The 121,896-nt window shown below is 46.3% G+C and overlaps 1 protein-coding gene and 1 long non-coding RNA gene across 4 annotated transcripts; both read right to left on the bottom strand.

Moving 5' to 3' along the window:
* Window positions 1-1,008: 1,008 nt before the first annotated feature.
* Window positions 1,009-65,112, bottom strand: MRAS (muscle RAS oncogene homolog). 3 transcript variants are annotated; one of them, XM_075933062.2, is made up of 7 exons: window positions 64,751-64,929; window positions 47,605-47,714; window positions 28,063-28,287; window positions 12,136-12,289; window positions 9,432-9,531; window positions 6,273-6,352; window positions 1,009-1,899 (listed from the first exon to the last, which is right to left on the bottom strand). In XM_075933062.2, the coding sequence occupies exons 3-7, from the start codon at window positions 28,253-28,255 to the stop codon at window positions 1,800-1,802; spliced, it is 627 nt and encodes a 208-aa protein (XP_075789177.1). In that variant the 5' UTR covers window positions 28,256-28,287; window positions 47,605-47,714; window positions 64,751-64,929; the 3' UTR covers window positions 1,009-1,799. The 3 variants fall into 3 exon arrangements, with proteins under 3 accessions (XP_075789177.1, XP_075789178.1, XP_075789176.1); XM_075933063.2 differs by lacking the exons at window positions 47,605-47,714; window positions 64,751-64,929 and adding an exon at window positions 65,008-65,112; XM_075933061.2 differs by lacking the exon at window positions 47,605-47,714 and having other exon boundaries at window positions 64,751-64,927.
* Window positions 65,113-113,335: 48,223 nt separating this feature from the next.
* Window positions 113,336-115,564, bottom strand: LOC142830139 (uncharacterized). Its single transcript, XR_012905108.2, has 2 exons — window positions 114,639-115,564; window positions 113,336-113,511 (listed from the first exon to the last, which is right to left on the bottom strand). It is a non-coding gene; the product is annotated as an uncharacterized LOC142830139 (long non-coding RNA).
* Between the last annotated feature and the right edge of the window lie 6,332 nt (window positions 115,565-121,896).

Genomic DNA, 121,896 nt, shown 5'->3' with positions numbered 1-121,896 from the left:
TATTTCCTCATGATTTAAGAAATAAACATTTTTAATGAAAAAACAATGAAGAAAAAAGAAAAGACATCTGCCACCGAGGAGAAAGCATCCATTTAGCCTGGCATAAAAAGTCTTGGACAATTACCAGCCAAGGAACAAAATCTACCAGCATGATGCAGAAGAGTACAATCTGGCTAGGGTTTTTCATTAGTTTTACTTACCTGTTCAAAAAGTTAACTTGCTCCCAGCAAGGCAAACGTGCTATAAAACAACCTGGCCCCAAATCAAGAAACAGAAAATAATGACAAATGCAAATAGGTGAGTCATGGGCACATCCGTGATGTTTTATACCTGTATCTACAGTTTTCAGATACCAACGCATGAAAGCCAGAAACCCCAGCTTGTCATGCCAAATAAATCAGAATTGAATGGAAACCAATCTAATCCCGGCTGGTAACAAGTGTACATTGTTACTCTTACAGGTGCTTAGTAGCCCTCAGTGAATGAATTGGTGGTCTCAGTCCAGTGGATGACTGTCCATCCCATAAGTAAAACACCACCACAATTAACAGTGAGAAAGGTGAAGGACCAAAAGCATATTTCATTCCCCCCTCAGCTTGCAATATGGGCTTTAAGGACAGAGGTCACCCATGAGGTGGGGGAAGTCAGCCTGGATTCCTGTGCCTCCTCAGAGGGACAGACATCTTTCACCTCCATGCCATCAATGGCTCACTAAAGTCACAAAGGGGCAAATCCCATTTGAGTCAACAGCAAAACTCCGAAATGACGTCAAAGGCAGCAGGATCCAGCTGAAAGTGGGGGAAGGAAAAAAAGAGGAAGGAAATGGAGCCAATCTTCTTGAACTGAGAATGTGGATGGGGGAGAACAACCCATCTCACTATCGCCGGGTTATTGGTTTTACAGGGAAAGGCAAGAGAGGCAAAAGGAATGACTTGGAATCCAAGTGCAGTTTTATAGACACTTAGATTGAGGATCAGCACAGGTTTGTCTTAAAAAAAAATCCATTCCTTCCATTTGTAAATTACTTTAATTTAAATATTTTGAGGTTAACAAAATGCCTTTTGAATCAGACATGCCCCCAAAATACAAAACAGAAACAGAACCTCCTCACAGAGGGTAACCTCCCCCCCGCCCCTTTTTTTTTTCTACGCTGGCGTTTATGGACTGTAAGTTGGCTGTCCTCCAAGGTCTGACACAATGCCTGGAGTGCTGAGAACAGCTGGAGTTCATTTTCTTCCTTCAAATCTACACACTCTCCTACGAAGCTGCGGTTTGGCATCTCTACCGAAGAGAGAGTTCAGTGCAACAGAAACGAACCCCAGCCGGGTTTCTTTCCTATCCAGTGCTCGCTGGGCAAAAGAAAATAAAAAGCCCTTCCCCTTCCCCCACACATACGTACACGACGGACTGTACCACACAAAGGGTCGTTCACGGCTGCTAGACATGGGTCACGTGGAGAAATGTTTGCAGATAAAACCAACACTTTAACCCCTTCCCCCATTTTTTAAGATAAACACCAAGATGCTGGGGACTGGGGACTGTGGAGAGGCCTGGTCCTGGCTATTCCTGCCTCCTCGGCATGCTTGCAAGTCGCTCTGCACCGTGCACAAATCAGGCCAAGAGCTGGCAGTTTGGCCGCCGTTCAAGTATGTCAGCGAGTCCAATCTCCCCCCTCCCCCATCAAGTTCCTCAGTGTTAGGACCACTGTTAGAAGCGTTATGGTGTGGTACAGCGTGTCTCGCTAGTGCTGGTTTAGTTCACATTCGGTCAGGCGGGGGTGCCCAGAGCCCCCTCCCACGTCACAAAATCACACACTGCAGTTTGTGAGAGCCGGTCGCTCTGTCTCCTCGCCATTTGGTCTTTTTCTTTTTCTTCTGGCTTTTCTCTGGGATCTGTTGCCTGTTTGGAGGAAAGAAAGAAGCAAAGCCAGTGAACCATCCATGCTGTTTAGGCTAGGGGTAGATAGACAGGTAACCTACAGCTCTAGGAATCAGTCAGAAGAGGGTGAAATGACTTTCCCCGCTCCCTGATCCCTCCGGCAGGTGAATCTCTCCTCTTCCCTCGTGCACAAGGAGGCACGGGGCCAAAACAGAGAAAGAACAAAGGGACATGAACTCTGTCAGTGAGAGTTTAAATATCTGTGCTGTTAAAGGAGCCAACATCCTGGCACAGCTTCTACGTACGGTGAGAGGGAGACGAGAGTTCAGGAACAAATTGTATTTCCTGGGCCTCCGGGCAGCAGGTGCTGCTTTTATCAAGGTCTCTTTCACTGTGTTGCTGGCCAATTTCTTAGCTTGCTAGAGCTCTGAGACAGGGACAGTATCTCCTGGGGCAGCACCTCACCCGTTGCAGGCCCCACTGGTATTCGATAATAGCAGTAATCACCATAGCACTGCCAACCACCCCATTAGAGTCAAGGAGCTGAAGTGAATGAAATTTGGAGTGAAGAACAGCCTTCCGTTGGAGGGGGTAGGAGGAGGGGAAGGCCTCTGGAGCAGCTGGTAAGGAAAAGGAAGGGAAATCGTGTGGCTACAGAAAAGGTGACAGCCGCAAAAGTGGGCGTGGGTTCCGTTGCCATGGCAGTGGATTGCATTGTCCCATTTTAGAGGAGCAAGGGACTGCAGAGAAACAGAAATCAGGGGAGAACTAAAGCCTGTTGCAGATTCATGCCGGGCTGGAATTTCCCCCAGGGCAAATGAATTGATCTGGAATCAATCAGCTTTTTTTTTTTTTTTTTTAACAACCCTGCTGCTCAAATGGGTTCTATCCTGTGCTGATACATACAACATTTTCCAAGCCGGGCAGAGTGGCTCAGAAGGAGAAAGTGTTCCGTGTCCTCGCCAGACAGCAGCCCCTCGGAAGACCCTCCAGACAGAAGGAATTCAAAGCAATCAGCAAGGCACAGCCGGGATTCCCTCCCCGCTGGATGTCCCTGCAGCCCTCAGTCACCTCCTTCTGCCAGTGTTGCAGGAGTCATCTCTTTAGTGCCACTACAGTTCCATTTGAGTTGCACCTCTGTGTTACTGAGGGCCTCCCAAGTTCTCTGGGTCACAAGCTAGTCAGCGTTACGTCTTTTAGAAAAGGGGACTGGCTGCTACACACAGGGCTGGATCATCAGCTGGTGTAAATGGGCATAGCTCATAGATCATTAGTTTCCCTAACACTAATGCGAGTGACACTAACCAGTTTAGTAGGGATGTGAGTGGGTAGCTGGTGCGGAAGTAGCTGGCCACAGTGGGTGGGGGGTGGGGCCCCCACCACTCAGCCCCCTTTAATCAGTTAACCAGTTAAATGTAATGTTTAACCAGTTAACTAATTAAATGGGATTTTACATCCCTACAGTTTACACCAGGTAAGATTGGCCCAGAGCTGCAGAATAAACAGGAGAAAGAAAGGTTGGGTAGTTAAATGCAGGACTTGGGGTTGATGCCACAGACTTACTGTGTATCCGTGGCAACTCACAAAGGTCTGAACCCTAGTCTTTGGAGTATTTAATCTGTGTGATGGGGAAACTCCCTAAACAACCGCCTCAGCTTATTTCATGGGCTGAACAGAAAGTTAACCACACCAAATACAGGAAGCAGGCTTTGCCAACTCTTGCGATTTGATTGCGAGCCTTGAGATAGTTGGCGTTTTTCTTAAAAGCTCCAGCTCCTGGAGCCGTTACTTATGGAGAATCGTATCTTTGCTTTTTTTAAATGCTACTTATGGAGGAAGAGAAAAGCATAGGACTCTTAAGGGCTCAGAGACTAGAAAGCACAAAGCTCTCACAATAAAGAAACACAAAAATCAAGCCAATCTTATGATGTGTGGAATCTGATGCATGATTTTGGAACGCTTGCCAATACTGCATTGCTAAAGAGAAATGTGTGGTCCTTGACTTCTTCCTCTCACTGCAACCACATTCCATTGATATAGAAGTTCGAAAGACGTGTTGAATGAGGTTTTTTTTTCAGGACAGTTAACTATTCAGAGAACTGACCAAACCCAAATCTACTGCTTAGTGGTCTAATTAGGAAGCAAGGTAACATTGCCATAGTTTATATATGCATACAAAGCATGCTGCTTTCAGGCAACACTGAGCAGCATTATACAAAGCTTATTTCTGGAAGATGATCCCAGGGATGGAGAATTACCCTGACCCTGTATTACAGTGGGAAGAGGACTAGTGTAGCTCAGCGGTGAACTTACAGCACAATGAAGGGGATCAGGAAGATCCTGATAATTCACCTACCAGTTAGATGCGGGCACCACTAACTATATGGATTGCGCCAAGCTCCATGGAGCCAATCCCAGCACTTGTAAGAAAACCTGGGACTCAACCAAATGCAGCTCTGCTCAGGAGGAGCACAACCATTGGCTGACAGTTGCCATGGTATTACTCAGACTATGACTCATGGGCTTGGTTCTGTCTAGAGCTAGCCCCTTATGTTTGGGAAGCAATTTGGAGATAGGTGCAGGGTTGTAGGACATTTAAAATGACATTTTCCTGACTACAGCTGAGCTCACAATTTGTGACAAAAAATTAAGCAGATGATTTTTATCCTTTATCCGACTGTGGATAATCCGTGATGGCCTTTTAACAGTTTTCTTAAAGCACTTCAACAAAAATTAGTTTCGATTGATCAGATAAGGTGGTGGCCTCATTTATGTTCTCTAATTGAATGAATGCACATGATTTTTTCAGTACTGAAGGCAACAGGGCTGCACAGCTGTCTAACGGGACTAGTGGAGCCTAACAAACGATGCAAATGAAGAAAAGAGCCGAAACGTGACTGTAAGGTCCTGGTGTCCATGTTTTGGGCTAGCACATACAGAACATATATTTTAAATGTAACTTTCTTAACCGAGAACATTTGACTTGGAGTCACTGAGAAACAACAAATAGGGAGCCAATTATTTTGTTGTGATTTTTCAACATAGTGATGGATAGTGTTAAGAGCTCAGTGTAATTAATACTAATGCCCAGCCTACTAATTGCAAGGTGCAGAATAGATCAGAAACATCCTGGGATGTTGCCAACTGATATCTGTAACACTCTGATAATTTTCCACCCACACCTTCCTTCTGCTAGCTTGAGATGATTTTGGAAGAGTGGGTAGCACCATCTGCTTTCGATGGAAGCTGACTCAAAGCTGTGGTAAGATAAACAGTAACAGAGAGGCGCTGTGTGTAAGTGCCTAACAAGTTTCATTGCTGGGGAAGCCATTTCTTCCACCTCATATGGAAAAAATATAGCTTCACCTGACAGCATTAGTTATTAGCACAACAACTTTCTTTGACAGGGCAAGAAGCCTTGCGGCTGAAGTTGGGGGGAAGTGGCAGATGTGGTATGTCTTGACTTTTGTGAGGCTTTTGGTACTGTCTCACCTAAACACACTTGGCAAATACAACCTAAATCGGGGTAGGCAAACTAAGGCCCACAGGGCTGCAGCCAGCCCATCAGACCTTTAATTTGGCCCTGAAGATCTTGCTGGGGAGCGGAGTCAGGGGCTTGCCCTGCTCTGGCAAGTGAGGTTGGGGGTTTGCAACACACCACACGTGTTGTGGCTTCGCTTAGTTCCCAGAAGCAGCAGCATGTCGCTCCTCCAGCTCCCGTGAACAGAGACAGCCAGAGGGCACCATACGCTGCCCCAGCCCTAAATGATGGTTCTGCAGCTTCTACTGGCTGGGAACCCTGGCCAACGAGGGTGGAAGGGGCAGCACTTGTGGATGGGGCAGGGCACAGAGCTACCTGGTCGCACGTCTGCAGAGGAACCTGAGGGGAACGTGTTGCTTCTTCTGGGAGCTGCATCAACCAAAACCTGCACCTCTGACCCCCTCTCTCATTCCAACCCCTGCCCCAATACTCTTCCTGCCCTCTGAAACTCTCAGTCCCAGTGTGCAGCACCCTCCTGAACCCAACCCCCCACTTCAGAGCCCACCCCCTCCAGCTGGAGCCCTCACCTCTCTGTACCTCAGCCCCCGATTTTGTGAGCATTCATGGCCTGCCATACAATTTCCATACCAAGATGTGGCCCTCAGGCCAAGACGTTTGCCCACTCCTGATCTAGAGGGAGCGTCTATACATGGGTGCATAGCTGGCTGGAAAACTGTTACCAAAGAGTAGTGATCCACGCTTCACAGACCAGCTGGAAAGGCAGATCAATATTTTTAGTTCAGGTCTGTTCCATATTTTCATCCATGATCGGATAATCGTGTGTTACAATGAATGAGGCACCTCCTGCCAACAACGGTTAATCCATGGGCGAGTAAAGTGTTTTATGGCTCACCTGATTACTCTAACAAGATCATGGAAGGCTTTGTCAACATTCAAAGGCGGGTCCTTGGCACTAGTTTCTATGTATGGAATCTGAAAGATAAAAGCCCAGCACCATAAATACTAGTAACATTTTGCTGGTGGACAATGAACCTTTCTCAAGTGACAACCCAAGGAACTAGAGCAACTTGGATGCAAACCAAAGGGTGGTGATATAATGACTAGCACAGAAGAACTGTACTGAACATATTTAGGGACACTTTCAAATAGTCTCTTAGGCTATGTCTAGACTGCAAGCCTCTTTCGAAAGAGGCTCTTTCGAAAGATACTTTGGAAAGAGCCTCTTTCGAAAGAGAGCGTCTAGATTGCACGTTGAACTTTCGAAAAAGCGGCTTGCTTTTTCGAAAGAAAGCATCCAGTGAGTCTGGATGCTCTCTTTTGAAGAAGCCCTATTTACATTGAAGAACGCCTTCTTTCGAAAGAGGAACTTTCGAAAGAAGGCGTTCTTCCTCGTGAAATGAGGTTTACCGCCATCGAAAGAAAAGCCGCGTTCTTTCGATTTAATTTCGAAAGAACGTGGCTTGAGTCTGGACGCAGGGGAAGTTTTTTCGGAAAAAGGCTACTTTTCCCGAAAAAACCCCTGAGTCTGGACACAGCCTTAGAGCAGCAGACTGTTTAATAAGGGTGCTCTGAACCATGGCATTCATAGCACAGAATCATGCATCTTGGGATATCTCAAAGCCCTTTGCCAACAAATGGTCTAAACCAGTGTTTCTCAACCTTTTATTTTTTTATAAAGTACTCTCTTTTTAAAAAAATGATAAGCACCCCCAGTACCTACAGTTTTCAGACACACAATTTTTATCCCTACAATTGCAACACATTCATTTAAATTACTTAATCGTAGCCAGGCAGGCGATGACATTTTTGAGTGTAAAAAGTACAACAATAATAAAGTGCTGTAAAACTTAAAACAAAAATTCAGTTTTCTCCAAATTTCAGTTGTGTTGACGTACCCTCCAGACTTCTCTCGAGTACCCTAAGGGTACTTGTACCACTGGTTGAGAAACACAGGTCTAAATCACTATGGGCGAAATCCTGTTCCCATTGAAGTCAATGAGATTTTGCTATTGGTTTCAATGGAGCCAAGATTTCATCTTACATAGAGAGGTCACTTCACTCAACATTGAAATGAACAAGAGGCAGAATGTAGCCTTTGGGGAACAATGCACAGCTGTGCTGTACTGGAGTTTGGGGTACAAAAAGAAAGTTATATCCAAATGAGACTGCCTGGAGAAAGGCAGGTAAGTGAAATGTTGCCATGACATCAAGGTGAATTTGTAGAGTGGACAGAAAATTCTTACCAAAGATCATAGAATCATAGAGCTGGAAGAGACTTCAGGAGGTGATCAAGTCCAGCCCCCTGCCCAAGTCAGGACCAATCCCAACTAAGATCACCCCAGCCTACAAAATATGCAGCATACAAAACAGCTAGAAGTCTAAAGTTCCAAATTTGGGGGAAGTAATTGCAGTGGTTATTATGAGGGATGTTCTTTCCCCCTGGGATGTACCTGAGGATATGAAGACTACATTTACAAAAACAAACTATGCGAGAAGTTTGCTGGAGAACAAACACTTGCTAAACATACCTTCCCGCTACACTACATTTTAAGGTCCTTGAAGGGTGATTTCTACAATTATCCTTCAGATTTCGAAAAACTTCTGTTCAGATGATAGAGAAGGTCATTTTCCATTGGTACCCAAGTGAACTTTTTGGTTACGTGTAGTTGACATACCCAGTGAAGAGCTACATTTGTAAACTTGACTGCTGATATCCCATGTGAAAATTCTGCATTTGCACATGCAGCACCTTCTATGCTACTGAAACAACATAATTCACAGCTATGTACTGGGTTGTTGTTTAGGTTGTCTGGCTCGCTACTCTTCCACAAAAGCTTCTTTACAGGACTGGGAGTAAATATACCTTGAATAATTCACATGATATTATCTTTAAAAGTCCTTTGGGATGCAGCAAGTTCCATTAAGTCTTTTTCCATGCCTGGGAGCATTTAGAAGTGATTAACCTAGTATAACAGTGATTATCATCTTACTTGGGAGCCATTTCTGGAGCCAAACTGCAGTATGAATAATAGGGAGTTGACAAGTTGGTTCTGGTTTACATGAGTTTTACACTCATGTGATTCCATTATCGTTAATGGACTTTCTCCTGATGGACAACAGACGGAACTCAGAATTAGGGCCTGTGCATCTACTAACGACTTTTTTTGCATTTTCATGTGAAGAGTGCATTCTGTCCATCTTGTATGCACATTCGTCCCACCTGCACAGAACTTGCATTACCTGACTTTATGGTACGTGTGCACCATAGATTTAGCCATGTGGGTCCCAAGATAATAGAGAGGTAATATATTTTGTTGGACCAACTTCTGATGGTGAAAGAGACAAGCTTTTGAGAAGCTGGGGGTTCCTCTCCCAGACTTGAGGAAGAGCTTGTCTCTCTCAGCGACAGAAATTGCTCCAATAAAAGATATCTCACCCACCTTATCGCTCTAATGACTTTATGATCATCATAGCTCTGCTATAGTATGGCGTACAAAACTGGTACTGCTTCAGCCATGTACCGGCCTCACTGGAAATTACCTCTCTCTATATTACAGGTTGAACTTCTCTAGTCCAACACCCTTGGGACCTCACTAGAGCTGAACCACAGAATTTTCCAGGTCATGGGAGGTCAATATTGTCTAGCAGCATTACCAACACTTCTACTGCTTACTGTCTTAGAAGACATTTAGGGGTAAATTAGAGCTAAATAACAGTGCAGAACACTGAAAACCAGGACTGGTGGCTGTAAACAAATTTTATGGGACTGTGGGAAACATGGCCACACCCATGATAATCAGCTATCCAGCTAACTAAAATCATGCTGGACCACGGATGTGCCGGACTAGAGAGTTTCAGCCTGTACTTTCTTTGCTTTTTATTTGAAAATGTAATTGCTATTGTTTAATTATAAAATAAGTGATCCAATTAAACTCCAAATGCAAAATGAAACTCATTCCAAATGCCTGTAGTGAAAATTAAAATCAGAGTCAAAACAACATGCAAAAACCTCAAAACAAACCAAAAAAACCCACTCCACCCACAAACTTACGTTATGTTTAGTTGCCATTTCTCTTCCTTGTTCCCTAGTGATTTTCCGCAAATGCATTAGATCAACTTTGTTGGCCACCAATATCATTGGAAAAGACTCTCTGGAAAAAAGCAATTAGGAGATTTTCAGTGTTAAGGGTTTAGGGTCAGCTTCCTTTTCAAATACTATCACCATCTTGCGTTTTCAGGCAGAAAGAAGCACCATGTAGGCATTTAGCAACTTACTTATAATTAGGCTCAGAAGAATTAGATATTTTATTAGTAAATGTTTGTAAATGTCATTGTCAATGTACCCACAAACCCAATGAAAAACACTTTATTACTTTGTCTGTATAGTTTGCTTACTATAAATGAAACATAATGCCTGAGAATGTATTAGTGTCAAAATCCTATGAAGGTGTAGGTTTGTCATATCCAAGGCTTCTATAACAAAAATTGGGCTAACTCCTGACCTGCTGTAAATCAGCATAGTTCCCCTGAAGTCAACAAAACTATGCCAGTTTAGTCCAACAGAGGATCTGGCCATATGCCTTTTAAATCTGGCCCCCTGAATAATCACGATCTGTCATTAATGCTAGTATTCTACTGAGCTAGATTCTCCTGTGAATTTTTACCCATTAGGCCCCATGTACATCCAATTAAGTGTAGTTATTGAATGGGGTTTAACTAGTTTTGAAACTGTTAAATAAGATGAAATGGCTTTTACTATTTTACAATTTTAAATTGATTTTACAATCAATTTTACAATTGATTTTCCCTATTTCTTTAGGAAAAACAAAATATCACATCAGCTTTTTTCCCCTTTACTTTCTAAAATTATGATTTCTATATTATTTGCTATGACAGAACCATAAGGTTTGCCTTGACAAGTAGCCAATCTTACTTATTTGTATACAACTTTTGATGGGTGTTACTTTCAGTTCACATGAATGTTCAGACTTACTTTCCATATTTTGTTTTTTTCAATGAGACAGAGATGGACTCAATCTTTTCTCTGGAATATTGCTTCATAACTGTGGCTGGAGGTGCATTGTACGCAGCTCTTTGAATTTTCATTTACTCTTATAGTTAATTATGATAATATGGATTTAATTTACATCAGAGTGATAATGAATATTGATTCTATGTGTATACTGGAGTAAATGCTTTGCTCTTTTTGATGATTCAATGTTCCTCTGGTTTGTAGCACAGCGGTAGAAACAGAATAAATTTGGACAGTATGTAATTTGCCTTGTTTACGTCAGAAATAAAACTCTGGATATTGTTCCCTGTAGTGAGTTGTATGATTGCTACTTGAACAAGGCAAATACATTTAACTGTTGTAGTGTCAGTAGCTGTAATGAAAAAGCACCGTCTTCTAAATAACTCTAGAGAGAAACCATAACTAGTTTGGATTTCAAATCTCCAAATGCTTAAGGGGACATACGATTCTTAAGATGAAGATACAACCAAATTCTGTTGTCATTCACTCTGATGTGAAGCTAGAGTGACGGCTGGACACAGTGTAGAATCCAGTGCCATGTTGGATGAAACACTTTTCTCGTGCTGCTAATAGAACCTGGGCCTTTTCAAATGATTCAAGATTTTTAAATAAGCAAAATTTACTCTTCATCATTTGACAGTTTGTTTAGGTTTTGCGCTTCACTCAGATTGGACTGGGCAAGACGAACATGTTTCTTTCTCGTCAATTTCACTTCCCATTTCTCATAGGCAGCCTGTTGTGTTTGGGTTTACAGTACCCCTGAAGGGAGGAGAAAGTTTCTTACCAAAAACAAGAGGGTGATCCATTTTCAATGAATTTTATTAGCTAAAACTCATGTCTAATCATAATAGAAACAAAGTTTCATTCTCTCTCAATTTACAAAGGCTTCACTGTTGACCTATCTTAGGCCCAGAATTTAAGAGAATGTGGCAGACATGGAGAAAATCCCATTTCTCTGTCTAGGAGGCAAATAAAAATGATTGGTATTTATGTTTATCTAGATGCAGTAAAAATACTTTCATTTCCTACTCTCGTGGACACTTCAGTGGAAAAGCATTCCAGCCATAAACCTCCCATGATATGAGTCCACTCCTCCTTTCGGGGAGTTATTCAGAGCCGAAAAGAAGCCAGCCACAAGGATTGAATCCTCTGGAACCTGCTCTTGAATTCTCTCTTGTTTAAAAAAACCATGATGAATGGAAAAATTAAGTGCTTTAAAGCTGCAGGGATGCATGAACTAGAGTCACACTCCACCCCGTGAAAATTAAAAAAAACACCCTGGTGCACTAGAATGGAGAAGAGGGAATTATTAAAAGATGAAAAGATTCTATGAGCTTCCTCTTTGATCTTTCTGAAGTACTGGTTAACCGCTGGTTTAGACCTCTAATACTGCCTTATCTTTTGTATTCTCCTCTATGTAAATCTTCATCAAACAGACATTTAAATGCAAACACACAGAGGTATTGTTCATTGAAAAAGAATGCCACCTAGATCTCAGAACTTCCCATCTATAGATCTCAAAGCACTTGACAAAACGGGTAAGTTACTTGATCCCATTTTATGGATCTGGAAACTGAGGCACAGAAAGGGAAATGACTTGCCCAAGCTCACCCAGCAACCAATGGCAAAGACAGGTCTAACTGTGCTCTAGCTGTGGGACCATAATGCCTCCCCAACCGCAGTGCTTTGTGTTTAAGGGAGCTCTTCCCTCCAGTGCACTCACCTGTCTTTGACTCGGAGGATCAGCTGGTGGAACCTGTCCACGTGTTCAAAGCTGGCTTTGTCTGTGACAGAATAGACGATAAGGAACCCGTCCCCCGTCCGCATGTATTGCTCGCGCATAGCGCTGAACTCCTCTTGCCCTGCAGTGTCTAGAACTAGCAAAGGGGCGGGGGAAGGAAGGGGAGAAAAGTGTTAGTCATTTTGCCATCTCTAATCTACATTACAGCTTTCTTCACATTTCCACCTTCACTGAGACGACTCTCCGTAACTGACAGCTGCCATTCCAGGCTACCAGTTTGCTTCCTGGGTAAAAATCAGGTAGCAGGGGTGGTTGTGATCAGAGAATATTCCTAGCCATATGAGCTAGTGGAGGGAGAAGTACTATCTTCCCTTCATTGTATCATCTCCTTCTCTACACCCGCCATCCCCACACAGGACCAGGTGACTTCCACCTTCCTCCAAAGCATTCAGCATCGGTCTCCGCCACAAGCCGGATTCTGAGTTCGGTGCATCAGCACACGGCTAGTCCTGACTAACATGTTTTAATCCTCATCCTTTCTGCCTCGCAACCCTTGCTGTTCCCCACTCAGGAAAGCCCATGTCTAGGAAGGGAGAGAGAGGCCAGTGCCGAAGACACTGCTACTCCCTAGACCAGCGGTCCAGGTGGAGGCGGGACACACGTTTGAAGAACTTCTTTTTGTTTACATTCCTCGTCCAAAACCAAAACGTTATTTCACACTGTTCTTTGTTCCCGGCCCAAGGAGGAGAGCCTCAGGGCCAATCCTAAAGCCACTACCTGGCTAGGAAAGACAGTGAAGTTTTAACTGACCTCTCTGTTTGAGGTTCAGTCTGCAGCTATGAGTCTGTGAGCGTGCTTACATTCTGCGCCTGGCGGGGATTCTGCGTAGCAATCTGTCACCTGCACCATCCCCTCCAATCCCCAGCACACCACTAGCAGAGCGGTAACCAGCATGGGAAGGAGTGGGCAACAATTTTGGCAGGGGGGCCACTTAATGAATTTTGGTACATGGTCATGGGCTGCACCCGGTGAGCTCTGGGCACAGCTCACATTACCGATGCACCCAAAGGTTGCCGGAGGAATGGAGCCACGAGGGTTGATCTCAGTCTTGACCATCATCAGTCATTCTGTGCCTCCTGATTCATAGTGAAAGGCTGGAGAGTCTCCATGTTTGATTACCAGTGCGGGAGACTCAGTTTGCCCATCACACCCATGTGTGCAGGGGAACAAGGGAGGAAGGAATGGGGAGGAGCACAGGAAGTCATGGAGGACAATGGCCGAATAGGATTCTAAAAGAGACTGGAGTCTATTGGAGCTCAGGTCCGAGCCAGTCTGGCAATTGGTGCATTAGGGTAGGTTCAGCAAGCCACATCTGCACTCCTGGGTTCAATTCTGTAGGCAGTGGGAAAGCCCCCGAACTGTCACCTTTCAAATCCCAGAGCATGCGGGGAAGCAGCAGGGTAGCAGCTAACAGGGGATCCTCCGGGTAGAAATTAGACCACTCTACAGAGTGGAATACTGGCTATTCAAATGCCTAGGGGAGGTTAGTTAGTGCCTATTATGCCCGCTGGCGTGTAGGGCAGCAACGAAGGTTCTCCATTTTTGTCCGCTGGAGGTACTGGGTTAGAAAAGCAAAGCAGACAGCTGGACACACGGCCTGTCAGCATGTACTGCCCGCATATGCACCAGGAAAGGAGACACAGGACCATAAGCAATCTGCTGATTTGGCTGAGGGTGCTTGGCACAGGGGTGGGGTTTGTAGCCCTAACAAGACACCCTTGTTTGCGTCAGGTGTTGAGGTTGCCTTGGTTTACATAACAACACAAGAATGGCCATAATGGGTCAGACCAAAGTATCCTGCCTGCTGACAGTGGCCAATACCAGATGCCCCAGAGGGAGGGAACACAACAGGTAATCCTCATGTGATCCCTCCTCTGTCACACAGCTCCGGAGAAACAGTGGCTAGGGATGCCATTCCTACCCATCCTGGCTAATAGACATTGATGGTCCTAACCTCCATGAATCCATCTACAGTAAAACCTGTGTTAACCGGCATGCTTGGGGATTAGGGTGTTCCCGTTATCTAAAAATTCCAGTTATCTGAGGGTCCTATTAACCTAGGAAAAGCCAATGGACAATGATAGTAAAACTCGTTTTTAACATTGGTAGTTTTGTGGTGTGAGGCACTTGGTCCCACATTTCTATTTTGAGTTAAAGATGATTAGTACTTTTTAAATAAAAAATTAAGCCAATCATGGTAAACCAAGCAAGGGCTGTGAGCCTGAAGATGTGACAGTATTGTGGCTGGGGGCAATGACGGTAAACAAAGTTTTCTGATTAACAGAGTGCCGGATAACAAAGGTTTCACTGTAGCTCTTTTTTGAACCCTGTAAAAGTCCTAGCCTTCACCACATCCTCTGGCAAGGAGTTCCACAGGTTGACTGTGCACTGAGTGAAGAAAAACTGCCTTTTGTTTGTTTTAAACTTGCTGCCTATTAATTTAATTTGGTGATCCCTAGTTCTTATATTGTGGGAATAAGTAAATAACTTTTCTTTATTCACTTTTTCCACACCCGGCATGATTTTATAGACCTCTAGCATATCCCCACTTAGTGTCCTCTTTTCTAAGATTAAAAGCCCCCGTCTTTTTAATCTCTCTTCCTATGGGACCTATTCCAAAGCCCTAATCGTTTTTTGTTGCCCTTTTCTGTGGACTTCTAGAGGATAAGCACAGTGGAGCTGCTTTATTCCTGGTGCTTCCTGCAGAGTCAGCACCAGTAGCCAGCCATGCCAGCCTGCCAAACATACCACAAGGAGAAGTGGACTCCGCTATCTGCCTCTGCATGTTAGGCCTCCCTCGTAAAGGAAAGTGACTGGTCATAGCGTAACCTGCACACCTACTGGGGGTGGTGCACTGTCCCATGCAGTGCTACTGAGAGAGAATGAGTTTGCTCTACAGCAGGAGTGGGCAATCATTTTTGCAGGGGGCTACGTCATGAATTTTGGCAATGGTCATGGGCTGGCCCCCCTGGAAGAGGTGGGGCCTCAGGTGGAAAGGGGCTATTCCCTCTAGGCATGGCTAGCCCTTGGCAGGAAAGGGACACGTGGTGCGCTCCCCCACCCCCAGGCCAATCAGGGCCTGGGGTAGGGAGAACGCACAAAGTCTCTGGCCCCCAGCCCCACCCTGGCAGGGGTATACAATGCCTAGAGGGAACCTCCAGCCATTTTGAACAGCTGGCGGTTCATTCTAGGCACCGTACACCTCTGGCTGGGGGAGGGAGCTGCCAGCCGGGGGCCAATTTCAGTTCCTTGGACTGTGAGATAGAGCCAAGAAAATGGGGACTGGGAGGGAGGAAGAGGGGGTGAGAATCTTCATCCCTCCTCTCTTTCCTTGTACACATCAGTGAAGGACCAGCTACAGCTGGATGGCGTATGGGGGGGCTGATTCCACATAGGGAATGTGGTGCCACAAGTCCACTCTCCCCCTACCCCCTCAGCCTCACTCTCTGGTAGGGTAGGAACAAGTTGTACCCTGGAGCCACCCTCCACTGCAGCCCCTGCCCTGGTGTCCTGGGGAGAATTCTGGCGGATTCAGCTAAAATCCCTCCCCCGGCCTCTCCTGGCAGCATGGCTCTCTACCCTCTCTGCCCATGGCTTCGATCGCTGCCCTGACATCGAAGGCTGCCTTCAGCCTATGGCTGTTCCTGTGGCATTCCTCGGCCCGTCTGGTGACTGCTGTGCTGTCAGTCGTCTGTCTCAGTCCTGACTTACAGCATACGCTGGTCCGGCCGGGATGCCTTGTGTCTTGGTCTCTCTCACACACCAGCCTGCAAACTAGCCTTGTTAGAGCAATATTTTCCTTGGCCTCTCGGATCTCCAGCCGCCTTCCATGAGACATGTAAACATTTCTGCAGCCTCCCCTCCCCCTTCTTCCCCGTCGCTCGTTAGATGTGGAATTAGCGAGCATTACTGACCCCAGTTTCTGCTCCCCCGGGGCAGCATGGAACGCCAGACTCTGACACCGCCGTGCTGGGCTCCTGCCTCTCCTGTCTCCCTTGGCTCATTGCCACCGCCTCATAACAAGCGGCGACGGAGTTGCCGGGTCAGCCGCTTCCAGTGCAAGGGCTTTGGGTTGTGGTGCTCCTAGAAAGGTGACTGCGTGTTCCAATTGTAGAACAGCCCCTGGGGCCAGCCTAAAACATCTGTGGGGCCCCTGCACCCTGTGGAAATGGAGGCCTCCCCCATCTTAACTCAGTTTGGACCAGCTGAGCCTCTGTCACAGGGCAACCAGGCCAAACCTGAGCGGTACGGTGACCCCAGGTACCAGATTGCAACACCACTCACTCAAATTTGGGGTCAGAGCGCTGCTCGGGGTGGCCTGTCGTATGGGCAGTGTGCCCTCTAATTTTTCCCACTCCTGAGCAGAATGGATTTTGCGCCGTGCACCAGGGGAGGTGCTGCGGGACACGGAGGTGATGCGCGGACACATCTTCATAGTGGTGGCACCTAATACAATCCACGTGGCGGGGGTGGGGCCACGGGGTTCGCATTCTGGGAAGGGGCTCCGGCATGGGGCAGAGGGTTGGGGCACAAGGCTATGAGGTCTCAAGCTGTGGGGTGGAGCCATGAGTGAGGGGGGCTCAGGGACGGCCCGGAGGGTCAGGGTGGGGGGGAAGGTTGGGAGGGCTCTAGCAGGGGGAATAGGCTATGGCGTGGGACCAGGTTTGGGAGGGGTTTAATGGGGCCTTCTCAATCGCAGGAGGGGGGGGGGCTGGGTTTAACGCTGGGCTGCAGTGACTGCACGATAGATACACCCAAGTTCATCCCTAGAGCAGTTCGGGGACTTCAGAGGAGTTGCATTAGGGATGAATTTAGCTCAGTGAATTAGGCTCTGAATGGAGGGAAGATGCTGAATCCACCATTTGGGCCATTAGCCAGAGAACTTGGAACTTGTTGAGATTTCTGGAATATATCCACTCCCATTGATGTAAGGAGAGGATGTGGCACGCATGCAGCGTTCACTGTGACACTTAGGTTAAATATTATTCAATGTTCCCTTTTGTAGTCAACTAACGTTGGACCTGACCTGTGTTCCCTGCCCGCTGAGCGCTTGGGTGGCCGCCCAGGAGAGATTCAAATGCTGCCCAACTGATTAGCAGAATGCCCACTGGGCTCACAACCGGTATCATTTGTTTCTACTGGAGGTGCACCTCCCGTAACAAAATTTATTCCACAGCTGAATGGGGAAAAAAAAATTAGAGGGAACATTGGATCTGACCAAGACAAGCAGTTTGGAACCCCCTGGAGGGTGTGTGTGTGTGGGTGGAACCCCCGGAGGGCGGGTGTGTGTGTGTGTGTATGCGTGCCCAGGCACTATCATTGCTCCTGCAGCAGCCAGCGCCCTGGGCCCTGTAAATGACTGTGAAGGCGCTATGCTGACTGCTCTGCGAGGCGCCATGGGTCGGGGAGGAGCATGCCACACTCCAGGTAGTGCAGAGGTCTAGCTGCACGAGCCTCACTCCTTCCACCTGAAGCCCCGTCCATTTCTGGGAGCCCGGAGCCAGGTCCGCCACCCCCACACCTTGCCTAGGGCCTGTGCAGGCTGCCAGCTCCCTTGTCTGCATGTCTTGGGCCCATCCCTAGTGAACCAGCTCCCAGTGTTCACTACGGATTTGCCTTTGGCCTCCCCGGCTTTCAGCTGCTTCCCTTCTGCTCATCCACGTGATAACCTGCCAAGGAGAGCCGTGCCACAAGGACTCAGCTGGGCGTTTACGAGCCCCTGTGTTGTACGCTAGCTAAACACACAGGCTGCGTCTAGACTGGCATGATTTTGCGCAAGTGCTTTGAATGGAAAAGTTTTTCCATTAAAAGTATTTGTGCAAGAGAGCGTCTATACTGGCACGTATGCTTTTGCGCAAAAGCCATCTTTTGCACAAAAGCATCCATGCCAGTGTAGACACTCTCTTGTGCAAGAAAGCGCGGATGGCCATTTTAGACATCGGGCTTTCTTGCGCAAAAAATCAACTTGTCTTTCTACACTTGCCCTCTTGCGCAAGAATACTTGTGCAAGAGGGCTTATCCCTGAGTGGAAGCGTCGGAGTATTTGCGCAAGAACCACTGATTTTGTACAGTACAAAGTCAGTGTTCTTGCGCAAATACTTGCTGCCAGTCTAGACAGGCGGCAAGATTTTGCGCAAAAGTGGCTGCTTTTGTGTAAAATCATGCCAGTTTAGATACAGCCACAGATGTTCTATCACAGAAAAACACAAGCACTCGAATTCTTGCCCTTTCTTTAGGGGAAAGAGAAGGGCCTTCACCAAGGCGGAGAAGCCCTCTAAAGAACAGCCTCCGTGTCAACGCACAGCGTAAAGAGCCGATTAGTTAAAAGGGGCCTTTTCTCTGGCAAACAGGCCAGAGCCTCTGTGGTCTCCGTCTTGCCATACTGACATTTTCCTGGCAGAAAGACAAAAATAAAATAAGCCTCTTAGGAGGTCACAACCCCCGAGTCATAAAAAGTAGCTGACATGTAGTTCATTCTGTGAAACCACCTTAATTAAAAACAACCCCTACCCCCCTCTGGCAAGATGGATGGAGCCTACCGACACCTCACCTTCTGGTCAGAGAATTCCCCAAACTTCTTCCCTGGAAAAGCAGACAAGCTGTCAAATGCAAGTGCTCTTAGGACCGCAACAACATCCTGCCTCACAGTGAGACATGCCAAGCGTGAGCAAGCATGCACAGGGAGGGGTCAGGGTAACTGTCTTCAGTGATTTCAAGCATGTAAACACACAGGCTGGAGAGGGATTATGTAGAGCCTGCTCCAAATCTACTGGAGACTTTCCATTGACTTAATGTCTTTCAATCAGGCTTCCAGCACAGTATGCACAAGGATATAATAACTAGGAGCAAAAGTATGAGAGCTAAAAAGAAATACTGAATATCAGGGAAAATTCTTCCCTCCAGCAAGCATTGTGAGGGAGTGTGGAAAAACTTCCTAACTGGGAGGTCCCAAAAGACGAGGCCCTTAAAATGAGACTGCACAAACCACTGGAGAATGCAGGGATCACCAAGCACTGGCCTCTAGCCCTTTCACTAACTAGCTTAGCAATCGGGAGATGGAGCACAGAATTGGCGTTCACGCGAGCCTTTAGAAACACAGACATCTGTGTAGCAGTAATGCTCATGGAAAAAAGTATTCAGTAGCTTCTGTACCCAACGGGTAGACCTCAGTTACTAGCTTCCTCTCCCAACCCCACTCTGGAACTTCACAGAGGATCAGATCCTAAGTTGGCAGATTTCAGTGTAGATCCAAAATTGGTGCAGTTACACGGTTTTACACCAGCTGAGAATCTGGCCCAGGGAGCATACAAAGGGTTCCAATAAGTAGATTGTGGCAAGTTAGGTCCAGCAATGTGCCAACCAAATCATCTTGCCAGCCAAACATATGGTAGGGGCTGTTCTGGACTTCCCCATTCCCTGGGTGTGACCTAGAACCTCCTAGGAATTTGAGGTCCATGGAAGCATTCCATAATGGCTCCATCTGCAGAACAGAAATTCAGATTGGCATTTAACACTCACATAAAGGTTAATCTTTTGCTGGTCACTAACTCAACCTGTGTACAGAAAGAGGGGTAAGAAAACTGGCGATTGAAACTCACCTGGATACAGCTAACAAATTAGATTAACTCTGGGAGCTACTGAACTCTAACCTGCTAAGTGTGTGCGTTTCTAACCCAGTATGGTATATCCACTTTGACCTCAATGAGGTCATCAAGAAATAATGAAAACAGCTGAGTGCAGAGACAACGGAGCCTTCGCTCATAAAAGATTTCTAAGGAGACAACCTCCTATAATTCACGGTTAGGCCACATCTCCACTTGCCACGCTGGAGATCGATCTTCTGGCATTTGATTAAATGGGTCTACTTAAGACCCACTAAATCAAATGCTGAGGGTGGTTCTGGTGGGCACTGGTACTCCTGGCAGTTGTGAGGAGTAAGAGAAGCCTACGGGAGCGTTTGCTCACATCAGCCTCCCTCTGTGAAGACGACACCAAACTCACGTAGCTGGAGTTGCATATTGTCAACCGATCTTCCAGTTCTAGTGTAGACCTGGCCTTTACACTTGCACATCCCTTATTTAATAAAGCACTTTACAGTATTCACTAGCAACGTGCCCCAAATACTATGGGGACAGTTCTGCTGGATTGGCAGGGGCCATTAATAATTATCTTTGCACTTCTGTAGTAGTACCTTGCATACAATCCTGCTAAGTTGCTTCCTTCCCAATTAGTCATCAGGCACCTCTGTGAGGCAGGGAAATACGATTGCCCCCTCTTTATAATTAGGAAAGCAGAGACCGAGAGGCAGTGACCCAAACATGCTCATAGAGCAAATCCCACATAGGGCAGAACCCTAGTTAGACTTCAAGGCCTGAAAAATGAAATCCAAGCAAATTGCATTTAAAATTAGTTCAAGTGGGAAAAAGAGAGCAGCCTAAAGAAATTATATAGCTCAATTAAAAATATGTCATTGTCTTGCCAGCTTCACAATGAGCGTGAGTGTAGATCTCGCTTCAGGAGAGGAAAAACTCAAGCTTGTTAGCACAAAGCATTTTACAATGATATGGTGGGACATCATTACAGCTCATGGACAGTACACAGGCTTGGAGGGGAACGCCAGAGAAAGTGGACTATGTTTTTGGAACAAAAATGTCAAATGCCGACCCATTCAGCTTGTGTGTTACATCTACTTCTGCCTCGCTAGTTACTTATAAAAACCCTCTCCTATGTGTCTTCACTTAGCAATTATATTCTCCACAGTCAGTCCCAGATTCTAGTTTTACAAGCACAAGATGAAAAAAAATCACCCAGTGAAAGATTTAACTGCAAATGAAGTATAGTTAAAGAAAGACAGAAGAGTCTGAAGGTTAACATGATGCATTTCTCTACACTTAAGTCACGCTCCTCTGTGATGGTTTTGCTCTAACTACTCATGCTGAAGTATGTGCCTTGCACATGAACAGCTGTCTAAGGATTTGTGTGCTGCGATACCAGAACTTGATCAAAACTCAGATAACTCCATGGAAAGACACTCACTGATCTTAATGGGCTTTGTAGCAGGCCCCGAAGAAACAGTAAGGGTACGTCTCCACTACAGAGTTATTTCAGAGTAACTGACGTTATGTCAAAATAACATGGCGCGTGTCTACACTACAAGCCTTTATTTCAAAATAATGTTGAGCTGGAGGACTTTTTACTCCGACTCATGGTAACCCTCATTTCACAAGGAGCAAGGGAAGTCAAAGGAAGAGTGTTCTTCCTTCGACATCCTGTTGTGTAGACAGCACCAAAAGCCGAATTAAGCTATTTCTACTTAAGCTAAGCAATTGACGTAGCTGAAGTTGTGTAGTTGAATTTGACTTTAGCCCTACTGGGTAGACGTACCCTAAAAAAGGAAACAGGTAGGAGACACCCTTTGGTCTCTCAAGGTGGATGGCAAAGACCACACCTTTTCTTCCCCACTAGTTGGCCTCTAGGATGAACGGTGAGTTTTCTAATGCTTGAAGACATACAGGCTGCTGCAGTTTTACCAGGCAGTAGGCAGAGGATTCTAAAACCAAGCAGGATTACCAGAATGCAGTTCTGAAGGCATGGCTGAATTAAGTTCAGGATATTTTGAGATGCATAGAGAAGAGCCCAGCAAAACTGTTTATTCAGAACTCTTTTGGGGGGGGGGTGTGTGAAAAAAAATGGCTTTTTGATTAAACAGAATGTTCGGTGAGAAAAATGCCATCTGTTGATGACAGGAAAAAAAAAAGTGGATGCTTTGGAACTTGTCAGTGTTTTTGATGAAACCCCCAAAAGTTAAACGAAAGTGTAAAAATAGATCATTTCTTGGATTTTTTTTTCTGCTGAAAACAAAGCATATGCTTGGACCAGCCCCAGAGTGCACTAGCTGTTATTGGTGATCGTGTGGATGCAGAGAGTAAAGGCCATCTGTCCCTTTAAAAGGCACTCCTGGATGGAGGAGGCAGATCAGACCATGGCAGGCGACAGTTAACAAACAGGTTTTTATCTTATGTAATACTGAAGTAAAAATAATTGTTACATAAGGGCTGACATTGCTTTATTGCAAAGAACACCACAATACACATTTATGCCTGAACCTGCAAGCAAACAGTCCTTTTCATCTGTGTTCATTTTTTTAATTGTATCCTTTAGTATATATGGTTGTGACAATTTTCTTCCACTACTTGATCTGAGGAAGTGGGTCTGGCCCACGAAAGCTCATCACCTAATCAACCATCTTGTTAGTCTTTAAAGTGCTACATAGTCCTGTTTTTTGATTCAGCTACATCAGACTAACACGGCTACATTTCTATCACTATGCTTGAAGCTAAGCACTGGTGATCAACTACTAATATGCTTAAAGTTAAGCAGATGCATGTTTTCAGGACTGAGGACTAAAAGCAAGATTTACAGCCACCCTTAAAAAAATGTTTGGCATTGCTTTTCTTCACTGAAAAAGGTAACCATAGCTTCTTAGCATGCAGCAGAATTCTTAGTGCAATAGTTCTGATAAAATCATTAAAAGTTTGTGAAGATTTAAGAAGAGATCCCTTTTAAAGATACAGGCAGATTCCCTTTCCCTTCATGGCTTTTTGCCTGGTTATAGTTAAAAAGTGACAACCGCCACAAAAGTTAAGCTTTGCCTACCCAACGACCCAGAACATCTTGAGCACTGCCATAAAACATCCTCTCTCAAGCAGTTAACATTCCATTTTGGGTTTGACCGTGTTTGGGAGTAGTTCATGATATCGGAAATCAAAAGCTTGTAAGGGTGTTAACACATGCCATCTGTGGTTGGTCCGGATTCTTGTCTTCCTGGTTCATAGTATCTCAGATCCCAACGCCAGAAGGGTCCACTGTGATGACTTAGGGTGTGTCTAGACTACAGGGTTTTGTCAACAAAAGTGGACTTTTGTCTACAAAACTATACCTGAATCCACACTACCGCTGAGTTGTGTCGACATAACGTCGACAGAACTCAGCAGTTTTGTCGACGCTGGTAAACCTCATTTCACGAGGCATAACGCCTTCTGTCGACAGAGTTCTGTCGACAGAAAGCGTTATTGCATGTAAACTGTCCTTGCGTCTACACTGCCATGTCGACAAAGCAGCTTGCTTTGTCGACAGAACTGAATGTAGTGTAGACGCTCTTTGTCGACAGAAGCTTTGTCGACAGTATCTGTCGACAACATTTCTGTCAACAAAACCCTGTAGTCTAGACGTACCCTTAGTCTGATGGTCTAACACAGGACATTTAACTACCCTAAAATAATTCCTAAAGCAGATATTTTAGAAAGACATATAATCTTGATTTAAAAGTTGCCAGTGACAGAGAAGCCAGATACCTCTTGGAGAAATGTTCCAATAGTTAATTACCCCCACAGTTAAAAATGTATACCTTATTTCCAGACTGCATTTGTCTAGCTTCAACTTTCAGCCATTGCATCATTTTATATCTTTCTCTGCTAGATTGAAGAGTCCATTATTAAATCTTTCTACTTACATCACCTCTTAACCTCCTCTTTGTTAAAACGAACAAAATTGGGCTCCTCGAGTCTATTACCATAAATAAGCTTTTCTAACCCTTTAATCAGTCTTGTGGCTCTTCTTTGAGCTCTCTCCAATATATCAACAATTCTCTTGGGCCACGGACAGCAAAGTATTCCAGCAGAGGTCACAGTAGTGCAAGATACAGAGGTGAAATAATCTCTTAACTTCCACTCCAAATTTTCTCTGTTTATGCACCCCAAAATTGCATTACCCCATTTAGCTACACAGTTGCTCTTGGAACTTGTGTTCATAAGATTATCCACCCAGACCCCTAGTTTTTTTCAGTAACGAGTACCCAGGATAGATTCTCTCTCTCTGGAAGTATGGCCTGCATCTCTTGCTTCTAGATGTGTCATCTTACATTGAGCTATATTAAAACATGTATCGATTGCTCATTGTTCGCCCTGCTCACGCCCAGCCAACCAAGACTACAGCTAAACTGCCTTTTTTTTCAGAAGAAGATATTCAAATCCCGCTTGCGATTGTTTTTGAGGAAGAGGTTTTTCCAATATTTGGTCCCATGTAAATGGGGCCAAGTGTCAGAAAACCCCCTCTTTCGCAAGATCCCTTATTCCTCATAAATTGAAGTTTACAGGGTCTTGAGTCCCTTATTTTAAGACGCATAAGGGATCTTTCAGAAAAGGCTTTATTTTCTGAAAGATCCGCATCTAGACTGGCGCTTTTATCCAGCAAAGCTCAGTGCCGAAAAAAAGTGGCAGCCATTTTTATGCTAATGAAGCAGGGGAGATTTAAATCCCCGCTTCATTAGCAATTGCGATACGTCTAATTTGCATCCCTTTTACGAAAAAGGGATGCAATCTAGACGTAGCCTTACATTTTGAGATCTATCAGTTAGCCAACTTTTAATCCATTTGATGTGTGCCATGTTAGTTCTAGATCATGCTAGATTTTTTAAAATCAAAATGCCGCACAATACCAAGACAAATGCCTTATACATAAACACTATTACTTTTATCAACCCAACTTGTAATCTCATTAAAAAAGCATATCATGTTAGTTTGACAGCATGTATTTTTCAGAAATCGTGTTGACTGGCATTAAATATAGTACAGTACTTGCCTTTAATTCCTCATTAATCAAATTCTGTATCAGCCACTTCATGATCTTGCCTGGGGGACCAATGTTGGACAGACACACCTATAATTATCTGAGTCATCCCATTACTATTTTAAAAATTGGCCCAGCACTAGCTTTCTTCCAGTCCTTTTAAACTTCCCCAGTGCTCCAAGATTTATTGAAAAACAGCAGCAGTAGAACAGTGAGCTAGTCAGCCAGTTCTTTTCAAACTCTTGGATGCAATTATCTGGATCTGTTGATTTAAAAAATGTCTTTCTTTAGAAACTACAGTTTAATATCATCCTGAGATATTAATGGATTGGAAACACTGTTATCTTCACTATGTTAAATGACTGCATCAATCATCATCATCATGTTTTCCCCAAATATATACAAAAATATTAATTGAATACTTCTGATTTTCTGCATTACTACTGACAATTCTACAAGTTCCATCTGATTTTGTTGCTTTTCACTAATTGCACTGAAATGCTGAGGGTGGGAGAGTGAATTTAATGTGTGCTTCACAATAGTTTGCATGACAATTTAAGTTATCCAAGTACATGTATACACACATACATATACATTGATTAGGGCTGTCAAATGTTTAAAAAATTAATCACAATGAATTGTGCTGTTAAACAATAATAGAATACCCTTTATTTAAAATATTTTGGGACTTTTTCTATGTTTGCAAATAGTTTGATTTCATTTACAACACAGAATGAGGTGCACAGTTCTCACTTTATTTTTGCCCTATAAAAACAATAGAAAGTATTTTTCAATTCACCTAATACTAGTATTGTTGCACAATCTCTTTATCATGAAAGTGCAACTTGCAAATGTAGAATTACGTACAAAAAATACTGCATTCAAAAATAAAACAACTTTAGAGCCTAGACGTCCACTCAGTCCTACCTCTTGTTTAGCTTTGACAAACGTTTGTTTACATTTGCAGGAGCTAATGCTGCCCTCTTTTTGTTTACAGTGTCACCTGAACATAAGAACGACCATACTGGGTCAGACTAAAGGTCCATCTAGCTCAATATCCTGTCTGCCGACAGTGGCCAATACCAGATGCCCCAGAGGGAAGAATAGAACAGGTAATCCTCACATGATCCCTCCCCTGTTACCTATCTCCCAGAGAAACAGAGGCTAGGGACACCATTCCAACCCATCCTGGCTAATAATCCAGGATCTAACCTCCATGAATCTATCTAGCTCTTTTTTGAACCCTGTTAAAGTTCTAGCAGTAAAAATACTTTCATAATGATCATGCACTGGAACATGTCATCCTAGACTGCTATACCATGAAACATGTGTCAGGATGTGGGTAAAACAGGAGACATACAATTCTTACCCAAGGGGTTGAGTCACAAATGTAATCAATGAACATCACCAGCATGTCCCCTGGAATGGTGGCTGAAGCATGAAGGGATAAATGAATATTTAGCATACCTCGGACATAAATATCTTGCTATACTGGCTACAAATGTGCCATGCAAACACCTGTTCTCATTTTTAGGTGACATCATAAATAAGAAGCAGGAACCATTATCTCCTGTAAATGTAAACAAATTTCTTAGCGATTGGCTGGACAAGATGTAGGACTGAATGGACTTGTAGGGTCTAAACTTTTCCATTATTCTGTTTTTAAGTGGACTTATGCAACTAAACCCTCTGTGTTTGATGCTGCACTTCCACAATAAAGACATTTCATTACAGTACTAGTTTTAGGTGAACTAAAAATGCTATTTCTTTTATCATTTTTACAGGGCAAATATTTGTAATCAAAATAATAAAGTGAGCCCTGTACAATTTGTATTCTGTGTTGTACCTAAAATATTTGAAAATATAGAAAAGCATCCAAAATATTGAATAAAATTTCAACTGGTATTCTATTTCTATAACAGTGCAATTAAACCGGTGATGAATCCTGATTAGTTTTTTAATTGTGGTTAACTTTGTTGAGATAACTGTGATTAATCAACATCCTTAGCATGAATAGTTCATATTATACATTGGAAATAAAGCCATCCAGAGAGTTTGACCAGAAGCTTCCAAAGGAAATTGTTCACAGCCAGAAATCAATCTGTTTTGCTTATAACAACAAAGCACTGTGTTGCAGTTTTAACCGGTCCAGTTTGTTTTTCTTGCAAGAATAAAAACGGAAGCAGAGCGATCTGTCTTCAGTTAGAAGCACAACCACACAGCAGACAGGCCTCTTACCGGTTTTTTAAAAGTTGGATGTAAATGTAACCCATCACAAAGAGAGGTGGTGGCAAGTCTTGCCAGGGCCCTGGAAAAGGGAGGGGGAGAGGGGGAGAGCTGCTCTGCATTCCTGGAAGGAGCGAGGCTTCGGGCGGAAAGGGTGGGGCTGGGAGCAGCCAGTCTTCAGTACCGCTGGGACCATGCCGTGCCCCTTCCCGGCCAGTCCTCACAACTGCCTGGAGCATGTCATATAGGGCTCCGGCGGTGATTTAAAAACTCCTGGAGCTCCAGCTCCTGCGGATCCCGCAGAGTGGAACAGTGATAATTCAAGAACTGTGATACCCATTACACCATAAGGGAATTGCTTCTGAGGATAAAATCTTCTGCGGGGGATATTTATTTTCATTTCACTCCTCATGTAGGTGTCCATTTACTATTGTTACAGCATACTCTGAGGCAGGGCATCTCCCAGAATATAACCCCAGTGATATTTAATAGCAACAACTGCTTAACAGTACGTTCGTATTTCTGGTCCCCTCGCACACCTGGGGAAACTTCATACTCACACACACCTGAGGCAAGAGCACTGTTTATTAACTGTTTATTATCTCACTGTTTATTAACAGGAGATCGGGAATTCCTGGAGGCCACGACAAGAGAAAGTAAAGTGCGCTGGTGGACAAGCTATATGCAAAATGATTTGTGCAACAACTGAGGTGGACATAAACTGGGCCATTACCCATAGCACATCCCCTACATAAGGCTCCCTGGAAAGGCACAGGTTTTTATGAACTGGCATGAAACAACACACTGAAGACTGTAGCTTTATTTGTATCCTCCACTATACAAATAGCCCACAAGGTGGTTTGCACTCTAACTGCAAATAGCCTAATACGGCGTAGAATCTGCATAGAATCCCAACAAGAGACAGAAAAGGCCAGTCCACAGACACGCCTGGGTAATGGCCGAAGGGACAGAGCAGAGCAGAAGTAGGTTACTCACCATCGAGAATTGCCCACTGGCCGTCTATTTCTGTGTGTTTCAGGTAGGAATCTTCAATGGTCGGGTCATAGTCGGGCACAAAAATCTTCTGGAAGAATTGGATGGTCAGAGCGCTCTTCCCCACGCCACCGTCCCCAACCACCACCAGCTTATAGGTGGGCAGGTTTTCGCTTGGAACCGCACTCGTCGCCATCTTTCCAGCGGGGGGAAGACCTTTCTCCAGACCTGGAGGAGAAAGAGAGATCAGATCTTCCACTCAGAGCTGGCTGAGAAAGAAGGGGGCGGAGGGGAAGGATAACCTTGCGTCCTGCCTGCTCCCTTCCCAGCACGGTGGAAAAAAAGGCCGGGAGTGAGTCGTTTCTCTACTTTATAGGGACCGCTATTGCAAGGGGCTGCCCTGAGCGGCTGGGGGGAAGCATGATTCATTGCTAAGGAGCCTCTCAACATCTGGGCTCCTTTGATTTTAGTGCTGGCTTGACAGGGCTGAAGGACAAAGTCCTTTTTTTAGAGACAGGACAGGCAGAGCAGTGGGACAATCCAACTTTTCCCCGCCCCCCCTCCGCCACTGGCATGTCTCAACCTTGACCTAGAACAGCGATGGGCAGCCTAGGCTAGTGAGTGGGCCACACAAGTGGCCCTTCATCTCAGTGACCCGCAAGATTGTCGTCACCGAGACGTTCTCCCGGATCAGGGTAATTTTACTAACTGCGCTGGCATGCCTAGAATTTGCGGGGGCTGTGGACCAAACTGTAGCAGTGCTGTGATTGGATGCGGGAGGGGGCGCATGGCTCCTTCTGCGGCAGCCCGGGGACACTTCAAAAATTTCTGAAGTGGCCCACAGTCAAAAATTATTGCCCACCCCTGCACTAGCTCCTTCTCTTGCCCAATCACTCACTCTCCCTCTTCTGCTCCCAGCTAGAGATAGATTCGGTCTCCTTTTTCATTAGCACAGTTTCCTGCTCCTTGCACTCTGCGTGTTCTACACTGCAGGATACTGACCCGAGAGTTATAATCCGAGTAGGGTTGCCAGATGGTTTCAACAAAAATACCAGACACGCTTGACATTACATCACAATCTACATTACATCTTATTTAGAAACTACCAGACATTTCTATTTTCTCAATTTGTTTCCCGAACAGAAACCTGAAATACTGGACTGTCCAGTTCAAAACCGGACACCTGGCAACCCTAAACCGGAGTGCAGCAGCAGCGACATGCCTGGAAAGCATCAGGACAATGCAACTGCAAAGCGTCACTGTGCTGGGCCATGTGTGGGGTTTTTTGTTGACATGAGAGAACACGCATTGATGCTTTCCAGAATCCAGTCCCCTCTGATCACCACAGCAGGAATGAACTGTTGTGGAGTAGCACACACGTTAGGATACTTCATTTCCAAATAGTCACTGCTAAATGCCAAGATGGGATTTTCCATATGGGGAATTTTTCCACATAATATACATCACCATAGGTGACTCGTAACACTTGTGCTCCCACCAAAATTCTAATTGCTAAACGGGGTGCCTCTGTACCCCTCCCTGCCCCTGTGGGTAGCCCTCCCGTACCCCTTCCCCTTGCAGGCGCCAGTTGCCTATGTACGCCACAAAGAACAACTTGAGCTTGTAGGGCTGCAAATGAGGGAACAAACCAACTGAGGTTACACAAATTCAGATTCAGGCCTTGTAAGGAGCTGAATGCCTTGGACTCCATTGGAAGCAACACACTGGAAATCTGTCCTTTAGACTCCTAGTATTGGGATCACTGAATGTTCATTTAAGTTCTCTCTCAATAAACAGGCATCGTGCATATATAGGGGAGAAATATTACTGAGTTGTTGCCATAGGAATGGGACACTGAGAGGACATGAACTGCAAGGTAAAAAGACAAGTGGATTTATCCCACCTGAGCTGAGATGAGGGTTGACTTTCTAACAGGAAAGAAATATTAACGACCCCGGCCACTGCTATTGAACAATCAGAGATGATTAAATATTTTCCATTGAGAGAAGCATCCCTCCTTTACAATGGAGTTGAAGAATCTCCTCCATAATAACTGGGACACTCCCTTATAAGTAGCAACATCTGAACTGATGGGAAAAGAGGGGAATGTAGATACAGTATTTATATGGAGCCATCACAAAGTTATCTGAGCATGTCACACAGACTCTGTGCGTTTAATTCTTGCAAGGTTGGGCAGTGTTATTGGGCGGTTAACAGACGGTAGAACTTGAGGTATGAAAAGATTAAGTGACTTGCCTAGGGCACACATGCACAGTCTTTGTCAGGGATAGCAAAGGAAGCCTTATCTCCTGAGTCCTGGTCCAATCACAACTCATCATGTACATGAGTGATGTGCCTGGCTGGAGGTTGAGGCAATTAAGCAGGTCAGATGACTGCTTGCTTTTGCATACATTGGTGAAATTCTCCTTTTCTTTGTACCAGTGCAATCCCATAAATGTCAGCTGAATCCTTTCCCTGTACAAAGGGCAAAGACTTGGGATGAAAACCTGAACAAAAGAACAGCCATACTGGGTCAGACCAAAGGTCCATCTAGCCCAGTATCCTGTCTTTTGACAGTGGTGAATGCCTGGTGCCCCAAAATGAGTGAACAGAACAGGTAATGATCAAGTGACCCCTCCCCTGTCACGCATTCCCAGCTTCTGACAGAAGCTAGGGACACCATTCCTACCCATCCTGGCTAATAGCCATTGATGGACCTGACTTCCATAAATTTATCTAGCTTGTTTTTGAACCCTGTTAAAGTTCTGGCCTTCACAACATCCTCTGGCAAGGAGTTCCACAGGTTGACTGTGTGTTGCGTGACAAAATACTTCCTTTTGTTTGTTTTAAACCTGCTACCTATTAATTTCATTTGGTGACACCTAATTCTTATGTTATGGCAACAAGTAAATAACTTTTCCTTATTCACTTTTTCTGCACCAATCACGATTTCACAGACCTCTGTCATATCCCCCCACTTAGTCACCTCTTGTCTAAGCTGAAAAGTTACCGTTTTTTAAATTTCTCTTCACATTGCAGGCATTTCAAATCCCTAATCATTTTTGTTGCCCTTCTCTGAACTTTTTCCAGTGCTAAGATATCTTTTTTGAGATGGGGCAACCACATCTATATGCAGTATTCAAGTTGTGGGCGTAGCATGGATGTATACAGATGCCATAAGGTAGTCTGTCTTAGGGTACGTCTAGACTACATGCCTCTGTCGCCAGAGGCATGTAGATTAGGCTGCCCGACATAGTAAAATGAAGCAGTGATTTAAATAATCGCCGCTTCATTTTACATGGCTGCCGCGCTGAGCCGACAAACAGCTGATCAGCTGTTTGTCGGCTCAGCGCGATAGTCTGGACGCGCGGGTGTCGACATCAAAGGTATTTGTCGACCACCCAGGTAAACCTCATCCCGTACCCTTAGGGTGTGTCTAGACTACATAGCTCTGTCGATGGAGCCATGTAAAGTAATTTACTTGACATAGTCAATGAAGTTTACAGGAGCTTCCCTTGTCGACCGCACCACGTCTAGACTGCCGCGCTGTGCTGGATCAGCTGATTGTCAGAACAGCATGGCGGCCATTTTTATTTTAATGAAGCAGGGATTATTTAAATCTCTATCCCTTTTTCAGCGATTCCTAACATTCTGTGTGCTGGTTGTACCGAAGTACATCACAAAATTCCCAGTGACTCCAACAGGGCCAGGATTTTCATCTCTTTTGCAGGTTCTTCACAGCATATGCAGATGTTCGTCCTCTTAAACATTCCTGAACAAGCTGCTTGAAAGCCAAACTGTCACTCATTTGGCAGCAGACAGGCCACAAAAGTGAAAGAAGATATGCAACTGGCTGACCTCACCATAAACTACAAGCTACTTTTCGGAAGACATAAGTGTTATATTTTCAATGGGTTTTCATTACGAAGCACTTCAACTTTTTTCTCAGAGACCCCCAGCCTTAACCCCCATCAAACATTTGCCAAAATACCATGATAATAATTAGCCCATAGTGTAAATTTCAACTATAGCCCTTGTGCACGTTAGAAGAACTAGAGAAGAATTGGCAACACTCCTCCCTGAATTCCTGGAACTGAACACTGAGCCTCAAAGAGGTCCAACCCAAGGGCATACAGCAATGCTGGCTACCAGAGCCCTCAGGCTCCATTTCCCAGCATGCACAGAGTCAGTGGTGGGCGCAGGATAAATTGGACACGCCGAAGCAAATCACTGAGGAGAACTGAGAGGTTTCCGTATCGGGGTGGGTGGCGGGGGAGATGGCTGAGAGTTTTCTGGGCCAACGATGAACCAGGCTGCCCAGCCGCTCAGTGGCAGAGGATGGCCTGACCCGGAGACGGAGGCTAGTTTGGAGATTGGGAGCTCAGAGAGCAGCACAATAGATCAGGGAGTCTCGGAGGGACTCTGTGTCCTGACAGAGGATGTCTTTGCGTACGTGAGTCAGGCAGTCCCAGCCCTGCAGAGACAAGCATCCAGAGCGGCAAAGAGCCAATGGGTGCTGGCTACCAAGAGCCAGATGAGACCGCCACAGGACTCCAGGCCAGAGAGCCAGGAAAGGACCTGGCTCTTTGGATGACAATTTCCGTAAGGAGACACTTTTTGGTATACGCTCACGGCCAGCAGCCAGCGGCTAGGGAGAGAGCTGGGTCGGGAAGCGTGAAGTGTGGGGAAAAAAAACCCCCAATAAATTCTAAATATCAGCAAATTAATAGCTTACCCATAACCAGCTCTCTTCCCTGATCCTATTTCCAGCTCCCTGTAAAGTCCTCTCTTGCTGTATTGTTACTAGCAGATGTACCCGGTGTTGCTTGGGTCCTTAACGGTAGAATTTTTTTCTTAATTAAAAGGAAAATGTACGTGCTTTATTTAAACGACTGTATAGGATGTGTGTGGGGGTGTGGGTGGGGGGGCTCAGAGCACAGGATGGGGGTGCAGGAATCATGCAGGAAGTGTTTGGGGGGGGTTAGGGTACAGGATTTGGTGTGTGTGTGTGGCACAGAGCAGAGGGTTGGGTTGCCAAAGTCAGGGCATGGATTTGGGTGCGTGGGGGGGAGGTGTGGAGTAAGGGCAGTGGGTGGGTGGGAGGACTCAGGGTAGGGGGTGGGGTGCAGGAGTGAGGGCAGGGAAGTGGAAGGTTTGGGAGGCTCTCCGGGCTGGGTTTGGAGGTTGCTGGAGTTGAGGGCAGGGAGTGGGGGCATCAGGGCACAAGGTTTGGTTTGTGGTGGGGGCCTCAGGGCAGGGGGCTGGGAGGAGGGAGTACACTGGGGCCACTCATAGCAGCAAGGGTGGCGCTGATCCAGCAGCGGGTCCTCCGGGGGCCAGGGCTGCACTCCCTGGCTGGTGGCTCCTCCTGGGAAGCTGGGGTTGGGAGGCCGACCCTGGCCTCCAGCTTGTCTGGGGGGTGCGGGGCTCTGTGGGCCAGTCCTGGCCTCCAGCTACCATGCCCAGCCTGCAGCTGTTCGGGAGGAGCAGGGCTCTGGGGATCTGGCCCCAGCCTCCAGCTGCCCCCTCCTCTCCCTGCAGCTGGTTACGGGGGGAGTGCTGCCCCCTCCCCTCCCTGCAGCTAGTAGGAAGAGGACTGGGGCTCCACAGGTCAGCCCTAGCTTCCAGTGCCCCCTGCAGTTGGTCTGAGGGGACAGGGCTCCAGGGGGTGGCCCTGGTCTCCTGTGGCCCCCTGGCCTGTAGCTGGTCTGGTGCTGGGCCACAGTTCCCAGCCTCAGCCTCTCCTTGTGGGGAGAGCACTCTCCTCTGAGAGGGGTGTTTCCTCGGGGTAGGTCTGGGTCACAGCCCTTCCGGGGAGGGGGGGGGCGGGGAACCTCTCTTCAGGTTCCTGGCCTCTCCTCTGGGGAGGGGGGCTTCTCCTGGGGAGGACCAGTCTGCACTGCCCATCCCTAGGGGTGGTCCCAGGGGGAGCCATGACAGCATGGCCAGTGGGTCCCCCCCCATCTGGCACTGTTTGGGGCAGTGGGGACTCTTACCTGATCCATTGCATACAGCTCTCCCTCTGATCTACCCCCTCCCTTTCCATGTTACGGAAAACAATCCCATTCCAGGCACTTCCCATTTTCCGGGCACAACCAAACCCTGACATTGCTTCAAATTAGGATGAGAGGAAGCTGCCTACAAAAGCTGGTCCTAGCTCTTATTTAGGAGGAGTTTTTGAACAAACAGTCGGACAGATGCACGTTTCTAAAATATACAGTAAGATCAGCATGGTAGTAGTGCCTGTGGCCCTCAAGCAGGGATCAGGACACTCTGTGCTAAGCGATGGACAAATACAACAATTGCCGTGACTGTCCTGAAGAGCTTACACTCCTAATAGGTCAAACCCTAAACCAGAAAGCGTGATGCCTGCTGGAAAGCACACCGCAGTGTGCAGCAGTTGAAGATTAGCAGATCCTGTTCCTATGGTCAAGTACACACCACTCAGGCCAACTTTCTCACCTGAGTCTGGTAAACTGGGAAGCGAGGAGGGGACTTACGGTCCATGGGTTTGCAAGGAAGAAAGAATCTGCAATTGGAGTAATAGAGAGGTATGAATCTTGGACATTTTTTTCCCTTATCTGCTGCTTTGAATTCATAAGAACCTAAGAACGGCCATATTGGGTCAGACCAAAGGTCCATCTTTGGACAGTGGCCAATGCCAAGTGCCCCAAAGGGAATGACCAGAAAAGGGAATCATCAAATGATCCCTCCCCGTCATCCATTCCCAGCTTCTGAAACAGAGGCTAGGGACACCATTCCTGCCCATCCCGGCTAATAGTCATCGATGGACCTAACCTCCATAAACGCATCTGGTATTTTAACAACCCTGTTCTAGTCTTGGCCTTCACAACAGCCTCTAGCAAGGAGTTCCACAGGTTCTGCATTGTGTGAAAAAAATACTTTTGTTTTAAACTTGCTTCTTTTTAATTTTGTTTGGTGAATTCTGACAGTGATAGTAAATGAACGGGCAGTGATAATCTCACAATACATTTATGCAGTCATTTATTCCAAAGGATCCCAAAGCACGTTACAAATGATGAGCCAGATCATCAGCCTTTGTTTCCTTTTATGAATATGCTACTTCAGAAATGTAGCCACTTCTAGCATGATGAACAGAAAGAACCAGCTTATATAATAGTACTAAAGTGTCTTTGAGATCTATACACAAAGACGCCAGTTTAAGGACTTATCCGACACAAACTGAGTTCACACTGAATGTATATTTACCTGGAAGTGACGGAAGGATGAAATGTTGCATGAAAATAAGACTAGGTCTAGACTATAGACCTATCCAGGTAAAACTACATTGCTCATGTGTGTTGAAAAGGCCACGCCCCTGAGCACTGTAGTAATACTGACTAACCCCCTTGTGTAGACCACACTATGCTAATGGGAGAAACTCTCCCATCATCATAGCTACTGCCTCTCAGCAGTAGCTAGGAAGCTCTCCTATAAGTGCAGTAGCATCTCCCCTAAAGCTATGCCACCGTATGTAAAGACAAGCCCTAAGCACGGAAGAAAAAACTGTACACGAGTGAAAGGAAAAAAAAAATAAGCAGAGAGATTAACAGACTCACACTGATAGCTTGTCACCAAACCCCAAAGGGACAATGCTACAAGACAGACACATGCTGTGCAACACTTATTATTACTGTGAAAGCTGCCCGAAGAACAAGTGGTTTAACTCATAGTGCCACTGGATTCAACAGAATTAATGCCTCAGAATCTGGCCCGGATTTTTGCTGTGTTAACTTCAACAACTCTTGTAAACTTCAGCTCTGATTCTGGTCTCAGAGGTGGAATCAAATCCAGCCTTCCCTCCCGCTTCCCTCCCTCCCCCGTTGTCTTGCTGTTACAGTTATTGCAATTAAAAGATCCAGATTTCTTGATGGAGAAGCCTTGCATGACAATGAATTTATGGTATCCATGGTAACGTGCTATGTTGGAATTGCTTAATCCAGTTATGAAATCCTGAGAAAACGGCAGCTGGTCTCCAAACCGGCTCACTTACTTACTTCAGTTTCTCGCGGAAACGACACCCACTGGTGGGAACTCGCTGCAGAAAACAGACGGGTGCTTGCGTTGGGCTTATTTATAGCTGGACGCTATATGCAAATTTCAATATGTTTTTATAGGAATTGAGATGGAGCTGCCCGGGGTCAAGAATTTATGCACTCTTGACAGGCTTTGATTTGTAGAAAGCTGCTGTCACATTCTCGTGCTGTGCGAACGATTTCAAGAAAGAGACATTCCCAGCTCCAAGTTGGACCGAGATCAACAGCAAAGTCCTGCCAGGTCTTCCAGTCATCAGGACAAATAACTCTTTCCCTGCCCACAGCTCACGCAGACCAACTCCCTAGCTCAGCCCTTCCACAAAACCCTGTCTGGAAAGCTTTGTAGGGCCAGAATTCTGGCTGAGTTGTACCAAGTAGAAAGTAATTTAGAAAATCTGGGGGCTTTTCCACCAGCCCCCATCTCCTGTTGTGTGCAGTCAGCGGAAGCACGTGAAATTATTTTCACCAGACATAGTAGTCACCACCTAACATACCAAGAGAGGACAGCAAGGGACTCAACTATTTGGGTCTTTATAGACCACAGCCAACACCTTGAATCATACCCAGAAGGGAACTGGGAACTAGTGTGGACTTCTGCACATAGAAGCGATGGTGCGAGAGTTAGGCTAGTCCAGATTAGGTAGACTCCAAGAACTACTTCTTTGCCAGTTTAAACCTTCCGGGTCTTCAGATACATCTGAAATAACCAACAACATCTAGTTACAAAACTCGGGCAATAAACTGCTAGCGCCTAGAACTGGGTTTCCCTCTAGGACTTTGGGTTTGCTGCTCAACAAATGCCACGTACTCCAACAAGGCGTCACAGGCAGGTATATGGACAGTCTATGTTAACTGCCTGAAAAAAAGTTATCAGAAGTAATTGCTGGTGCAGGCAAGTCATTATCAAAACCCCTTTCGAGATTGATGCTGATGATCTTTAGCAGCTCTGAGTTAAGATTAATACCCGTAGGCTACTTATTGAGAATAGCTCGTCCACAATGGAATGCCCTTAATGTCTGTTGACTTCCATAGGATTTGAGGGAGCTCAATTCCTGGCAAGACTAGGCAGATGAAATGCAGGCATTTCCTTCTGGAAGCAGAACTGGGACGTACTTCTTATGGCTTCTGTTAATTTAAAGGTCTCCCTACCATGCACCAATTAGGACTTAAAAGTAAAAATCATAGAATCATAGAGCTGGAAGAGACCTCAGAAGGTCGTCAAGTCCAGCCCCCTGCTCTAGGCAGGACCAATCCCAATTAAAAAGCCGGCCAGGGCTTTGTCAAGCCGAGACTTAAACACCTCTAGGGATGGAGACTCCACTACTTCCCTAGGTAACCCATTCCAGTGTTTCACCACCCTCCTAATGAAATAGTTTTTCCTAATATCCAACCTGGACCTCTCCTACCACAACTTGAGACCATTGCTCCTTGTTCTGCCATCTGTCACTACTGAGAACAGCCTCTCTCCATCCTCTTTGGAACCTCCCTTCAGGAAGACGAAGGCTGCTATCAAATCCCCCCTCACTCTTCGCTTGTACAGACTAAACAGACCCAATTCCCTCAGCCTTTCCTCATAAGTCATATGCTCCAGCCCCCTAATCATTTTGGTTGCCCTCCACTGGACCCTCTCCAATGTGTCCACATCCTTTTTGTAGTGGGGGGGCCCCAGAACTGGACACAATACTCCAGATGTGGCCTCACCAAAGCCGAATAAAGGGGAATAATGACATCTCTGGATCTTCTGGCAATGCTCCTCTTAATGCAACCTAATATGCCATTAGCCTTCTTGGCTACAAGGGCACACTGTTGACTCATATCCAGCTTCTCATCCACTGTAACCCTCAGGTCCTTTTCAGCAGAACTACTAAAGTGGTTGGTTCCCCAGCTTGTAACTATGCTTGGGATTCTTCCGTCCCAAGTGCAGGACTCTGCACTTGTCCTTGTTGAACCTCATCAGATTTCTTGTGGCCCAGTCCTCCAATTTGTCTAAGTCACTCTGGACCCTATCTCTGCCCTCAAGCGTATCTACTTCTCCCCCTAGCTTAGTGTCATCTGCAAACTAGCTGAGGGTGCAATCCATCCCCTCATCCAAGTCATTAATAAAGATATTGAACAAAACCGGTCCTAGAACCGAACCGTGGGGCACTCTGCTAGAAACCGACTGCCATCCTGACATCAAGCTGTTGATCACTACCCACTGGGCCCGGCCTTCTAGCCATCTCACTGTCCATTTATCCAATCCACATTCCCTTAACTTGCTGGCTAGAGTATTGTGGGACACCGTATCAAAAGCCTTGCTAAAGTCAAGGTATATCACATCCACTGACTTTCCCATGTCCACAGAGCCCGTTACCTCATCATAGAAGCTAATCAGATTGGTCAGGCACGACTTTCCCTTTGTGAATCCATGCTGACTATTCCTAATCACTTTCCTCTCATCCAAATGCCTCAAAATGGATTCCTTAAGGATCCCTTCCATGATTTTTCCAGGAACCGAGGTAAGACTGACTGGCCTATAGTTCCCTGGATCGTCCTTCTTCCCTTTTTTGAAGATGGGCACTACATTTGCCTTTTTCCAGTCATCCAGGATTTTTCCCGATCGCCACAACTTTTCAAAGATAATGGCCAAAGGCTCCTCAATGACATTTGCCAACTCCCTCAGTACCCTCGGATGCATTAAGTCCGGACCCATGGATTTGTGTACTGTTAGCTTTTCTAAATAGTTCCTAACATGTTCTTTACCCACCAAGGGCTGTCCGTCTTCATCCCATCTTGCGTCACTTAGCGCATTAGTCTGGGAACCCACCTTGTCCGTGAATACAGAGACAGAGAAAGCATTGAGTACTTCAGCTTTCCCCACATCATCTGTCACTAGGTTACCTCCTTCATCCAGTAGGGGCTGTACACCCTCTCTGATCACCTTCTTCTTGTTAACATGCCTGTAGAAACCTTTCTTGTTATCCTTCACATCCTTAGCCAGTCGCAATTCCATTTGCGCTTTCGCCTTCCTGATAACCCCCAGGCATTCTTGAGCTATACATTTAAACCCCTCCCTGGTCATTTGTCCAAGTTTCCACTCTTTGTAAGCTTCCTTTTTGTGCTTAAGTTCACCAAGGATTTCCCCTATAAGCCAATCCGGTTTCCTACCATGTTTGTCTCTCTTGCTATGCATCTGGATGGTTTGTTTCTGTGCCTTCAATAAGGCTCATTTAAAATACTGCTAGTTGTCCTCGACTCCTTCCCCTTCATGTTAGCATCCCAGGGGATTCTGCCCATCAGATCTCTGAAGAAGTCAAAATCTGCTTTTTTGAAGTCCAAGGTGTGTATTTTACTACTCTCTTTTCTTCCTTTGGTCAGGATCCTGAAATCTACCATCTCATGATCACTGCTTCCCAGGTTGTCACCCACTTCTACGTCCCCTATTAGTTCCTCCCTGTTTGTGAGCAGAAGGTCAAGTTGCACACGGCCCCTGGTCGGATCCTTCAGCACTTGTGTCAAAAAGTTATCCCTAACATTCTCCAAAAACTTCCTGGATTGCCTGTGTACTGCCGTATTGGTTTCCCAACAGATGTCAGGGTGATTAAAGTCCCCCACGAGAACCAGGGCCTGCGATCCGGAAGCTTCTTTCAATTGTCCGAAGAAAGCCTCATCTACCTCATCCACCTGATTCGGTGCCTGTAGCAGACACCAACCACAACATCACTGTTGTTGTTTGCTCCTTTAAACTTAACCTGTAGACACTCAACAAGTTTTCTCCCTCTTTATACGGGTGTTCAGAGCAATCATAGTGCTCTCTTACATATAGTGCAACTCTTCCTCCTTTTCTCCCCTGCCTGTTCTTCCTGAACAGTCTATGCCCTTCCATGACAGCGCTCCAGTCATGCGAGTCATCCCACCAAGTCTCTGTTATCCCAATTAAATCATATTTCTTGGACTGGACCAGGGCCTCCAGTTCTTCCTGTTTGTTGCCCAGGCTTCCTCGCATTAGTGTACAAACACCTCAGTAACCAGTTGATCGCCCTATCTTCTCCATTTGAATCAGGGGTCCTCCTTTCTTGCTCATTCCTCTCTGCATTTCTTCCTGGTATCCGACTTTCCCACTCCCACTGCCCGCAAAGATGCTCCTTCCTCTCTTGGTTAGGTGGATCCCATCTCTTCCTAACAATCCTTGTGCCCGGAACAGAGTCCCATGGTTGAAGAAACCAAAGCCCTCTCTGCGACAGCACCTAGGCAACCACGCATTTACGTCCTCAATTTGATGATCCCTGTCCAGTCCTTTCCCTTCAACAGGGAGGATGGGCGAGAACACCACTTGCACTCCGAATTCTTGGATCCTTCTTCCCAGTGCTACATAATCCGCAGTAACCCGCTCAAGGTCATTCTTGGCCGTATCGTTAGTTCCCACATGGAGAAGCAGGAAGGGGTAGCGAGCCGAAGGTTTGATTAGTTTGATAAGCCTCTCAGTCACATCCTGAATGCGAGCTCCCGGTTAGCAGCACACCTCTCAAGATTCCAGGTCCGGACGGCAGATGGATGGCTCAATCCCTCTTAGGAGGGAGTCCCCTACCACCACCACCCGTTGTTTTCTTTTGGGGGTGGTGGCCGTGGAACCCCCATCCCTAGGACTATGCATCCCATGCCTTCCAGTAGATGGTGTTCCCTTCTGGTAATCCCCAAAATTATCCCCATCAATAAAGATCATCAATGGACTAGATTTAAAAGCTTGAGCTTGGTTCAAACATAATTGTTGGGATGGAATCACAGCTCTTTGGCCTATCGTTCCGTGAGGACGTGTCCTGCCCTTTCATGTCCTCATCCTGAGCCCCAGTCCCTTTCTGTGCCAGCTCAACCTTTCTGCCTCTGGTTGGACAAAAGATCACACCACCTCCCAGATTTACTGTAAGAGAAGCCTCACCAGGGCTGTAACACACTTGAAATTCACACAAAAGGCAGCTGATGCATGATGAGCACTTAGTAGTTATTTTGGGAAACACAAAATTATAGCCTGAACAAATAATAGCCACTCCCACCCACACCACATCGAGAAAATTACTCGAGTAGGCGTTTCTCTCTTGGTTTCCCCTCTTTCTACCACAAATTCTGAAGTGATAACTGGCAGCCGGAGCCCCTATGACAGTACTGAACTTGTCACAAACAGCTCTGGGCCAAACCAGATCTGAATGCTTAGCTATATTTACGTAAGAGAGTGTGCCCAGTCCGTCAATCTTCTGACACATGTCCAATGCAGGGCAGAAAGTGTCAGTCCTCTGACAAGTGTCAACTGGTATTAACTCTTCCTTCAAGTACCGGGTCTTTAATCCGAAGCACTTTTTTCCTTTTAGCTGTAATATGCAAGAAAATATGCGTAGAAGAATTTTGAGAAGTCTCAGAATCTAGACAGATCTTTCCAGACCCTGGGGACAACAGGACAACATTTTTATATGTGGGTGCTCACATTTGTTAGGCAACTAAGTCACAGCTTTGGCTCATCTCTCTAATTAAAAAACCCCCAACAACTCAGCAGTTTTCTAGGAATGTTTCTGGTGGCACTGGAGGGCTAAACTGAAAACTAAACAAGTACCGTCTCGGCATACACTTGGCCTTTGTTAGAACTAAATGACTTCTTATTTGGGACTGTTTCTACTGAAAACTGTTCTGAACTGTGCATCAGAGATGGAAGGAAAAACTCCCTGCATGTTACAGTAGACCAAGTTTTGAGGAAAATGGATCTCTTCTACTCTTGTACATTTATATAAAACATGGAAACTCACTTCCCTCACTCTTTTTTCTGATCAAAAGCCCTATCAGAGATGGAAAGGCATGACAGAAAGCTCTTCAATTCCTTACCACTGGAACCCGAGATGCTTGTATTATGTTATCATGGAAATACTGAAGCTGAACTAAAGACGCTGTAAGAAATCAGAGATGTTCGCCTGCCCTGCCCATAGAGAGATAATAGAAAGAACAAATCTGCATAGGAGGAAATGACTTGGAATTCCAATGACTGCCCTTCCTGTTAGTACAATTCCTGGAAATGGGCAGCTTCCCTCTTACACATCAGAGCTTGCTGACACACCTATAAACCCCTCAATATCCACCATTGGCGGCTACTTCGCCTACTCTTCTAAATAAATCTAAGAGACTCTAAAGTAATAGCAAGTGCTGGCCATAGGGTAATGGACTTCTGTGCAAAGACAGACGTGGAAGATGTCAGGCAGACCTTAATAACTTGCACATCTGGAAGAGAGGTAGAAATCTCTGAGATGGAGACTATGAGGATAAGAAGGTCTTGTAGAAGGAGATGGAGCAGGAACTAGTGTTTCAGATGGAGCCCAGTAACACACTCTGCCCCTATGGATCCAACAAGTGTTGCTTTGCATAAATTCACTTTTCCCAGCCAGAGGTGCAGATATTGTATGGTGTCCCAAATCTCTGGTCTCCACTTCAGCTCTCCCTTCCCCCACCCAAGATGCATGTGGCGAGACAAGAGTCCATTCACCTCAGAAGACAATGGACCTTGAGAGTATGCGGAGAGATTTGCTCCTTTAGGATCTCATCCCAGCCTACCTTTAAGTAAATGGGAATCTTTCCACTGGACTTCAAACCAGGCCCTCACTGTGGCTTGTCAAACGAGCCCTTTTCTTGGCAGCCACTGAACTGCTCAATGCGGAGCTCAAACACGGCGCAACCCCCCAAACCACAAGTCATTTGAGCCCCGCTGGAGTGTAAGTGCTAGTAAAAGCCTTGGAAGGCCAGAAGTGCCAAGTCAGGACTGCACATGGTACTCATGCTGGTCTGCGTAACAATGACTAGCGACTCGGCATGCCAGTGGCCTGTGTGTAGAGTAGGGTCGCCAACTCTCCTGGATTGGACACCGTTACCGAGAAAGGTGAACAGTCGGGGAAGTTGGCCACCCTCATGTAGCGGTGGGAGCACTTTTCTTGCTGATCTCACATTCCTCCCTTCCCCGCTCCTCCCGTTTAACATCCATATAATCCTCAAATCCCATAGAGATTTGAGCACATAAAAGCTCTGGATGAAATCCTAACCCCACTCACACCAGGGGGCATTTTGCCATTAACATCAGTGGAGCCAGGATTTCACCCTCTGTCTTTTGCATGGCCATGCAGAACATCAAAGCTTTGGCCACCACTGGCCTTCCCTCTGTGGCTCTCATGTGAATCCAAGGGAGACTGGTAGAGCTCTAGAAGAGGGTGTCAATCCAAGCCAGCTTCTTCCAGACAACCAGCAGTGACAGAAGCAATGCAGTGATTGATGGGTAAGAAGGCAACAGCCAATGCTGCTTACTCATGGCAAAGGATTTGTCTGGAAGAACCTATCTGGCATTAGCCAGTGTTGCAAGGAAGGAAAGAGCAGATAGAGGTGCCTTCTGTTGGGGATAGGGAATTCACATAGCCCAGTGAGCAGCAAAGGCATGCAAGTATATCTTAGTAATCAGAGGACTGAGACCATTGGGTAAGGGACAGTGAAGTCTGCTCTACAGCCTTAGCTAAGAGATAGTTGGCTTTTAGTGCATGCAGTAGAGGAATATGGTTTTAGCTTCCTAACGTCGCAGATTCAATCCTAACCCGGGTCTGTCGGCTTTACACCTATGTCCTACATTTTTTTAAAATTGCATGTTTATTATCTGGAACAATAGATACAATCCCAGGATGGGCTGTCAAGACCCCCTGACTTGCTCCTCCTTTTCCCTTGGCTACATACCCATCTGGAGAGGTGTTCCTGGTCAAATTATGCAAATGAAGCGTGGGATATTTAAATCCCGGCATCATTTGCCATTTCGAATGTGTTCATTTGCATCCCTATTTCAAAATAGGGTGCAAGTGTAGACATACCCTAATATTTGTCCCTAGCGATTTTCTCTGTTTTAATTTGTTTTACTTAGTTGCTCTGTACACCTAGCAACCAAGTATGCTTTATCAAGCACGTCTTTTGTTTGTTAATAAAGATAATTTTTTCAAGGGGCTGATTTGATTCTTGTGAGCTGAACAGTAATGGGGGGGGGAAGGGGGACGGAACGGCTATGTGAGTTTTTGCCTGCCTAAGACTGGTCTACCTGAGACTGCAGCTTGTTTCTCTCTTTTATTTTTTAAAGCTCTTTGGGAGCAAAAGAACTTGGGATACCCTATGCGAAGGAATTCAAGTGTTCCTTGCTGTTTTTTAGGATGACATCACTTGATGGTGGCAGCTTTCGAGTTTTTTCCCCCCTTAGAGCCAGTGCATTTGCGACTCTGGGGAGTTTTTTTGTAAGCAGAGCAAGGTATTTAAAGTCTTTGGGAGCCCCCACCTTCTACACTCGGAGTACCAGAGTGGGGAACAGCCCTGACAGCCTGGAATGCCCTCTCCTGGCGTCTTTCATTTGCATTCCTGCTCCACATGCTCAAACATCTAACTGAACTGAAATGCCTTTTACCCATTGGCAGCATTGCTGCCGTATGGCCTGGGGACTGAGGAGGACTCTTGTGCACCAGTTTTGCACGCCCTTTCATGACTGCAAAAAGTTAACGGCAGCTGCACACCAAGGCGCTCCCTTCCCCCTTGCACGCTGAGGACATGAGAGAGAGGTGAACTGCGCGGAGTCCAAGATTTGGTGAGGCAAGGGCTGGAAGGAGGGGACGCATAGGGCTGCTAATATTATTGACTATACAGTTCTCCTGAACCAAGGAGATGCTCTTAATCCTTCCCCGCCACCACCCTTGCACTGCTGGGCAGTGCAAGAGCCTGAACTGGGGCAGAATTGTCCCTAACCTTTGTAAACACCTAACTGATAGGTGAGTTTGAAAGTAGTCAGAATCTATGTATGGTTTAACTGTTGACTTTGGGCCTGGGGATTTCCCCGTATTCTGGGTGTACACATGGCTATTTTCATAGCATTTGACTGCTGTGATCTTCCATACAGTTTTTAGTTCTGTTTTCTAGGCACTTGCATTTTTATCATCAGATGTCTCTTCAGCCTACATGTTCCCCTAGAGCAGTGTTTCTTAAACTTTTTAAGACCGAGGAACACCGAACAATATTTTTTTTTAAAATGAGGAAACTAAGGATTTTTTGTTGAGGAAAAAAAGGGGGGGCGGTGTCCTGGGGGAAGTTATTGAGCGTAAAAAAAAAAAAAAAAAAAAAGCTCACCTGCCTCTTTAAGGGCAGCCATTTTGAACTGTTGCTCTCTGCGGCATACCTCCGACTGCCTCACGGCACACTGCTGTGCCGTGGAACACAGTTTAAGAAATGCTGCCCTGGAGAATGCTGGCAGAGAGCTGGGGAACTCAGCAGTCCCTTGTTCCTGACCCTGGCTAAGCCCTGGAAACAGTGGGTAGCCTCTGTGAATGATGGCTACCATCCGGCTTCTGCCTTTGTACCCCCTTCCAGATTGAGCAGGGCCCCTAGTGGCGTGGGATGTGTCTGTGTGGTGGTGATTCTGCCTTGATGGTCATTTAGTAGGTGCTACTGCAGCAGCAGCTTATTTGTCAAACTGACTTCAACTGAGTTTATAATATGCAACCCTGGTCTTCTCGCTTGCCTTGTGCGCTCGAAGTTAGGGACACCTGCAAGAAGAGACTTATATCTACAAGGGTGGACAGATTTTCCCCTAGTTTCATAGAATCATAGAATCATAGAATAATAGGACTGGAAGGGACCTCAAGAGGTCATCGAGTCCAGCCCCCCGCCCTCAAGGCAGGATCAAGCTCCGTCTACACCATCCCTGACAGATGTCTATCTAACCTGCTCTTAAATATCTCCAGAGAGGGAGATTCTACCACCTCCCTTGGCAATTTATTCCAATATTTGAGCACCCTGACAGTTAGGAATTTTTTCCTAATGTCCAATCTAAACCTCCCCTGCTGCACTTTAAGCCCATTACTCCTTGTCCTGTCCTCAGAAACCAAGAGGAACAAATTTTCACCTTCCTCCTTGTGACACCCTTTTAGATATTTGAAAACCGCTATCATGTCCCCCCTTAATCTTCTTTTTTCCAAACTAAACAAGCCCAGTTCATGAAGCCTGGCTTCATAGGTCATGTTCTCTAAACCTTTAATCATTCTTGTCGCTCTTCTCTGTACCCTTTCCAATTTCTCCACATCTTTCTTGAAATGTGGCGCCCAGAACTGGACACAGTACTCCAGCTGAGGCCTAACTAGTGCAGAGTAGAGCGGCAGAATGACTTCACGAGTTTTGCTTACAACACACCTGTTGATACAACCTAGAATCATATTTGCTTTTTTTGCAACAGCATCACACTGTTGACTCATATTCAACTTGTGGTCCACTATGACCCCTAGATCCCTTTCCGCCATGCTCCTTCCTAGACAGTCGCTTCCCATCTTGTATGTATGGAACTGATTGTTCCTTCCTAAGTGGAGCACTTTGCATTTCTCTTTATTAAACCTCATCCTGTTTACCTCTGACCATTTCTCTAACTTTCTAAGGTCATTTTGAATTATGTCCCTATCCTCCAAAGAAGTTGCAACCCCACCCAGTTTGGTATCATCTGCAAACTTAATAAGCGTACTCTCTATCCCAATATCTACATCATTGATGAAGATATTGAACAGTACGGGTCCCAAAACAGACCCTTGAGGAACTCCACTTGCTATCCCTTTCCAGCAGGATTTAGAACCGCTAACAACAACTCTCTGACTACGGTTATCCAGCCAATTATGCACCCACCTTATCGTGGCCCTATCTAAGTTATATTTGCCTAGTTTATCAATAAGAATATCATGCGAGACCGTATCAAATGCCTTACTAAAGTCTAGGTATATGACATCCACCGCTTCTCCCTTATCCACAAGAGTTTGAACGACTCTTTCTGAACAAGGTCAATAATTGGGGATTGCACCATGTTTGTATTTTCTCGCTAATGCATTATTCCGAGTTCTCCATTTAAATGACTTTTATGGAACAGGGGAGACAATATCTTTCACTGAACCAATTTCTAGTGGTGAAAGAGACAAGCTTCAGAGCTCCACGGAGCTTGAAAGCTTGTTTCTTTCACCAACAGAAGCTGATCCTATAAAAGATATTACCTCACCCAAGTTGCCTCTCTCATATCCTGGAGGCAAACATGGCTACAACGAACAGCAGCAGACTAGAAACCTTGGGTATCCTGACAAGAGACAAACAGAAGTCCAAGATTAATACACCTTAGAAATACACCCAACAGGACTGATTTGTAGAGGGAATACAGTGCCAGTAAAGAAAATAAAAAAATCCAACGAGCAGAAACTTGAGGTTACAACCAGGCCACTCCTCTTAATGCTATCCAGACCACGCGGCTTAAGCAGAATTGCTCAAACCATTTGTCGCATCGCACTACTTTTTATATGCGTCTGTTAACACTTTCATTATACTTGGCGGTTTGGCAGGTATTATGGTTTTAACAATCAGCGAGTGAATTTGGAGCATTCCACTCAGTGAATTACTCTAGGCTTATATTATCCTGAAACACAATACAGTCTCTTGTGCTCACCTAAAGCACTGACATTCCCGATTCAGCCCGGAACACGTGGGAGTCGACAAACTGCAGCACAGCTCCAAACAGCCTCACTTACATAACCACTTCAGAGATTTTTCTTAAAGCTGCAAGCAAAAAAAAAAGTCTCATCTGAAGAACCCCCTCTGTTCTCACAGCCACAAAGCCTCTTTCACACTAAACACTCCACTTCTGCTTTTGCCCTGTAAAGCAGTCCAAGTTGTGATTGTCCCGTTAGTTTTGCATACTACAAAAATCACTTGTCTCAGAAGTGTTCGTCCCCCCTGGATGCTGCACGCATTCCCCCTCCTCCAACTTGTTATCTCTGTATCAGCTCGGACCACCTGTAGACAGGGGCTGCTGCCACCCCATGCTGCTGCCTCTATCAGAGGCAGCAGCATGGGGTGGCAGGCAGTCGATCTGTGCAGGGAGCTGTTTTTTAAACTGGCTCCCCTTGCGGACCAGTTCCTGCCTGGCACCTCGTGCTGCTGCCTCCGATACAGAGGCAGCAGTGTGCGGTAGCAGGGGGCTCCCCAGGAGTGGGGCTGGAGTGCACTGGCTGCTGGCCTTGCCCCCAGGGACTATAGAATACTCGAGTAATTGATAAGAATTCCTGCCGTTACTCAACTATTCAATCACCCAATGTCTAACATCCCTATTCTATACTAGATCTGGAAATTCAGCTTAAGGGACGCAACTCCAGCTACATGAATAAATGCCAAGCGTGGCTTAAAGTATGTCCACTCCAGCACCATACATATTTATTTACATAGTTGGAGCGGACATACATTAAGCCAGTGGTCCCCAACGCAGTGCCCGCGGGCGCCATGGTCCTGCCGGGCCATTTCTATGTGCCCGCCAAGTGATCGGGGCTGGCCCCACCCCTGGGTGCACGGCGCATGGACGGTGCCGGCCCCTGGGTGCTCGGCATAGGGGCGGCGGTGCCCCGGGCACGCAGCACATGGGCGTTTAGGTGGCCCTGCCCCGGGCATGTGGCGTATGGGCAGCAACAGCCTGGGCACACGGCACAGGGGCAGCGCTGGCCCCGCCCCCGGGTGCACGGCGCATGGGCTGTCGGCCCCGGGCATGCGGCGTATGGGTGGCCCCACCCTTGGGCGCGTGGCACAGGAGTGGCGCCGTCCCTGGGCACGTGATGCATGGGTCCTGCTGGCTCCTGGATGCGCGGCCCCGCCCCTGGGCGCACGGCACAGGAGTGGCGCCAGCCCCGGGAGTGCGGCACATCGGTAGCGCCGGCATCAGGTGCACAGCATATGGGTGGTCCTGTCCCCGGGCACACGTGTGGCCCTGCCCCCGGGCACACGTGTGGCCCTGCCCCTGGGTGCCCGGCATGTGAGCGGCCCCGCCCCCGGGCACCCGGCAGCCCCAAAAGGTTGGGGACCACTGCTTAAGCCAAGCTTGGCGCTGTTTTCACAGTGGAAGGTCGACAGGAGAAATGCTCCTGTTGACTCCCCTTACTCCTCATGATTTGAGGAGTACTGGCACCAAACAGGGGTGCCTTCAGCATTTGATTTAGCGGGTCTTTACTAGACCCACTAAATCGAACATCGGAAGATGGGTCTCTGGCATGGCAAGTGGAGATGTGACCTAACAATCAGATTGGCATAAGTTAATTTCACAAAGACACAAGTTCAGATCCCGGGAATGCTGACCCCATTCTTCCTTCTGATCTAGCTACCTAGTTACATGCAGCTAATCAAAAAGGTCAGGGTGCTGGAATAATTTTCATAGTGAGTGTTGTTGAACCCACCTGGAAACCCTATTTATAATGGAATTCTCTTCAAGCCGGGAGTGTTGTAGTAACCCCAGCATCCCTAGTTCCAGCACTTATGAAAGGGGCAGCTCTGTTATGCAAGTTTGAAAAACCCAAAGACCTAACTACTTTGTGTGGACAGTAAAGATGCTGTTTCCACACAGGAAAACAAACCGTAGACTTTATTAGCGGTGACAGTGGCCTTTGTAAAAGTTCTGAAGCTCGGTTGTTAAAGCAGCAATAAACACAAAGTTGACAGGACAGAGTCATCCTGATTTGGGCCTCTCCACATTTACATGCCTTAGAAGGCAGTGGCATCACTGAAGGATTGTATACGCAACATATCGTCCACATGCATGACTCACAGCAATGGGATTCACCTTCATTTAACCAAATGTGTCAGGCACTGCTTAAGAAACTGGTAGCATTACCATGAGAAAAGCAGAACCGGACAGAACAAAAATAGGTATTCTACATTTAAAAATATATCCCATTGGCTCCCTCCCCACATTCAGTGACCTTATCCAAGGAGTCAAAGGTGAATGGGTATCCCAGACTACTAAAGTCTTTCGTAAGTCACCCACATCCTCGTCTTCTTCCAATGCAATTCACACTTGGGCTACGTCTACACTGGCACCTTTTTCCGGAAATGCTTAAAACGGAACAGTTTTCCGTTATAAGTATTTCCGGAAAAAGAGCGTCTATATTGGCAGGATGCTTTTCCGGAAAAGCCCTTTTTCCGGAAAAGCGTCCGTGGCCAATGTAGTCCCGCTTTTCCGGAAAAAAGCCCCGATCGTCATTTTCGCAATCGGGGCTTTTTTGCAGAAAAGACTACTGTGCTGTCTACACTGGCCCTTTTCCGGAACAGTTTTCCGGAAAAAGACTTTTGCCCGAGCGGGAGCAGCATAGTTTTTCCAGAAAAGCAGCTGATTTCTTACAGTAGATCGTCAGTGCTTTTCCAGAAATTCAAGGGGCCAGTGTAGACAGTTTGCAGCTTATTCCGGAAAAGCGGCTGCTTTTCCGGAATAAGTGGCCCAGTGTAGACACAGCCTTACTGAATAAGCAAGTAGTCCTCTTCTAAACAAGTTTCATTGCTTTGATTCTCATGAGTTTTAAGTATTTGTGGTGATCTCCTCAGTGGAATGTTTCATCTGAACTTTGTCTTCACTTCATAAAAAAGATTTTTTCCCCACAGAATAACAAACTTGTTAGTTATTTCACTGTAAAATCCTAGTAGAGCCAAAGCATCTGGAGTTTTGTTACGAGGTCAATTAAATGAGGACAACCATGCAGCCGTGTATAATGTTGATCTTTTGTAGCTATCTCAGTAAAAATGTAAATGTCCTTTGTCTTCAGTAGAACTTTACAATGAGATCACTAATGTGCATTAGTTATCCCACTGGGGAAAAAAAAAATCAAACACCTTTTAGCAGTGACGTGTCTTGACTTCCATCATTTGACATGAGGTGTTTCTCTAGGTAAGGATCTTATCTGTGTTCTTTCCAAGCTAAATCTTGGCATAAGCTAAATCTTGGCATAAGCAAAAGTTTTGACACAGTGAGAGTGAGAGAGAATGCATGCTTTGACATAGTCTCAAGGACACAGCCAAGATCAGCTTCAGTCCAGATCTTATCAGTGGAGAAAGCTTTGTAAACAGTGCTATATTTTACCTTGACCGTGTGAGCAGTAAAACATAAGCTAACTTGACAATGTCTTGACAAGTGTCTGGATATAAAATTCTCTTTATTAAAAAAAGCAAAGAAGCATAATACAGACGGTTACAGATTCCAGTTGCCTTTTAAAAACTTGGGCCGGGGGGGGGGGGGGGGGGGGGGGGGGAGAATCAGGGCTGCTAAGGGACAGGACTGTTTCCTACCACAGCATGTTTCAGTTTAACCACTGCAATCCTCAGCATTTTTGGGTCCATGTCCTTTTACCACACGTAAGCACTGCCTGAATTCAGTACACGCCCAGTCTTAAGAACGGGGGAAATGACAATTCAGTCAATCAGTTCTGGCCCCCTGTGCCAATGTCCCCATATTTAAAACTACCAAAAAACAAAATAAAACAAACAAAAAGCTTTTTGGTTCAGTGGCTTCTAAACAGTGCATAGTAACCCAGAAATAATTTGCTGTCGCTCATAATCATCTGATTATCCAACTTCCCATAGTCCCAGTCTCAGCTATCAGGAAGTATTTTTTTTAAAATGGCATCAAAAGGTGTCTTTCACATCAGATGTGTTAGACATTTATATGTGCGCCTGGGCTAGATTATGTGCAAGTCAGGCTCCCCGTGCCTCAGTTTCCCCATTTCTAAAATGGAGATCACGATCCTGACCTCCTTCATAAAATGCTTTGAGAGCTGCTGATGAAAAGGATTACATAAGAGCTACGCATTATTATTTAATATTACAGTCACACTTCTCAGCTCCAACTCTCGAACAACCCCAGCGGCTCCCCATTCATTTCAAGAGCCTGGTCAACATGAGCAATTGTTTCCCTGAAATGTTAGTATTTCCTATGAATGGCATATGTACAACCCCTGCCTCTTCCTCCTCCATCCCCCAGCTCTTGGTTTTAAAAGCTCTTTCCAAGATTGCTTGCTCCGACTACCTCATCTCTCCGTTCCCCACGGTTCATCCCGGCACTTCATCTCTCTCTGTAAGTCTCCCCAAGCGCATGTCATCTGGCACCATCATGCTTTATCTCTCTGCCTCATAGATTTCAAAGGCCAGACGGGACCGTTACAGTCATCTCATTTGACCTCCTGCATGACACACGCCCGAGAATTCCACCCCGTGATTTCTGCAGGGGAAGGAATTCTTCTTCCCAACGCGTAAGGGAACAGACCCTTCCACGGCTGAGGACAGAAATGCTGGGCCCCTGGGAAAGGTGGAGGTGGGGCGGGATGTGGCTCCGGGCCCTCCTGAAAGGGGCAGGGCCTCGGCCAGAAGGGGCAAGCTGGGGGCTAGGCTCCATATGGCCAGATAGCAGCAGCCCTAGCAGACCCCAAGTCCTGGGGCAGCTGCTCCCTTTGCCCCCCGCCTGCCTGGACCCTTCATCCAGAACAATTTCTCCTTTGCTTTTACATCCTAGTGTCTCTCTCCCTTTGTTATTTGCCTCCAAGTCTGCAGAGCATATTGGGATAGAGACACCCTACAACGTAAGTCTGCTTTGCTTTTCTCATCCAGGGCGTGTTTACATGGCAGCTGGGAGTGCCGTTCCCACCTCAGGCAGACACACGGGTGCTGAAAATAGCCCTGTGGCTGCCATGGCTCAGGCCAGTTGCCCAGGCATGTACCTTGGACCTCCAGCTAGCTGGAGACGCCCTGTGTGCCCCGCTGCTGTGGTTAGTCTGCTCGCTTCGGGATAGGTCTACCTGAGCTGGCAATTTCCCCGCCCTCCCCATCTGCTACATGGACATAGCCACAAGGGTAGACTTCGTGCTATGGATCTAACTGATCTTCTTTGGTTCTTTATCGCGTCACGCTAGCTTATTTCACTTTCCACATGTGAAAGATAGGGAAAAATGGATTGGCAGGGACATTAGCGAAGGAAGGACCAGGCAGAAACTGTCCGGCTGTTTCACCAATCACATCCCAAAGGTGCAACCAGTTTCACCAGGCTGTGCAAAGAGTAAGAAGCTGCACAGACTCCCACGTAAGGCCGGGAGGGACCGTCGCGATCATGCAGTCTGGCCTCCCGCATACTGCGGATCACAGACCCTCTCCCTCCTGGAGTCTCAGCGCCTGGACATGGAGACTGCTATTTGAGAGCCCTAAAGCTCGAACCAGGTGGCTCAGCTTCTGTTTTTTTTAACAATACTGTAGACACACCTGTAGTGTGTCTCCAGTGGGGTCGAAAGCTACCTCAGGCCCTGGGGCAAGGTGTGTGTGTATGGTGGGAGGAGGGGGTGATTCTGCACCTCCAGAAGGGGCTGAGCCTCAGATGGAAGGGGCGGGGCAAGAACAGCCACCTCTCAGCGCTGCCTGGACCACGGTGCATACCCCCGTGCAGAGGGACACTCCTGTGGCAATTCAAAAGGGGCCAGGGTGGCAGCCTTTGAATGCCCCAGGACATTTCCTCTTTTTGCCCCCTGTCGGCAGGCTTGCTTGTCTAGGTTCCCCAGCTCTAAAAAATGAGAATAGTAGCAGTTCCCTATCTTACAGGGTGTGGGGGGATAAACGCGTTCAAGATTGTCAAGTGCTCAGAGCTATAGTAATGGAGGCCAAGTCAGTCCCAAAGAGAGAGATTAGTATTAAAGAAATCATAGAATGTTAGAACTGGAAGGGACCTCGAGAGGGCATCGAGTCCAGTCCCCTGCCTTCATGGCAAGACCAAGCACCAACTAGATCATCCCTAACAGGTGTGTATCTAACCTGCTCTTAAATATCTCCAGTGATGGAGATTCCACAACCTCTCTAGGCAATTTTTTAAAATCCTGTCTGAGGTCATGGAGAAAGAGCTGTGCCAAAGCCTGGCATTGAACAAGGGAACTTCAGATCGTCACTCTAACACACTCCAAACTGAGCTACTCCAGCAGCAGCTAGACCAGTGTTTCTCAACCTTTTTTTTTTTTTTATAAAGTACCCCTTTAAAAAAAAAAAAAGAAAAAAGAAAAAATATAAGTACCCCCAGTACCTACAGTTTTCAGACACACAATTTTTTTTTCTACCATTGCAACACATTTGTTTAAACAACTTAATCGTAGCCGGGCAATGAAATTTTGGGATGTAAAAAAGTACAAAAATAATAAAGTGCTGTAAAACTTAACTCAAAAATTCAGTTTTCTCCAAATTTCAGTTGTGGTGACATACCTCCCAGACTTCTCTCAAGTACCCCTAAGGGTACTCGTACAGCTGGTTGAGAAACACTGAGCTAGACATTGTAAGACAAGGAAAGTCTTATGTATGCAACCAGGTGTACTGAACAGGGGGGAGAGATAGCTCCCAGGGTTGTGAGTTCAATCCTTGTGGAGGCCATTTAGGGCTTTGGGGCAAAAATTCATCAGGGGTGGTACTTGGTCCTGCTGTGAAGGCAGGGGACTGGACTCGATGACCTTACAAGGTCCCTTCCAGTCCTAGGAGATAGGCAATCTCCATTAATTTAAATTTAATTTTTGAACTCTGTGGGACTGTGGCACGTATGTTGTTTTCCATTTTGGACTGATGATTTGAGAATTAAAAAACAACGAATAGTCTAGCAGCACTGTAGAGTCCAACAAAACATGTAAGGATCACGAGCTTTCGTAGGCACAACCCCACCGCGCTGTTCCGCCAAAGAAGTGGCGCAGTGAGTAACGGCACCAACGGCTCTTCTAAAACACAGATCCATTTTCAAGCTCTGGGAAGCCATCACTCTGGTGGTCTTTGGAGACACTCTTGCTTTCGCTCTGTCTGCGAGGCGGGCTGAGACATCAATCATCATGCTTGTCTCTTCGAAGTAGCTTAAGAAGGTTCCATATGTCTTCCAACCAGGGTTATGGATAATTAACCATGAGCAAGCTCCACAGCAGCTGTTTCAGCAAGTTAAAGAATGGGCACTGGCTTTCTCTCAGACCAGTCGAGCAAGATTATGAGGTAGCTGGATTTTTGAAAAGTGTGTTCTTTTCAACCCTTTTCAGCCAGTCTCTGGAAAAAGAGATGCCCAGATTTACCTTGGAATATAGAGAATTTGAAGAAACTAAGTCATAGTACAACTTCTGGTAAATGTTTTCAGAGGCTGTAAAGCCCAGTTCCTCAAAGGGATTAGAAATAAGAGATCGGCTATGACAATATGAATAATTTAAAAAACTGACAAATGAGTTTAACCATGGGACCTAGTCTCCTTTTACTTCCATTGATGCAAAATCAGGAGTTACACCACCGAAGTGAGAGTTACATTGGAGATCAGAATTGGACCCAAGATATTTGGACCCAGACTACAAGTCAGACCTTCAGTGCAAATCCATGTAGCTGAACTGATTTTTCCCCTTCAGTCAGTGTAAATTAGCGCAACCCCTTTTACTTCAATGGAGCTACACCAGTTAACACCAGCTAATGATCTAATAAAGCACGTGGGACGGGAGAGATCCCAAACGCCAGTTAATCTGATAAAAAGACAGCAGCTCCATAAACACCCAGCTGTGCTTGTCTAGCCTCAGAAACTAAGCAGTGTCTAGTCTGTATTTGGCATAGGGAACATCAATCTACATCTGGCTGCCGGAAGAGCCATCTGGGATCCAGCAGGAGACATTTCTCTGGTTGTGAAAATCTTGGGCTGCTTCCACCCTGGGGATAAAAACCCAAACCAAAGAGCTTTTCAAGTTCCTATTTCCCTGTTAACCTGAAGTACCAGCATGAGCATATTTGGAAGAGAGCTGCTGCATGACAGACACTTTGTCTGCGGCAATGAAAAAGGTTTGTGTGATGAAAAATCATATGATATTGTATTAAGTTACACCTCAACTATTTGGAAAGAATTTAAAACAGACCTTCCAGGGTTTCAGTGGTCACCAGTGTTCTTACTTAACAGTGCGAGAGCTGAACTTGTAGGCTTGTTAGAAACAATGGAGTAGCCCTGTGGCACCTTTGGGTGTGTCTACGTAGCAAAGTTATTTCGAAAGAACAGCCGTTATTCCGAAATAACAATGCGAGTGTCTACACAGCAATTCCTTTATTTCAAAATAATTTTGAAATAACGGACGGCTTATTCCGACTTCTGTAAACCTCATTCTACAAAGAATAACGCCTATTCCGAAACAGCTATTTCAAAATAAGGTATGTAGACCCTCCACTTCTGCTATTTTGATATAGCCCCTCACCAGGGACATTCTGGGGGTCTCAATTGAGATAGCACGTCTACATTAGGGAAGCCTGCCTCGGACTCATTTGGAGGATTCCCTGCAGTGTAGATGTGCTATTTTGACATAAGCTATTTTGGAATAACTATTCTAGAATAGCTTATTCCAAAATAACTGAGCAGTGCAGACATAGCCTTAGAGCAGTGGTCACCAACCAGTAGACCAGGATCTACTGGTAGGTCTTGGAGCCTCTGACAGGTGATCTTGACTAGGGTTTGTCCAGGAAGCTATCAAGAGCTGGCACTTCAGTTGCCCTTCCACCCACTGTCATGCTGTACTTGCCCTCTGCCTTGGAGCTGCCCCCCCAAGAGCCTTCTTGCTGTGCAGGGTGTGGGGGGAAGAAGAGGGAGGGCTGATGTCTGGGTGTACCCTATCACCACACAGAGAGAAGGGGAGGGAGGGAGCTTGGCCATGCAAATCTCTGTCACTCTCACATTCTCATAAACACACACACTGTCCTTCACTCTGCTCTCCCGACCCAACAAAATAATTGGGGGGGGGGGGGAAGAGCGGTTTATTGTTACTGCTTTTACTGCTTGCAAAGTGGGTTACGTTTGCTTTGTGACTGGTCTGTGCATTTCATAGTTTTCTTTTCTCTCTAACACTTAAATTTAATTCTTTGAGGAGTGAGCTCTAAAATGCCATGCCTGGAGTAATTATCCCTATGGTAAATGCTGCTCTTGGAAGTGGCTGGAAGTGGCTCTGAGAAAGGCAGAGCGGTGGGAGGGAGATAGGGGGTCTCCACATGCTGTCCTTGCCTGCAGACACTACTCCTGTGGCTCCATTGATCAGTAATGGGGAACCGTGGCAAGTAGAAGCTTGTGGGGTTAGTGCCTATAGATGAGGGGCAGCACATGGTGCCATGGAGCCATTGCTGTACATGCCAGCTGCTTTGGAGCAGTGCAGGGCCATGGCAGGAGTAAGGCTGCCTTAACCCCACTGCTCCACCACCCGGAAGCCATCTCAGTTACATGGTACCCAGCCAGAACCTGCATCCTGAACCCCTGAACCTCCTCCTGCCCCCAACCTCCTACCCTAGATGTGTCATAGAATCATAGAACACTAGAACTGGAAGGGACCTCGAGAGGTCCCCCCTCACCCAAACTCCTTCTCAGAGCTTGCACCCCGAAACCCCTCCTGGACCCCAATTCCCTGCCCTGGGCTAATCCTGGAGCCCCTCCCACACTCCAAACCCCTTGGCCCAAGACCAGAGCCTGCAGCCTAACCACCTACCCCAGCCTGGGGCAAGTGAGTGAGGATGGGGAGGCAGGGGGATGGAGTGAGCAGGGTGAGGCATCGGAGAAGAGGTAGAGCAGAGGCAGGGCCTGAAAGAAGGGGCAGGAATGAAGCAGGGCAAGGGTATTTGGGTTTGAGGTAGATCTTACATTGGACTTAAATTGAAAAAGTGATCTGGTGGTTAAAAAGGTTGGAGACCACTACCAAAGGCCATGTCCACACTCAGGGGTTTTTTCGGGAAAAGTAGCCTTTTCCCGAAAAAACTTCCCCTGCGTCCAGACTCAAGCCGCGTTCTTTCGAAATTATTTCGAAAGAACGCGCCTTTTCTTTCGATGGCGGTAAACCTCATTTCACGAGGAAGAACGCCTTCTTTCGAAAGCTCCTCTTTCGAAAGAAGGCGTTCTTCAATGTAAAGAGGCCGTCTTCGAAAGAGAGCATCCAGACTCGCTGGGTGCTCTCTTTCGAAAAAGCAAGCCGCTTTTTCGAAATTTCTCCATGCAGTCTAGACGCTCTCTTTCGAAAGAGGCTCTTTCGAAAGATGCTTTCGAAAGAGCCTCTTTCGAAAGAAGCCTGCAGTCTAGACATAGCCTTAGAGACTAACAAAAATACATATAGTATCATGAGCTTTCGTGGGCAAAGGCCACTTCATTAGATGAGCTGGTGGGTTCTGCCCATGAAGGCTCATGGTACTCTATATTTGTGATGGTCTCTAAGCTGCTACAGGACCACTCATTTTTAAACGTACAGAACACAGCTACCCATCTGAGGCCTGTTAGAGTTAAACCATTTCTGTCCCCAAAACCGGAGCTGTTGCTTGGAGCTGGAATAAGAGGGCTATACAGCTAGGGTGTGTCTAGACTACATGCCTCCTTCGACGGAGGCATGTAGATTAGCCAGATCGGAAGAGGGAAATGAAGCCGCGATTAAAATAATCGCGGCTTCATTTAAATTTAAATGGCTGCCTCGATCTGCCGATCAGCTGTTTGTCGGCAGATCGGGGGAGTCTGGACGCGATGCCCCGACAAAGAAGCCTTTCTTCATCGACACAGGTAAGCCTCGTGAAACCAGGCTTACCTGTGTCGATGAAGAAAGGCTTCTTTGTCGGGGCATCGCGTCCAGACTCCCCCGATCTGCCGACAAACAGCTGATCGGCAGATCGGGGCAGCCATTTAAATTTAAATGAAGCCGCGATTATTTTAATCGCGGCTTCATTTCCCTCTTCCGATCTGGCTAATCTACATGCCTCCGTCGAAGGAGGCATGTAGTCTAGACACACCCCTATTGTACTACATCACAGGGAGCTACTTAAAAAACTTCCACCTGAAGTCCACCAGCTAAGCTCTGTGGTTTGTAATTAAGTAACGGAGACAATGGCAAATGGAAATTAAGGCTGGCAGATTTTGGCCACGTGTTACTCTGGGACTAGTTTTCAGACACGCGGAGCAGCCACAACACAATTACTGAAGTATCCAAGCACCTCCCAATCTCATGTATTTATCTTCACAACACCCCTCTTAGGTAGGGAAGTGCAGTTGCGCCCATTTTACGGATGGCAATACGAAGCACAGCAAGGCTAACGTCCCGATCGTTAAAAGGTGTCGCTACTCTCAATGTTGCAGTACCTCCCTGATTTAGGAGCCGATGTTACATGTTCAAGTGCGATTTAGATTGTCAAGTGCCTCCACCTCTTCCGAAAATGAGAGTTGGGTGTTGCCACACTGAGTGCAGGAACAGCTACATGCTTTTAAAAAACTGGGCCTAAATAAGTTGTTGTAGGGTCACCAAAGAAGTCTGTGATGGAGCAGGGGCTTGCGCATATAACGCCTGCCTAGTTCTTTAACCACTAGATCATCCTCCCTCAGATGAAATGCTGCCAACTCAGTATACATGTGCATAGCTCGCCATCACTTACTGAATCCGCCAATATGAAAACAGCTGGTCCATAAAGACAGTTAACTATACCTGGCGGGGGACAGCTAGTCAGTCGTATCCCCATGTAGATTATCCATCCATGTTACTCCCTCACCAGTATTACCTCAGATGTAGTGACCACTCCCTTGGATTCTAACGTAGCTAATCAGAGAGCCAGAAACCTTAAAACCAAACAGGAATTATTCTGGGGAAATTATGCAGGAATCAGATGGGGAAAAAAAAAAATCATAACTGGCCCCTCTGACCTTGGTATCTAGGATTCTATCGCTTCCTTCTGTTTGGAAAGCTTATCGTAAAAGCTGCGGAAGCCAACAGAATTACACTGGATTTACATTGGCACACCCCAGCAGCATCGAGCTACTCCGATGTTGGCTGCTTCTTTCTCAATCTTGGATTTTCCCCTTTGCTGAGTTTTTCCTCTAGTTAGTCTGCGGTGGTGGGACATTTGAGGATGGCAGCACCGTTGTGTTCTTTTCCCACCTAAGGATCTTCTCTGTTCTCAACTGCAGCCGCAGCAAGATATGTCATGGCTGGAAGCCAAGTGGCTCACACATCTCCCATTTGCTGATTTTAGGACAGTTCTGTCTGTTTTCAAAGTTAGTTTGAATTCTCCAAATCCCCCAGGCTTTATATTTCATTAACTTTTCCATGCCTTAGACCCCAAGCACAACAACAATGTTGATTTGTAAAAGGTCACTTTCAAGATATGTTTCCATAACTTTTAAGATCATTTCTCTCTTTCAAATAAAGTTTGAAAGTTAATTCCTTGTCAGATTCACTTTTCCATTGCCCTGTATACATTTTGCCATCACTGAGTGGCTTCCGGAGACACCCGTCTCCTGTCACTGTTATTGTGGCCTCATTATTATTTGCATTACGGATATATCAAGAACTTTACCAAAGGCAAACTGTGTACGTAGTAAAAAGAGAATCCCTACCTCCTACAGTCGAAAAAGACAAGACAGAGAGAAGACTGTCCTGACCAAGTGTAAGCTGGGGAACTAGGCACAGTGAGATCAAATGAGTTAGTCAAGGTCACAGTGAAAGTCTGTGGCAGAGGGAGGAAGCAGTCTTTCCTCCCAAGACTTACACTTCTTTCCTCAGGTTGGCCGAGATCTTGGGTGCAAAAAAGCAGGCTGATTGGAGAGAAGGCCCAACTGTTGGAGTGTCTCTCCTTGTTTCCTAGGGGCGGGAAGCTGTAAAGCCAACCTCACACTAGTAGACCAATTAGGCTATGATGAGTTTTGCCGCAAGAGCCTATGCAAATGAAGCGTGGATTAGCATTTTCTCACACTTCATTTGCATACTCTCTTCCGAGCTGTTTTTGCGCAAAAACAAGTAGTGTGGACATTCCCTTTTCGCACAAGACCCTTATGCCTCCAAAAAGGAGGTATACCGATCTTGTGCAAAAATGGATTGGAAGAGAGTATGCAAATGAAGCATAAGAAAATGCTAATCCATGCTTCATTTGCATAGGCGCTTGCAGCAAAACTCATAGTGTAGACGGAGCCTTAGGGAAAATCCACAGAACAACCCAGCCTGAGGAAAGAAGGACAGTCTCAGGAGGAAGGGAGAGTCAGTAGTTAGCGCACTGGATTAGGACTCAGGAAATGTGGGTCCACTTCCTGTCTTATGTAGCATGAAATTCACCCCCATGAAGAGACCAGTGCAGAGGTGCTATTTGGAGAGTATAGGTCAGTGGTTCCCAAACTTTTCGGCATCACGCCCCCTTTTTGATTTTTGAGAAACTCTCATGCCTCCCCCCCAGCAACAAAAATAGCAAGGGGATTGACCGGGGAGGGGCTGGGTCGCCTTGCACCCCCCTGGAATTCCTTCACGCCCCCCAGTTTGGGAACCCATGGTTTAGGTGATGCTTAAGGCCTAGTGTTGATCTCCAACAGAGATAACAAAAGAAAGCAAAGGAAAGAAAAGAAAAGGACACAGGAACCACCACATGCTCCCTCCCCACCTGCACAAAGTCCTTGAAATGGACTGTGCAAATGGAATTACAGGGAGAACAGAGCATTGGCCCGATCCCTCAGATCACCCCAGAATCCCATGCGGTTTGAAACCGATGTGCATGCTGTCCCTGGCGTAGAAAAGCATCTCTGTATTTTGTGCCAGACAGCACAGAGAATTGAGAGCAGGATGCCAACTCTGTGGATTTGTTATACTCATTCGCACCACATTCATTTGGACTGGCGTCAACAGCTTTAGGGCCAGTTATGGCACTAGCCCAGGTACGGGGCAACACTCCTGCCTCTTCATTAGAGTACAACATTTTATTTTAGGAAACCTTTCATCTCCCCCCCCCCCTTCATCTCCGAAGTGTCAATGTGCACTGTCGGGTGATCCAGTTTTTCCTCTCCTTTTTTGCTAGGCTCAGCCCGTTTAAAAGGAAAAAGGAAAGCTCTGTTTCTTTCACGTCTTTTGTAAAAATCTTGAGTTTGTGACAACTCCTACCAACTGCTTCAATAAATACAAACTGCCTTTCACATCATTCCAGAAAACAGGGACTTCAGTGCAGCGAGGCCAGAGATGAATTCAGCCCACTTTGCAGAGTCAGGCTACCCATGGTATTTTGTGGGATTCACTGGAGTGAAGGCAGAAGAAATTCAAATACTTAATGGAAGAGTTATGAATAATAGCTAGTGCTGAACAGCGCACTTGCTCTCATTTTTGCACCATTATTTAGATGGACACTGTCAACTCGAGGTTTTGGGAACTGAGTAATGGAAAAAGGAATCCAGCTTTTTGTAGAGAGCCCGTTTAACAGCATGGGCTAGAGTTTTTAGAGTTATATTTCTTAATTTCCTTTGCAAAAGGAGGTTTTCTTTCCACGAATTGCTGGAGCCTGCTTTTGCAAGGAGGTCTCCCAGGAAAAACAGTCTTGAGGTTCAAGGCAACACAGAGGGGAGCACATGCTTCCAAATACAGTACACACAAAAAGGGAGAAAGTTGATTACTGCAGTGCCAGGCCCCAATCCCACAAGCAGATTGGTGTGGTCAGCTCCTTGTTCCTCTGCAGAGCCCCCACAGACTTCAGTGCTGCTCTGTGCAAACATGCAAGCTCAACTGCACTGATTTAACCACATGTGTGCCTTAGTTATTACTTGAAGCTGTTGTATGAGCAATGTTTTCCAGATCAGAAAAATAGGATTTTCCAATTGATTGTAACCCTTAAAGCCTGAAATAAGTCTGGCCTTAAAACTGTAACCTTAAGTGAGATCCCTAAAGCAAATGGCCTAGATTTTTATACTTAGATACTTGATGTTAGGGAACCAATGTTGGAAATTTTGGCCAGCTTACTTCACACTCAGCAATGCTCCGTGGTTAGTGTTATATATTTACATTTCAGCCATACCTTCAGGCCTCTCAACCATTGCTCCCTTTAATCTTTTCCATCTATGTGCGGAATAATTTTTTAATGTGCACCGAGACATTTGCAGTTGTGTACCGATAGAGACACAACATCTGTGGGTGCTCTGCTAATCAGCTGGACGGCATCTGAATTTCTCCTGAGCAGCCACAAAAGCGCACAACTTACAGGAAACACTGGTCTCAATGTGACTACAAAGACAGTCTCTGTCCCCTGAAGCTTACAGTCCAAAGTTTCCATCGTTCACCCTGGAACGGTTATAAATGTATATATAAAATGATAGCAGTCAACGATATGCTAAATAAATCAGACTGATTCTCCTGCACCGCATGATCTCCTGAGTAGAGCACAGGACAGAGAGGCATCCAGTGTGGGTTCTAATCCCAGCACTTGACTGTATCTTGCGTCATTGTGGGATGGTCAGTTAACTTCTCGGTGCTTCAGTTGCTCAGCCTGTAAAACAGGGATTTGCTACTTTTTGCAAAGTGCTTTGAGATCTCGGGATGGAAAGACGCACCAAGTAACATTACTAATTCACAGCACCAGTGGTCACAAATTCAAATAGCTAGGGAGTTTTCAGAGTCATCTCAGATTTCTAGTACTTTGTCTCCGCAAATAGGAGTTAAAGCCAATTAGTTTGCATTATTAAATACATTTGGCATTGTTTTTTGATAATTTTTCCATTAACTCTAATAAAGAAGCTTCTGTGCCGACAAATTTCATTTAGAGTCCTAGGAAACGACTCCTGGCTCTAGAACCAAAATACAAAACGAAAGACTCCGCTTCCAAGACAGTTAGCAACAATATCCAGTAGTCCAAAACTAGCTCAATGCAAGACAATGAGGTGGGGAATATCAGGGAACTGCATACCAACATCACATTAAAGTAAATGATAATTAAGCATCTTTGAAAAATATAAGCCTGGTGTCTTTGTGAGAGTCAGACACTTTAAAAGAAGGTATTTTATTTACACATTATCACTAAGCATCTCTTCCCCCAACCATCCCTCTTCACTTTGGGCACTAGTTTTATCTATACAGAAAATTCAATCAGACCCACTGGGCGTATCACTTTTTATTAAAAATTATCACGTCAGTGGAAAAATGAAGATCGCACATATTTCAGCGGCATTGAAGCAATTTGCGTAGTGGGGCTGTCGAAAGCTATGGAACAAAACTGTACATCCTGTAAAACCATTTCAAATCGGGGCTGCTGCCACCCCCAGATCCTGCACCCCTGAAATATTTTTTAAGATGAGGACGCTTTTGCCTCCAAAATCACCCCTGTGCATAAACCCTTTCTTTCTTCCACTATTTGATCTGAGGAAGTGGGTCTGGCCCACGAAAGCTCATCATCTAATAAACCATCTTGTTAGTCTTTAAAGTGCTACATTGTCCTGCATTTTGCCCCTTTCTTTCTGACACTGAGCCATACATAGAAAGAGAGAAAGGGGTCTCCTCTCCATGGAGGAGTCTATGAAACGTGGCTCACAGCGGATCCAGGGCAAAGTGTCACTAGGAACCACATCTTGCCAGGGGGGCACAGACAAGGAGGGAGACGCGCCACATGCTACAGCAGAGTTGGAGCTGGAGAGTAGCGGGCGTGTCCGAAAGAAGAGCAGCCCCGTCTAACCGCGGCTCACTTCTCCTTTTAAAAGGGGAAAGGCTCATCCCTCGCCCCCAGGGAGCTGCTAGGGGGAACTTCAACTTGCGCCACTTCTAGCCAGCAAGAGGGTACATGGCCCGTTTCAAACAGCCCCCGGGGGCTCCAGACAGGACCTGGTTACAACAGGTCGGTCCGTGCCACACGCCCCTACCTGGAGAAGCCTGAGCAGAAAGTCCCCCCCCCCCCCCCGCCGGCTCGGCCCCCTGGCCCTGCCCACAGGGGGCAGGGAAGCGCTGCCAGACGACACCCCCAGCTGGAACTATGCGAAGCGCTTGCAGCAAGCGAGGGCTACGCTCCGGATCGCGTTCCATCGCACTCACCTCGGGGCCGTGCCCAGGACCGGTCCGAGCGGCGCCTCGCTCCCTTACAGCAGCCCCCTGCCCTGGGTGGGCGTGGGAAACGCTGCCCCGGCCCCCCCCTCCACCATCCCCGCCTGCCCCAGCGCCCCTTAAAGCGGCAGCAGCCCGTCTGCCTGCAGATTGAACACTTCCACCATTCTTTATATTGCAAGAGCGGCGGCTAAAAATAGCCCGGCTCCCAAAAAAAAGGGGGGGGGCGGGGTGGGTTAGTTGCTCACTTGGCAGACGCAATTTCAGCTGCCCGGGGTCTTTGGAAAATAGGCTGCGCGCTGCAGAGCGGCTCCGCCTCCCCCACTCTGGGTTTAGCCGAGGCCGGAGGGGCCAAGCTGCTCTTTAGAGCTGCCCCAGAAAAAAAAAAAAAAAAAAAAAGCAACCATCCCTCCCTTTGACAAATGGACTCGTCCGCCTAGTGTGCTCCAGCGAGTTGCCTTTAAGGTGGACCGAGAGGTGGGGAACTGGGCAGCGGGACCTTAAGGCGTTTTTGGAGTGTGAGACCACTTCATAGAATCATAGAATCATAGGACTGGAAGGGACCTCGAGAGGTCATCGAGTCCAGCCCCCCGCCCTCAAGGCAGGATCAAGCTCCGTCTACACCATCCCTGACAGATGTCTATCTAACCTGTTCTTAAATATCTCCAGAGAGGGAGATTCCACCACCTCCCTTAGTCATCCCGAATCCAAGGCTGTTTACACAGGGGCTGGTGTGCTGGTCTGGTCAGATAAACGAAGCGAATGGATTTTCATCTTCTTTTCCAAGTTCTTATCAGCCTCTTGTAACTATTTAGTCCAGAGGGTTCCCAAACTTTTTGATATGGGGACCAGTAAAGCCATTCACCAGCTTTTGGAGGGCTGGTAACATTCATTTGCATATTTGCATACTCTTTAAACAAATGATAAATATGCAAATAAGTTGTTTCTGGTCCTCCCAAAGCCCCCAGTGCCAGCTTTAGCAAAGCTTTTGATATGGTCACCCACAATATTCTTGCCAGCAAGTTAAGGGAATATGGACTGGATACATGGACTGTAAGATGGATAGCAAGCTGGCTAGACCAGGGTTTCCCAAACCTGACCGGTCCCAGATGAGGGATTTTTTGGACCAGGGAAGGTCATTTCTGGGCTCCTGGTTCCCCCCCTCCCCACTAGGTTTCTTTGCGCCTCCTTCTCTTGCAACCCAACTGAGCTGCCCACCCCCGCTGGTTCCCTGCACCTCCCCCACAATCCAAGGGAGAGCAGCACCAGTTCCCCGCAGCCCATCTGAGCTGCCCTTCTGTTCCCTATGCCTTCCTCCATCCACCTCAGCCCAGCTGAGCCCCGCGCTGGTTCCCTGCATGCCTCCCCCACGGCCCAGCTGAGCCCCGTTTCCCTGCACCTCCTCCCAAGCCCTGCAAAACTGCTGAGCCCAGCTCTGATTTCCTGTCCCTTCCTCCCCTTGATCCTAGCCCTGGGTTCCTGGCACCACCCTCCTCCTGCAGCCCAGGTGAGCCCAGCGCCCTACACCTCCTCCTGCCCCTCTGCAGCCCAGCCTCGCGCCCCCTAGCATCAGAGGAGTAGCAAGGATGTTATGCGCCCGGGGGGAAAAGCAAAATGTGCGCCCTCCCCCCACCATGAGGCAGGGCCCTGAACCTAGTGCATGGCTGAGCCGGACCTTGAGAGGAAGGAGGGAGCTAATACTGCATCTTCCCCCACCCCCTCCAGTTTGGGGCAGGCCCCCACATGCACTGTCCACAATAACACATGGAGGAAATCGATCACCTCAGTAATGCCAACTCCTTCAGAACTGAAGCCCGGATTATCCAGCACGAGTTGAGGTAGAGCGGGCACCGTGTGCACATGTCTGATATATTTTTACCAAAACTGCTACCTGCCCAACTTGCCAAAGGAGAAAGGAAACAGGGGGTTGAACAGGAATGGTTTGGAGCAGTGTTTCTCAACCTTTTTTATAAAGTATCCCTCTTTAAAAAATTAGCAGTACCCCCAGCACAGTTTTCAGACACACAACATTTTTTTCTACCATTGCAACACATTTGTTTAAACAACTTAATCATAGCTTGGTGGGTAATGAGATTTTTGGGTGTAAAAAGTACAAAACTAGTAAAGCACTGACTAACTTAAACCAAAAATTCAGTTTTCTCCAAATTTCAGTTGTGTTGAGGTACCCCCCAGACTTCTCTTGAGTACCCCTATGGGTATTCATACTACTGGTTGAGAAACACTGGTTTAGAGCAGTGTTTTTCAACTTTTTTTATAAAATACCCCATTAAAAAAATTATAAGTATCCCCAATGCACCCACCCCTCCCCCAGATTCAGGCATCCCCAGCCCCCCTGCTCCAACCTAATGCCCCTTTTGACCCAAAACACTCTCCCCCCCCGCTCTAATCCACTGCCCATCCCCCAGAGCCAGGCACCCCCAGCTTCCCTGCCCTAGCCCAGTCCCTCTCCCACTTCCGCAGAGCCAGGCAGGGTAACCCTGCCTTTAAAGTTGCTGATCCTGCCGCTTGGCCCTGCCTCGGAGGCGTGATTGCACGGGGAGCACGTGGCCCGACAGCGCTCGTGTAATGTAGAAAGCTGCTACCTTATAGGAATGTGCTACTGGGAGCATTTTCTTATCTGTACGATTGTAAGGAAATGCTCCTATAGGAAACTATCAGAATAGCACAGTCCTACAGGGAGCATTTCCATACAGACCATGTTCGCCGCTCGCCGCAATTCATGGTGCGGTGCGCTCTGCTCCCATCCCAGCCCAGCGCCCCCCTAGTGTGGTGCCCGGGGGCAACTGCCCTCTCCCGTCCTTCCCGCTCGCTACGCCTCTGCCTAGCGTGGCGCCTGGGGCAACTTCTCCCCCCCGCTACTCCTCCGTGCCAGAAGCCAGGAACATCTGGCTGCATTCTCCGCCCAGCCTCCTCCATGGCTTGGCGGACCTGGCGTCACACGGGCACTCTGGATGCCCACAGCACCCCGGCTACCAGGTTGAGGCTTGGTATTTTTTTCCTGTGGCCCGGCACCGGGTCGTGGCCCATAGTTTGGGAAACGCTGATTTGGACTTTAGGGTGCTACTGGATTATTGTTGTGTTTTAAGTCTTTCCTGTTACACTCTCACTCGGCTACCCCTCTGAAGTTTATCAACTCACTGTCTCTTTTTTCTTTCTCCCCTCCATTTTTTCCTTCTTCGGCCCCTCCCCTCTCTTATTTATTCTTGGATCTGGACTTCCTACACTCAGGTCAACTGAAGAAGTGGATTGTGCCTACAAAATCTCATGATACCATGTTTTGTTAGTCTTTAAGGTGCTACTGGACTATTTGAAAGTAGGAATAAGGGATCCTCCGGAAAAGGGCTTATTTTCCGGAGAATCGCGTCTACACTGGCGCTTTTCTCCGGCAAAAACCCAGAGCCAGAAAAAAGCGGCAGCCATGTAAACGCAAATGCCGCGGGGGATATTTAAATCCCCCGTGGATTTGCAATTCCAAAGTGTCTAATCTGCATCCCTTTTCCGGAAAAGGGGTGCAGTGTAGACACAGCCATGAGGGTTAAACAGCAGCTCTGTACAAATCAGGCTGATTCATCAGAGCAAGATCTTGTAGAGTTCATTGTGTTGTTAAACTCACCAAGTGGGTCTCAGACAGGGGACAAGGAGGGGCAGGGATATTCACCTTTGGTAAACTTGACCCACCTCTTTGGGGCTGAGAAAGGGGAAGGGGAGAGGTGGGTCTTGTCAACTTCATCTCACCTGAGTAGTCCTTTTCACTGGTCAGTTCCTATGAAAGATGCTGGATGGGATTTGTTGCATCAGTGAAGATGACTTGTGTGAGTAAGGGTTTGCAGGATCAGGCTCTGACGCTGCCCTTAAATATGTTAGTATCTTGGGCCACAATCTAGCAAAGTACCTAACGTTGATCACGTACCTAACTTTTAGCAGCTGAGTAGTGTCCTTGACTGGAGGTTTGGCACATGCTTAAATTCTTGTTCAGTCAGGGCTTTTAACCAGTGTCCTGGGAGTGATCCCTTTAATGTGACACATCCCAAGGACTCCACTGAGGCCGGCTCATGGCCTCTAAGACTGGGCCTTTGGCACCAGCAACCTCTGTCTCTCTCCATGGCTCCTTGCAGCAAATCCAGCCAAATCAGATTCCGCTGGGAGGCTGTTCCTGTAGCCCAGCATGTCTCAAACTTCTTCACATGGCGAGCCCCTTCTGAAAATAAAAATTACTGCACGACCCCAGTGGCCTGTGTTACTCAGAATAGCTAGTATTTAATTTTTTTTTAAAAAGCATTACAAGGCTGTAAAAAAGTAGCCACTAAATATTTTAATGCACATTACAATCACAAGACAGTCTTTATATTCAGTAGTAAAAAATAAAAATGCACTTAATGGACTTCAGCCACAGTAGCTGCCTGAGGAGAGGACAGTTTACTGGGGCTCATGCCCCCATCCTACAGCTGCCTCTAGAGTGGTTATAGCCTCTCTTAGGGTATGTCTACACTACCACCCTAGTTCGAACTAGGGTGGTTAATGTAGTCAACCGGAGTTGCAAATGAAGCCCGGGATTTGAATTTCCTGGGCATCATTTGTATATTGCCGGGCGCCGCCATTTTTAAATGTCCGCTAGTTCGGACTCCGTGCCCGCGGCTACATGCGGCATGAACTAGGTAGTTCGGATTAGGCTTCCTATTCCGAACTACCGTTACTCCTTGTGGAACGGTGAGATCTGCTTAGAGCACATGCCCAAGTCAAGGGGCAGCTCTCATCTGCAAGGGTGCGTCTAGACCATGGAGCTATTTCGGGATGCTTTTGGTATCCCGAAATAGCTATTTCGCATCTTTTAAACAAGCCCGTTATTTCAAAATAGCTTTTGAAATACCGGGCTCGCTATTCTGGCATCCTTCTAAATCTCGTTCCACGAGAATGAAGGGACGTTTCGGAATGGTGCTCTGTTTCGAAACGCACCCGAAATAAGCTACGGCATCTGCGTAGCTCCACGTGCGTAGCTTATTTGGAGCTACGGGTGCAGTGTAGACGCATCCCAGCAGAGCTTGTGCTGCTCCCAGCTTGGCCTTTGGGGCAGGGAGTTTGTTTATAGACACAGAGAGGCAGGGTGATTAAGATAACAGGAGGTTTGTAAGCCAAGTAATGGAAAGATTGTTAGATCACATAGCCCAGGGACTCCACTTAAAAGACAGGGGGGGAAAAGGGTAGGAATCCGTAGCGGTGTGCTCCAGGGATCTGTACTGGGACCAGTGCCGTTCCAGTTACTGAAAAATGATCTTGAAACAATGAAGTGGCAAAATTTGCAGGTGATACAACATTACCCAAAATAGTTAAGTCCTAAGCTGACTGCAAAGAGCTCTCACAGACAGGGCTGTCCCTAGGGGAGCACATGGGTAGGTGCAATCACCTTCTGCCCTGCCCTGGCTACCTAGCAGAGAAGGCCCCGCCCCCACAGCCCTACTGGGCATGCTCCAGCTGGAGGCCGGCTATAAAGGCCTGTGGATCAGCTAAGTCTGAGCTGATTGCTGGTGTGGAAGGTGCTCCTGACGGGGAAGTGCAAGTGCCAGTGCCGTTCCCTGTCAGCAGGGAGCCACAGCAGAGCCCCTTGGGCTGGAGGCAGAGAAGACTGAGCCGGAGAGACTGGTAGGAAGTAGCCCAGGGTGGGGTGTGGTACCCTCGGTGCTTGGTGTGTTTTGGTAGGGTTCCCTGATGAGCTAGTGGTGGCCCCCTCCACTGCTGACAGGGCCCTGGTCTGGGACCCAGTGAAGCGCGTGGGCCTGGGTTCCTCTACCCCCTCCTCACCAACCACATAAGGGGCTCTACCTTTCTGTCACTATTGACTCTGGCCACTAGGCCATGCTGCCCTGCAGGGATGGAGCTTTGCCACTGACTTGGGCAATTAGGCCTGACCATCGTGCTGAGAGAGGGTGTTCCTGGGAAACTGGCCATTAGGTCTCATTGCTTTGAGGCACAAGGGTGTTACTGTGACCATTAGGCTATGTGCGGGGTTGGGCACTGATTGAGAGGGCTTGCCCCCTGGCAGTGCCCCCACCTAAACCAAGTTATATTGGACTTGGGAAAGGCACAGATAAGGTCACCAGAAATAATGTGGGCTAAGGCATAGCTTCCATAGGAGGAGAAATTTAAAAGACCGGGACTATTCATCTTGGAAAAGAAATTACTAGATGGTGTGTGGGGGATGGGGGTATGTCTAGAAAATCATGACTGGTGTGCAAAATTGAATAAGGAAACATTATTTACTCCCATTAACATAACATAAGATGGTCACCCAATGAAATTTATAGGCAGCGGATTTAAAACAAGCAAAACACAATCATGAAATAATCAGCTTGTGGAACTCTTTGCTAGCAGTGATGGAAAGGTCCAAACTATAACAGGGTTCCAATAAGAATGAAATAAGATCAGAGAGAATAGGTCTTTCAATGGCTGTTAGTTAGGGTGGGTAGAAATGGTGTCCCTGGCCTCTGTTTGCTAGAAGCTGTGATTGGGTGACAGGGGATGGATTTCTTGTTCTGTTCATTCCTTCTGAAGCACCTGGCATTGGTCAGTGTTGCAAGACAGGATACTGGTCCAGATAGATCTTTGGTCTGACCCAGTATGGCTGTTCTGATGTTCTTATATAGAACCCAGGTGTATCTGCCCCCTGCTAAAACCCACTAGACCTCATTCCCCTCCAAGAGCGGAGAGCTCAGCAGTCCTGAAGGGGTCTCTCTCTTTGCAAAGTTAGTAACCAAGTAAGCAAATGCATTAACATGGTAAAGCTAACCAGTGATCCTTAAGGCTACGTCTACACTGGCCCCTTTTCCGGAAGGGGCATGTAAATTTCACTAGTCGTCGTAGGGAAATCCGCGGGGGATTTAAATATCCCCCGCGGCATTTAAATAAAAATGTCCGCCGCTTTTTTCCGGCTTTTAAAAAAGCCGGAAAAGAGCGTCTAGACTGGCCCCGATCCTCCGGAAAAAGTGCCCTTTTCCGGAGGCTCTTATTCTTACTTTTTCCGGAGGATCGGGGCCAGTCTAGACGCTCTTTTCCGGCTTTTTTAAAAGCCGGAAAAAAGCGGCGGACATTTTTATTTAAATGCCGCGGGGGATATTTAAATCCCCCGCGGATTTCCCTACGACGACTAGTGAAATTTACATGCCCCTTCCGGAAAAGGGGCCAGTGTAGACGTAGCCTAAGTGATTTGCCACAAGATGTCAGAATGTTAGTAGTAGAGCTGAGTAGTTCTAATATCTATTTCATTTTCTTTCTTTTTATATGAATTAGATACAGTGCTCCTGTCAGCTAACTGCTAAGTTATCAGCCAAAAATTTATTTTCTAAGAGCCTTAAAACATAAGAATGGCCATACTGGGTCAGACCAAAGGTCCATCTAGCCCAGTGTCCTGTCTGCCGACAGTGGGCAATACCAGATGCCCCGGAGGGAGGGAACACACAGGTAATCCTCACGTGATCCCTCTCTGTCACCCATTTCCAGACAAACAGAGGCTAGGGACACCATTCCTATCCATCCTGGCTAAAAGCCATTGATAGACATAACCTCCATGAATCTATCTAGCTCTTTTGAACATTGTTAAAGTCCTAGTCTTCACCACATCCTCTGGCAAGGAGTTCCACAGGTTGACTTGCGCTGAGTGAAGAAAAACTTCCTTTTGTTTGTTTTAAACCTATTGCCTATTAATTTCTGACAAGGGGTTGGCTTCATCTAGTTGGCCCTATTCATTGTAAGCAGACAAGTAGGTGACACACAACCTCCTGCCTACAGGGCTGTTGTATCGGGATACTTAAAACCTTTTTATAATTCAGAGGGAAACTGAGGCATGCATGGGCTTCATGAAAATACTTCAGAAAAGTCTCACTTTGTCACAGTGCCTATCTGCCTTGTGTTTTATTAAGTAGATGTGGCGAGAAGTTCTGTGGTACCTTATAGACTAACTGAAGTGTAGGAGCATAAGCTTTCGTGGGCAAAGACCCACTTTGTCAGATTAAGTAGATGTGTAATTCTTGGATTCATACACAGAATGACTCAGGAAAATGAATACCCTCCACACGCATGTTATTTGTATGTAGAACCCTAGAAAACCTACACAAGATTGTGCTGTTTGTACATGTGCATAGCAACGGACAGCCCCATCCCAAAATGCTTCCAAGTGAAACAGACAAGGAGTTGGAGAAATAAAATATTATTATTCCCGTTTTAGAGATGGTGCAAGAGAGGTAAGATTGGCTTGTCCAGAATCAAAGGAAGTCTTGGAGGTGAATCCAGACTCCCTGCTTAGTGCTTTAATCGCCAGATACAGAGTGCTTAAGGCCAGCACTTTCAAACTTGGGTGCCAGTTCATGTCTAACCTAGACTAGTCACCTAAATCCCCACCCAAATATGTTTTGGCAGCTGATGGTCTGAACTGCTGAGTACTCGCTGCTGTCATTGACCTCTGCCATCTTTCCTACTCTGACTTAGCCACCTCCATGAAAATTTAGGTGCCTAACCTAAGGCCACCGATGTATGAAAATGATGGCTTAGTTTGTTACACAACAGTGGGGGGAGAACTTGCATTTCCTGACTCCCGAGCGTTAGCTGGGATTGTTCCAATTGGCCTCTCTTGAGTCACATCACCTCCATCACATAAATGTAAGCAGGTAAAATGAACAATGACAATGCAGCTTTTATCTAAATTCTGGCTGCTATCTGGGGCAGAGGGAGATTATCCACCGGATGTATTAACTAAACAATGGGATGTAAATTTCTCCCAGGTTTAAGCCCTTGTATAATGTGATGCCTGTTTCAGCGCACTTCAGTATGTTGCGGAATCAGACTGATACTCAAAGCTGAGGATGTCCTATTCAACCGAACCTACGAAGAAGACTTTATTACAGAAGAGATCCCCATTGCCAGTTCTCTCTCTAGCTGGGTTATGCAGTAGAACATAAAACAGAGCTGGTCAAAACTTGGAGGAAACTTTTTAATTAAATTTTATTTTCAAAATGTACGATTTTTGGATGGTGTTTCCATGGAACATTTTTCTTTTCCCCAGTCTGCTCTAACATTGCATTTCAGTTTCCTGGCAGAATTTGAGTTTGGATAGAAGTGGCTATAAACCCATTGGAGAGCAGCCAGCCGAGGGTGTATACTAACATTGTCCGTTATTTGTACAGCGTATTATTATTCTACTGCGAGGGTCATCTGTGCTGCTGTGAAGGTCACACAGTGAGCTTATCGCTATCTGTGGCCACATGCAGGTACAGTTAGGAGCAAACTGCTTGTGCGTCGTATCCGTATGTCGCTTGAAATGGGAGCGGCTGGCTGAGGAGGGTGGGAAATGGCTCCCAGAACATGGGCTGTGTTGATTATCTGCAGACCTCTAACCTAGCCTGAGAGTTTCCTGAAGTGAAGTTGAGTTGGTCTATGTCAGAGTCTCAAACTACCAATCTGGGGGCCAGCCCTGGCCGGAGTGATTGTGCAATCGAACCTGGATTCCCGATGGGCAGGAGAGGGGAGGCTGTCTGATACTGGCCCCCAAGTGCCATTCTTTCCTGCCATAATCCCATCCCGTCCCATAGCACCCCATTCCCGAGGATGCAGCTTTGGGGATCACCAGGGGGCCTGGCGCTGCATGGTAGTGCTGGTAGTCATGGTAGTGCTGGTAGTCAGTGGTCATGGTAGTGGTCATGGTAGTGCTGGAACGATGGCGAAGCAAAACAGAGTGTAGGGTGGTACAACTGCTGCTGCTGAGCAATCCCTGTGAGCGCTCCACCCCCGTGATCCCTGAATCTGTGTCCTTGGAGGAGGGTGGGGGCTGGCAGAAAGGGGTGGGGCTTAGGGCCCAGTAAAGGACCGTGTTTGCCCCCCACTGGGAGTCCTGGGCTGGATTGTGCAGTTGCTCCGGCTGTGGCTGGCATTTGAGACCTCTGGTCCATGTGACTTTAATGGTCCATGTCTAGTTCCTATTGACCTGGTGTCTGCAACAACAAGCTAACCTATGCTCTCGCAAAGTGGTGAGCATGTCACTAAGGAAACCGAATTCCGGTCCTGTGGGGTGGCATCCATCAAAGTTAAACGAAAATCACTGTACCCCAAACCCTGACATCCCCACTCCTATGCAAACCTCCATTTGACCTCACTTATTGATTCCGGGGCTTAGGTTGGGATCTGGCCCAATATCATTTTATGGGCAGGTCTCTATGGAGCCAAATAACCAAGCTTAAGCAGCATTCATTCCGTTGGCTTTGTTAGGTATGTTTTTTGGCTGAAATGTGTGTATTCGTTGCACATTAAATTGGAATCCGCTCTGCAGTGCATGGGTGTGGGTGGGGACACACACTTATCTCTGGACTAGAGTGTAATGCAGGGTTTGGGGGGAGGATGTGATAGAATCATAGAATACTAGGACTGGAAGGGACCTCGAGAGGTCATCGAGTCCAGTCCTCTGTCCCCATGGCAGGACCCAGTACTGTCTAGACCATCCCTAGATGGAGCTGGGTGGCTGCTTACATACAGTATGTGCGCTCTCAAGGCAGCACAGGGGTGGTTTCTGGCTGCAAATAGCCTTATGGAGGTGTATTCCCTAAAAGCATGGAAGGAAACTCCTATGCCAGGCTACCCTAGCATAGGGTGCATTCTAGGGCCGAGGGGACCAACCAGTTCTGAAGCAGTAGCCACTGTAGTGAACTAGCCACATTATTCTGAAAATGTAAATAATTAATTTTGTGAACCAACTAGCCACACTCAACCAACCAAACAGCCACAGGTGGCTAGTGCGTTGGACACCACGATTCTAGGGGAAGGTGAAGGGATGGCGGGGGTGCGGAGGGTAGTGCTCTGCAGTGCCAATCTTCCACTGGCATACCGTCTTGCGATGCCATGCAGAAGCAGTGATCGGTGACTGACTTACTGACCCCTCCCATCTCTGCCCATTCACCTGTTGCCTTGCACAGCTGGGAGCTTTGCCACGGAGGAATCTCTCCTGATATTATTTGCATGTGTTCGATAGCCAAGACTGGAGAGTAGCCCTAGGAAGCCAAGGCCAAAGACTGATCTGCTTTGCATGAGTGACGGGTGTTTTGTAAATAGCCTTTTTAAACCGAGAGAGGGGGAAAAGAGAGAGCCGCAGACCCTCAGATCAACCATGCTGCGCACTTCTGTTGGCTTGGGCTCTGAACCAAGCCATTGGGATGGCTTTGCCAAAATGATAAATGTTACCGCTGTGGAAATAGTTCAACGCTCAGCTCATAACGGCCCCTTGTTCCGAGTGCTGAAGAGCAATCATTGTTTGGATGGCATGGGAACCGGGGAGCCAGGCTATAAAAACGACAGCTTCAACAGCCCACGACTGCGCCTGATAGATGGGTGTTCCAGGCCTGGCGCTCAGGGCTAGTCATAGAGGACACCTAGTGGCAGTGAGCTATAACTGCATATGCCTATGGACGTTTACATCTGACGGCTGAAGAAATCTGATTGGTTGATCGTGGGCTGGGGTATGGGCTGATTGCAGCATTTACAAGAGCTTGATGACAAACTGATCAAGGACGATCCTTTTAAGCAGGTCAAGGTGGAAAGAAGAAACCACCTCAGTGAGCGATTTGGCTAGTAGATCAAATGTATGCAATGGTTAGAAGTAGTTAATAGATATTCTGTGTTTCTTCACGCCCTGCAAGGAGAGAGGGGCACATCACACGCTCTAGAAGTGAGCTGCTACCAGGAAGCACAGACAGCAGCCTGTAAGGCCCCGAAGGTTAAATCAAAGGATTTCTTTCAGGCCTCTTGACTCTTATCCTGATATCTCCATTGCTGCTTCCATGTGCTTCGCAAACAGGGAACTAACACTCACAGCATGACTATAAAGTGACTGTTGTAACCCCCGTTTGACAGCTGGGGGGTGGGGAGGAGTGGGGCACAGAGGGATTATATGGCTTACAGGGTTGCACAGATCCCCTGCACTCCTGACAACCAGCGCTGGCCACTGTGCCGCCTTCCACTTCAGTCATACTGCTCTGGTAAGGGACGAGTGGAATTCTTGGCCAGAACGTCAGCTGCTGTAAATTGGCCAGTGATCTATTGACACCAGAGCCCAGGAGTGTCTGGAAAAGTCCCCTTTCGGTGCTGTCCATTATTTTACATCTCTCAGTGCATCCACCCAGGCCTGAACGAGGGGCACAGCTGCTGATTAGGAGGCTGGAAGACAAGGAGCAGAAAGGATTCTGAACTGCGCTGTGTGGGCTGGGGATGTAGCCACTCCCCCTCTCCCCCCGCCCTTGCCTGGCATTAGTGCTCACGGGGGCTGACAGGTATTGCAAGCCCGTGCATGACCTGTGGGGATCACTGTTCCATCCAGGCATGGTTCATGCGGGATTGTGGCTTACTCCGGAGGCAGGGTTGAGCACCTGAGCCATCCCCTTGGAACCCTGCAACATCAATGTTTACAGACCCCATTCTCCATGTAGAACAGAGATCTTCTTGCAGGTGGGCTGCAGGCTCAGAGCTCACCCTCCCCCCCCTTACAGTGGGAGTCTGCACTGGTGCTCCAGCCCCATGCCTCCCACCACAAGGTTGGAGCACCAGCTTCCAGCTGCAGGCCAGGGGAGGGAGGGTGAGTGTTGTGAGCTCTATCTGGCTTCTGGGGAAAGGGAGAGGCTCCATGGGCTGCTGCCCCTCTCTCTGCCTAGGGAAAGGCAATGCAGGAAACTGCTCGCCTGCAGGCTTTCCCTGCTGCTCCCATTGGCTGGAATCGTGGCCAATGGGAACTGCAGTGGGCAGTGCCTGGGAGTAGCAGGAGGCACTGAGTCAGGTAAGAATCCCCGCATGCTCACACCCCATGCAACCATCCATCTCTCCCACACACTCCCACTGTGACCAAGTACCCCAACCCCACTCCTGCACCCTTCCTCCCATCCTTCCCTCGCTCCTGTACCCCACCTCCCCTACAAACCCTGCCCCCACCCTGCTCCTATCCTACCACCCAGACCGCCTCTCCTCAGCCTGCTCCTGACCCGACCTTTCAGCCAGACTTCCTCCCTCGCCTGTTCCTGCACCCATCTTGTCGTCATGGGTGGCTGGCTGATAGTCTGCGGAAAGTTCTGCGTTGAGCGCGGTGGCCCACGGGCCAACCAGTTTGAGAACTGCTGCTCTAAGTGGTTGGAAAATGGTGGCTGGTATAACTTAACTGTAGCTTTCGAAGCGGCTACAGTTGTACAAAAAGATCTGAAGCCATTTTTCAGTGCTATCGAGGTCCTGTAGGAAGGAGATCGATTCTTGCCTAATTCCAAAAGCAGAACCTCTCTAGCTTCTTTCCTCATGGTGAAATAAAACCTGGCCAAGTGAATGCCGCTATTTAGTGGGCTGGGGCCGAAAAGACACTTGAGATATGTCCCGGTGGTCTTCATGCAAGCAGCAATAAAAGGACGATTGGATTGTTGACAGCTGCCAGTGTTAAACACCCAAGGCAGTTATGTCCGCTCTGCACATAGTACGGCGTGCTAGAGGCATGAATTTATGAACAACGTGGGTTTGAAGGCAGAGGAGATGAGGAAATCAATCTCCCAGAGAAAGAGGGAGATAATGGCAGACGAAGTTTGTTCGTACTCTGCTCAATGAGCCGCATTTGGAGAGATGAAGCAGATTAAAGATGACTTGCATATATTTCACCCGAGAGCAAGATTGTGATAGATTGTAGCCGGGGTCACTGTGGTTAGGCTGCTTCCATGCTGAAATCTTAATGCCTGATTCACTTAACTCTCGAGGAATTAGCTCTGGCTGAACTGAGCATTTCTGAGCGTAAAAGGCAATTTAGTTTTTCTCTTAGGAGTTTAGAACCGCCACCAAGGACATTGCAATCAGTAAAGTGTTCATTTTTGCAGAGACTCCTCGATTAAAAACCACATGAATTTAAACTTTGAAGGCACAATGCTAAGCAGAGTGGGCCCAAAAATTGAATGTGCCCTAAAACAGAATTTCACACCATCCCCAGAGAAATATTTAAGGCTACTGAAAAGGGTTCCTTGAATGGAAACCTTTCCCAGATGCCTTTGCATTCCAGAGATCATGGTATTGGTCTGTTTAAGGCCAGTGATCAATTGTCCAGAGTTCGATTTAACAGGTCTTAAGTAGACCTGCTAAATCAAACATAGAGGGCACTCTCCCCCCCCCATTGATGCTGGAACTCCTGCTCCTATGAGATATAAGGGAAGCCAACTGGAACATTTGCTCCCATCAGCCTCTCGCTGTGGGGGGAGCGGGGATGTCAGAGAAACTCAAATCAAGGTACGTCAACTCCAGCTACATAATTAACATAGCTCTCTTTCCCCTTCTCCATTGAAAAAGGCTATGTCCATTAACTGCAGGGCTGTCCTGGGAGCTAACCCTGCTGTGGCTCTGCTTTTTCAAAATGTATGAAGAGCTGCGAGGCTCTTAATACATTTAAAAAGCACAAGTACAGTGGCTGGGACCCAGCACGAGCCAGGAATCCGCTAATTCCTGGCTCGTGCCCGGTCCCCGCTACACCTCTGCCTCCCCTGCACCCCGTGGAGATGGTGCTGGTGGGGAACTGGCTTTTTCACCAGCTCCTGCCCCTCTTGCTGCCTCGCTGATAGAGGCATGGGGGGGAGGGGAGGAAGTGACTAGTTGAGTCACTAGTTGACTATGATAAGCATTTGCTAATTGGATAGTTGACTAGTCACTTTTATCCCTAACTTCTCAAGAGCCCCTGCAGCAAGGACAGGGGCATTCCCAAATGCTGCCGGATTGCACGGGACACAGGTAAAAACACAGAAGGGGAGATAAATGAGAGAGCCAGCCCTTGGCTAGAGGGGATTCAATGGAGCCTGGGAAGGCCTAGTGGAGAAGAGGGGGAAAGCGTAGTTAAGAGGTACAGAGCCTGTCAAGTTGTACCTTAGGAGCGCTTCCTTGCATGGGAGCATCAGGGCCGATTCTTTCCACACGGAATTCACTACCTGCACCACGGTCAAGCCCCAGGCTGTGTGTGGGAGAAAAGTGAGTGGAAAGGAGAGGGGAAACCCAACACCGGGATGGTGGACTAACTTGTAGGCTGCAGCTCCCCATACCAAATAGGCCAGCCCCTCTGTGAGCCTGTGGGATGATGCAGTAGGCACCTGCAACTATTTTATGGTCCCCATCAATCCTGATTACTTCCAATTCTCAACTTGTCTCCATTGCTGCTCTTTGCACACCCCTTTACTTTTAAGCTGTGGTAATAATTGGGCCTACAAATTTACCTCGCCACTTTTTTTTGTTTTGCTTCAGTTAAGTTTGTAAAATGTCACAGTAATATCCAACAAGAAGAGGTACAAAAGTCTGACTTAGTCTAAATATCATAAGAACTAAGGCCAATAACATAAGCACATAATATAGGGGTCACCAAATAAAATTAATGGGTAGCAGATTTAAAACAAACAAGAAGGTTTTTTTGTTTTGTTTTTTGTTTTTTTGCACACAGTCAACCTGTGGAACTCCTTGTCACAGGATGTGGCGAAGACCAGGACTTTAACAGGGTTCAAAAAAGAACTAGGTAGATTCATGGAGGATAGATCCATCAATAGTTAATAGCCAGGAATGGGAAGGAATGGTGTCCCCTAGGCTCTGTTTGTCAGAGGCTCACTTAATAATCACCTGGTCTAGTCACTCCCTGTAGGGCATCTGGCATTGGCCATTGTTGGCAGACCGGATGCTCGGCTTGGTGGACTTTTGGTCTGATCCAGTATGGCCACTCTTATGTTATGTCTGACTACTAATATAACCGAAGGACTGTGTTAAGATCATGCTTGGTAAATGAGAAAAGTGTAAGTGTGTGTGTGTGTGTGTGGGGGGAATCAATAGTGTGCTGGAATTAACCTAAAAGACAAAATGAGGGGATGGGCTTTGACACCCACCACCCCCTTTTTTTGGATCCTTAAAGAAAGAGACTTTGGGGGAGAAATTTGCTACTAGAGCAAACTTCCCCATCATGGCTGCCGCTACCCACTGTCTCCTGGCACCCTGGATCCTAAATGATGTCCTGACCAGGCAAGATTTTGTCTTGCTCTCTCCCATGTGTCCTTTTCCTTCCCTGCCTCCTTTCTTCTCTTATCTCCTTTTGTCTAACAGCTTGGCTTAGCCAGACAAGACTACGTATTTTGCAACACTGCTGTGAGAAAGGAAGCCAAAACAATCCTCTAAGCAACTTGATGCTGGTACAAGTTTGCCAGGTCTAAGAGTGGCTGGCCAGGCTTGTATTTTCCCAGCAGTGAGGTTGCAAGTGTAAGTCCACACCAGAGACCAGCTGTTTCTGTTTTTGCTGTTCTCTTCCTCTCCCCTTTTGTGGGTGTTTGTCTTCTAAGAAATGGGACTGGACTTCAGCAATAGCAGCTCCAGTACATCAACTAGCTCCTGCTCTTCCTCCCCAAACCGATGACTAGTATAATTTTTAATTCCAGCCAAGACTGTCAAGGGTTCTCCCCTCCCCCCTAAAAACAAAGAGAACAAGGGATGTTGTTAAATCAAAAATCTTAGTACTTTATCTTTCAAATGTTTTAACTGTTTTTCCTTCTTTACAAAAGGTTAAAATGATGCTTAATGGTGTGTGTGCTGAGCAGGCTAAAATAGGGACACCCTTCTGTTTTATGGGGCCCTATGCGGTACTACTAAACTGCCCCATGCCTGCTAGCAGCTGGGGGGAAGAAGGGAAGGGATGAGTATTTTTTAGCGATGTGACTTTTATAATCTTGAGCAACACACTCATGGAATGGGTGTTTAAAACCAATTTTAAACTAAGATTCTGTCAACTAATACAGTCAATTCAGAAACTGACAATATGGTTGTCAAATGCCTATTCAATGGCTTCATTACTGCTAGGATGGCTCTTTCACTGGTTCAGTGTTATGCTAATAGGTCTGGGAGGCATCTTCACTTTTAAATTAACTCGCCCCTCTTCAGAGGAAGCAGAGCCACAGAACAAGGTTAGGAAGAGGTGAGTGGGTAGACATTAAGGCCCAGTGGTGCCCCCGAATTTTTGGGTGCCCTACGCAGCTGTATATTCTGGATATGGGCAAGGACAGCCAAGGGCTAAAGACTCTCTGTATTCCAAACCCCTAAACTTGTTTGAAACTGTTCAGTGTTGGATGAGTCTCATTAGCACCTTTGGTCTGTGCATTTCATTAGATTATACAACAGAACCCAAATCCTTAGGCGGACAAAAACTCTCGCACTGTTAATAAGACGACAGCTGGCCTTGGACTCCCTTCAGCTACATGTAAACTAATATTGTGTCCCTCTCCTGTTCCCTGCAGGTGAAGATGTTTTCAGGCAGCACATTAGTCAATCAGAAAACACGACCAGATGTTTTCTGGCTAATATTTAATAGATCCAGCTTCTTGCGGGGAAAGGGACATTTTGCATTGGCGGCCAATAATAGGTTCAGACAAGTGAGCACTTAACTCCGCTTTCTCCAGAGAGCTGAGACATATTGAACTCCCAGTCTGGAAAGACAGGGAATTAGTTCTCCCACTTCCAGCAGTCCCACTCCCAAAACATGCAGGGAAGAGTGTTACAATCGTGCTGTGTGTGTTACTAGATAAGAGAAGTTGGTACAATCCTGCAGCTAGGAACAGCAGGGAATTTGTGGCTCCCCCATTCCTCCAGCCCGGTGAGACTGTAAAGAAAAAAAATCTACTTAGAAACTTGGCCAACAGGAACCAAGAGAAGCAGTTGCAGGGACATGAAGACACATTTTTTTCATGAGCAGAGCCAGCAGGAAAACCCTTTTTCTTGACTTTTCTTTGAAGGAAATTGGGAGTGAAAAATCTCTTAGCTGAAAACCAAGCGTCTGCATCCCATGAGAATGTTCAACCCTTAGTTGGAAAAATAACAAGCTGAAAACCAAACAGGGCTTTGAGTCTTTGGTGTTTTTATGAAATCAATCAACGATTTCCTTTTTGGAGTAACTGCCCACTTGACATTCACTATCTTTTGCTGAGCGTTTATTCAAACAACCCCTCTTCATAGCCTCTTAACTCACCCTCCAGCTACCATTTGTTTCCTGCTTCTGCTCTCTGGTAGGGCTCCCCTTCCTCGGGTTAGCGTTCCTATGAGTATGGCTCCACATCTCTGGGTAAGGGCTCTTATGTGTGGGATTCTTGGGGTTTCTAAGGGTTACTATGCACAGGGCTCCCCATCTATCAGAAAGAGGCAGAGTGGGAGGGTGGGAAAGAAGGGGGGCTTCAAAGCGGCAGCACTCCATGGAGACTGGGGGTCTGCTGCTTTGCAATGCCCTGGGCTCCCCACGGCGTTTCAAAGCATCAGCGCCACATGGAGCCTGGAATCAGCTGGGGACTCAGAGTCCCCAGCTGATTCCAGGCTCCATGCAGCACTGCTGTTTTGAAACGCCGTGGGGAGCATGGGGCCAGTGGGGGACTGCTTGAGTTCCCATGCTGCCTGTGGCACTTTTGCTTTTGAAATGTAGCAACAGCCCTGGCCTTGTTGCTCCACTTCAAAGGCGGAGGTGCCCTTATCATCTAATCGAATAGTTGATGCAAATTGCATCCTCTCTTTGATTAGCCGATTAATCTAAATTTAACATCTCTACCCCTGCCCTCAAGGGTTTGCTGTATCAATAAACCAAGTGTGGGGCAAAGCAAGCATCATCACCCCTCCTCCTGGGGGTGGGGGTGTGAGAAAGGGGGCATGTGCTCCTCCAGGTCATACAGCTGTTTGCAGCATCTGACCTCAAAAGGGCCACGTCTGGAAACTGAACTCAGGGCTCCCAACTCTGGTCGTTAAACTGCAGGGTCTTCCATCCTCTCTCGATCCCCTTTCCTAAGGCGTGGTGTGTGCCTCCAACCCTGATAACTTGGTCCAGAAGCATCTCGGTTACTGGACCTCAATTCACCCCCAGGCTAAACTCCATTCTTCCTCCCATGGCTTCATTATTTCCTTTGCATGATAATAGGTTTTATAAAAGGCATCTGTCCAAGGTGCTTACTGTAGGGTTCCCATAAGAAGCCCAAAATGCAGGCTTTAGAATTTGCCTGCATTGAGGAACAGAGCTCATGCCAATTGGAAACAAAGGGATTCTCATCATAGTCTTCAATGGGTCTTGGATGAGAACTGGACCTAGCAAATTTCTCCTGAGTGTCTCCAAGTATGTTACAGACAGTGAAACAGTCTCCCTGTGAGTAACTGTTACTACAACCTGGAGGTGAGGGATCTGCAAAGACATTGAAGGCATTTCTATCCTGCAATAAAAAACTGCAGCAACAATGCTCAGAATCTGGGCCAGCTGACTTGGGTTTATACCGCTCTACTCTGCGCTGATTAGGCCTCAGTTGGAGTAGTGTGTCCAGTTCTGGGCACCACATTTCAAGGAAGATGTGGAGAAATTGGAGAGGGTCCAAAGAAGAGCAACAAAGTGATTCAAGGTCTGGAAAACATGAGCTATAAGGGGAGACTGAAGGAATTGGGCTTGTTTAGTTTGGAAAAGAGAAAACAGAGAGGGGGACATAACAGCTTTCAAGTACCTATAAGAGTGTTACAAGGAGAGAAGAAAAATTGTTCTCCTTGACCTCTAATGAGTTTCAAATGCGGCAAGGGAAGTTTAGGTTGGATATTAGGAAAAACTTCCAAACTGTTAGGCTGTGTCTAGACTGGCCAGTTTTTCCAGAAAATCAGCCGCTTTTCCAGAAAAACTTGCCAGCTGTCTACACTGGCCGCTTGAATTTCCGCAAAAGCACCGACTTCCTACTGTCTGAAATCAGTGCCTCTTGCGGAAATACTATTCTGCTCCCGTTCAGGCAAAAGTCCCTTTTGGGCAAAGCTTTTGTGCAAAAGGGCCAGTGTAGACAGCTCAGATTTGTTTTCTGCAAAAAACCCCGATCGCGAAAATGGCGATCGGGGCTTTTTTGCGGAACAGAGCGTCTAGATTGACACGGACGCTTTTCTGCAAAAAGTGCTTTTGCGGAAAAGCGTCCGTGCCAATCTAGACGCTCTTTTCCGAATCTCTGTCATTGGAATCTCTATCATTGGAGATATTTAAGAGCAGGTTGGATAGGCCTCAATCAGGGATGATCCAGATAGTGCTTGGTTCTGCCATGAGGGCAGGGGACTGGATTTGATGACCTCTTGAGGTCCCTTCCAGTTCTAGTGTTCTATGATTCAATGGATCTTAGTGGTGGGGTTAAAAATTGCAGTGTAGACATTTGGACTGAGGCTGGAGCATGGATTCTGAAACCCTGCAAGATGAGTGGTCTCAGACACCCAGGTACCAGCCTGAGCCCAACCATCTACACTGCAATTTGTAGCCCTTCATCCCAAGCCATGCCCAAGTCATCTCACCCAAGAAAGCTGCAGCCTTACTGCTGGTTTTTTTTTTTTTTGCAGGGTACAACTGCCCCGAGCGGTCAAGTGGCTTAGCAAAACGTCCGTGACAGGAGTAGAAACAAGGAGTCCTGAATATCGATCCCATGCTCTTGAGACTAGACCACACAGGCTCTCAGACTTCATTTGCATTTATATAGCATCAAGTGCTGTGCCAGCTGGTATATCTCACACGAGAAACACCACGCTTGGTGTGTCTCACACAAGGAATTGACTGGCCAGACACACTTAGCGAAAAGCTCCTTAAGCCACTAGTACACATCTATATTCATCAGAGCAGGATCATTACATTATCTACTGTTGTCATTGAAGGGCATTTAATAAAGCAGAGGAAAGATTTAATAAGGCACAACAGTGATCATGACTTTGCTGCTGCTGCTAAATCACATTTTAGTTTTAGAATAAAAACTCCGGGAAGGTTAAAATGCAAGGCTAGGGAATAATGTTCAGGCATCAGTAAAGAGGCAATCATTCCAAAAGAAACATTTAAGGGGCTCTGAGAATGGGGACAGCATGGCTCACAGAATTAACTATAGGGCAGGAAGCTTTTCAAGCATGCAGTCTCTGATTTAAATCTGGCCCTGGTGGCCTATATGACGCGAGTTAATTATAGTGCCAGTAGCTGCGGAATACAATAGACAGATTCTCCTTCATTGCCAATCGATATAGCTTCATTGAACTCAATGGATTCCTATCAGCTAAGAATCTGGCCCTTACAGCTTTCAGTCCAATGATCTCATACTGCTTTACAAACATTTAGCAATCGAGCCTCACAATAGGTCGGTTGTGTATTCACGGAAACGTTTCTTTGTGCTTTTGGGCAAGTTGTCACAACCAAGTTTTTGAAATCTTTTGTGTCCGAAAACCCACTGAAAAATATGGGGGTTGCTTGATATAAACGACTCGATTAGTTTAGAAGAAACTGATGTTTTTCATGAAATTATGGTTTTAAAAGTCATTTTCTATTAAGACTTCTTCCAGAAAATTTCCAACCACCCCTATTCTTTGCCACATAATTTCCAATGCTTTATCCATCTTTGCATATTACTATTATTGTTTTATTAATTATTATTAATATTTGAATGATAGGTTCTTCCTAATATTGCATGTGAGCATCTGACTGTCCAGTTATACATGATGCAAACTTGGGAAACTGAGGCTAGTCTTTTTTGAGAGCACTACCAAAGGAGCTGATTATTGGAGCATGGCCCAGGCCATCACTTTTAGGGTACGTCTAAACTACATGCCTCTGTCGGCAGAGGCATGCAGATTTGTTTGATCAGCAAAGGCAAATGAAGCCGCGATTTAAATGATCGTGGCTTCATTTACATTTACATGGCTGCTGCGCTGAGCTGACAAACAGCTGATTAGCTGTTTGTCGGCTCGCGCGCTAGTCTGGACGTTCCCCCTGTCGACATCAAAGCCCTTTGTCGGCAGCCCCAGTAAACCTCATTCCACGAGGAATAACGGGGCTGCCGACAAAGGGCTTTGATGTCGACAGGGGGAGCGTCCAGACTAGCGCGCGAGCCGACAAACAGCTGATCAGCTGTTTGTCGGCTCAGCGCGGCAGCCATGTAAATGTAAATGAAGCCGCGATCATTTAAATCGCGGCTTCATTTGCCTTTGCCTATGTGTCTAATCTACATGCCTCTGACGACAGAGGCATGTAGTCTAGACACAGCCTTACTTGCCTCCTGTTACCTGTGGTAGTTAGATTAAAGCTAGCAGGGTATGTCTTTCCAGTCATGCCTCCCTTTGCAGCTTAGATGTACCTGAAATGGCTACAAAGACAGAACAACACTCGAACGCTGAAGGCAGTCACTGAAAAACAGGATCCGTACACAGTGTGAGGATTCTGCATGATTGCATCTTGGATTTTTGCCTCTCTGCCAAGTGGTGGTAGATATTGGAGCCTTGTAGAGCAGTTTCACAAAGGAGGAGATATCTGTGATGAAGGGCCTGGGTATGTTCCTAGTGCCACGTGTTTATTGACGCTATCTGCATCAGCCCACAGACAAAGGTAGTCTCAGACATGCAGGTCATCTCAACCCAGACACCAACGCCCAGGTGTCAGGAAGCGACTTGGACTCGAGAACGAATCCTCGATAGAGAGATTAAGGCAGGGCGCAAGCTTGCTTGCTATTGGCTCCAGCTCCCCAGGAACATCTCATCACAAAACCGAGAATTTCTTCAAAGAGCATCCGCTCTTCGCACAGGAAGTAAGGGGACATGTAAACTCAGCAATACCTGGTGGCTGTGGCCATCACAATAAAAGTCTGTGGTCCCCATCACTGTCAGCACGGCAGCGTTCACCACCTTTTAAGTCACGAAAGAAACTAAAAGGCCAAAACAAGAAGTGAAATCGGCATGTATTTTAAAGCTATGGTACTTGACTTTTTTTAACTAGTTAAAAAATAATTCACATGCCAACTTCCTGTGGCAGTGCGTGACTCTGACAGGTGAGGCATTAATCACAAGATAGTCTTTCCACCTCCATTCAGTGTATAATTTAATAGCTATTTAAAGCTTGCCTTATTTATAGAGACACAGCAGCAGGCAGACCCATGTGCTGCAGCTGCTACCTGGGCTGGCATAAGGCCAGAGCACAAGACAGGTTTGGCCCATGCCCTGCAAACCTCGTGCAGTCTGGGCTTAACCCTGACCTCATCAGGTCATGGTTACCGCAGCAACGCCCTTAAAGGTGACTAAATTGCCATGATAAAAAGGCAGCTTCTGGAGGCACTATGAGCTACCCCAGATTTGAGCCTCACGTAGCGCTAAACTCTTTGAACTTTTTTGGCGTTGCACATTTCTTTCCTGGGGAGAGCCACTTGTGGCATTTAAATCAAGCCACGGCCTGGCCTTTATGTACATTATGTCCATTAAAGAAGAATATGCAACACCTATTCTGAAGCTTTTAGGGAAGTCTTGCTTATACTCTCTGCAGGCTGCGGCTGATCGGCCCCTCCTCCCGACTCTTTTCTTGCTACATCTTTCCAAGGCGCTGTGGCTTATGGGAAGGCTTATGTTCAATTTTCACAGTTCAGGGGAAAACACTCCCCACCATGCTGTTTCCAGAAGTGTTTTTTGTCCCTGTTTGAGAATTCATGTGACAGCTGGGGGGAGCGGGGTTTAACTGTTTTTTAAAGGGGGAATCTGTCGAGAAAGAAAGCCTTTTTCGACAGACCCTATAAACCTCCTTGCGGGAGGCATCAAGGATCTGTCAAAAAAGGCTTTCTTTCTCGACAGATCCCCCTCTAGACTGCCGCTTTTTGCTGACAAAGTGCTGAGTCAGCAAAAGATGGTGGCCATTTTTATGCAAATTAGGCACGGGATATTTAAATCCCTGCCTCATTTGCAATGTTGACCTGCCTAATCTGCATCCCTCTGCCGACAGAGGGATGCAGTCTAGACATACCCTTAGAGCCCACTCAATTAGCCTCATTAGCACTGGCACTACAATTGACAGGTACTTTTTTTTCTTTTTCTCCCCCTCTCCGTTCTTTTTCTGTTATATAGCAGGAGGTTTTCCCTTTTTTCTCCACTCATCTGAGGAAGTGGGTTTTGCCCACGAAAGCTCACAATACTGTGTATGTGTATACAAGACTACTCGTTGTTTTTTTACGTGGGAAAAAACCCGCAGTGGTGGGGAATAACCCATGATGAAAGTGAGAACTAGGCAAGATAGACAATAAGTCATGTCCATATTTAGCATCTCTCACTTTCTCCCTAGGGGAGAAGGTTACATGCTATCAGGCCAGCTGCTTGCTTTGCTTTCTGTTTATGTCTAAGCTAGACTGTAAGTCTACACTCACAATAGCGTAAGGAGTGTGCAAGAATTTCCCATATATCTCATGTCAATCAGACACTGGATTCAGGCACACAAGAATAAGCCTGTGCATGCTCTGGAGAAGATGATTGGAAAGTGGGTGGGTGGCTGGGAATTAACTTCAACTTCCCTGCACGCTGGCTGATGCAGTAATTGGTTCATACATTGCTACAGGCATAGTTCACCAGTAACTTATTTCCACCCCATGTGCAGGCAGAGCAAGGAAGAAGCAGGGGATGAATTAAATACCTACAAGGGAAATCAGAACCGAACGACAGGGCTCTCCGGTCTGCAGACAACGGTCTATCAAGATCCAGGTGGCAGTTGATGCTTGATAAATTCAAACTAGAAGTAAGGTGCAGATTTGTAGATGGGGAAGCTAATTACATATCGGACCAATGTACCCAGAGTAGTGGTGGATTCTCCACCACTGGAAATGTTAAAGCTAAGAGTGGATACTTCTCAAACAGAGATGCTCTAGTTCCAGTAGGAATTAATTCAGGGTAGTCTATGGCCTGGGCTATGTGGGAAGTCAGACTAGAAGATCACAGTAGTCCCTTCTAGCATTGCAGTCTATGAATTAATTGTTCCTTAGAGGGGTACCTACAACACAAGCAACGCCCTTTGTTTCTGGTCCCTCCTATCAGAAGCTCATTTCTTTTCCCTTGACCTGCATCAACACTTGGTTCCAAAATACTCATTTTTCAAATTAACTTCACAGAATGAACCTCTCATTGTGTTCCCTAGGGAACACTACACACTGTTTCTTTGATTAAAAAATTATTGCAATCAGCAGTGAAAGAGCAACATTTCCTAAGTGCAAATTCCAAATGTTCCCTGAAGTGAGTGCATTAGCCGTTACAAACCTTTCCTTGCTGGGCTTTCCCAAGAACTGCGATACCTGTTGCATCATTCAGACTCACAAAGCATTGTGTTTCAGGTCAAATCAAAAGCAATCCCTGCTTATAGAATAGCAACACCTCTGTCATGCAAAACACCCAAATAGACTCTGTTTTCTTGCTAAGTCTTTTCGGCTAGAGAGGAGAGTGGTGAGACTCTACAGCTGTGTAGTTAGTGTGTACTTCAGCACAAATCCTGCTCTTCAGACCTCATTGGAGTAATTTACTGCTAGGGAACGATTCAGTATAGGGGGTGCTGGACTAGCCCATACACTCCTGCTGCATAATAGGCATTGAAGCATTGCGGAACTGTCTTCTGGCCTCTCCAGTCGAATGACAAGAGTAGCTTCTATGGCCTTTTCACCTTCCTCCTCAGTCCTGTCTCTGCCCCCAGCCCAAAGACTCTGTCTTCATAACTGTACCTGCTAGCATCTATCAAATAAGGCACGGCAGCTTCCAACCCGTATGGTGCCCCCTGAGAATGGTCATTCGGTTGCTGGTATGTTCCCGTTTTATGTCCCCCTACTGGGGTATCAGAGTTTCATTGAACCCTCTGTCAAGAATGCACCTCTCAACAGTCTTGTACTGCTTCCTAGTGTAAACCTCACACCTGCTGGGTGTGGTTCACTGTCCCATGGAGTGGCACTTACAGGCTGTGTCTACACTGGCCACATAACCCGTAATAGCTATGGAAATGAGAGAAGTCAGAATAGGGAAATGTGCAGAGGATTTAAATATCCCCCGCGGGATTTAAATAAACATGGCCGCTGCTTTTTTCTGGCTTGGGGAAAAGCCAGAAAAGAGCGTCCAGACTGGCGCGATCCTCCGGAATCAAGCCCTATTCCGGAGGATCTCTTATTCCTACTTGTAAGTAGGCGGCGGCCATGTTTATTTAAATCCCGCGGGGGATATTTAAATCCCCCGCGCATTTCCCTATTCTGACTTCTCTCATTTCCATAGCTATTACGGGTTATGTGGCCAGTGTAGACACAGCCACAGAGAGAGAGAATGAGTTTCTCCTACAGCCAGCTGGCTTTATGGCTCAATGTATACAATGTGGAGGTTTATCCACTAAGTTCCAAAGATCCCAGGTTCAGTTCCACCTCTTGGTGTTATGCCAGCAGTTGGTAGGGGAACCCAGGACCTTCCTTCACACTGGGACCTTGCAGCCAAGGCCTACATAATTCTCCTCCTTGGCTGCTGTTTTCTACCCTGCTTTCTCAGACTCTCTGTCTTCACAACTCATCTGGAGTTGACTCCTTTTCTGGGGCTTGTGCTTACGCCCCTGCCTCCTTGTCCTTTTTTGCTCCTAGCAAGTGACTCACCCTCTACAGCTACAAATGTCCTCTCTTTGTAGTTCTTATTCAACTTGGCTTCTTCAGCAATTAGTGTTTATAAATCCCCAGGCTTCCGTTCAACCGCATCTGTAAGGTTAAGAGCCCTTAAGCCCTTCAAGGTTGCTGTGGGGGTGGAGACCCCATCACAGTGCTACATCATTAAGATTCAAAAGTCTGTGACTTCCATAGACTAGACAGAAACAGCTAAGACTATACAGCAAAGTATGAAAATCAAATTAAGTTGGATTTAGATAGCGTTAAAATGTTATGAAATACACATGTACCAGATAATGCTCTATTGGACAAAGGCTAGAAATAAATACAGGGCCTTGATTTCTGCAAGGAATAAGCTTGAGAAAAAGGCATGGAGGCAGATAATCCTCTGGCTACATGGCCAAACTTGGTGGGGAATTACTGGGGGAAAAATCTGACCGGAGCTGTCCATATCAAAAAGAAAAAAAAAAGCACTTTTCCTTTATCTTCCCCTTGAGGCATTTGAAGAGAGGAAAGTGTTGAAGGAAGGGAAATTTATACTTTGCTGTCAAATTCTGTCTTTTTAAAATTATTTTCAGTGTTTGTAAAAACATTTTAAAAATATGTGAGAAAGAGGAACAATATTATATAATGAGGATGTTGTGTCTGGAGCAACAGAAAGGCCTTCTGAGGGATGTACCTATGCACGTGTTGAAGTGCTTTGCATACAGTGAGTGCCCAGTGTAATTAGTCTAGAAAAATGTTGCTTTACATATGATACTCAAATATATTGATTTAGATGAGATTCATCATTCTGTTGTCTAAGGGCTTGATCCAACACCCATTGAAGAGACTGGGGTCTGGTCTAACTAGACCAGGAAGGTCAGTTTAAGGTACACAACTCCAGCTATGCAAAACACTCCAGCTATGCAAAACACTTAGGGTGTGTCTAGACTACCTAGTTTTGTCGACAAAAGTGGACTTTTGTCGACAAAACTATACCAGTGTCTACACTACCACTGAGTTCTGTCGACAGAACGTCGACAGAACTCAGCAGTTTTGTCGACGCTGGTATACCTCATTTTACGAGGCATAACACCTTCTGTCGACAGAACTCTGTCGACAGAAAGTGTTATTGCCTGTAACATTGCGTCCAGATTACGGCGTTCTGTCGACAAAGCAGCTTGCTTTGTCGACAGAACTCAATGTGTCTGGACGCTCTTTGTCGACGGAAGTTTTGTCGACAAAACGCGGTAGTCTAGACGTACCCTTAGTGGCATCCACCCTGCATGAAGCCCACGAGAGCAAATGCTCCCATTGGCTTCTCTCACTCCTCGCAAAAGTCCTGGATGCTGCTGGAAGCTGCCCTCAGCGTTTGATTTAGTGGGTCTATCCTAGACCCTCTAAATCGAATGCCAGAAGATCAACCTCCAGAGAATTGATCTTCCAGTAAGTATAGACCTTTCCTGGGAGTCTTTCCATTGATTATAATGGGTGTTGGATCATGCTCTTATTCTTTGCTCTGACTCTTGTTGAAGTCAAGTTAAGGCTCCTATTGGTTTTGGGAAGAGTTGAATATGAGACTCAACTGTGCCATTTACAAAGCAGGGGTGAACCAATATGTCCCTGCAAACTCCTCCTGATTTCAATGGCCCCCACTGACAAGATAAATGGCATGGTCAGAGCCTAAATTTAATCTTAAAATCCTAAAACATTGAGACCCTGTATCTTCAACAGAGCGTTAAATGGATGAACACATATGTATGCGCCTTAATTAACAGAACAGAAGCTGAGGTTATACATAAGGATGGCTGTTCCTGAGTTGCCTCTAAGAAACATTTTTTCAACTTGTTCAAAAGCAAGCAAATGAGGGCGCTAAGTGGAGGGACATGTTAATAACACCCTAGTGCTTGCCAAGGTATTGCAGTTGCTTCCTGGGATTATAGTGGAGAAGGGAGTTTGTCTTTTACCTTGAGAGCTTGGTACTGTATCAAGAAGTGTGAATTGGGTGGTCTCTGGCGTCACAGAATAAACATCAGTCTAATAGACAGATTAGGGTACTGGGAGCCAGAGCCCTGGGGTTGGACACTAGCCTCATCAGTGCAAGTTGATCTTGAGCCTGGCATGATTTTCTGCAAATGCTTTTAACGGAAAAGTTTTTGTGCAAAAGGACTTTTGCCCGAACGGGAGCAGCATAGTATTTCCGCAAGAAGCACTGATTTCTTACATGAGATCGTCAGTGTTCTTGCGGAAATTCAAGCAGCCAGTGTAGACAGCTGGCAAGTTTTTCCGCAAAAGCAGCTGTTTTGCGGAAAAACTTGCCAGTCTAGACACAGCCTTTGAAATGGACTCATTTTTAACTAAACAAGGGTTGATGTATATTTTTCTCTTTTTCATTTTTCTTTTGTTTTCCTCCTTTGAATTCTCTGCCCCCTGTTCCTTTTCTCCTTTTCTTCTTTTCCCTGGGTACTTAATATATATTTAAATTGATTACGGGAGTAAAGAAAGGAAGAAAATAGGGGAATTGGAAAAAACAGGAAAAATGGGTGCACAAACGATAAAAGACAAATCACAGGACACAATCCTGACGACAAATTTTAAAATGAAAAATGGACAACTTTTTACTAAATTTTGATTTAGAAAAAGCCACTGTTGATTAACAAACATTCAAAAATTACAACCAGTGTGCGCTCTGTCTCACACTACCATATATAACCACTGCATATGTGGTTCCTATGCCTACACAGGCTAATCACATTATACAGTTATAATTAATTATTATTATTAGTAATATTCTAATAGCATCTAGTAGACATGGGCCCCATTGTGCTACATACTGTGCAAACACAGAACAGAAATGCTGTCCCTGTGCCAAAGAAATTGCTATCTATCTATCTATCTATCTATCTATCTATCTATCTATCTATCTATCTATCTATCTATCTATCTATCTATCTATCTATCTATCTATCTAATAAATAATAACAGTCTCTCTCTCTATAACAACAACTTCTCTGTCTCTGAGAAGCATTGTGAGGCTTCTTGAATATAGTGGGTAAATGTTCTTTCAGATCCATGATGAAAAGATGCTATAAAAGGGCCTGATCCAGTTCTCTCTGCAGTCTGAGGAACGGCACCCATTGCCTTCCGTGTGAAGAGCCTAGATTCCCAAAGAGCTGAGCATATAGGGTGCTGAAAACCCAGCTCTTTGCTGTAGGTCCCAAGCACTTGAAAAACTGGATCCTGTTCCCTTTTGAAATCCTGGCCCTAAGCACCCATCGTTCTAAGAACCCCTGCCGCTATCCCATTCAACAGCCCCTTCCATCAGAGCAGCACAACTCCGAAATAAATGGACTTTCCCTCTTTTCCTCTGAACAGTTTGCACTGATTTCTGCCGGCTCCATTGTAAGTCTGCGGAATGACAAGAGCGTTTCCATTGACACGCTCGGGAAGTTTGATAAGTGTCTTTTGTTCTGGCTTGCTACATCTCCAAGGCTCCAGCTGAAAGGATGCTGGGCATTTCATCTTTGTTTTACCTGTTACATGAAAGTGAAGGCCCTTCCTCTTTGCCTAATACACACCAAGTCGCCTGCATCCATTATCTTGTTTGCAAACTGTGCTAACTGCCACTTTAGATCTGGATGGAAAACAAAGTGTTGAAATCTCTCAGGAGTGCTCACTGCTGTTCATAAAGCATATGTATTTGCAGTGAAGCCAATGAAAATGACAGCCTGCCTCTATAGTATCTTCACTAATTCATGTGGTTACAGCCCCGGGATAGCTCTAATCCATGTGTCTGTCTTATCATCATTCATCTCTGCACTGGACTACTTTGTTAATGTCACAAAAATGAAATTTACAACATAAGAACATAAGAGCGGCCATACTGGGTCAGACCAAAGCTCCATCCAGCCCAGTATCCTGTCTGCTGACAGTGGCCAATGCCAGGTGTCTCAGAGGGAGTGAATCGAACAGGTAATGATCACGTGATCTCTCTCCTGCCATCCATCCCCACCCTCCGACAAACAGGGGCTAGGGACACCATTCCTTACTCATCCTGGCTAATAGCTATTTATGGACTTAACCTCCATGAATTTATCTAGTTCTCTTTTAAACCCTGTTATAGTCCTAGCCTTCACAGCCTCCTTAGGCAGAGAGTTCCACAGGTTGACTATGCGCTGTGTGAATTTTAGTTGTTTTAAACCTGCTGCCCATTAGTTTCATTTGGTGGCCCCTAGTTCTTACATTATGGGAACAAGTAAATAACTTTTCCTTATTCACTTTCTCCACACCACTAATGATTTTATAGACCTCTATCATATCCCCCCGTAGTCTCCTCTTTTCCAAGCTGAAAAGTCCCAGTCTCTTTAATCTCTCCTCATACGGGACCTGTTCCAAACCCCTACGCAAGTCACAGGTCTAGTCTGTGCTAAGCAGGAATAGAATAATAGAATCACGGGGTTGGAAGAGACCTCAGGAAGTCTTCGAGTCTAATCCCCCTGCTCAAAGCAGGACCAAGCTCAACCAGATTCAGAGGGGTAGCGTGTTAGTCTGTAAGGGTGTGTCTAGACTACAGAGTTTTGTCGACAAAAGTGGACTTTTGTCGACAAAACTATACCTGCATCTAGACTACCACCGAGTTCTGTCGACATAACGTTGACAGAATGCAGCAGTTTTGTCGACGACAGTAAACCTCATTCTACGAGGAATAACGCCTTTTTATCGACAGAGTTCTGTGGACAGAAAGCGTTATTGCATCTACACTGTCCTTTGCGTCTACACTTTCATGTCAACAAAGCGGCTTGCTTTGTCGACAGTACTGGTTGTAGTCTAGATGCTCGTTGTCGACAAAGTCTCTGTCGACAAAAGCCTGTAGTCTAGACGTACCCTAACTGAAAAAAATTAAAACCAGCAAATAGTCCTGCATCACCTTAGGCTATGTCTAGACTACATCCATCTTTCGAAAGAGGGATGTAAATTAGGCAGATCGAAAGTGCAAATGAAGCAGGGATTTAAATATCCTGTGCTTCATTTGCATAATTGTGTCACAGCGTTCTTTCAAAAAGGGTATTTTGAAAGTGAAACCTCAGTCTAGACACAGTTCTTTAAAAAAAACAACCCTCCTTTTTCGAAAGATCCCATACTCCTCAAAAAATGTAGATGGTATAATGAGCTTTCACTGGTCGCAACCTACTTCTGCAGATGACTGGAGTAAAAGGGTCCAGATTGTAAATAAATACCAGAGGAAAAGAGGGGATGGGAAGTGAAAGAGAAGGGGAAATAATGGGAAAAAAAATGTTGTCAATTAGAGTGTCCATGCTAAATGAGGCTAATAGAATGGGCTATAAGTATTCTAAGTACCTGGTGCTTAGCATTTTTTGTCATTAGGATGTGGAAAGTAGCCACCAATCCAGGTCAGGTTTTTGTTTAAACCTCTATTCAAGGTGTCAAACTTGTAAATGAAACCCAATTCTGTAGTTTTTCTCTCCGCGCGGGGGGGGGGGGGGGCTTTTGAAATTACCTTGAAATAATACAGACACTTTTAGATCCATTTGTGAGTGCCTGGGCAAGCTGAAATGTTCCCCAACAGGTTTCTGAGTGTTACCATTTTGAATATCTGATTTGTGTCAATCCTTTGTCATAGACACTGTCCAGTTTGGCCAATATCCATGGCAGAGGGGCATTGCTGGCACTTGATGGCGTAGATCACATTGGTGGCTGGGCAGTTATATGAGTCTCTCATGTGGTGGCTTATCCCAACTAAATCATCCCAGCCAGGGCTTTGTCAAGCCTGGACTTAAAAAACTCTAGGGATAGAGAGTCTACCACCTCCCTAAGTAACATCCTGCATGATCATTCTTCTCCTAAAAGTAATATTCTGATTTTTGCCTGCAGGGCCAGATATGAGCAGAAGATCCAAGGGAGAGGAAGGCAGCTTGAAAGCTACCTCAGCTGTTAAGAAGGTTCCATGGCATAATCTTCAGGGCACTTCGATCATCCCTGCCGCTCCAGCATGTGTACAGCAGGAATAAAACCCATTGGGACCCAGCTCATGGAACATTTACTCTGCTTTCATGTCACACCGCCTACAGATTGCGCCCCCCAACATATAAAACATGGAGTCTGTTTCTTCACCATATGCTAAAATGTACACTTCCAGAGGTTAGTCAGTTTCAGCAAAAAACAATGAGGATTCCCGTGGCACCTTATTTATTTGGGCAAAAGCTTTCATTAGCCTGAGCCCGGTTGGCCAGGACGGTGCTTCATTTCAGATTCTTACCGATAACGCTGACCATCGTTTTCAGAAAATAAATGGGCTGGGAGGTTTTTAATCTGCTTAATGCGTCTAGATGTATTTTACAGTGTGTTAAGCACAGACTGGCAAGCCTCTGAGCTGGCCAAGTGACCTTTAGTGCGGGCGGCAGCCGCCGCAAGGGGACGTACATTTCATTAAGATGAGCTGTCGGTGCGGCCAAGTCAAGCAAACAGTATGAAGAAGTCAGCCGGGGAGATCGCTTGGTTTGCATTTATGGGAGTGTAGCACCACCTAATGCGGACATGCCTCAACTTCAAGCACACTCCTGCAAGCAGGATGGGAACAAAATCTGGTGTAAACTAGATGGAATCTGGAAACTTTCCCTTCAGGGACTGAGCCCTGAGCTCACCAGGCAGACTTTAGCAGTGGGGAAGTGTGTTGCAGAGCAACAGGGGAGCAGAAGAGATGGGCAGAAGAATTGGGAAAGCATCATGGGTGGCGGTTGAGGGTAGGGCTGGGGGAGGCAAGCTCCTAGCTCCACCCCTAGCCCCACTCCCTCTACCTAGGCCCCGCCCCTATGATAGCCAAGCCTCCCCCCGCAACTTGGTGCGCGGCCCCAGCCTCCCTAGACCCTGAGTACGGGGACGCCAGGCACTCGAGGGCAGCAACACTCCGCCCCGATACGCCTACAGAAGGAGTTCTGGGGGCGGAGACTGGGTGGAGCCAGGCTGGTGGAGCCCGCCTCTTATACCCGCCGCCCTTGGGAAGCATCTGAGAGAGTCAGGGGACAAGCTAAGCTAGGTATGGTAGCCTGATCATGGAGACAAAGCATGCAATAGGCTGGGGTAGTATTAACCCTTCAGGGTCTGGCTTGCCATGGTGCTAGATCTCGATTTATCTAATCACAACAGCTTCCAGAGGGTGGCATGCACACACCCCTTTCTCCGCATTGTCAGGCTGGGTACTGACAGCTCTTGCAAGGTGACCCGCGTCTGTGACTGAGAGAGCTGCGGTCTGAGCAGGCTGGGGCCAGGAAGACTTTCCAGGGCTGTTCACACAGACTGGAATCAAAGCGGAATCCAAAGATTTATGGCACAATGACAAACCCTGAAACAAAGAGAGACGATTGCAGCATGTGGCACTGAAACCTAACCCAAGTCGCTCAGGGCTGGAAGGTTGAGGTGCAGGGGTGTGAGGACCCTGGATGGGGAGTGGGCTCCGAGGTGGGACCAGGGATAAGGGACTCCAGGCTGGGATAGAGAGTTGAGGGCAAGGGTTCTGGCTGGGGCTGGGGATGAGGGGTTCAGAATGTAGGGATTGCTAGCCTGGTTCTGCAGACCAAGTCGTTCAATAATCATTTGGATACAGAAATGCTACTGTGTTTACCTGACACACCTGAGAAAGAAAGGACTTAAGTTCCTAAATCATGAAGACACTTTTGTGAATGTGGCCCCACATCCCATTTTCAAGTGATTTGGACTCCTGAAGTCCAGAGATTCAGAGGTATTTTCCTCAGACAAGGCATCTTTGAAAATTGCATGAGGTGCCTAGCAGCATTGTTAGCCATGTGACTTCTCTTAAAAACTTCCCCCTAAGGAGCTTAAATCTCACTGAAAGTGAGTGGCCCTTCTTCATCACTGGAGTTCTGCCTGCAGCACCATGGCCCTCTGGGTGCCCCCTCTCCACGCCCCTTTTGCGCACTGGGGCACTGAAGCCCCACACGTACCTCCTCCTCCTCCTCCCTCCCCTCACTTTCAGATTGTGTGAATCACCTGATCCTGCTCCATGCCCGCTCCTTTCTCTCCCTCCCGGAGGTGGAATTCTGCGAATCAGCTGTTCACAACATTCCAGTTCTGGAAAAGAGACGGGAGGATCGGGGATGGAGCTCAAATCAGGCAATTCGCAGCTCCTCCGAAAGGGCTAGGAAGGAGGGAGAGGCATAGGATGTGCGGGGCTCTGGTGCACACGAGGGAGGGAGGCAGCCAGGGGATCTGCAAGCTGCAAGTTGCCCACCACTGGCGTAGGGGATTCAGCAAAGCTCATCCAGAGCAGCACATGTCTCTCAGTGGGCTTCTCTTCATCACCGGCAAATTAGGTCAAGTTTTCAGCCCCACGAGCACATTCATAGAGCATTGGGATCCTGCTTCCAACATTACAAATGGCACAATGCAAATGCAGGGAAATCTATTCGTTCTCAACAGGGATATGTTCAAACCAGGTGCTCAGAGAGAAGGTGAGATGATTTTGATTGTAAGAGTCAAGCAATTTGATTGCTTAATGTTCAGGCTTTCATTCCCTGTAAGTCACCGGTGAAACCCCACCACGCATATGCCCAAATGTTTTCTCATTTTTCTGATCTTATCTCAATGATGAGCCTTCTCAGAATAGTAATTATGCGGGAGAGGGGGAGCATCTCAGCCATTGATTATACACCAGTGTGGTCTCCTACAATCACTTTCATACCAGTGAGACAACTGATGTAGATTGCTAGAATTCATCTGTCCCAGCTGAAAAAATGTGCACAAGAATGTTTTTCCAAGCAGAGGGACAGAGTCAGAACACTGCATGTGCATTATGCTGAACAAATGAATAAGAGAATTTAAAAAAATAAAGCACATTGTGTGGCTGCTCTGTTTGGGCACCCAGATGCAATGAGGTGCTCAGAGGACCAGTTGCACATTCAGTGGGCAAACCTAGTAAACAGGGTGCCCAAGTTAGGTATGCACAATTGTCTTGAAAGTATGATACAGCATCCATACCAAACTGAAGTTTTATCAGAGCTGTGTTTTATCAACACTATTATATGGATCAGAGTGATGGTGGATGACAGAGTACGACCTTGATACATTGTTGACTTTTCACACAAGAAGTCCTTGGAGGATCCTCCATATTTTTTGGCCAAGAATAATTTCAAATCAGGACCTGCTTGCATGGAGTAAGCAAGATGACATGGCTCCCATCATGAAAAGATGCTGGAGATGGATTGGGCACGTGCTCAGGAAAGATGGAAGCTCCATCACAAAGATTGCTGTGCACTGGACCCCTGAAGGGAAGCGGAAACGAGGACGACCCAAGACAACATGGCGCCGGACTGTTGAAGTAGAAATGAAGAGCATGAATTACACTTGGGGCACTATTGAGAGGCTGGCCAGAGACAGACAGAAGTGGAGTTGCTGCCCTATACTCCAGTGCGCGTGAAGGATGATGATGATGATGGTTTGGTATATCTCATTGCATAGTGTTATATGATAAACGGTGAGCCACCTGCTGTGTTATGAAAGAGCAGCGTAGATATGAGGATGTCAGGGAAGGGAGAAGTACGGTATGTTGGGGCTGAGATGTGTGTGGCCTGCACTAGGGGTTAGCACTGGACGTGGGCTAAGGGTCCAGGGACCAATGACCAGAAATTAGGCTAGGGTAGACCAGAGGGCAGTCAGTTACCAAGAATCAGGATGAGTCAGGACATCAGACGGTCAAGATCAGAAGGCAGGACTAGGCAAACACCAGACTAGCAGTCCACCACAGTATGAAGCCCAGTTGTACAGACCACTTCCTATTGTCTCCCCTGGCTTCAATTGGAGCAATGGCCCAATCAGGAGCCTTGGAACTCTGTCAATCAGAGAATAGTGGGTGGGGCTTATATCCCAGCTGGGCTTTATAGACCATGGTCCCAGCGGCTGTCTGTGAGCTGCTAGGTGGAGGATGAATCCTAAGATTTTCACAAAGCTGGGCTCGAGACCCACAATACACAAGATTACATTTAGAGGGAACAGAATAACAAAACCGGATCTTTAAATGAATTGGGGGGTTGGTTGTAAATCTCCTCCTTAACATTCCACTGAGTGGAAAATTTTATGGACTGAGTATGTTTCTCCCTTGATCTCTGTTATTTTAGCGTTGCACTTTTATTTGAACAATGCCGTTGGCAAATGGAGTTCAGGCTGTTCTCTGTTTTATGTGCTTTTTTTTTCTAATTGAACCCGTTGAAAAGCAAGCTCATTTAAATGGTTTTTACAAATGCATCTTCAGTGCTGACTGTCATAGAATGTCTGGCAGATGTTCCATTGTTTTTAACACCCCTGCAGATGTAATTGTTCCATTGTGAGGGAAAATCTCCCCTCATGGCTTAGGTAGGATTTTATTGTTCAACATAAATTCAAATGGCAGCCAACAAAAAGTAAATTGAGGTAGGAGTTCATGTTGCATAAAATAACGCCACTGAATACAGTTCGAGGATGAAATTGTCAAAGGAGCATGGCCCACAGATGTAATAGAAGGGTGTACGTGATACAGTGGGTGTATAAAAACGTGTCTGTATATAAAAGCATGCACTGCTAGTGAAATTCAGCCATCAGCAAAGGTCAGCAGAAGACCCAGACACTTAAGCCTTCAAAAAAATGTCTGTCTAGGACTGAAATGATGCACAGCCCTCATGTGGATTCCTAGCACTGAAGATGAATCCCACCCTGAGCGAGAAGATCAGCATGAAAGAATTACCCGGCTAATCAAATCTGATGTTACTCTGACATGGGTTTCCTCTCTGCGTGCTTCTGCCTGTAGTTGAGGACAGAAAGAACTAACCAGAGCTCAGTCCATCAAAGTCCACTGTATTAACTCATGCCAAAAACCATCTCCACAGTGGGATATTTCTCTGAGCCTTCCCAGACCCCGTGGAAATCCAGAAGTACTTTTAGAGGTACGGGATAGGGATGTAATAGTGTAGTCAATTAACTGATTAACTGATAAGCAAAAGCTTATTGATTAATGCTAAAGACTACACGCTTTTTCCCTCCTCCTTGCCAGTAAATTTTTAGCAGGCTGGCCAGCAGGACCTACGCCTGCTGCGGCTCTGCATTTAAAGTGTATTAGGAGCTAGGTGGGCAAGCAGCCTGGCTCAGTCCTGGCTTGCGCTGTGTCTGGTAGCTCAGACCCCACACTGGACAGAGGCAGCAGCGCAGGGCAACAGGTGACTGGCCTCTAAGGGGAGCTGGTTTCAAACTGGCTCCTCTCATGGACCAGCTCCCACGTGGCACCCCGCACTGCTGCCTCTGATACAGAGGCAGCAGTGCAGAGTGGCAAGGGGCTCCTAGGGATTAGGGTCAGAGCACACTGGCCGCCGGCCTCACCCCTGGAGACTATAGAATAGTCGAGAAACTAATAAGAATTCATGAGGTTAATCGACTATTCAGGTAACGGATATTTAGCATCCCTAGTCTGGGACACAGGAAGTGGGGAAGAGGAAACAGGCTGAGGCACTGCCTTTGCACTTCTGTTGAACCAACCAACCTATGCTTGCAAGGGACCCACTGAACCCCATTGCAATTGTCCCTAGAGGACTCCAGTGGGGAGGGTGCTGTGGTGGAGGAAGCCTTGAGATTCTAACGTATCCTGGTACAGAATTACTAAGAATCTTGCACCATATTTTTAAAGGATTTGAGACTCCTAAAGACACAGGATGGATACCTAACATGGTTTGTAAACGTTCCTAACACCCAGGCCTGTCCTGAAGGGAGTACGGGGCCTAGGGCAACCCCCCTGCCACAGGCCCGTCCCTATCCTTGCCCATCCCCAAGCCCTGCTCCATCCTGCCTCGCTCCCTTGCCCCTTCCCCGGAGCAATGCAGCTCAGGGGATTACGGATTCTGGCACGGAGTCACCACCCTCCCACGCACCATGCGGGCGACAGGAGCTGGAGTGGCCCAGTACTGCTCTGGCCTGCCGTGCCACCCTCTCCCAGCCCGCTGTGTCCCGCTTCTCCGTGGTGGCAGGAAGTGGACAGCCCTGGGGCTGGAATTCACTGTTTCCTGCTACTGTGGAGAAGCCAAACCCACTAACATTGGCATACATAGCTGGCATACCGTGTTTGCCTCCGTTGAACCCCTGGTGCCAATTAGGGTTGTATTAGTGTCTCTTGTGCACTCACTTGCCTTGACCATTCTAGTGAATGAATTAACTGGTAGAATTCTAGAGTACCCCGGTTCTTAAACAATGCCCATCCCCCTGGTGTCGGAGTCCTTCCATTCATGATTAGTGCATATAAGGACATGCCTGGAATCTGTTTCGGGCGGTTCCAATGCATCATATTCTGTGGTAAAGTTACAGAATATTTGAGGGAAATGCATTTCCACAGTTTGTAGTTGTTCTGGAAACCTGATTCTAAGCATTACACTCACCCAATCAAGGAAATAAGGAAGACGTGCAACCTATGTGACCAGTGGGAACAGGTGGACTTTCAAAATTTGAAAAATCAAATATTCACAATGAATTTCAAAACATATGAATTGCTGTGTTTGATCAGAACAGTGGCCCATGCAGTTCGTTATTCTGCTCTCTGATGGGTGGCCAGACCCAGAGACTTCAGGAGAAGGTGCAAGAAATGCCACAGTGGACAACCATGAAATAAGAACATGAGAATGGGCAGACTGGGTCAGACCAAAAGTCCATTTAGCCCTGCGTCCTCCTATCTGCCGACTGTGGCCAATGCCAGGTGCCCGAGAGGGAATGACAAACAGAGGCTAGGGACACCATTCCGACCCATCCTGGCTAATAAGTATTGATGGACCAATCCTCCATGAATGTATCTTGTTCTTTTTTGAACCCTGTTAAAGTCCTGGTTTTTACAACATCCTCTGGAAAGGAGTTCCACAGGTTGACTGTATGCTGTGTAGAAAAAAAAAAACCTGTCTTTTTGTCTGTTTTAATCCTGCTTCCTATTAGTTTCATCTGGGGACCCTTAGTCCTCATGTTATGGGAACAAATACATAACTTTTCCTTATTCACTTTCTCCATACCTGGCCATGATTTTTATAGATAGATCTCTATCATATTCTTCTTTAGTCTCCTCTTTTCTAAGCCAAAAAGTCCTAGTCTTTTTAATCTCTCTTCATATGGTACCCATTCCTGTGACAAAGTGGGGATTGTATTCACTCTGTTCGCTTTGTTATGTTGCATGGGATTTCTACTGTTCTGTAGTAACCCCATGTGTGTGCCTCAGTTTCCCTGGGCACTGCACCTGTGCCGGCAGGGGATGGGAATTTTGGGTGAGACTCTCGCTGAGGGGAGGCTGCCCTAGCCTAGTACAGTACACAATGGCCAAGGTTCTCTTTTAACCTGAGCTTAGCTTGGCGTGTTGAGGGTGCAACCAGGTGTCACAGTTTGCTGGGGAAACTGGACAAAGGTGCAGGGCTGGGACTGGTTGCCCAGTGTGTGTGTTAGTCTCAGCTGGCTTAGGATACAGGGAAGGGGCTCACAAAGGAAAATGTGCCCACAAAGGAAAACTATTGACTTATGAATAATTTACTGAAATAATGTAGCAAGTACTTCCTCATAAGGAATAAATTCAAGAAAATTACAATCAGTTAAAAGATACCACTTGCACTGAAAGGAGATGGGAAAGTCAAATTATACTATGTGTGATTGACAAAATTAGTTGCCCAGCCCTGGGTCACGTAGCTGAAGAAGGTATGTTGTATTATAGCATCCTGATGCTGGAAGCATGGTTGTAAATCAGTTTGAGTAAGCCATTAACGGGTAATTATGATAATTAAAGGGGCAGAACTGATTAATCCAATTCTAAGAGTGGCCTTGTAAAAAGGGAACTTGGTCCTGAAACATCACCCTCTTTGGCAGGACTCTAGTAAGGTTAGTTGTCGTGGGATAAGAAGGAAGGTCCTCTTCTGGATTGGTAACTTGTTAAAAGACAGGAAACAAAGGGTAGGAATAAATGGTCAGTTTTCAGAGTGGAGAGAGGTAGTAGTGTCCCCCAAGGGTCCGTCCTGGGACCAATCCTATTTAACCTATTTATAAATGATCTGGAGAAAGGGGTAAACGGTGAGGTGGCAAAATTTGCAGATGATATTAAACTGCTCAAGACAGTTAAGACCAAAGCAGACTGTGGAGAGTTTCAGAAAGATTTCACCTAACTAGGTGATTGGGCAACAAAATGACAAATTAACTTAATGTTGATAAATGTGAAGTAATGCACTTTGGAAAAAATAATCCCAACTACGCATACAAAATGATGGGGACTAATTTAGTTATAATCACTCAAGAGAGAGATCTTGGAGTCAATGTGGATAGTTCTCTGAAAACATCCACTCAGTGTGCCGCGGCAGTCAAAAAAACAAAAAGAATGTTAGGAATAATGAAAAAAAGGATAGAGAATAAGACAGAGAACATCTTATTGCCTCTATATAAAACCATGGTACGCCCATATCTTGAATACTGCATACAGATGTGGTCGCCTCATCTCAAGAAAGATATATTGGCATTGGAAAAGGTTCAGAAAAGGGCAACAAAAATGATTAGGGGTTTGGAACGGGTCCCATATGAAGGGAGATTAAAAAGACTTCAACTTTTCATCTTAGCAAAGAAGAGACGAAGGGGGAATATGATACAGGTCTATAGTATCATGATTGGTGTGCAAAAAGTAAATAAATAAGAGCTAGGGATCACCAGATGAAATTAGTAGGTAGCACAAACAAAAGGAAGGTTTTTTTCACACAGTGCACAGTCAACCTGCGGAACTCCTTGCCAGAGGGTGTTGTGAAAACCAAGACTTTAACAGGGTTCCAAAAAGAAGTAGATAAGTGAATGGAGGTTAGGTCCACTAATGCTTATTAGCCAGAATGGCTAGGAATGGTGTCCCTAGCCTCTGTTTGTCAGGGTCTAGAAATGAATGACAGTAGAGGGATTACTTGCTGATTACCTGTTTCTGTTCACTCCCTCTGGGGCATCTGACATTGGACACTGTAAGAAGACAGGATACTGGGCTAGATGGACCTTTGGTCTGATCCAGTATGGCCGTTCCTATGTTCTTATAGAGTTGCATACCTTAAGCTGAGTTTCTGGGTCTAGTTTAGACCTGGCCTTACAGTGTATTGTGCATTTCTAATGTATTCAAGAATTAACATACCCAAATATGCAATGGAAGGAAACAGGATAAGTTATTTTACTGCATTTTTTCAGCATATATAAGACAGCATATCTCTTTTACCTCCTTCTGACATTGAGACAAATAAGGATCAGACAGAAGCACCAAGAAATTGAAAAGTCAGATGCAGGTACAAGTATTATCCTCTAACAAATCCCTGATAGAAAACAAAGGCAGGACCTTTTTGGTGTTGTTTACAAATGGCTAAGTGTTATTAGTAAAGCCCTTTGGATAAAACCGCAAAATGTTTAGACAGAACAACCCTGACCTCTCAAAAGTCTGTCACCTCAATCCATTTCAGGCCTCAGAGTTTACTTTCTCTTAAGGAAAGATAAAGCCAACCAACATCAGGAGTACAGGTAATCTGAGCTGCTAACTTCCTTAGCGGCAGTGCAAGTTTCCCCACACTGCTGCCACTGATACGCCTCAGTCCTACTGTAGAAAGAATACATCCATGTCTCTTGGGAACTCCCCCATTAGTCTCCATGGCCCATTCAATCCTCAGCCGATTAGAATAGTGTCACCAATTGGTATAATCAGTCTCTTCAAAGTATTTTTGGCTCAAGTTTTCAAAGGAGTCCAAGAGAATTAGACGTTCAGGTCCTACAAATACCTACATAAATCCACAGATCACCTGTCACATACTAGTTGTAATTTTAGAGAAACCAAAGGGATCATTTCGTTTATTATTGATCCCCCTGCCTGGTACGGCACTTTATAAAAGGAATTCAGTGTCTATTGAAGCAGAAGCTGTTTCCCTTCCTTCCTCCATCCAGGAGGGTGTACAGAATTTAACAGAGAGGGCCACTACCAGGGAATAGGCATCAAATAACCAAGCCATGGGTGGCTGGTAGCCCAAATGGGGGAGGACTTTGCCTTCCCAAACCGCCAGCCTGGCTCTGCTCACACTCCGCCCCTGAAATACCTGCTGTAAGAGTACTGGGGGTGGAGTGTTGCTGCCTCTGAGCACCCTCCCTCCCTGTGCTCTGAGGCTGCGGCCTTATTCCTCTCCACCTCCCTCTGGTGCAGGGGCAGGGCGGGGAGGGGGAGGCGGGAAGGAGGGAGGGATGGCTTGGCTTCTGTGTGTGTGTGTGTGAGGTCCTGGGCAGAAGGGGCGGGGCTCGGGGCTTGTCTCCCCAGCCCTATGAACCAACCCATGAACCAACCCATGAACCAACCCATCCTCTAGAATTCCATGGCAGGCCTATAAGTTAGATTAAATCTACTATATGAAGCAGGCCATTCTTAACCATATTCTACCAGGGCCTGATGAAATGCATCCTAGAATACTAAAGGAGCTGATAGAGGAGGTATCTGAGCCTCTAGCTATCATCTTTGGAAAATCATGGAAGACTGGAGAGATTCCAGAAGACTGGAAAAGGGCAAATCTAGTGTCCATCTATAAAAAGGGAAATGAGATCAACCCAGGAAACTATAGACCAGTTAGTTTAACTTCTGTGCCAGGAAAGAAAATCAAGCAAGTAATTAAGGAAATTATCTCCAAACACCTGGAAGATAATAAGGTGATAGGGAACAGCCAGCATGGATTTGTAAAGAACAATTCACGTCAAACCAATCTGATAGCTTTCTTTGATGGGATAACCAGTCTTGTGGATAAGGGAGAAGCAGTGGATGTGGTATACCTAGACTTTAGTAAGGCATTTGATACAGTCTCCCATAATATTCTTATCAATAATCTAGGCAAATACAACTTAGATGGGGCTACTATAAGGCGGGTGCATAATTGGCTGCATAACCTTTCTCAGAGAGTAGTTATTAATGGTTCACAATCCTGCTGGAAAGGTATAACAAGTGGGGTTCCACAGGGGTCTGTTTTGGGACCGGCTCTGTTCAATATCTTCATCAACGATTTAGATGTCGGCATAGAAACTATGCTTATTAAGTTTGCAGATGATACCAAGCTGGGAGGGATTGCAAGTGCTTTGGAGCATAGGGTCATCATTCAAAATGTTCTGGACAAATTGGAAAAATGGTCTGAGGTAAACCGGATGAAGCTTAAGAAGGACAAATGCAAAATGCTCCGCTTAGGAAGAAACAATCAGTTTCACACATACAGAATGGGAAACAATTGCCTTGGAAGCAGTACGGCAGAAAGGGATCTAGGGGTTATAGTGGACCACAAGCTAAATATGAGCCAACAGTGTGATGCTGTTGTGAAAAAAGCAAACATGATTGTAGGATGCATTAACAGGTGTGTTGTGAGCAAGACACGAGAAGTCATTCTTCTGCTTTACTTTGCACTGATTAGGCCTCAGTTAGAGTATTGTGTCCAGTTCTGGGCACCACATTTCAAGAAAGGTGTGGCAAAATTGGAGAAGGTCCAGAGAAGAGCAACAAGAATGATTAAAGGTCTAGAGAACATGACCTATGAAGGAAGACTGAAAGAATTGTGTTTGTTTAGTTTGGAAAAGAGAAGATTGAGAGGGGACATGATAGCGGTTTTCAGGTACCTAAAAGGGTGTCACAAGGAGGAAGGAGAAAAATTGTTCTTCCTGGCCTCTGAGGATAGAACAAGAAGCAATGGGCTTAAACTGCAGCAAGGGAGGTTTAGGTTGGACATTAGGAAAAGATTCCTAACTGTCAGGGTGATGAAACACTGGAATAAATTGCCTAGGGAGGTTGTGGAATCCCAGTCTCTGGAGATATTTAAGAGTAGGTTAGATAAATGTCTATCAGGGATGGTTTAGACAGTACTGGGTCCTACCATGAGGTTAGGGGACTAGACTTGATGACCTCTCGAGGTCCCTTCCAGTCGTAGTATTCTAAGATTCTACAGATTTTTAGAGCAGCTTTTATAGAACCCTATTTACTCTCAATCAAGCCCCATTAGTTTCAGCCATATTTGCTTCAGTAGAACTTTTCCATAAGGGCCGTTATGTTACCTTGTTTTCCTCTAGAACGTTGCAATCCTCCAAAGTGCTACAGAACAGCTCCCATGTGTGTTAGTAGCCATGTTGTAACATGCAATGTTTGGGACCTTTCCCGGGGCTTATTCCCGTGGGTGTTAAGGTGTTCTCATCACCTCATAAGGATTGCTCTCCAGAGACTATAACATGAGTTTGGCTCGGGAATTTCTGACTCAAGTCCTTGCTCTACCATAGATTTTCTGTATGATCATGGGCAAGTCACTTAGATTCTCTGGGCCTCAGCCCCCCTTCTGTACAATGTGGGTAATAGCACTTCCTTATCTGTTTGGTGGTGGCGAGGATAAATATATTAAAAGACCATGAGGTGCTTAGATTCTTCAGCAGGGGAGTCCGTGGGTGGACCGTGGGCCAAATCCAGATTGCCAGATGCTTTCAAAGAGACCCCAAATCTTTGTATTGACATTTTAACATTGTAATTCTTTTTAAATTATTTTTTCTGCTTGACTATGTTTTGACCAAAAAATTTGGACCTTGATGAAAAATAATCAATTACTCCATAATATAGTAATGGTACTATGGTAGTAAAAAGCCGAGACAGACTGAAGCATGCTAGCAGATTGGAATATCTGGGAAATTTGTTCCGGACATAGGGATGCAATGTGTCCTGTAATTTTGGCCTCTTTTATCATGATTTTTTTTAAAAGCTTAAAACTCACCCCTGAAATCAGGCATCCAAATCAGGTTTGAAATTCAAACTTCTTCCAAGGCACGGAAAGTCGAATAGTTGGCATAATGAAAAGATCCCACGTGCTTTTTCTGAGCTGGAATTTTAGTTCTGGTCTGTATCAAAGTGAGACTGTGACAGACGAGAATCAAAGAGATGCTCCCAGTTTGCACAACAGCCGTGGATGGGATATTGTAGCTGAAATTATACGAGGAAGAAATTGAGCCAATCTCAGTTTCTGCACACAAAAAATGGAGTGTAAAATTTGGACAGCAACTTTTAAGAGCAGCCACAGTGGATCCAACTCAGCCTGAGTTATCATTGAAAGAGAAAACAGTTTTTACATTTTGATTTGGCAAACTATTGAAAGAAAAAAAGAGAAGAGCTTGAAATAGCAGAATCCTTTCAGGGACATTGCAACAATACATTGTACAACTTGCCTGTAATGGCATCTTACTGAGAGACTGTGGAGCTGGCAGATGAAGGCTTTGGAGAATGAACTCCTCTGTTTATCTCAGGTAGGGGCAATAGATGCGTTCTCCACATGGGTGGCGAGTAGTGTAGGCAAGGGAAGACACTGCCTTCCCCAAACTGCCTACATGCCCTGGCTGCTGGGAAGGCTGGGGCCGCAGCGTGGCAGCCTGGCTTCCCCAGCCACCAGCAAGGCTGGAGTCCAGCGCCCAGGCCTTGTGTAGTCAACCTGTGGAACTCCTTGCCAGAGGAGGCTGTGAAGGCTAGGACTATAACAGAGTCCAGCGCCCAGGCCTTGTGTAGTCAACCTGCGGAACTCCTTGCCAGAGGAGGCTGTGAAGGCTAGGACTATAACAGAGTTTAAAGAGAAGCTAGATACTTTCATGGAGGTTAGGTCCATAAAAGGCTATTAGCCAGGGGATAGAATTGGTGTCCCTGGCCTTGTCAGAGGCTGGAGAGGGATGGCAGGAGACAAATCGCTTGATCATTGTCTTCGGTCCACCCTCTCTGGGGCACCTGGTGCTGGCCACTGTCGGCAGACAGGATACTGGGCTAGATGGACCTTTGGTCTGACCCAGTACGGCCGTTCTTATGTTCTTATGTTCAGGCCATCAGAGAGGGCTGGGGCACGATGCAGAGGCCCTGCTCCCCGGCTGCTGGACAGGGCTGGGGCCAGGGCAACTGCATGGCAGCCCCGGTCCTTCAGGTGGCCAGGAAGGATCAGGCTAGCAGTGGGCGGGGCTTGGCTCCAGGGGCGGGGCTTCAAGGGAAAGAGGCAAGGCTGTGGCTTGTCTTCCCCAGCTGGGGCTTCACCCACCGCCTATGGTTCACCACCCTGCACTGGAGGGGGGGGGCAAGAACAGATTCTGGTCTTTCTGGGTATCACATCTACCCTGTGATAACTCACAGCAACTCTGACTTGCAGCACTGGGTGGCGGAACTACAGAATTGCAGACTAGACATTTGGGCTCAGGCTGGAGCCTGAATATCTACAGTGTAGTTTTATAGCTCCGCAGCCCAAGCCCCATGCCAACCATGGCTAGATGTAACCTTCGGCTCATTTACCAATGGCTTTCTTACAGAGATTGCCCCCGGGCAATCAAACAATTAAAGCCTCCTGCGTGTGGAAGCCATTTAGCAACCCTGCCTTCGTTCATTCTGCCACCATCCCGTTGATGTCACTGGGGCTGCAGGAAGATGTATCTCGCTGGCTTTGTCTATTTAAAACAGACCGAGCAGTGGTTTTTGTGCGGTGGGCAGGGGGCGTGTCCAGCCCCGCTGGTCCCGCTGCATCTCACCATAACCAGGGGGTGCTCCAGCCTGGCTGGGTGCTGGTTAACTCGTTAAACAGATAGCTTAATTGGTTAACATTTTAAAATGGGATTTTATATCATCACTAACCCTCCCACTTATTTTTATTAACATAGCACATAAGAACATAAGAACGGCCATACTGGGTCAGACCAAAGGTCCATCTAGCCCGGTGTCCTGCCTGCTAACAGTGGCCAATACCAGATACCCCAGAGGGAGGAATCACAGCAGGTAATCCTCACGTGATCCCTTTCCTGTCACCCACTTCCAGACAAACAGAGATTAGGGACACCATTCCTACCCATCCTGGCCAATTGATGGACCTAACCATCATGAATCTATCTAGCTCTTTTTGAACCCTGTTAAAGTTCTAGCCTTCACCACATCTTAGCAGCCCCATGGTGCTCGGTGCTGTACAAACACGGAACAAAAAGATGGCCCCTGTCTTGAAGAGATAGCAGTCTAAAATAACACTATGTAATGTGTCAAAAGGGGTAGCCATGTAGGTCTGTAACTGTGAAAACAATGAGCAGCCCTGTGGCACTTCGGAGACTAACAAATTTAGGAGGCCATGAGCTTTCGGGGGTAAAACCCACTTCATCAGATGAGTTGGAGTGGAAATTACAGAATCCGGAGTATATATAACAGCAAAAGATGTTACCAGTCAATTGTAGGACCATGTTAATGAAGCTAATTAAGTCTGGGTGGATGTGTCTCATACACAGCATTTGATGTGGAGACACGAATATCAAAAGCAGGGAATTTGCCTTTGTAGTACCTTAACCAGCTGAGCTCTTCAAGCCTATGTTGATATGAAATGTGATTAGGTAAACTATTCTGTGAGCAAGAAGGGTAGGATCAAAGGAGAGAGTAGAACCCTGATTCCATCTTTCCTCTTTTTTCCTGATGGGATCCATTCTTGATCTTGTCATTCTGTTGAAAGATTATCACATGCTCCTTTCTCCCCTGACTGTTATTGTCCACCACCCTTGTCCCTCTGCTCTTCTTCAGCAATGCTGCTTATAGTGCATGTTTGAGTGTAAACCAAATCATCACCCCTTATTGGATATTAGCATATGGCTTTTGACATCTGGGCCCACCATAGAGATAAGCAGTCAGTCATTTTGTGTACAAACTCATTTTTATCACCGCCCTTTTTGCGTTTTTGATCACAGATCAGCCCCAACACGTTGATCCTATTCAAATGCCCTCATTCATATTCATTCCCATTTAAACACATTAAATTCTCATGTAAAATAATCCCCACACTCTCCAGAAGCTGTTTGTTTTTCTACTTAGGTGGCCCGAGTTCAAAGACACCTTTTAAAATATGCATAGCTTCTTAAGAGCAAAAATTACAGCTTTTAATGGTGTTTGCTTTCCATTTCATGACAATCCCTTTTCACCTTTGCTAGATTTCGTAGGGCTCCTGTATATGAAAATTCCCTTTTTAATGACAATCCAGGAGGCTAGAAATGTCATAGCTGTTGGAACACAGGTTTTTTGCCATGGCACATGGGTATATCACTGCATGAATTAGAAATAATTAGCACTCCCAACACAGCATGTCCAATTCTTTATTATTAACAAAAAAGGAAGGGGGGCGGGGAATTAGACAAGCCATACACTTCAAATCTCTCAACTTTGAATAATGAGAGAAAAGCAATAGAGTCTGTATAAAATGACCTTCAACAGCCAGCAAATATATATCGCAGGAGGCTGCTTTTCGGTAGTTGTCTCTGTGAGGGGGAGAGAAAGAGAGATGAATTTTAAGTAGAGATTAATCTAATGAGCCACGCTAATAATAATGTCTGAGGAGCGAAATAAAACTAAAAAATAAACTATCAGAACCCTCCACCAAACTAAAAGTGGATTGTTTCAGGCAATCAAAGGCAGATGAAATTAAGACAATGAAATAAAAGTGAAAGTGAAAAGAAATAAAATGGATTAAATAAAGTTATACATTAGCATGGAAATCTAGTCCCTGGCTTGGGTGGCGGGGTGGGGAAGAGATGTTTTCAGAACACAAGGACAACATGATTGACTCAGCGGAGAACACAATTAATTTAGGAGGGGAGAGGTGGAAGCCAGCCAATACAAACAAGTTGGTAAATGACTAGGTTGTTTTTTTGGCATACAGAAAAGACAAACTCATTCAGGTAGTATACATACACAAACCTATGTGCAAGTTTTCCCAGAGATTTGAATATGAAAAAAAATACGAGAAACGATCAGCCTACGCAAATCCGACAGCTGGATTAAGTTAGCTCCTGTTGTAGATTAACTGCAAGGAGAACATGATTTCTGTACATTGATTTATTAATCAAAACTATTGAACAAAAACCGGTAAAAGTTTTAAATTAATTTTTGTACTAATTGTGTGTGTGTGTGTGTGTGTATGTGTGTGTAATGGTGACAAAATGTCCCTCTCATGTTTTTGATCAGTCCTAGAGCAAGCAGGTTAAAATAGTCTGAATTTTGAGATAGAAGAAATAAAAAAGGACAGAATGAGATTAAAAGAAATTAATGACATTTCTTCCCTTTTCCGCCCCTACCTGGACTTATGCTCAACTAATAATTTTTATGAATGTGTTTGTGACCCATATATGCAGTAAATCAGGGTTACTCAACTTTGGAAGCCCCGGGGGCCACAATGATGCACACAGCACATGCCAACTTAAGTGTGGTTGCATATACATGCAAATATATATGCAAATAGCTTCTTTCACATTGATGGGCATGAATACAAAGCACTTCCCACAATGCCCCAGCACTCCCAGCACCTCCTCCCTGGGGGCTAGAAACACCGACACCCTGTACCCGTCTGTTCCAGCCAGCCTGTCTGCTTGTGTCTTTCAGTGCTCACCCTGCCTGGGAGACGCCTCGCCATTGTGGAGCGTGTTCCCATTGGAGGCCATGTTCACAAGATCCTACCCACAGGCCACGTCCTGTGTAAACCCAAACTGCGAGGGTTGCCAGGTGTCCGGTGTTCACCCCGACTGTCCGTTATTTGGGTCCCCGTCCGGTAAAAAAAACAGAAAATACTGGACATTTCCTGTTTCCCTCAGATGGAACAATTTTCCCCTGCTGCCTCTGGCGGGGGTCGGGGAGTGAGGAATGTGGGCCCATTTAAAGGTGCAGTGCCTTTTTTTTTTGCTTAACGACTTTGGTCTCCCCTTTTTTTTTCTCAACAGAATTTTTTCCCGGCAGCTTTTTTTTTTTTTTGGTGGTGGGGGGGAGAGGGTTCGGTATTTTTTGTTAAACCATCTGGCAACTCTACAAACTGCACCACAAGCCGCAAACAAACGGGTTGCAGGCTGCATGCAACCCACGGGCCACATGTTGATTGGCCCTGCAGTAAATAGTAACTTGATTATTTCTGAACTGGCAATTCACGCCTTGTTGCTGGTTCTGGAGGCACATGGTGGTGTTTTTGTTCCCCGAGGGAACATATTACCTCTGCCTGAAATGAATTTGTTTTGCTCCCTAAGCTTCTCCAATAAGCTACTCCTCCAGGTGAGTAAGGGTATCAGAATTTATCCTCAAGTCGAGGGTTTTTTTTTCTTGATTAAATGAATTTCAGTTCCAGTCCTGAAATTCTTTTTGTGACTATTCATATGAAGATTTTTTTGGCCATATCAATGTCCCTGAGCAGCAAATCAGAAAAGGCTTCAACCAGGTCAAGGCCAGTTTTCACATTCATGGACAACCGAATGAATTGATTTCAGACGATTGGAGCACCCGTAATAAATCCCTGTGCTCATCCATCTCCAGCCACAGACACATTCCCGCAGACTCACCTGCACTTGGGCATCCACCCGTGTATACTGTGCCTGCAGCTCCATTACAGCAAAGAGGGATCACAACCTTGCAGCATCCGTCAGCATTTTCTTTGTGTACAAGAAAAGAATAGAGATCTCGATTGGTTTGAACAGCCGGAACATCATTTATTTTAACAGCTGTGTGCCATTAAAAATAGTGTGCGTCATGGACCATGGGCCAGGTCAGGGGGTATGTAAAAGTCTGTATGTAAGCCTAATTGTGGGAAGTTGATCTTCGCTATAACTCCATTGAGTTACCATAAGCATGAGAGGAATTTGGGGTGAATTCAAACTGGTGTAACTCACAACTCTGTTGGCTTCTAAGCCTGTAAATCACATCAGCTTAGACTCCCATAGAATCACTTTGTAACATTCACCTTATGTCCCTTGACCACTGAATTTTTATTCCGGCCACTGAATTTTTAGTCTGACCCTGTATGTATGGCACAGTAACAATAGATCAATTACAAGTTTAAGGTTACGAGCCAGATTATTTTCTGGAAGCAAATGATGTGAATTAGAAAATAGCCGTATAAACACATTAAGCAGTTGTTCCCAATAGTTAATAACCCCACCTAATGTTGTTATCGTTTACGTAGAGTGAAACAGCTCAAGGAGCTTTACAGAACATGTCAGATACAGTGTTCCAAAGAGCTTGAAATCTTCTATAAATCAGACAATCTCTCAGCATATTACAGTAAGTACCAGTGCTTGCCAATGAGCCAGAAAATGGGTAGATGTTGCTAATGTGACATCCTCTGGATGAATGATTATTTCTTTCCCCTCACCCCCGATCCTCCCAGATCTAAATGAAAGCATCAGCTCTTTGGAACAGAAATGAGTCACCACGGTAGGAATTTCACTGTGTGATCTGGAAGACAAAAAGGAGCCTTAACTCTTTTTAGTGCAGGCGAGTCTCGCCAATTTTCCATGAGAGTTTTTAATAGAACTCTCATTTACTATACATTTTAAACCATTTTAGCTCATTTATTCCCAGCCAAGATTCATATTGGGTTGAAGGGTATATTTATTATGTCTATTTCACCGCAGGTGAGCCTCTTTTGTGTCATGGTTTTTTCCTTCAAGGGCAAGGGAAATTGTTTGAAAGATTGTGTTTGTAGTTCTCAGACGTGTCCACAAGATGGCAGAAGGCACATGTGATTCTGCATCCCACCAATAGGATAGGTGATTAATAGAGCAGTAGGCGCTCACTTTTTTTTTGAACATTTTTTTTAAAGTTCATTAGCCTAGGAAGGGGATCAAGCTAATGAGGAAACCAAGACTGAGAAAAAGTCTGATGCAGAGAGAAATACAATCTCAGAAATTAGAAAGTCTCAGAGGTTGAGCAGTGTAAGGCTGTAACTTTAAAAACAATGAGCAGTCCCATGGCGCCTTAAAGATGAACAGTAACTCCACTCCGCTGATGACGCTTGTGAGTCTATGTATTTTTGTTATTAGCTAAGGATACATCTACACAGCAACATTATTTTGAAATAACTTAGTCCGTGTCTACACAGCCGGCAGTTATTTTGAAATAATGTTGAAAGACTGTCAAGCTGGAGGACTTCTTACTCCAACTCCTGTAACGCTCATTGTACGAGGAGTAAGGAAAGTCGGAGGAAGAGCGCTCTGTTTCGAAATAAGTGCTGGGTTGACACTCCCAATTTCGAAATAAGCTATTTCCAAATAAACTACGCAATTGACGTAGCTCAAGTCGCGTAGCTTATTTTGAGTTAAACCCTGCTGTGTAGACGCACCCTCAGGTGCCACAGGACTTAGAGAAAGAGAGAAGTTTATTAATCCCCCTGCCAGGTTAGGGTTGGTCTGAGTTACCTAATCAGGGGTAGCAATATTGAGGTTAATCTGGGTTGTCATGGGTGTGATTGAGATCAGAATGTGTCCAGTCTCCCGAGTTTGTTAGAACCTGAGAATCCTGACTCCTATTCTCTCTGAATGAGCCTTGATGGAACAGGTCTGAGTGACGGTCAGCAGCACTCGGCCAACCCGTCAGAATCTAATTCTATCACTCTGTTTATAGGCAGACGACAGGGAGGCAGGAAGAAGTGTATGTGTGGAGGATACTATGCAAAAATAAACAACAGTGGGTGTTAAGACTTAGAAAATATGCCTTCTGGTTTAATTATAAGGAAACACAGAGCAGCCAGATAGGAAATTACTGAAATGCTGTGTTTTTTAGCCAAGGATGAACTACACTTAGTTAAGACTCCATTTCACATCAATGGTGGGATGACCATATTTCCTTAAGATGAATATGGGATGCCTGGCTAAATTACTCGAACACAAGTGAGTTCAATGGCCTTCACTCCGAACTGTGCAGCGCAAACGTTCAAATGAACATTGAGTGGACTGAGGCCTTGTTAAAAAGAAACACTGTGTGGCTGGAGTCTGTGTATTTACTTCCTTTAAGGTTTTCATGAGGAGAAGTGACACACACACATTTAGGGTAGCCAGATATGATCACAAAATATCTCGAACATGGTGGGGAAAAATTGGCTGAGCAAAAAAACCCCCAAAATGGGGGATCAAAGTTATTGAGCAAAAAAAAAAAAAAAAAAGGGTCACTGTGCCTTTAAATCCCCGTGCTCCCTGCTCCCCCACCCCCACCAGACACAGCAGGGGAAGAATGGCCCCACCGGCCTTCTGTGCGAGAAAATCAGAAAATATCAGACATTTCACAAGTCTGGTATTTTCTGATTTTTTACCGGACAGGGGCCACAAAATACCGGACTGTCCGGGTGAAAACCAGACACCGGGCAACCCTACACACATTTCCTACAGCTTGCTCACACGGAGATAGGGGTGACTGATTGGCCACTCTCTCTGGAGGCTCTCACATGCTACGTCTTCATCGGAATATTTTCCCCAAAAATTCTTAGCTTCTGATTTGCATTTATTACTGTCCGCTTCCCATTTCTCTCGCTTGTTTTCTCTACAGCGTTTTGCAAGGGCTTTCACCTCTCTCTCAACCAGGCTGATTTTTTTAACCAATGTGGCCTCCTCCCACCACTGGGCCTTTTTGGGCAGCGAGTGAGACATTCGTAAACAACTCCCAACGATCTCTTCCGTTGTTCTGATGAAATTCGCCCTGAGACTGGGGCTCCAGCTACCCCTGAGGTCCAAAGCACGAACTCTCCAGGAGGCCCTGTGGCCCAAGGGGCGGACGGGGAGCTCTGGCTTCAAGAGTGGCATCGTGCTGTAGCACTTTCTTGGTGCCATTCACCATGGTGCACAGAGATACAAGCACCGCCCTGACTATGCCCATCCACTTGGTGTCCCTAATGAGCAGGGTCTATTGATCCTGAACCTCACCCCCCCACCGGTGCATGTGGAAACCATCTCTGCAGAGCCATAAGACCCATTGTCTCCTCCCCATGGGAAGACACTGGAACTCACCTGCTCACCAGCCTGCCCTCCCGGGAGACCCTGATGGTTTCAGCCCTGTGGACGGTTTCCTTGCGGAGTGGAGAGACCCATAGAACATCGCACTAAGCATGAGGAGCATAAGGCCCAGGAAAACAATCCCATAACTGACCGCCCCATAAAACAGTCACAGCCCCTCCCAAACACGACTTCCTCACGACTCTGCCCCAGCTGGCCCCAGCAGATTCTGGACAACTGAGGGCTGAGCCCTGTGCAGGGTAGGCGCCGAGTGCCCAGTGCAATAAACCAAGGTAGAAAGTGCTGTGCACCCTGGGGAGAGCAGAACCCCAAATCGACTTCACACGCTAGCTGCTGCACAGCCATTGGGTCGCTCCTGCTTAGCGTGGAACTAATTGCTCATTATTAGCACCACCTCAGAGATGGGACACGTGCACCCATGGGAAACGGACTTTGTAAGCATCCTTAGTATCGAAAGCTCTCTGGCACTTTCAGAATGCAGGGAGCTCCTTCTGAATGTGGGGACCAATTGAGCAGCAGACTCTGCCTGCACATAGCAGCTGCTGACCCCGTGTGGCTGGTGGGTTGAGTTGGGTTTTTGGCGCCTCTTTCAGCTAACAAGGAAGCAGCCAATCAAGAAGGCAATACAAAGCAAAGATTCCTTCTCTAGTCACAGCCTGCGGCACAAACCTCCTCCTTCTAGACTTCACCTAACCAGCATCCTGCCAGGGTCCCATTAGGCCGTGTTGCAGGTCCTCTCGCCTCAGTGTCCCAAACAGAACCCAAACTTTTCTCCCACGGCAATGGCCTTCTGCCCCTTTCATTCTCAGCAATCACCGGCTCCTGTCTTCACTTTCCTCTCTTATAGGCCCCACCTGTGCCTTGAAAGGTCATCAAGTCCAGTCCCCTTCCCTCATAGTAGCACCAACCACCATCTAGAGCAGTGGTCTCCAACCTTTTTACACCCAAGATCACTTTTAAACCTCAGAACAGGTGAAGATCTACCGCCCCGCCCCTTCCTTATAGCCCCGCCCTCTATTCTCCTGTCCATCACTTGTTATCCCCAGCCCTTATACACTATGTTAAACAGTTTAAATTATGCAATATATAAAATTAAAATCACATGTTTATAGTTATGAAATAAATGGTCTGTTTTTAATTCATGCTATTTAAATGTCAAATGAAGCATTTACAATTATACATTCTGTTCTCTGCTATTTTGTAAATCTAAAATCAAGTATTGATAATTATATATTTTTTCTTCCAATAACAAAGTCTCAGTGTGACACCTGTGACTGAAGAGTATCTGCCAGTGTCTTGAAGTCTGGGTTGTAGTCTGAGATTGCTAGTTGTATATAGTCCATCAGATGGGCATCTGTGATCCTGCGCTCAGCCTGGGAAGCTTGCTGCAGCACAGCTGGAGCTAGACGCAGCCTCCCTGGGCTGAGCACAGGGCAGCCGGGCTGGAGGGAAGAGAAGTGGTTGCCCGGCCAGCTGGCCATGGCGCTTAGCCAGGGTGCACCAAGCTCCACGTGGGCAAGTGCAGAGGAGAAGCTGCCGATCAGCTGGAGCGCGGGGCAGCCTCTTTCAGCTGAAAGCCACAGTCAGCTTGCTGGGGTGTTTCAGTCCTCCCGACCTCCCAGCTCTCACCATTCCTCACAGCTACTCACCCGTGTTGTTGCTCGGTGAGTAGCTGCTCCTCAAATGAGAAAATCTAATGTAAATGTACTGTGCATGCGCGCAGTTCAGAGAGGGCTCAAGAGCTACCCTTAGAGCCCCTGAGATCTACTGGTAGATCGCGATCTACTGGTTGGTGACCACGGATCTAGACCATCCCTGATAGATGTCTATCTAACCTGCTTTTGAACATCTCCAGAGATGGAGATTCCACAGTTTCCCTAGACAACTTATTCCAGTGTTTAACCATCCTGACAGTTAGGAAGTTTTTCCTCATGTCCAACTTAAACCTCCCTTGCTGCAATTTAAGCTTCTTGTGCTATCACCAGTGGTTAAGGAGAACAATTTTTCTCCCTCCTCCTTGTATCACCCATTTAGGTATTTGTCCACAATGTCCAGTTTGACTCTTCCCTTCCCTTCAGCATGACAAATTTGAAAGGAAGCCTTGATTGCTTTTAGCTTCCCTACCAATTTAGAAGTGTCACCAAACGTTCTGTCGGTGATATCCTAGGGTGTGTCTAGACTACATGCCTCTGTCGACGGAGGCATGTAGATTAGCCAGATCGGCAGAGGGAAATGAAGCCGTGATTAAAATAATCGCGGCTTCATTTAAATTTAAATGGCTGCCCCGCTCTGCCGATCAGCTGTTTGTCGGCAGATCGGGGCAGTCTGGATGTGACGCGCCGACAAAGAAGCCTTTCTTGATCGGCACAGGTAAACCTGGTTTCACGAGGCATACCTGTGCCGATCAAGAAAGGCTTCTTTGTCGGCGCGGCGCGTCCAGACTGCCCCGATCTGCCGACAAACAGCTGATCGGCAAAGCGGGGCAGTCTGGCCGTGCCGCGCCGACAAAGATTATTTTAATCACGATTATTTTAATCACGCGATTATTTTAATCACGGCTTCATTTCCCTCTGCCGATCTGGCTAATCTACATGCCTCCGTCGACGGAGGCATGTAGTTTAGACGTACCCCTAGTGTTGCTCATGACTCTACCAAATACGACTTGCTTTCAGGCACAAATTGCTTGGTAAAGATGCTGATATCATCTACCAATTGCTATCACACTCTGGTAGCTGAAGTAGTAGAGTATTTCCTGGATTTAGGATAGAAAATAACTGCTGGACCTTTATGATTTGGGTTCGCAGACTTTTTAAAATTATAAACTTAAAAAACAACAAATAGTCTGGTAGCACTTTAAAGACTAACAAAACATGTAGATGGTAT

Source organism: Pelodiscus sinensis, chromosome 7 (genome assembly GCF_052426305.1).
Source record: "Pelodiscus sinensis isolate ZL-2025 chromosome 7, ASM5242630v1, whole genome shotgun sequence".
NCBI lineage: Eukaryota > Metazoa > Chordata > Testudines > Trionychidae > Pelodiscus > Pelodiscus sinensis.
The sequence above is the reverse complement of the archived record's forward strand: the minus strand, read 5'-3'. Positions and strand labels throughout refer to the sequence as shown.

Coding starts and splice junctions, on each gene's coding strand:
- MRAS (XM_075933063.2), bottom strand. CDS start 28,255: ATGGCGACGAGTGCGGTTCCAAGCGAAAACCTGCCCACCTATAAGCTG. Junction 6,353..9,431: donor AAATGGCAACTAAACATAAC/GTAAGTTTGTGG, acceptor TTTATCTTTCAG/ATTCCATACATAGAAACTAG. Junction 1,900..6,272: donor GATCTTGTTAGAGTAATCAG/GTGAGCCATAAA, acceptor TCCTCCAAACAG/GCAACAGATCCCAGAGAAAA.